Raw genomic sequence first — 105,405 nt, 5'->3', positions numbered from 1 at the left:
TTTTTGTTGTTTTATATATTTGTAGGTATATTATATGCATTGGCTGCTATGGGGAAAAGTGTCTCAAATGCTTTTTATTTTATTTTATTTTATTTTTTTCCAGTTTGGTTTTTATGATTTAATAATTCCTCCTCAAGCTGATGTGCAGTTTCTTATGTCCTGGTGTGAGGCATAGTTGCTGCTTTTGGTTCTGTAAGAACCTAGTCTGAGAATTTCTTTTTTTGTTTGTTTCCTAACCAACACTGGAATCTACAATAAATCTTGAAATACTTATTTAAAAAGAAAATGTTGCAAAAAAATTCAAGAAAAGAAATGTTACAATGAAGAATGTGATTGGGGGGGTTATCTACATAACCTTACGTGTATGTTAATGTGTGTATGTGGCTGAGTGCATGCGCGTGTGCATTTTTTTTTCTCTCTCTTTTTTTTTGTTCCTCAAAATCCTCAGACTTTTTTTTGTTGTCATTAAAAGATTTCTATCACCAAGACTGAAAAACTGATACACCAGTCCCATAAACATCATATCTGAGTAATGTACAGGAGATCTTTTGCAAATCTTGCTCCCTTTTATTGGACGCTTTAGATATTCGCAGGAGCTGGTAGAGATCAAGATCTCACATCATGACTCCTTTATAACTGTAGTGACGGTACTGTAGCCCCTTCCACTGTCAGGTGTTCTTGTCATGACAGAGAGAGGCAGGCACAAATGGAAATCCTATTTTGGGGGAACTCCTCACCCCTGATCCTGCAAACAAAAACAAAATTAAAACAATCATGCCAGTTCTCTGGCGTCAGATGAAACGCGACGACGCTCACTGCTTTCCCTTGTCCTTTTCAGCCCCTGGTTGGGATGCATTTAGCCTGGGCCAGTCTTAACTTGATGATTCAGAGCAGTGAAATATTTATAATGACTGTGAGATTCCCTTGAATGTACTGCACTTAAATTACTGCGATGTTTCATTGCCTTGTGGGACTCAACTGAAAGAGAAAAATTGGATCAGTGCAGCAGTCCTCTGGTCTTAAATTAGCATTTCTTTTGTCAGTCAAATTTCAATGCTAAATTGAATTTATTAACTGGAGAGAGAGATTCACAGCTTTGTTGTGGGGAAATACTGGCATCAGTCTAGATTTATGAAGTGCAATTATTATGACTGTATTAACATTTTTTCTCTGAGCTTACACCAAAAAATGTAAACTACAGTTGTCAATACATTCCCAATGTACCACATCCCTAATCCCTATTCTTTCTTTTTTTTTCTTTTTTGTTTTGAGGTGTAAAATAAATTTCTTTAAGAATATATTCAGTGGCCACATCTTGGCTTTGAAGTCTGTCATTATTTTTTAACGTATGTCCTCTAGAGCTAAGTGGGAAGCAAGTGGGCCCTTGTTGCAAATGCAGAGTGGAGCGTTGTGTCTGATGTAGATCCTGTACTGTACCATAGCAGTTAAACCTCGGCCACTGAGAAATCCTAGTATACTTAATTGATATTCTTTTAAATGTTTACACTTTGGCCATCCAAAGATAAAGAACAGGCAGCATTGTTGAAAAAAGAAAATATTTACCCATGAATCCTGAAGATGTGATAGATTTTTTTTTCTTTCAAGGAAGAGGCAGGAATTAATGTTTCTTTGATCATTTGCGCTCCATAAATAGACCTTTTTCTCCCTCAAGATAACCCTTGCTTAATCTTAACTATGAGCCTTAAATTTTTGAGCCACTGTCTTTGAAGGCTGACAAAGATTTCAGCCTAAAGAATACCAAGCCCCTTGGCTTAAATTTGCACAGTAAGCCTCCTTAACATTCCAGTGAAAATTTTTCATGTTGTTTCAACAGCTTAATACCCCAGCCACAGTCTGATTCCAGCATTTTTCTGTCTTGTAGAAATATTTTGACAGATTTACAGATACATCCCGTCCCTAAATCCCCTCCGTTTGGCTTCTGCATCCAAGCATTAAACCCTGTCACATGATGTTGAAGTGAAGAGAAGACACTTGAGGCAGTGGAGTTTCTGGTGTCTGCCCTTTCCCACCAGTGGAGGTCTGAAGCACCAGGCCTCTCTGCTAATGGGAATATTGGGTGACGCCTGGCTGTTGGACACTGCCAGTAGAGAGTATTCATTCACTCAAAGGGTTGAAATCAAAACCCTTTTCAAATAGCAAGGGATTTCCTATTAGGTACTGAGAGGAATCTGGCCATTTTGAGCCAAGTTCAACTGAATAAAACAGAGAAAAGATGAGACAAAATATGATTTTTATTGCAAATGGTTGAGTTTTATTAAATAGAAGGTGGTGTTTAGTTACTTTTAACATCTTTTCTTAGTAGCCAGATTTTCTACTGTACAGGCTCCGATCTGTCTGCTCCCCCCCTTTACACACATTAATGAGCTCCTATTGATGGGATGCATCTTAGCTCTGCATCTCTGGTCCATTCCACTATTCCCGATTTGGACAATGGACGCTTAGCCCATATTAGGATAATAGAATTAAATTTCAAATAGATTTGTGCCTGAGCTGATCCATGCACGGTTCACTCAGCTGCAGAGGCAGAGTGGCATATGGCATGTCATTATCTAAGCCCACCCTCCCCCTGTCTGGGGCCAACAGGGTTCAGCAGTGCTTAAACAAACTGAAGGTTAGGACTGGCTGGCTGGCGTTGAAGGGGAGGACAGCAGGGTTTGGAGGAGGGGGTGCGGAGGGGGTTGCTAAATCACAGCCTCCACAGCGTCTCAGAGGGCCTCAGCACCACACCATGGCGCCTTGGCTCAGAGGCCTGCTTTAAAAGCTGGGCTGTGTTTGATCGAGGGGATTTGTTTTCTGTTGGATTATACATGGTTGCTCCCTGCCTGGCTGAGGGGCCCGGTGCAATGTGACAGATCTCAGCAAAGGGGGAAAAAGGGAAGAGGGAGAAAGATACAGGGAGGGATTTTACAGGGGAGAAGCCTCGAAGCATCAGTAATCAGGATAATTGCCATGTTCCTGGTGCTGGTTTCAGCCTCCCCTCTCTGGCTCTGCGGCCTCATATTCAGATTCAAGCTCTGAAGAAACCACCTTTCTCACTGAAAGACTTATTGTGCCTCAATTTAGTAAATTCTAGTGAGTAAGAGCGTCATTTATAATTAAGTTTTTAATGCTTGGAAAGTTATGTATCCCAGGAAATGATGAATTACAGCACTCAAACACCATCTGACTGAGAACGTTAAGATCTATCACTTATCTCTGTGGCTACAGACTATTGACTGTTAACACGTTTTCAAGGGCAATGAGATACTCACAAGGAAGGCCTGAGGGCAAAGTGGAGGGAAATTGACTTATGCCGGTTGTAAAAATCCCTTCGTAAATCCCAATAAGTCCATGAAGGCCTTAACCCAGTGCAAAGGTCTGGTTGCATATTATGCACCTTAAACACTGCTGAAGGAAGGGGAGCGGACGGACGCGTTCAAAGCAGGGTCGGCTCTCTTTCACTGTCAAAACAGTGGGGACGGGAGGGCAGGGGAGGGTTAGGAAAAAATAAAGGCAGCTGCTCGCTCTGTAGAGTCTTGGCGCTGCTTCTCTAACCTACAGATGACAGAGGAGGGGTGGGGGCTGGGGGAAGTTGGGAGGTTGATGTCCCCTCTGCACCGCTTTGGTCAACCTCAGTCATGTCCCCTGGCTGCCCTTGGACCCCTGGGGCTCTCGTCTCAGAGTCCTTCCCAGCATCCCTCCTTAGCGGCTACGATAAGATAAAGTCATGCGGCCAGTCCTCTCTATTTGGCTCCTACCTAGCAAGAAAATACTTTAATCAATAATTCAGATGGTCCTGGGGAGGCTTGTATAGTTAACCCACCAGCCTTATAGCTGTATTGTACAATATCGGTGAAAGATTTGCTGTTTTGCCACAGTTAGAGCACATTGCCATCTCTTAAGTGCTACTGAATAAAACTGGATGGGTCACATATGAGTACCACACTTTTTATGAATCTTTTCTTGTCTTTTCTTTTTTTTTTTTTTTTTTTTTTTTTGATGCAACACACGTTCAAAATCAGCACAGATCACACAATGAATCAGGATCTTTTTCTTAAGGCACAGCCCCAGAGCCCTTTTCTAAAAAGGCAGTGCAGCAGGTCGTAATTCCAAGAGCTTACAGTGTTTTATTTCTTCAGCATCACGACTATGTATGTTCAGCTGAAGAAGCTTATGGCCTCCAAATATTCATCTAGTTTATGTGGAGGGTATATTGCTGTATCCAATCTAAACACAAAAGTCTGGGGATTTTGCTTGTTTTCTTCCTGTTTCCTTTTACTGTTTGTGTGGCTCTCAGAATGTTCCTGTGGACAAACAGGGCTGTTTTTTCCCGAATGATCTCAAATGCACCAACGCTGCCAAAGTCTGAGGGTGCTGCAACCTTGAGAAAATAATATATATGGAAATGGGAAATCTATAAAGCATCTCTCTTATTGTTCTCCCTGCAGTGTTGTATTTATGTTTAAAAAATGATTTTGTCTCCTCAGGATGAAAAAAATGTAAAGGATACCTTGCTTTTTTTTCTTCTTTTTTGAAAATGATAATATATGAGTCTTAGATTTCGAAATAAGAAGTCTGAATATTAAAAAAAAAAGCTGTAAAATCCTTTAGTCGTGGGGTTTTCAACTTTTGAATGTGCCTAAAGCCAAGCATCCCAGTGATTGCTTACCTTCTACCCCCTCTCCAGTTCTGCAATCTTCCCCTAATCTCCCCACAACCATCATCTTCAATTTGCTGAAACTGCCACTGTCCCTCCTCCATCCCAACGACCACAGTAGATATTTTGTCTGTTCCCTACTTTTTGTCAATCTCAGGACTGAAATTTCTTTATTTTAATGTAGATGGTGGGTTTTCATTTGACCTCTCCTCTCTTATGTATTATTGTTTGACATAAGTAAATAAAGCAGATGACTTCTATGCCTGTCCTGTTGCTATACTCATCCATAGTAATCCTTTCTTTCTTTCTTTCTTTCTTTCTTTCTTTCTTTCTTTCTTTCTTTCTTTCTTTCTTTCTTTCTGTAAACATCTTCATCACCTCAGTGTAACGATAGTAAGCATATTAGTCTAAGGATTCGCTTCGCACATCAGCACCATATGCTGCCCCTCTACAATCCTGTTGTTCACTTGACCTTTTTCACCTTTGCAGCAGCGTATTGTGGCATCACGAGAACTCACAGTTTATGAAGGATGTGTTGTCTGTGCCATGACTGGAAAACATCCTCACCTCCGCTAAACAAACAATCACGGAAAAAAAGGGAAAAGGGGGAGAGTACATTGTGGGAATGATTGACATTTTTCCCGGGTGAGGATTTGAAGAAACTTCTCTTAAGCAGAATCCAAAGGCTAAGTCTCTTTACACGCAATTTAGCAAAGAAGTCAAGACAAGGTGTCCTCCTCTGAGGCCTTGATGTTCGAACCATACAATAAAGGAACATCAGCTCTCTCAGATATAGACTCACAGTTTTTCTGAATTACAAATCAAAGCACAGGCACTAAGCTTTGTCTCTCATTGCAACTCATATTCCTTTGCCCCCATACATCTCCTAAAACAAAAAGAAAAAGTTAATGCGTTAGTTCTAAACTATATTTTAATTTCATCACTGAAAATGTAATCTAATGTCAACATATCAAAAATCAGGTTTTTTTCACTTGTTGGATTCCAGAGTGGCATAGTCATAGTGCAAGTCCACTTCCTGAAAAAAGAGCAACACAAAATGCTCCCAATCTAAATGTTTAACAACACAGGTACCTTCAAGAACTCAATATTGATGCTTCGTCCTCTTTTTCTCTCCTCACTCCCAACCTCTCCACCCACCTAAAACATCAGATAAACTGTAGACTGATGAGCCAGCCGCCTCCACCAGAGCGTGTGGTACTGGGAGACTGCACACTGATTTCATACACGCTCGCTCAGACAGAAAAAGAGCTCTGTGGAGCAGAAATGCTTCTCTTATTAGCAAAACTCATTCACCTGCACGCCACATTGAGTCCCTGGCAATTTCACAATAAATCATGAGAGATGCCTACAGAGGCCGGGGCAGCAGGCTGCCGCTCTGCCGCGGCAGTGCCCTCGCCTGTCAGTTTAGACACTCTGAATCATTTCGGGTTCAGCAGCCTCGTTTCATCTTAGATGAACTGAAAGGTCATCTCACACGCCACCTAACCAATATGTCTCTGGCTCCTCATCTCCCAGTGCTTCCAGTGATTACTCATTCCATTTAGAAATACCACACCTGAGTGAAATATTTCTCTGGGGATCATGGAAGGAATTTCAAGGAATTATTTCAAGGAAGAGAATTGGCAACTGTGAGTAAGCTGACCCTTATCTTTTAGGTCTCAACTCGATTTGATCTTTTACCTCAGAGAGTGATTCAGTGATGATCTAGCCTTTGCGTTTGTTTGTGAAATAGTGTGATATGTATCCATGTTTCCTCCTCTGTGTCAGGCTGCTGGACCTCAGGCAGACAATGAATGTTGCACTTGAAGCCATCAGACAGTCTGGAGTGTTGTTTAGTGAATAAAGAATGAGTTGGCCCAAGTCCAGCCCAGTATCCGCTTGAGTCTCATCAGCCTAAACACCTTAAAGCTTAACTGGCTGGACAATAGCTGAACAATTTGTACAGCCAATATCTAAGCTAGTTAGTTTACTTAAGACCTTTGGTTGAGACAGTCAACTTTCCCTCATGTGTGGTTACTAAACGACAACCGTTACAACATGATCCTGCTTGGCTGTCACTTGGTTTGTTGAGACACATTTGTGACAGTGAGCACACACATGCTGCAAGCAAGTGAGCCATTTTGTTAACAGCTCACACTTCCTGTGCAAGTGTGCGCTTCCAGAGTTGCTGACAGTGACACTTGCAGGACCGAGCCCTGCCCTACTTAACAGGCTGCAGGGAGGAGGGCAGGCCAAGTTGTCAGCAGTGCTAGGTGCTCACTGCTTAGATAAACCTGGAGGATTAGTGGCCCAGTTAAAGTTGGGGCAAAGAGGATTAGCCTCTTCTCTGAGGTGGCGAGAGATTCCCTGTGTCCTTCAACGCTGCTGGCCTCAGAGAGGGAGAGGGGAAGGGGAGGAGGAGGAGGAGGAGGAGGAGGAGGAGGAGGAGGAGGAGGAGGAGGAGGAGGAGGAGGAGGAGGAGGAGGAGGAGGAGGAGGATGGGAGGATGGGAGGTGAAGGGGTGAGGCCCTAGTTATCATCAGAAAGAATCACCACATTTTAAAGAGGAAAACGAAAGGTTAGGTGCAATGATTAAAGGTGAAAAGCAATGAAGCACTTCATAAATTGTTGCCAGCTTGTGGTTTCATTACATCATTATGGGCAAAAGCCCATAATTACAAGCCAGGTGTTACAGCGAGGTCAATGAGACCTGAGAACCAAAGGAGTAAAAAATAAAAAATAAAAAAATACAAATACAAGTGGGCTACTAATACCTATTAAAGTAACAGTTTGCAATGACAAAGCAACTTTTACAGCTATTAAAATATATTTGTGTCCTACAGCATCTGCAGGAGTAGACATAACACTTGTCTTTCTCATCTGGGATCCGTTCGTGCCACACAGCAGAGGAATTTAGACCTCTGCAGCCATCAGCAGGCCAGAGGAGGAACTGCACATGACATGATCTACAACTGAGCAAAACTTGAAATCTTATCAATGAGTTCTTACAATACAGGTTTGTAAGAACTTTGTAAAAGATACAATGGAAATGATTTTCACACCTGTAATGTCATCAAGTCTCTCTAAAAAACGATATTGATGGTTGCTAAACAATACAGTCTATTTCCTGACTTTCAGGATGATAATACAGTTCCATGTGCAACAGAACAATACAATACAACTGTATCTGTTTGTGCAACTATAGAGTACTAACATTAGTCCTGTTAAAGGACTAAAGGAAAGAGCAAAACCAGAATAACAAAAAAAGATGGTCCCAAAGAAAATCCCATATGAATTTACAACATGTTCTTTCTTTCAAGCTTCTGTTGTTCTCCATATTCGTTTATAAAATGGATAATGTACTTACCTGTCTGTCTGATTGAATTTGATAAATAGCAAGTATTCAAGGATAAAAGAATTCAAATCACAATTCAGGTACCAGAAAACATTGTCCATGGAGAAAAAGAACAGCATGACACACAAGAGGCTTGCTTTATAAAATAAATTCAGTGTTTATTGTTATGTGCAGCAATGTACAAACCATACAAAAATGCAGACTCGAAATGTCTCTTTATAAAAGTAATGTACAGTAAACAAGAGAACAATGACCTGTGTCCTTCAACAGTAATGAATGAATGAAAATTATTTCTACATGACTGAGTCTATCTGCTCTTAATGAACCCTGCCATGTAGTGCAATAACACAAATACATGCATACATACAGTAGAGATGCGTAAAAAGAAAAAGAAAAAGAGGATGCTGTATAGGGCAAGGATCCAACTGCAATGAAAACACTGCAGGAAATAGGGGGAAGCACATAATGGCAAGGCCTGAGAGTTGATTATGCAAATACCCCAGCTGCAAAGGAACAATAACTCTGGAAATTCAAAGACAAACCATAACACGGAAGGCTATTGTCTCATATTTGCACATTTGCTTGACAACTACAACCTGCTCATCATGCCCATCTTGTTCAAAACAATGTCTTTGTATTCATATAATAATGCACACATTGGAAATTGGCACAGTGCATTGTTTTAGTTTAAATGAAAGCTATGCTGCCTGGGCTGGCAGTCCAAGCCTGAGACTGTCATAGATTTGAAACTATTTAATTGATACAACATAGAAAATAGAAAGAAAATATATTGTATAAAATGTTCTGCTTCTATACAGTGACATCCCACAGCCTGAAATCTAAACATTAAAATCAGTATATACATTCTAATCTGTATAGATACAACATATATAAACCTTTTCAATATAAATCAAGCAACTAAAAGCTGAACTCTATTGTCTATAAATATGCATCATACTATTATATTATATAATCTTTTCTTGGAATGATCTCCCATTTTGATTATATTTTATAAATGGGATTTGTATCAAAATGAATTTACAAAGTTAATGCAATGATACAGTAATTATGCTTCTCACTATTAGAGAACCTATGGTACAGTTTTTTCTGTAACACTGTACTGAGACTGGAAATGCTGAAATATTCTGACTCACAAATCCCTGAGTGATCAGCTTCTAATGTCTAAAATGTAAATTAAAATACAGTACATTCATGATACGTTTCCAATTCTTTGTGAGTGAAAATGTTTGCTTCCAGTTTAATGTGTCATTAATAATACTTTTTTCCCTCATCTTTAAATCTCGGGCTTTGTGTTGAGTTGAGCAATTTTCAAGACACTGCACATCCCGTGTCTCTGTGTGTGCTCAGTCCTCTGACCTCTTACACTGGCTGTCCTCCTGTGATATTTACTATACTTTATGTGAACAAAAGGCACATGTGATCTGTGCAAATTAGTGCACTTAACAGCCAAACTGTCCCCAGCAGAGTGATGTCACTGATAGGCTACTGATGGCTCTCCACTGTCTCGTTACAAGAAGGACGCCACTGGTCCTCTGCAGGCGTCAGCGCCTGCGGGTCAGGGGCTCCATCTCTATCAGCGCCTCGCGGCCCTTACTTAACTCCACCACTCGTGGGACCACTGTGGACCAGCGGTCTGGAGGGAGGTAAAAACAAGAAGCAATTATTTCATGTGTGTGGACAAATTAGTGTGTGGTCCACATGAACATACACACTTCAATCAGCAATCTCACCTCTCCTCAAGACTCCAACGCCCTGCTGCAGCACGTTAGCTTGGCTGGTCTCGCACTTGCCGGGATCCTCATTGATTATCGCCAGGTTCTGATTCCAGTGACACCAGTTGACCTCGTCCACCCTGATACAACAAGGCACTGCTGGGATTGACAGCTCTCTTTGTTGTGGCATTGGAGCTTCTTAGCATCAGAGATTATTAGTCATGCAAAAAAACATACCTGAAGCACCAGCGTCGGTCTGGTGTACCATCCCAGTTCTTCCCAACAGTCACCATCTCCCCGGCTCGGAAAGACTTGCGGAGGAAGACTGGGAATGAACGCTCGATGTCCAAGATGGTTGTTGCCCACTGTTTAAGTATATTATTTAAACATCTTCAACTAAAATATTTATTCCTTTAAAATCTCAGACACATATTTATATATAATATATATTTTAGTATCTAACCATTCAGATAGCTTTACTCTTATTTATGAGATGTCATGGTGCCCAGAGGATGACTCCTGATGACTGTGGTGATTATCTACAGTACCTTCCCCCCTCATGTCACCATGGAGGATGCACATCTAGACTGTTGTCGTCTCAACATGTATTAAATGGTCTGCCATAATGTTGAATTGTATAACAAATCTCAATTCCATGTAACAAATGACATATCGCCAGCCTCAGTTGTACTATTAGCTATTAGCGAATGTGTGCTGACATCCTAAACTGAAATGGTGAACATAATGCCAGCTATACAACAGTATTTTATCACTGTCACCATGAGCATGTTAGCATGTAGAGGTTAACAGCCTTGGTACAGCCTCACAAAAGTCACTTCTTTGTCTTGTTTACATTTCATTTTTCAAAACTGTTTGTTTCATCTTATGTGTGTTGGGGCGAAGAATGATGAGTCTGTCAAAAACCTGGACAATTTACTATAGATGATTGATGAAACCAATGTTTAAGATTGAATGAATGAAAGCACCTTTGTCACTGCTCAACACAAACAACCGGCTCACCTGAAGCTTCCAGATCTTCTTGCTCTCCTTCGACACCTGTCCGACTGTCTCCCCCATCAAAGCGATCAACATGTTGAGCAGCAGCACAAACGTGAGGATGATATAAGTAACCAACAGGATGAGGAAGACTGCTGGATACTGCGCGCTGTGGATCATATCCAGCTCTCCCATCCCAATGGTCAGCTTGAACAGGTCCAACAGGAAGGTGCTGAAGGTGTCTGGGTCTCGGCACTTGGGGTAGGTGGGGCAGCCCCCTTCACATTCAGTCCCCGGTGGAGGACACACTGTCAGCAGGGACACCAGCGCTGTGTCGGGCGGGACCAGATAAGGCTTGGTTATACAGTACAGCAATGGGAACATAAAGGAGTAGTTCAACAATATGAGAGAAACACTGAATCTCTTTCTTGTCAGGAGTTAGATGAGGAAATCTATACCACTCTCATATGTGTCTGTTAAGTATGAAACTGCTCAAGAGACAGTTAGCTTAGCACAAAGACTAGAGGCAGCGCAAATAGTCATAACAACCATTAAACCACAGGGTGGTGATTGGTTGCCAAATTTTTTGTACGGATCAAACAGAAATAATGCATGGAGTAATCAGCGTTACAGGTATGAGTTAAGTGAGTTTCTTTACCTTTGAAGTCAGGCTTGGAGCCAGAGTATGGTTAATTTAGTAAGAACACAAGTGGGAGACCCCCTGTCAAAGCTTAGTGTTAAAAGCTTAAAAGCAAACCGTCTCTAGGCTCTAACTTTATATATGACATTAACAGATACAAGATTATTATTAACTATCTCTCAGTTCAACCCATGACAAAAAATAATGAATTAAGGTATTAATGCTGACACAGAGATGTAAATTTAGGTGAGCATACAGTAAGCCTACCTGATGCATATCCGATCATGAAGAGCACATACACCAGCAAAAATCTGAAAAGGTCTTTGAAAAGAATCTGAGAAGGAAAAATAAAAGAGGAGTGTTAAGACTCAGGGACAGTGATGTTCAGGGATAATTCATTTTCTGTTAATTTTCTCCAGGATCTAACCTTCTGTATCATAATGCTGTAGGTGCCAGTGAGTTTCAGGCCTCTTGTGAAGTAAAGTGTGTTCATCCAGCCAAGGACAAGTGCAAACACCATCACAGACACATAGGCTTCAATGCCAGAAAGGTAGAGAGCAGCTGTGACTACAATCAGCACAGAGTAGATGAAACTAGAGAGGACAGAGAAAAAACTTTGTCAAAGAACCAGTTCCAGCATCTGTGACAGTCGAGTAAAACATGGAGGTTTGATTTCTAGTGTGACTGGCATTGTTACAGAATGTAGACATCACAGCCATGTTGTTATGATCTAAATCAACACGGTTCAGAGAGGTGCACGACATCCTCTGCTCTTTGTTTGTATCCCGAGTTTAATTAAAGATGTAAACTATAAAACATGCCAGCGAGGAGGTTGAGATATTAATTAGATGACTCAATTAAAAGGATGCAAAATTTGCCCTCGTAAAAAAGTCAGCAAGAGCTGCAGCAAATACGAGGAAGAGGCGGAAGAAGGATAGAGGATAGGGACTCACTACAGCAGCTGAAAGGATCCATCAATAACTAAAGACTTCACCCCAGGACACTTCTTCAGGAAGACGTCTTTAATCTGCAAAAAGCAGGAGAAACATTTCCATGATGACAATAACAGTATCGTTCGGGTTCTGAGTTTGATGCAACAGACTGGAAAACAGTGTTGAGACAATCAGTGATCTGTAGAGATGCGTCAGACTCACATTGGTGAGGAAAAAGAAGATTCCTGATGCCAAGGTGACAATCTCCCCCACCATCCTCAGGTAGTCTGAGGATGTATTGTAGGGGTACGGAGGCTGGAAGGGAGGAAGACTTAAGATTTAATTTAGATTCAACTCAGTCTGAATGTTTTAGTATTACAGCCACTTGCTGGTTAGTTTATTTTACTATTAGCACATAACCCTCCACTTGTTTTTCGTTAAGATTTGTGCACAGATGGTAACTGTCGAGTTTAGGAAGATTTTAAAATTAGACAAAGCTTCTGTTTCTCCCTACTTCTCATCTTTATGCTAAGCTAAGCTAACCAGCTGTAGATTCATATTTAGTGTACATACGTGAGAATGGATATACACATCTACCACTTGCCAAGAGAGCAGATAAGCGTATTTAGTCCTTAAATACATGATGCATTAGCATTTCATATGAAAACATCTAACGTACTGCAAATGTGGCCTGCATGGAAATCCACTGAATTAAATAAGCATAAAGAAACATATATAACATACATTTAATACCTGCTATAGTATATATTCATGTGGTGTATTGAAAATTCATTGCTGCAACAGCACATTCAACATTTTCAAATTATGAGTCACTGATCAGTTCTCCTGTGAATCTACTCACGCTGTGAGGGGAATCTATATTTTCAGTTGTGCCATACCCACCGTTCCCTGTGTAGGGTGGTAATAAGCCACAAGGGTAAAGGTGATCATGGTGATGAGGTAGGAAACCACACTGATGTAAAAGGTGACAGCACCAAACTTCTGCCATTTGGCCCTCAGCAGCTCATTGATGGGCTCCACTGCCAGCATCTCGTGGCGGTTCTGAGAACAAGACCAGAAACATGACACAAATACAATGTAATGAATATAAAGGATAAAACAACATCCTGATCTATGTACACACAGGCCTTTTTGCACACTTAAGTTTTTGATGCTGTCATACATTTCAAACAATTTTGTTTTGTCTTCACAATGTGAACGCTGGGGATTTGTTGCTCCAAATACTTCTTTCACAGTTAGTCTTGCAGGTGTCTTAATTCACCTCATTGCGACTGTTGTAGACGAGGATTTCCAGCACAGACGGTTCCTCTCCACACGTATCCAACGAAGACAAATCGTAGAGGGAGGAGTACACTGGACCATACGCCCAGTCCTTAAACTTTCGAGACAGATGTCGAACTTCCTCATCTTTGATCTCTCGTCGGATAATGTGCTGAAAAACCTGGAAGAATACAAAGAAGCTGAACTGAAGTAGAAATGTGTTGATAAAAACTTTTATTGTACTGATCCTGCATTATCCCTACCCCTATCTTGCCCAGCTTGGCGGCCATCATGAGAGGTGACATGCCGTCACTGTTGAGCACTGTCTCCAGGCTGCATTCTGGGTAGAGCTTAGCGCTCTTGATTAGCAGCAGGTCGTACATCTTTGTGAGGAAACGTGTGTTGTCCTTGGTGTTGTCCGCGATGTGCACCAGGGCGTGCAGCACCGTGTTTCCACGTGAGTCCTGGCGCCGCAGGTCAACCTTCTTGTGTGGATTCTCAGTCAGGTAGTGCACAATGTCAGGCTGGTTGGTGCACGCAGCCAGAGAGAGAGGCAGCTCACCTGGGCATACAGAGACAGAGAGAGAGAGAGCGCTCACTTCACACTCAATTCACAGGAGATTAGGAGAACTGCATTTCATCTTAAAAATAAGCAAATCAACAGGAGGGTTAATTAAGAACTGTAGCTGGCTTCTGTATGTTTTTGCAAAGCATACTAAACATGGATCAAAGATTTGACTTAAATCCCTGCTATGAAAACAGCACAATTAGCAGTTGTTTGAGGGAGGGGCGCAATAGGGCCAGAGTGCCAAAAGCAGCAGCTGAAAATGAGCCGTTGCCATGGGTGACAGATTACTTTGTCACCTCACATAGAAACGCTCCTCTTCATGGATTTGCACGGGTGCATGCAGAGTGTTAGCGTGAGTCTAAATCCCATTAGCCATCAGCCCTGCCAGGTTCCTGTTCACCTCACTGCAAAGCTCCGCAGCAAATTACTCACACTGTGCCCGGACACGCTGGGATTTGGGAATGACAACCGTGCTAAGTGCAAATAGAAATCATCTCCTCTGTGATGAGTTAGGAATATAACACTTGAATGTAATCAAATAAACAATTCTTAAATTGGGTTGGGTAAAAAATAAAACAGAGTCCACAACAAGCTGCTTCTACCTCTTCTAATGTTTGTTTTTTTGTCAAATTAAAATTAATTATATCTGCTATAATTATAATCAAAAAGCTAAAGTTGCATATTGTTATAAATAAAAACATATTTTTCTCTGAATACCACACTGTAGGCCTATACATTGATGGAGGAGGTAGCAGAGGCCAGCAGAGGGCAGCGTTAAGTTTAATTTACAGGCTGTTTTATTTTTCCTTCTTTTCTTAGAGGTCAGTGAAGTCCTTCCCACTGGCAGAGGATGTTTACTTTTCTTAACTGCTGAATACAGACACCTTTCACTAGACTTGCATCTCGAACACATGACATAATGCTCGTCTTTCATGTGTTTTCGGAGCATGACTAACGTTGGTTCCTCGTACGATACTTCAAGAAAACATTTGGGTGAAAGGTGGAGTTCACCACTGGACCACTGCAGTAGCCAGACATTAGTCCAGCCACGTTGAAAAGAGAAAGGGTGGGGTCTTGTGTCACTTCATTTATGAATGGCAGCAGAGGTTTCCTTGCCAGGAAAATGTAATCGTGGTCAACTATTTTATCTTGGCAGCTGTAGCACATTACAAAACTTTGATGTCAACTCCAGGTTGTAAAAGACAGAAAGGCTGCTTATTATGAGTGAAGCAGAAACTGAGCCAATGTGGAAACTGAAAGAGTGACCAGTGAAGTCACAGAAACCTCAGACGCACCACATCATTACAGACGTATGAGGCAGAAAATACAGTCACAGCTTTTCAGAGGCCTATGTCTGAATGTTTGTGTGTTTTATCACATAATGGCAGAGTATTAATACAGTACAGAAACACAATGAACTCTGTTGTTAAAAAACAAGATTTATGTGTGTGATAAAGGTCTTTACCGAAGTAGAAGTAGCCCCCCTCGTCTTTGGGCTGGAAGAAACGTCCCCTGGCCTGAGCATGAACATCAGCCCCATTCTCCACCAGCAGCTGAACATACTGCTTACAGCGTCGCTCTATGGCAATGTGGAGCGCTGTCTGGCCTGACAATATAACCAAACCACAGTACAAAAGCATTACTTCATACCCCTGCTTTGTGTGCGGTGAAAAATACCTGAAACACTTTTTCAAATAAATAATGTCATAAAATCTAGCTTGCCATTTGTCCACAGAAATATGTCTTATGTGAAACTGATGTCCAATTATAAACTCGTGGGTGCTGGTCATAAAAAAAACTGACTAAATTGCTCTGTTGGTGAGATTTATGTGTAGGTTGTTTCTCTGGGATCAGCACTCAGAAACGGAGCCCTTTAACATTTTTATGTTGTCATAAAAAACACTCCAGCTTCAGCAAAAAAAAAAAGGAGAGAGAAACTATTTGTGATAAGTGCAGCAATTAGGCAAGGCAAGGCAAGTTTATCTGTATAGCCCATTTTTACAAACAGTTTGTCTCAAAGGGCTTTACACAGCATCATAACAACTTCCTCTGCCCTTAGACCCTCACACCGACGGAGGAAAAACTCCCCAAAAAAACACTTAGCAGGGAAAAAATGGGGAAAACCTCAAGGTGAGTAACAGGGGAGGGAGGGATCCCTCACCCGGGATGGGCAGACATACAATAGATGTTGTGTATAGACAAGAAAACACTAACGTGAAATATGGGAAACATTCAGACTGGGGCAAGGAGGGCAGGCCGGTTGAGAAGCATATTAGATCAATATGTATCACATCACACCACATCACACCACACCATATTTTGTACTCCAAGATCAAATGGTTTCTGTCACTGTAACTGTGTAATGCAGTCATTGCAAATAACTACCTCTTCCCCCTAATTGGGCCTCACCCACCAGTCTGGTTTAATAACAAACCACTCTGTTAGGTTCAGTGACGTGTAGGGGGTCGTAGTCTATTATAAAATGAAATTAGATGCTTATTTTATAAACAACTCTTTTAAATTACAAATGAGTTTTATGTAACAGCATCTTGTCATTATGGGGTTGTTTCCATACCTCTGTAATAGAGATCTCTAAAGGGTGAATTGATAAATTCTCTGAGGTTTCCAGTCTTGTCTGCGATGTCCACCAGGAGTGGGATGGAGTCGTTCTGGCCACCGTAAAGGTTCATCAGGGCTTTAGGTAGACACGTCTTACCCGTGGATGGCTCTGGGAAAACAAGAAAGGGGATGAAATAAAAACATAAATTAACTTCACAGAATTGTTTAGACAGGATAGTTACTTACTCAACAAACTCAAATACACCCCATCATCACTACCTTTCATAGTTCAAATGTGTTAATTTTGAATTTATTTTAAACTGGATTAAATTAACAATTATAAACATTATAAAAGTGGAAACTGTTGTAATCATCCTGCAAATGCATGGTTATGATTGAGGATGGCTGGTCAATTATCTATCTTTATAGTATCTATTAGTTATTTTGACCATTAAAGCAGAAGTGAGTGATCCGGTCGTTTTCGCTAATGCTGCGTTCCAGGCAGGCTTTTGAAATCATAAATTACAGCTTCAAGTCACAACTTACGACTTTGTAGCGTTCCAGGCAACCCACTCGTGTTTTTCCGACCTGTTTTACCGGTGAAAGTCACTATAACGGCCACTCGTAACTTCCGACCCGTGAAATCGTACCAGTACGTCTTTTTGTACAGTCTATGTACCAGATCGAACTGGTACGACTTCACAGGTCGGAAAAAAACGAGTTTCCTTGAACGCACCATAACAGTCCTCGTCCCTACGTCGCCACATTCACGGCGTCCCTTGGCTGCACACACAGCCCTGCATGCCGTTCTCTCTCCTCATTGGATAAAAACTGTAGGATACGATACATGTTTTCTCCTCAGCTCAGAGCAGAGCAGAGTGACTGACAGACCCGTGATTCGGACCAAACACTCTATGTAAGTGATTGCTGTCGGAAGATATAACTATTTAAGACTTATATTAACACAAATATATCACTTACTTCTGCTTTAATTATGTTCTTTCATCTGGTTTACTATTCAGTATTATCCTTCTTTAACTGTTTATCTATTTCTATTTCAACCATTTATCTATTCCTTATAAAGACCAATTTTAACCGTGTATTACTTAGTTTCAGATATCTGATTCATCTAGTTTTGCTATTTCAACTATTTAACCATTACTTCCGCCTAACTATTCCAACTTAATCCACTGCAAACTTTTTCACTATTTATCCATCAGGCTAACTTAAGCTTTTCACTGTGACTTTTCTACTTTCTTATGTCGATCAGTTCCAACTGATTCAATATGTGAATATTTATTTAATCAAATGATAATGTATCTCTTTTTTTATTAACCATGCTATTCCAAAGCTTCTCCATGTTTTCTCTGACAACTGAATAAGTGGCTGTCTGGATTAAATTATGATTTCCTGTTATGTTTCTCTGAATGGGCAGACAATAGGCTACAGGAGGAAAGAAGACAGAGTTTTGTGAATTTTGATTTTTTCTTTTCTTTCTTTTTTTGGCCTACAGTATTCATGGTCATAAGAGCAAACTGTTGAAAAGAGGGGTCAAGGCAACCCTCCACTATTTTTAGTCAGGGGTTTAGTCCCCCCACCCCCACCCAAAAAAGATTATAAGCCTGAAAGATGACAGTTTGCTGTGATTTTTCTCTGCTCCTTGTTATAGGCCTGAGAAAACTCCTCAAACAGACAGGAAGCTTTCCTTGGGCCTGCCCTTAGCAGACAAAGACCACAACACCACTCCACCTTTTCCCCCTCACATCCTCTGAGCAAAAAACAGCAGAAGAGGGAAACTAGGGAATAAAAGGGGTCAAAGGTAAACATCACCTAGATAAAGCTGAGCCTCTGCTTTAGGGCAAAGGCACAGTTGAGACTTGAGTAAGAAATTTGACATAAACTGTGTTAAAAAAGTGAGAAATGAACTTGTGTAATCAGTATCTTAAGTCATTTTATTCCCTCACAGTCTCAATCTGCAGTAGCTAGTGGGTTTCAGACAAGTGAAAAATAAATATATATTCTACACAATTTAGTCTCACCTCTGAACTCCTCATCAGTTAACCGCTTTTCGTTACTTTGCAGGTATTCCAACAGGCCCTCGAGGGCCTCGGGGTCTCCACGTGACACACAGTCAAAAAGGACAGAGCGGTTGAAGGTTTTCATCACCTTTGGTGGTTCTGAGCTTTGACCATCATCACAGGATGTCTCCGTTTTACTAAGAAGACAAAAATATATAAAAATGTAAATCACACAGTCAAGATGCTTAATGACATGCTGCATTATCTTTAAACCCATGCATTTTGTTCGGCGAAACTTTTGATACACAAACCATCTTTTAGGTAATCACACCCACACCCTTCAGTGCTTCTGTAAATAGACCTCTGTGTAGTGTTTGGGACAGGTATGGCAGCCAGAAACAGGCAGCAGCCTAAATATTACCTCAACGGCTGCAGAGGAACCAACAACATGCCCTCTGTTAGATCAGTGAATGGACTGAAAGAAGGGCTGCACTGTGTGTGTGTGTGTGTGTGTGTGTGTGTGTGTGTGCGTGCGTGCGTGCGTGCGTGCGTGCGTGTGTGCGTGTGCGTGTGCGTGTGCTGATTTTATGACATCATTTTCCAAACCACCTCTTTTGTCCCTGCAGAAAAACATCCAGTTTACCACTGGTAGGACAAAAAGTAAACCCTTAAACCAGGTAGTTTAAATTCTGGAGAGTGAGGCCCCTTCTCACCCTCTTGGAAGCTTCTTCCTGCGCTTCTTCTGGTTGCTCATATTACCATAGGTACCATAGTCAAACAGCGAGTCCATGGGTGCTTTCTTGGGACCTGGGACCACATTTGACTCATATATGGTTGACTCCAAAAGATCCATTGGAGTGGAAATGCCCTTTTTGAAAGCACCCTGAAATTTCATCCGCAGGTTCTGTCGGCCATCTGCAGGTTGGCCGGGCTGAACCGTCTCCACGGCTGAATCCTGACTTGTGTCCATCTGAGTTGACGGAGAAGCGTCCACACTCTCGAACAGGTTTGAGAGCTCAGACAGGGGGAATGCCACCTCGCTCTCAGGCTGAGCGGCCCCGCCATTTCCTGTGTCCAGAGAGAGATCAGCTTTGGCAGGAGCTGAACCGAGGGTGTCGGCCCTGGACAGAGCAAGGTGGCACCTTCTGAAGAGAGCAGCACGGCCCTGGAATAAAAACCATGAGAAAATGTTCTGAGTGAGCTGCATGGCCTTTTGGTAATTAGGAAAGTCTTGTACAAATGGAAAAAGAAGTCTTAATCTGTTCAAATCCAAACGCTCCATATTTACTCATAAACTGTCAGCTCAAATTGTTTGGCTTTAGATCTGCTGTCGTCAGCATTCAGGCTTTTATTTTCTTCTGAACAGGTGTCTCCCCATTTTCATAATTTGTCTCCTTCCTCTCTTCACATGCATGAGTTCTTGCTTATCACTGTAGCAGTAAGTGAAATTAGCTGTCCTTAATAATGGTGCACACTAGTTTCCAAAAGAAGGCTGAGGAAGTACAGAACAAAGGATGGAGGATATAAGGATAAATAAGAGTTTAAGAGATGCAGTTAGAAGTAATAAGCAACATGGAGAATTGCAACAGAATGGTACCAGAAGCAAGGTATTAACAACTATGATACTTCTTTTACTCAGAGTTAATGTTATTATGTTTTGATTCGAGTGGGAATTATGAGCCCAAGTTAAAGTAGAGGCAAACCACCCAGTTACTGACACATCTCCTCTCACCTCATCTGATCACATCCTCATTCTAGTTAGTAGATACCGGCCTTCAAAACAATCCATTTTGTAAAGTTGTGTAAAGTTGTAGGCTACATTGCTCTTGTAGCTCTTGTTGGTATTTACGCTGGAAGTAAACATTCTTTTAATAAAAAATGGATCATGATCTGAGAATGTACAGTCTTTGCTATTGGCGCTCTAGCCCATCCAAATCAGTAGAGACTTGGACAAAAAACATTAAAAAATGAAACTGATGAGAAATTGTTTTAAGGTTAGAATTATCAAAGATACGCTGGGAATCAGAAGCAGCTTTTGAAGAATGGAAGTGACATTTCACCCCTTTGTACCTCATTCATCCCTTTTATCACAATGATGTGCCAAATTCCTCGTCAGCGGAAACTGGAAATGATGCTGAAGCATGTGGGCACCCTGCAGAAGAGAGGAACCATCATATGAATTACCGCCACAGGAGTACAGACAAAAAAGACCTGTATGTCGTAAGTCACATTAAAAGAGCTCAGTCATTTGTGGTTTGGTTCTGTGGAAAACATAGCAAAGCACCGATGCCAAAACCAACATCAGTGTGTGCAGCGATTGGTCAGAGGGACGTGTTTCCTCTACCAGACAGAGTCACGCCAGCTGTCTGTTTAACACAGGACACACACAAAACCGCATTCATCTTGACTCTTTAGAGGAGATATACAGTGGAGCTCAATATTGTCTATTCTCTCAACTACTACATGCTGTATAGCATGCAAGGAATAGTAGGCTACATGACATCCTCACGTGTCTCCCTGCAGCTATCTTTTGAGTCATACTCTTTCCTGAGTTTGTTCATGACATTGACAATTTATCTAGTCCAGGCTGTGTTGTAATGGAGCAACACAAACAATGGAGTGGGGGTCCTGCTAAGGGAGAAGAATGACTCATAACCCCGTCTGACACAGGGGATTATCATACCTTTACACTTGAGCAGGCATTTGATAGTAAAAAAAAATAGAGGACCAAAAAGAAGCTATACCCTTGCTAAATATAACACCAGACTAAGAACAAAGGAGTAAGTTGTTTAGTGGACAGAGGAGCCACTGTGTATTAAACTGTCGCAGTGATAGAACGGGATCGTAAAATATCAAGTGGGCCCAAAGCTCTCATATTATCCACTCATTGGGACAGAAGTTACAAATCCACTTGAGAGAGTGGCTCTAATGTCCCATCAGAGATGTGGGACTTCCTGTTCTGTCACTGCTGATGTGACATTATCCAGCGCAAGAGAGGCTGGGGGCTCTTCATAGAGCCAAAGAGCTGCTGGGAATTACACAAGTAGAAAAAAAAAGAATAAACAAAAAGTATAATGTTTTCACATAAGATAATAAGATTTTAAGGAATACAACTGAGGATCTAATGGGATGGTTTTAAACTGTATATTAATGAATTAAGTGGGTGTGAATAAAAATGCCAAGTTCTTAATGTCAAAAATGATGCTGATGATATCAAACATTAAAAACTAAATTACAGAGAAAACTTCGTGATTATTAGAAAGTTCAGGTTTCTGTCTCAATAATGAACTAATGCAGAAGTTGTAAAAAAGAAAAAAGAAAAAAGTAAGAAAAAGAAAAAAAAGAAGAAGGAGCATAAGGAATAAGAGTTGTTTCTTACCTTGATTTAATCGGTTGTTCTTATTCTCTCTTTAAAAAACAAAAAACACAAACAAACAGACTATTAAATCGCAGTTTTCGCCAAAGTTTTGAAAGAACAAAAACTCCTCTCTCGCCCGGCTCCTCTGCAGGTTTAACGTGACTCCTGCCAGATGACTCCAACCAACAACTTCCCGCAGCTCCACGCGTCCGTCACAACGTCTGCTTTCACTGATTTTTTTTGGGGTGGGACCACAGGGTGGGACCCGGGTGGCAAAGTTGTCTGAATCCCAAGACCAAAGAGGAAATACAACACACAGTCCCTGTGGTGGCCGCTAGGTGGTGGTTCCAGTAGAAACCTCGGTCCACCATCACAGTGTCCTCTCCATAGCCCACTCCTCTGAAAGCTCCAGAGGAAAACAGTGTTTGGAGTTGACATATTAGTGTTTAATTATTATGGTCTCAGCGTGAGGTATCCATTCTCCTACACTGTAACAAATTGCTGTAAAAATTACAGTAAAATTTTACAGTATCTTCTTGTTTTGTCATTTTACAATTTTTAACTGTATACCGCAATGCATCATGGGTCAAAACTAATTACAGTAACCTGCTGCATAACTCCGCGGTTACATATTGTAAAATTTACAGCAAGTGTGTTCTGGCCTGTAGATTATGTGTATTACAGGTAAATACTGTTAATATTCGAATTTCGGCAGTTAGAGCCTCCGAGAGGAGAAGAGCAATGGAGGAGCCTGTCACCAGAGCAAGGCTAAAAGTCAGCGGATCGGTGAGTAATGTTTGTTTCAGTGACGGTAATTTCCAATAACTTTAGCTAAAACAGATTTAGCATTTAATACGAGGACAGTCTGCATCGTCTGCACATCGCATTTTTTTCTCCGTTAAACAGGCTAACACAAGCCAGTGAAGGTAGCATTACAGCTAACGTTGATGTCGGCAGAGAAAGTTGTATTCGGTTATTCAGTAACGTTACTTCAAGTTTTATCAGAGTCTTTTTTACACAAGTACCTGTACTTCGACGTAAGTAGAAAGTAAGAGAGTACTTTTTCCACCTCTGGACACTGAGCCAGAGGGGCTAACTAGCTGCTAAGTTAACTAGCAGCTAAGCTAAATAAATGTAATTTAGACAATGTAGACAAATGTTTATTTTCTGTATGAACAGAAGTTCTTATTATGGCTAAGTGGTAAGAAAAATGTAATAGTAATGTGCATGTTCTTTACTGCAGTGCAACAATTTGTAAATAAAATCCTTTGTCTTGTGTTTTGCAATTTGTGCATCATATTGTTACAGAGCTGGATGGATCCACACACAGTGAGCACCACCACTGAAGCCCACAGTGACCAAACACTATTGAAGGGGATTTTGAGGTAAAAACATTTCCTACAATTTACAGTTTTTGTGACAAAGCAACATGAAAACACACAATGCATAAGGTTTATTTTCTTTGGATGCAAGTTACAATGTGTTTCATGTACTGCCACATAATGTTTGTCCCCCTGGGTTTGTTACAGCCAGTAATCTCATTTAGAAAATAAATAAAAACACTAAATTGACCTTTGTCTACCAGCCATTCATTTGTTTTACCAGACAGTTTATGGCAGTGTACTCTAACTTCATGTGAAAAAAGGTGACACTAGATCTACAATATCCAAGCAGTATGCTATGTCATTTCACAGGGTAAATATTTTAACTCTTCGAGAAAATAGTGACATTCTCTGTCAGTCAGACACACACACACACACACAGAACAAAATGAACTTTTTTGTCCACCTGTAAATGGCTAGTGAATGCTCAGATTTTACCAGCCACTGGTAGGTGATCATTTACAACGCTGACATACTGTACACTCTGGCATAGGTTTTCTTGCTCCATTGTCACCTGCTTTAATGGACTTCATGAGTCAATGTGTGAATGACTGTGAGGCTAATTCAGCATTTGTGTTTTGCAACTTGTGCATCTTTTAGCTACAGGTGGAGGGATGCCAAGGGAAGCCACATGCAGTGAGTGCCACCACTGAAGACCTGAAGTAAAACACAGAGGTGAAGGGGATTTTCAGGTGAAAATATTTTTTTCATTTGACTATGCAGTCTGTTGCAGTGAAAGTTTATTTGGGATTCAGTTTGTATCCAAGTTACCTCAAGTAAACTCAATTTTTTGATGATGTTGTTTTATTGTTTAAGGGATAGTTCAATATTTTGGCAAATTGGCCCATTGCCATAATCCCAATAGTCATAGCAGTAGGTTAACTGCCTTTATTTGTCGGTGAAAAGTGTTTTGAGATCGGAGGAGCAGAGACGTGAGCTGCTCAGAGCTACGCTATGGAGGCTCGTGGGATTTCTTGGTTTCCCTCATCAAACTCATCAAATACACAATCCAACAACTTCAAAATGCTCTTGTGGACAAGTTGTGAGCTGCACATTCACCACGCTATGAGATAATAATGTGACGTTATGAGACAGAGTTGTTTTTGAGGCAAAGAGAGCGACTGCTGGCTGAAAAACTGCTCCTGACAGGGAAGCGCATCAGCAGTTTTGCATGAATTTACCTTGAAAACAACTGTCTCGTAACATCACATTATCATCTCATAGCGTGGTGAATGTGCAGGTCACAACTTGTCCACCAGAGCGTTTTGGAGTTGTTGAATTGTGTATTTGATGAGTTTGATGAGAGAAACCAAGAAATTCCATTACTCCATAACGGTAGATGAGCAGCTCACGTCTCTGCTCCACTTATCTAAAAACAGCTTTTACTGAAGAATAAAGGCAATTAACCTACTGCTCTAACTATACGGATTATGGCAATGGGCCAATTTGACAAAATGTTGAACTATCCCTTTCATTGTTCTTCATGTAACTGTATGTATCTTTTGCACATCTGTTTAAAAAAATGCTGTAAGTTTTAATAAAAGTATTTTGTAGCAGCTCTGACACTTGTGTTATTATTTGTTTCATTCACAATCTGCATACCGTAATTTGCAAAGCAGCTAATGTAAAAACCAATATTAACTGTAAAAACATTTTACAACATCATATTGTATTATTTATTTACAGGTATTTACTGGCAACTTTAGTTGCCAGGTAATTACTGTAATTTATTAGAATACAAGAAAAAGTTGTAAACTAGATTACATTGAATTGCTGTTTTCTAAAAAAGAAAACAGTAAGTTACTGTAATTTATATACAGCAAAAACCTGTAAAAGATTTACAGTAATATGTTGTAATATATTTTTACAGTAATAAACTGCGATTTTACAAGAATTAGCTGGCAACTTTTTTGCCAGGTATTTACTGTAAATTCTACAGTCAATTCTTTACAGTGTAATGAAAACAAAGCCCATCTTGCCAGTTGTGCAACTTTCCATCATTTCCCATGACCTCCTGATGGAGTGTGCCCATGCTAACATCTCTGAGCACTTTGCATTTTAGCTCAGGCTGGCCTTTTTACCTATTATTGTAAAATCTTCAATTACAAGTAAAAAAAAAAGAAAAAGAAAAAATTATATATACTGTATAGCTATTATTAAGTATTAAGTAGTTTATTTTACAGATTGACAATATGGTTTAGTGTGTGTTCATGTAACAAGTCCAGTAGGCTAATGAACTGGAGTTATTCACCTTCACCACTGCAGATTTCCTTTTCTGCTCTGTGTTGGAAAACTGTAGAGATAAACAAGAGGAAGAACAGAAGGAATAGAGCACATGATTTGAATTGTTTCACAGTGCAGTCATTTTTATTGCAAATGGTGGTTTACATGAGCTGAAAATACAAGATTTGTTATTTTCTCCGTCAACAGCATAATTTCACCCACAGGAGACATCAGACAAACATTTCAGAGCATGCACTCAGAGGAGCACAGACTAACCAGAGGTCATTAACATAACCTGTACCCCAGCTTTTTGTCCGTAAATGCCACATTTGACAAAAAAAATCCTTTCAAACAAGCATGTAGAGGGCAGAACAATTGTAATGCAAAACCTTATGTTCCCTTGACAAATGTATTAAAAGAAAATCCACATTTAGTTTTAAGTAAGAACCTGAGAGCAGAGTGGACTGAAAACTTGATGAACCATTGCTTCAGAAAAATAGAAAGATATGCAAGTCCTGCATAACAAAGAGGTATAATAGAGGCAGACCAGACCCCCAGAGATAATTAGCATTTTGTTCGTAATGGGGGAGTTCGGGTCTTTTGACGTGGGGTTGTGTAATATCTATAGTCAGTGCATTACCTGCAGTAGATTCTGATCCCAATTAGGAGACTCACAGAGCTGTGTGTTGCTGCGCATGGGGCCACCACAAAAATATGTTTTAGACACTTCTAGCTACATGTCAGTAACTCTGCCAGTCCACTGCTGCTCCTGCTTCGCTCTCCCAAGTGGTAGTGTGCTGCTCAGAATCTGCTGCAGGTTATATACCACCTATGACTATCTCACACAACCTCACATTAAAAAAACAAACCCTGAATCATCCCTTCAATTGGTCTCCTTGGTTTACAAAAGGTGACATCTATAAAAACATATGATTAGAGGCAGAAAACGTAAGTATCTCCAGCTTAAGGCACAAACTGGTGTGCAATGATAAAAGCCATTTACAACAGTGGACATACTAACACCTATCTGATCTATCCATTTTTGGATAGATTACGGATAGATTATTATTATCTATCTATTGAATCCAACATCAAACACTGTAAATGTTGACACAGGGTAAACTGGCGATTGTTTGGTGTAAGCTGTAGTGAAGGTAATAAGTACCATTTTGATGACTTTGATGTAAAACATAAAAAACGTAAAAATTCTGATCCAAAAATGTTCAGCATATGTGGGATGTGTGTGATTTTGATTTGTTGTAGTTTTCTGATTATTAATATGATTACTAATAAAAGGAGCCTCTTTCTTTCTCATTGCAAAGATGATATTTTTGTTCAATGTCGGGTTGTTAATTAAGTCAGTAAGTTCATTTAAGGCTTTTGTAACAGTCCTGTTGCTGGTTCAAAAACATTTGTTGAGTCGGTAGCTCTTTCATTCTTGGTATAACTCTCTGATATTTATGTGAGTATCATTTACACAAATACCAGGCTTTATTTTAAATGCAGGATAGTTTTCTATTGAGAGACCTGACTCTTCAGATTAAGAAATACAGCGTTCAAATCTGTGGATGTTTTGGAAAAATTTCCCCAGAATCAAAAACAACAGTGACTAAAAGGCACACACAGAGAGCCAGAGCAGGCAAACAGATGACGAAAAGTGCACAAATATTTGATGTGTATTATAAATACACCCTCAAAGTGAGCTGTCAGATGACCTGAGGGCAGCCAAGTCCAACTGTAAACTGCACAAGTGTAGATTGCATAATGTCGTTGACTTCTAAACTAAGCAGGGCACAGAGGAGCATCCAGCAGTCACACTTTGTAGTCAAGGTCAGCATTCATCTTGTTGTACAGCTCATAGATAGCATCAACTGTGGCAGAAAAGTTGATGAGGAATTTTCTGATTTTCTCCATGCACTCCTCCTCCTTGACGTCCCGACCCTTGGAGAGAGCCTTCAGGAAATCTGACTTATATGGAGCAGCAAAGAGTGCTGCCTGAAAGCAGACAGAGACACCACATTGGGACAACGCTACATCAATTTTTAAACAAGTCACACAGACCAAGCTTGTTTGCTCTCGATGATACAAATCTCTTATGAAATAAATGTCAAGTGACTCACTTTGAACAGCTGTTGCACCAACCAGCCATGGTACTTCTTCAGGGCTATTTCATAGGCTTTGGTGACGTTGACTCGAATGAGGTTTGGGTTCTGGTCATCCTTCTCACCGTCTACCAGACTTTGGAGGAAGACTTGGATAAATCGTAGACCCCTGTTGAAAAAAAGAAGATGTGCACTGTGGTCATACATACAGAACTTGATGACAATGAAGAAAACATAAAACACACAAATGTGAAGTTTCTCAAACCTCTTCAGCCACAAGAGAGCGAGTGTTGCTCCAACTTTGGGCCATTCTGCTCCATGCATTTCCTTCTCTGCCTCCATAATCTGCTGTAGCGTCTTGAACCGTCCTGGGTTGGTATCATAAACTGCCTTGATTTTCTAGTAGTTAAAACAATACATTTTTTAAGCAGTAGAAGTTAATGAGAAATACACGAGCAGAGCGACAAATTAACTCAGGTCGCATTAAACAATAATTAAACTTACTATGATGTTCCCGGATATGTCAGCTTTAATTGGTGCAAATATAGTAGAGCCAAGGCAGTCTGAGGAGAAATATTAACACAGGGTGTGGCTGAAATGAATGAAAATGAACACACAGTACATAAAATAAATACAATAAAAAAAGTACTATTATTGTCTACCCTTAGACTAATATTAGAGAATATTAGAGTTTGTGACCAAAATAAATCAACTATCTCAGGATCTAACAAAGTAACTGTCAAAACTTGAGTTCAAGTTTGTGTGTGTATATGGCTTCTTGTTGGATGTCTGTTGGGTTTATCATTTTGATTTTTATTATAGAATTACAACCATTAAAAAAAAAAAAATTATCATTAATAATTCACCACCAAAAAACTTTCATTTTTTGAGTATAGCTTTCCTTATTTACTCTTTCGTGTGTCTGTGTTCACTCACACTGAACATATTCTAGTCAACACTAGAGCTCCAGAAAATCCCAAATACATTACACACAGGCTACATTACAAGGGCAAGTAGTGCAGTAGGGCAGTCACAAAGCTGGTGTCTTTAATTCATTACGATAAATTTTTGATATGTGTGGCTTAGGTAAAGTGCTGGATCAACTATGAAGTCTACAGTATACATGATGCTCTTAAATATTTTTCTAAACAAATGTTTTGCCAAATGTATAAGCTATATAAAACAAATGTAAATTGCATATATAATTGTAAACATTTGGTCTAAGTAGTTAACATACTCAATAAAGCCACTATACCTTATTAGACTAAACTCACTATTACCTGCAGTATTATAATTGGGTGTCTTTTAATCAGGTTGCTGGTGGAGTATTTGGTGACAGCACTGTGAACAAATAGACATCTCGAGTCCCGACCACACACGGCTCCTGGTTGACCCACTGACACAACAGACAGCTTTCAGCCCCTGAGCTGTTAGTGGAAACTACTCATGACCAAATCCGTTGTGCTGATGTGATGTATCGCCACAACGCTGATGGCAGTATATCTAGTTTCAGAGACATCCTCATCCTCTGTGGTTTTGTTCTATATCTTCGACACTATACAGAGGTTAAAAAATGTTGCAGCGTTTCTGGGGGTTGCATGCAATCAACCCTACTAAAGCTAAAATGTATTCTAACAATAATGAAATAATGAATAATTGTGTATTAACAAACCGCATCATTTGTTCAGCTCTTGGCTCACGAACAGTCCTGCGCACCCACACAGTTGTTAATTATTCTGGGTAATTAGACCTGTTCTCAGGGTGAAGTTAGACAGTGGTGGAAGGTGGGAGATTGACCAAGCTGCTAAACAACAGACTTTAAGTAGCCTAATCATAAAAATAGTACTTGTGCTGCACCAAAGTGATGGAGTTCTCAGTAAAGCCCAGGAGAAGAGATAAATTAAAATACCTGTGTGACTGTATAATGTGTGTGCAGGACTTTAATGGCTTGTTGGAAAGTTGGCCAAGAAATTTCTAGGTCACGAAAAACAATGGTGACAAGGAGGAAAGAGTTTAATGTCGACATCAGACTTGGTTCCTCTCAAGGGTTTCACGTGGCAAATTCAATAGAGGACCTTTGGCATATTAATACAGAATGAAGTCACACAAAGATGCCCTGGTGCACCATGCCGCCAGTGAATGGGCAAGGGGAACTCAACACCATACTAATCAATTTTCACAACTTAAAATCCAGGCCAGTGGATTAAATTATGCATGCTAAAGGATTGTCGACAGCTTGATGGAGAGAAATACGATCCAAAAAAAGATTATCATTTGGAAAGAGCAAGATCATTTCATTATAGGTTTGAAAGAAGTGTTGCGACAGATTTCCCTCATGAAAAGACGTGTGCTTATTAGTCAAGGTTGAACAAATACATCAGTGGAATAACACCCATTGCAGTGGATTGCTTTTAAATAAAACCTCGTATTTTCATGGCTCTTCAACCAATTTATCAGTCCACTACACTCCAGTGATACAGTACTATAAATCTACATGCTTAAAACTAATTAAGACTTTGTCAGTGCCATCAATCTGGCCTTTGCTGTCACTATAAGTCTGTAACAACTCAGTCATTATAACAAGCTGAAAAATAATACATTTATGTAGTCTATAAAGAAACAGCATTTCTGTGCAGCCAGTGACATCTGAGGAAACGTTTTTCACAGTTGTTTCCACAATAATTTCATGTCCAGTAATGTCACTGTGTCTGCTCTGTCGCACTGTGGAAACTTTACTTACCAAAGAAGGGTGGAAGGTATGACACAGCCTCCAGAAACGGTCTGGTTTCCACCTGTCTGTCAGCTGGCAGCTGTCTGAACTGGTGCTCCATTAGCAGAGCCATCTCTTCAGTGCCGACACTCTTCCCTCTGAAATGATAGCAACAGGTTGTCAACTCTCCACTGCTGATTTACTGTGACACTAACAGAAAGTGTGTGTGCGTGTGTGGGAGGGAGGGATGGCAGGGTGGCGCACAACACACACACACCCAAGTACCTACTCTGAACCCAGGTGACGGCGGAATATCCAGCCCGTCGGCTCATGTGATCGACTTGTTATTGATAGATCCGGGTCATCGCCACCCCTCAGGTAAACGGGCAGATAAACGGCACTTCGAAGTCCAGACGAAAGACTACAACAGCACCTGAGGTGCTCCAATCAGCTGACACTGACTGGTCTTCCTCTCCGTTTAATCATGCGCCTTTACTGCCTACTAATGGAGTTTTGGGGAATAGGAAGATCTCACAATGTGGCCTGCAGGCACATCATCGATGATGGCCTGTTGACTTTACTGAGCTGTCACTGAGTTACAGACAGTGCTGAGGGGCTGCACTAATCAAACGGGATTTATAGGATTCAATTATTATTATTATTATTAATTATTATTATATTATTATATTTATAAAATGTAAATGTAGACCTACTTAATTTAAATTTACCATAGTTACTGAGAAAAAATAAAACTTAGAAAAAGTAATTTAATTGTGATTTCATAAAGGACTGGCATAGCCGACAGCATAATAAAGCCATATGCCTATAGTTGCTAAAAAGTTTATTCTGTTGCTTGGCAGGAATGCCCTTTTGGCATCTGCAGACAATGTGTGCCAGGTGATATGTGTGAGGTCTAATTCAGCATTGTGTTTTCATTAAATATTAACTTGGAAAGGTCACTGGTTGTGAAATTTCTACAGGGCAGCAACAGACTAAATTAATGATGCTGAAAAGTAATTGAAAGTAAGGGATTACAACACTTTAATAAAGTATCAGTAACATTATATATCACATTTTTTTATAGGGTTGCTGAGGGTTAGTTGATAATTTCAACAATATATTTTTTGTTGTGGAATTAGGCCTACTTCTTTTGATAAATAGAAATTTTTAAAAAATGTGTTATTGTTTTTGTTCTTTGTAGGTGGTGATTGATTATAGGGGCCTAGAATTAGGTCATAAAGTCTCGTTATATATTACTTTATTGTAAAAAAAAAAAAAAAAATCAGTTAGACAGCATTAAGAACCTGGGAATAACAACAAAATGAAGAAGAACAGTAAAGTTACTTACGCATGTTTCAAGGAAATACGTTTCGCGTTCCATCAATTTTGGCCTGACCTCATCCCGTAGCGTGGGTATAACCAGGAAGTGTATCGGTAACTAAGGAAAACGGGGGCTTTGGGCTGCGTAACGCAAACATCCATGGCATAAAGGTGTGTTTTCTGTGTGGAAATTGGAAGCATCGCCTACATTTCACGAACATTTAAAACAGGCAACCCACCTCGCCGTCGAAGAGGTGAGTATTATGTTGTTTATCGAGTCATAAATGCTCCTAACTAAGGTGCTTGACTGTTGCCTGGCGATGAGAAGTGCAGCCAACAGCCCTTTGTTTTTATTGTTTTGACTTTTTTCTGTAAACCTTTTATGCATAAAACACATCCAAATATGCAACAAAGCCGAGACAAGAGAGTAACGGGACGCAGTTTTGTGTGAACGAGTGATCTTTGTTAATCCCACACACACGCACACAAAAGCTTATGTTTGGATAAGTTTGTGTTAAGTCCATGTTACACACTAAAAATAAAACAAGCAACATTAGTCAAATCAAGTTTAGGACATGTTTACTTATGCTATGTGTTAATTACGATACAGCTCTATGGCTCTTCCGACCCTCTCCGCCCATATGCCCAGCCGGTCCCGGGGGCTGGCCGGACAGCTGGCCCGGCAGCGGGAGCAGGAGGCTCGGTTGCGGCAGCAGTGGGAGTTGCATGCTCGGTACTTCAGAGAGCAGAGTGTCCGCAGCCAGAAACAGGCGGCGTGGAGCTCCCGACACTCCTACCAGCAGAGGTGACTTCATCCATCACAGTTACAGCATGATTTCATCAACAACTGACAGATAGATAGAGCAAGTCAGCAGCGGAAAGTACCTTAGTGCCTTTACTCAGTTGGGCTACTGGACTTATAAACACACAGTTGAGACACTGGACTGCATTACAGAGAGATAAATGAAACTATCCACACATACACAAGTACAAATTAATTGATTTGTTTAGTGAATTGACAGAAAACAATATAGGCGTTTATCTCTGTTCTCAAATAAATTAATCAAGAAAATAATCAGCATCATATAACATCCTTCTTTTACATTGATGCAAGAGTAATAATGTAATTGTATAATATATATGAGAGTTTAACTCACTAGGGATATGTTTTTCCTGCTGTTGTATATTGATGTGTTGATGAAAAGAAGTGACCACCTCTGACACGTCTTCACTTGTATTTAAGAATACTTTATTACAAGGAGGACAGTGTCATAAAATCCCACCGAATCTGGGAAAATCTCTGATGCATATTGTGAGATCTCTCTGCTTCAGCTCAAACTACCGTACTGTCTTTATATACAATTTCTTATCTCCATCTCTATCTAGCCCCTAAGCTGGCGGTTAACCCTTGAGCTAAAAACAAAAGAAAAACACAGATTCAACACATTTCATAAAACAACACATTCTACAAGACAGGATAGGAGGATCAGATACTTCACTGCACTTTTAAGTGCTGGACTTATAACGGAATATTTGTATTATATTTCTGTGGTTTTATTAGTGAAGTAAGGGACTGAAGATTTCCTCCTCCACTGAAGCAGCCAAATCAAAAAAGTAACAGTTGTAGCTTGACATTTGTTTTTGGTGATGTGTTTCTGTTGTCATCATATCCATTTTCAGAAATAATATATTTGGCAGAGGGCCTTGTTATAACCATTTCTCTTTCACTCCCTTTCTTTTGATGACTCTGTAAGTAATCATCCCAAACAAACAGTCTCTTTATTGCAAAGGTAAAGATAGATTAAAAAGAGGCAGTGATTCATAAAGTTATTATCCCATTAAATCGTAACTTAGTCAGGTTCCTGAGGGTCTTTGTTAACATCAGCTGATTTCATATTTTCATCACGCCAATTTTTGATCTACCTTAAACACATACACAGTGCAAAATTACATATTATTAGATATACAGCAGTTTCTCTGCCTTTTTATATAAACATACAGCCAGTCCCTTTCTTACTAAGGAGTGTATTTGGATGTATAGACAAAGTTTATAGTGCACTGATGAATAAGAATATTGAGCGAATATTTCACTGCCTCTTTTACAATATTTAGTTGCTTGTTGATAACACTCTAGGTGTGCAGAATATCAGTGTATCTTCCCTCAAATCTAAGCGTCTTAGTGTTGTAATGTCCTGCATAGGTTTATAAATGCAAGAGAAAGACAACCCAAACGTTTTTTTCACTGTTTTGTCAGTATGTCAGCGTACCATGAACAGACACTGAGAGAGGAAAAGAAGGCCAGCCTGGAGCAGCGCAGGAATCGGCTCAGGGCCATGCTGCAAGAGGAGCAAGACAGGCTGGAGGCGGAGCTCAGGGGAGTGGTCCCTGACAGGAGCACATCGGCAAGTCAGTTAGTGCAAAAAACTGAAGAGCTTCGCACAGCAAGAGAGGAAAGAAGGAGAAAGGTAGTTGCCGTGAATCAGACACATACTGTATATTTCTTTTCAGTGCAGTGCACAGTGTGTAATCCCTGTTGTTTCTGTTTTGTATCCTTAGCTTGCACAAGAGCTGTTGAGGGAGCACTGGAAGAAAAACAATCCAAAGTTGCGAGAGGTAGCTACGACCATTTAACTATTAATTCAAAAGTGACTCCTTGCCAAAACGTTTACCTCAAAGTCTGGCTGCTGGTGAAGTGATAGGTAATCCATTGCCCATCCTGTATATCTGAAGAGCCCAGCAAGTAGAGAAGACAGACACTTTTTTTTGTCAAGACGTCCATTTGATCTGGAAACGAATAGGACTAGTGTTGCAGATATTCCATTACTTCCTGCTAACCTGAGTGCCGTGTTGTCTTAAAAGAATAAAATGTTATGGTATCCTCTCTGCTACGGGTCAGGTTCATCAGTATCCCTGTCTCATCCATGTCAGATATCAGCTCTTTTAATCTCTCCACAGGTTGAGTCGGCATTACATAAAGATCATGTTGTCGGCCAGTGGCAGGAGCAGCTATCTGAGAAGAAACAGGTAGGAAATCCATCACAGCCTTCACACAGAACAGTTCAATTACTGTTTACTCAAGTGTTTTAATAACTATCTAAGAATGAGAGGAGTTTTTTTTACCTGTTGGAGTTGGTGTTTTCTACTCAATTTTAACCAAACCACAAGTATAACCTCCATCAGCTTAATAGTAACACTTGGAGCCCACTAACATATCGATTTTCAAGTCAAAGAGTGTCCATTTAATCTGTGAGCACAGTATGAAATCTGAAATCTATTGATGTTAGTCCCCTCAACATGTTACATAATTGAGAAAGTGAAGACACCTACTGTAAGTGACCCATCTGTTCAAACATGCAGCAAGAAGTGGCAGAGCAGAAGGAGAAGAGGCGCTTTGAAAATGAATATGAAAGGACCCGGAAAGAGGCTCTGGAGAGGATGAAGCAAGCGAAGGAGAAAAGGCAACAAGAGGAGCGTGAGAGAGCAGAAGAACTTCGCAAACAGATGGAAGAACTGAAGTTGAGGGAAGAGGAGGTATACAGATCCTGGACAAAGTGTTTCTACTGTGAAAAATGATATGATGATTTAAGCATTTTTTTTCTTCTCTCAGGCCACTTGTCTGAAGAAGGAGCAAGAGGCTCTGCTCCTCCAGCAGTGGGAGCTGGAGAAACTAGAGGAGGAGAGGAGGAAAGTGGAGGAAAGGCAAAAGAAGTCAGAGATGGGGTGAGGGAAGCTCTTTCTGCAGACAGTTGATCACAAGGGAGATGATACTTTATACATGGATTCATGGGATTTTTGTTCCATCAGGCATTTCTTGATCCGTCAGTATCGAGCTCAGCTGAAGAGGAGAGCACAGCAAGTTCAGGAGGAACTGGTAAGAACTACATACCACTGTATTAGTCCAGATTGAATGCATCTTTTATGTTTCGACGTCTTCCTTGAATTCCACTGTGCCCACCAGGAGGCCGACCGCAAGATCCTGGCAGCCTTGCTGGAAGGAGAGCAGGAGGACAGGAGGATAGAGAGCGCCCGCAGGGAAAGGGCAATCGCTGATGCTGCCTGGATGAAACAGGTTATTGAGGAGCAGCTTCAGCTGGAGCAGGACCGAGAGGCGGAGTTTGACATCCTACACAGGTGAGAATCATGGTTCAAGTAACCTGTGACCCTGCAGGAAGGGACTCCTGCTTGTCCTAAACAATTTTCCAACCATTTCAGAGAAGAAGCTCAGCGTGTGTGGGAGAATCGAGAGGCACAGTGGGAGAGGGAGAGGAAAGCCAGAGAACGGCTCATGCATGAGGTAAATGTTTGACACTTATACACATGATATATAAAAGAGTAATAGAGATTAATACCTTCCCTGCACTGTTCTTTGAAAGGTACTCGCGGGGAGACAGCAGCAGCTGGAGCTGAAGATGCAGAAGAACCGTGAGGCTCAGGAGGAATCCCTGAAGAGACGAGAGGAGCTGATCCAGGAGCTGGAGCTGGAGAGTGAGATCAGAAGGCAGGAGAAAGACCAGGACGAGAGCCGTAGGACAGCACGGATACAGGAGTTAAACGCTCAGGTTCATAAGATGTTTGTCTTCATCATCAAAACTATTGGCAAACTATTAAGTAGCTTACTGGTGTACATTTGAGAAACCTCAACAGACAGTTAAACAGCATCAGACAATGTGCTTGTTATAATACAACAGGCCTAATCTTTTTTTTTTGTTGCGTGTGTGTGTACTCTAGGTGGAGCAGCAGCGCCAGGAGAATTGGGAGGAGCAACGCAGAATAGAGCAGGAAGAGGAGGAGGAGAGGGAGGCTCTTCGTGTCCAAGAGGAGGACCTGCGGCTTGAAATGCAAAGGATGGCAAAGAAAGGCTACCAGCAGAAGGTAAAGAGATAAAGTAAAGTTGCAGGAGACTGAAAACTCTGAATGTTGATCTTCCCAAACATTCTTTAATGCCATCAGTATTAAAATCAGCATCACATTTGTCCCTTCCAGATTCACAGCCGACCTCGATCAGCCTGGACATGAGCAACATGCAAGGCTGAAGTCAATACAGAATTGAGAGATGTATATTTTTCTAGAGGTTAGCCTTAAAGGATAGTCACATTTTGTGTCTTAAAACACTTCTCACATACAGTATGTGTACCCTGACAGTTATTGGTCATGCGATTGTTCCTCCTCTCGATACTGGCCCTGGAGAGAGAGATCCCTTTTCTGACCTGATTCCAGTGGAACAGATGGATCACAGTCTTCATTCAAACCAAGTAAGGATCTGTTCCTTTGGTGCAACGTCCCTGCCTTGCTCAGCCAGGGAAAATAATACAAGAGAGAATTTCATGCTATAGAGGTGATAACCTCTGAAACCTGTTTTTGTTGTGAGCAGGAGAACCTGAACAATTTCATGAATCCATAACTCTTTTGATGTACATATGGACATGTGAGAATTTTTTTTTTTAAGTCTTAAAGGAAGGAAACATTCATCTTCATGAGGCCATCAATTTTGCCATGTTGTTCATAATTTTGTGCTTGTTATTTGTGTATGTAAAGAACAAATCATTTCTTCAAATGTTCAAAGAATATATTTTCTATCTTGATTTTTTAAACTGTTATATACATTTTAAATAAAGTTGATAAACCTGTTCAAATCAAATCAGTTCAGTGTTCTGTATCAAACAAATGGCACATGATAAAATACAAAATCTGGCAAAGCACAACAGGCTATAGTTATAAATTATGTTTGTTTATTTATAAAATATTTTTTTCCAAAAAGTGCAACTTAACACCTGCATTTACCTACATTATCTTGATCAGATTTCAGAATGACAATGAAGTCTGAAACACTTGGTGCGCATGAATGTTGGGTTGCACAATAATAGAGGAGATGTCTACAGTTCTATCCCACATGTTGCACATTAAATACAAAACTAGCAGCAACAGAAAAGAGCACAAAACACATGGACACACATACAGTATGACTCTAAGCTTTAAATATCTTGTAACATCACTGACACTGCAATGGCACACAAGACGGCAGAGTAGAGTGCAGTGTGGAGCCTGTTAGAAACACCAAATCATAACAACAGAACATCTCACTGCTGGTGAAGAATATAACTTGCCTCCTGAACAAGTGTTGTTTGCATTCACTGGCTTGGCAACATAAATAGCTGCAATAAGTGCACCACAGATGGGGTTAAACTGGGAGACAGGAGACAAACCATATAAATAGCTTTTTCAATTCAACAAACAGCATTGCAGGGCTACAAAGTGTGCATTAATGAAGTTCCCAACATTTAATAGAAGTTAACTAGATGGTCAGTTTCTATTTGACGATTAGACTTTACAGTATGATGATGCTTGCACAGTGTGGTTAGTGAGAGGAAGCTCTTATAGATACACAGAGATGTGTGTTAACCATAGCCTTCAGTGACAATGGATTCATGACTCATTTATGGCTTTTTTCAGCATCTGTGTCTGGCTTTGGATTGATAACATTAACCTGTATCATCATTTCAGCTGACGGTACTGTGCTTAAATCCTTCTCTCAGTGAAAGGATTTTATGTTATGGACTAAAGATTAGTTCTATGTGTGTGTGACTTTTACTCAAATTCTAAAGAGTAATCTAGAAACCACAATGTTTACCTGTCCTGCAATCTGCTGCACGTTGCCTTTCCCTCAGGAGAAATTGTGCTATCACAGCAGCTTTGAATCCCTAAGTAAAGCTGCTGACTTTTTCCCTTGGCAATCAGATTTTATCCAGAGCTGGCTTTTAAATACAGTCAATACTTATTCATAAATTAAAAAAACAAAAACAAATGCATGCATATACCACAAATACAAAAAACAACAACAACAACAAAATGATTTAAAAAATAAAATAACAAAGCTGAGATGCTAATGGCTTTGCAGCCTTGTTAAGTGCTGTTAGTTGGTATTTTCCTTTGTGGTGATGGTGACAAGCTGCTTGGCGGCCTTGGCAATGTCATAAGCACATTGGATGACCTGCTGAGTGACCAGCTGCATGTCCGGTCCTGGGCAGCCCTCTGAAGGCACCGCCTTCCTGCACTCGCTCTGAAGCCGGTAAGCACTGGAGGTCAACAAGCGTAGAGAGCCTCTAACAGTATCTGAGCGCGGCCTCTGCAGAGGAAGGTTAAAATATCTTGATATTCGTGGAAACTGTCCATTGAAAACTCAACAAAGCGGTGCAAAGCAGTTTAATGGAGGTCCTTTAGAGCCACAATGACCTCTGCTGGCCTGAAACTTCATGAGACCAGAGTCTACTTTGGTCTGTCCACCAAACTCTTTTCCTTTTAACACATTTACACACATAATATGTATTCCAACACACAATAACATATACGTAAATATGCTTAAGAGGAACTAGTTTATTCATTTAAATTGACTTCAGAAACCTTTGTAATGTTGCTGTGGCTGTATCAATGCTTGTTTGTAACGTAACCAATATGTACCAAATGTGTAGAAGGTTGTTTCCCTACCTTGGGAAAGAGAGCAGCCATTTCTTTTACAGCCACATGTATTCTTTCTGAGCAGGGTATGAAGCTGTGAGGAGAAGATTTGTCAATGAGTTCAACATATTGAAATCACATTCATTCAAATCTCATAATCTTATAACAAATATTAATAAAATATCAAAAGCTACTGCGTGCAAGTTAACTTACAGTACAAGGTACTACATTGTATTCACACCACACCATGCATTATTATCCATATCTTCTGACTGACATCAACTAAAACATGCTGATGATGAACAGACATTTTTGTTCAAAGAAAGAAGGTCGTATTTAAAAATGTTGGCTCCACAGCATAATCTATTTCAACCTGAAAAATACAAACAAGTTAATGTTAAGTCATAGCTTCTAACCCTTCATCACTGAACTGAAGCCATCAGTGCTTGAGACAAAAAAATCAATCAAGGGAGGTTTTCAACTGATCAAATTCGAGCGTTCAGTAGCACAGCAAAAAAAAAGAGGAAGCTTGTTAGCAGGTGAGAGAAGAAAAGGCGAGAAGCTTGAAACTGTGTGAGGGAGAGGAAAATGAAACTGTGCCTGGGAGGCAGGGACAGAAGCCAGAGTACCAGGAGGTGGGGTCAGGGGACCGGAGGCTTAGCGGCTGAAGGGGAGAGGGGGCCTTCTCAGCCCAGGGTACCAGAGTGCTGAAACATCCCAGGCTGTGCCTGAGTCGACGCACACCCTCACGCTCACATGGTCTGCTCACAGGTGTAAGGGAGTGGGACAACGCAACACCAGAACAACAGCGGAGCAGAGTGGAAGTAAAATGAGGGGGGAGAGTGAAGATTACAGATAAAGGGAAGTGACAGAAGATAAATTCAACTAAACATGAGAGAATAATGATGAATGTAAGAGGAACTAAGGGTTTAAAATAGAAGCAGGGAAATGAAAACTGAAACCCAGTTCCCTAACCCTAGACCAGTGTTCAAAAACAAAAAACAGATCCTCTTCAGATTCTGACCTGTCATGTTTGTTCTCCTGTGCAGCTCGCAGCAGCTCTTGGATGTTCTTGGTGATCTGTTCTGTTTTGCGGATGACGTCCTCTGTGCTGGGAAGTGTGGGGTCTGACTCCATTCCCAGATCATCCAGTTCAGGGATGGAGCTGCCCTCCCCTAGCCAGCCACTGCTCCTCAGCCTCCCTCTCCTGCTCAAACTACAGGGGTCAAAGCACAACAAAGTGTGTCTACTGCCAAAAACACCACTTCTTGATTTCACTCTAAAGACAAAACAGCAGATAATGTTACTTAAAAACACCATTTAAACTCTACTTAGGAACCAGGACACACATATTTCATTTAACAACCAGTACAAACTTGCTCTTACCCTGAATCATCCATCTCAGAGTCATAGAACGTGTTGTCATAGTCACTTTCTGGCATGCTGCTTTGCTTCTCTAACTTTGAGGCCTTGAAGGAAGAGAGAGAGAAAAAAACTGATAATGTGTCTCATGCAAGACCGAGTCCCACATCTCTGAAGATTTACAAATCAGAAACAGCTGCGGTGAAAACACAATTTCAATGCTACATGTCAAACTCATCGACAAAGAAGGGAAACACATGTAGTGAATGTGCCCCTTTATGTTCCTTGTGCCAACATTAGTGTGACGATGTCAAATTGCAATATAAACATGTTAAAGTGGTGCAGATGACAGAAACAAGCCGATAAAGCTGTGGAGCAAGAGCATATAATACATTTACAGCAATCATTATAGGATTAGAAAAATAGATATTGCAGAGTTCAGACAGCTTATTCATGTGGGGATGATATTATCACCAGTGCTGACTTGACTGACATTGACCTGATTTTCATCAAATGTGTCAATATGTTAATTTATGTATGAAAACTTTTGAACTCCTGAAGGGAGGGTGGGGTCATGGATGACAATTAACAAAACAGTTTAACAAAACAACTAATAATCAGCAACACATGGGTAGAAACATTACGTCAGAGCCATGACACACAAGTGTTACTCATTCTACAAATTAAAGCTGAAGTAAACCCCAGAGGGTCATTATTTGAGAAGTCAGGGTTCAGATGAGTTCATAGATAGAAGTAAATCATACACAGCACAGCTACTAAGTGTATCCACACAAACAGGAGCGCTGCATCGTTCACTGTGACTCAACAAGTGCATTGTTACTTTACTTAATGCAGATTTCCCATTGACTAAGAGCTTCATTTATAAACAGGAAGCACATACAAACAAGTACAGTGGCATCACACAGGCTAAAAGTACAACACATTAATTATTGTTTCGATCTGTGTCCTCTGAGAATCTAAACAAAATCTTCCACCTGTCCTGTACACAGTGGAAAATGCTATGCAGTGTGCATGGAAAGCCATTAGTTCATACATGTTTAGAGAAGCCTTTGTTCTGCCTTAACAGATGACTGTAAACAACTCCTGGGCCACTAGAGTTGGGAGCATGCTGTTGGAAGCTTACTGTGCAAAAGCATTTGTTAGACAGAGGGTAAAAGACGACTTCAATGAAAAACATGAGATGTATAAATATATTTTTAACAATCTCAAAAAAAAGTCTTATTTCCCTCCTCTTTACAGACAGGTGACTGCTCACAAAAAAGTACATAACCCTACAAACTTTTCCAACTTCTACCGGTCTCTGGAGCAAAGAAAGAACGCATTAAAATGAGCAGAAGCTGCAACACAAGCACAGCTTTCTGCTCAACGTCAGGCAGAGGTTTTGCCTTTTACAAAACCACACAGCTCCACTTGTTTAGCTGCGCAGGGAGGATGATGCTGTTGAAGGCAGGTGTCTGGTGAAGGGTTGGCTCATGCAGCAGGTCAGAGAAGGAGCAGCACATGGAGGACAGAGGAAGGTGAGGCAGGAGAAAGAGGTAGCAATGGTAAAGGGCTCCAGGTGGATGTGCTGTGTCCCACGAGGTGTGGACGGAGCGAGGGTGTACTTAACCTTTTGAGCACTTTCGTCCTTCGACCAAGACAAGGTGGATGGAAATGAGGGGAGGGATGAAGAGGCGGTCACAAAAGCGCCCTTTTCCGTCTAAAGACAGGGTTCAAATCACATTTTAAGGGCACATTTCTGAAGTTAAAATAGTAAATTTTATACTAACTGAAAAGCGAAGGAGATTAGATGTCCCACAAGCCAGGAAGCCATGTGTGGCTGAACCAGATACTGTATGTTTAGAATGCAGCTGGCGACAATCTACATCTGTGCAATGAATATGACTATTTAGTTGAGGTTTAGAAATATTAATTATTTAAGAAAGGTTAAACTTAAGACTGATCAACAGTTTGTAGACTTTGAAGAGTTGTTGTTTTTACAGATCATCCTGCTACATTTACTCCGTGAGCACAGTGACCTGGGGAAAAAAACATGACTGAGGAGCCATAGAGTTAATTCATCAAGAGCAAACGCACCAGAAAACTATGATTCATAAACTCAAATAAATGCACAAACATATTGCCTGGTTATCAAAAAGAGAATTGAAACAGATGAGAGGATGGAGTGAGTGTGTGAATGTATCATGCATTACAAAAACACAGAGAATTTGTATGGTCGTTTTAATGCTTCATCAACATAAAACACAGTACAAACCTTCAAAGTTTATCATAATAACAGCATCCCCTTGCTTGTACAACTAAGTTTTTGTCTAACAAAACAAGCAGCACTCCAGTAAACAGCAGATATATGCAGATGATAGTCTTGTATCAACACTGGACAAAATGAAATGTGACGGACTCTGTCTAAATGCATACCATTGTGATTTTTGATGTTTCTGATGCAGCAGAAAACTAATGAGTGGCAAATGAGTGAGGAAAAAGTGTAAAGAGAGAAAAAAAAAATATATATATATATATACACACACACATATATACATATTTTTTTAAATGGAAGAGAGAAAGGTTTGCAGACAGGGTGAAGACATTGAGGAAAGTCATGGAAACAGGGCAGTGGACAGGAAATGGCAAAGGAGAGCAGGGAACAGGTCTTACTTACATGAGGTGGGAAGGGTTGCAGGGTGGGGATACCCTCGTCTGGGTAGGGAGTTTCCCCTTTAGGGAGATAAGGCTTCAGGCCTGAGCCGGTCTCATACATAGACATGGGCCGACTGGCCCGCGCAGACTGCCGGCGTTTCAGGGCTGAGGGACTGGAGGGGTCAGGGTAGTCTGAACCGCTGGGGATCTGATAGATATTGGTTGTGACCTGCCGCCTGAGAGAGGTGTTCTCGCTTTGCAGAGAGTGCAGCTGGAAGAGACGGTCAGCAATACACTAAGAGGTGCTCTCAGCAAAGCAAGCTTTGTTCCCTGTCCTGGTCCACTATGTCTTTACAGCTCTTCCCCCGACATTCCTCTCAAGATTTCTATTACCCTGTAACAGTCTGCTACTGTCAGCATGCTAAAACTCACATTTTATAATTCTGCCATGCTTTTTATTTGGCAGGAATATAACACATATTTGTGGATATCATATTATACACTTGATATATACACTGTTGCCCATAAAGTTGGAATAAGATGTTTTTTTTTTAACCTCTTCTCATTAAATGACTGTGACAATGTGATTTATTCTTGATATATCAAGTGTATATCTCCTCAAAACTGGTAACTGGGACTAGTATGTAATCACTGCACGTGGTGAAAGAAGATTACTGATATGTTTAAATAGGAGTAAAAATAGGGACGTATCTGAAAACAAAATTATTTCAACTTTATGGGCAACAGTGTATAGTCTCAGTACTGCTCTGACAACAAAAGAAGCTAAAGAACCAAATCTCTGACTTGTCACCATCATACCAAACCTGAAACTGCTTCAATGTTAATAATGAATTACGGAGACTCCAGTCTGTTGACTGTGTACTCTGCATGCATCCTCACTTATAGGATAGGATTACATTTTCCCATACTGTGCTGCAATATCCACAATGTTGATAATCCTGTTACTGCTTCTACTGGAACAGCTTCCAGTTTTCATTATTACAGCCTCCAGTAGTTATCAGCTGTAACAGAAACATGGTCTTATCTGAACCACCTAGCATCACAGTAACCTGATAAATGCTTTGGTAGGGATTATTAAACCAGGGATGCTCTGGTTTAAAAATGCAAAGCAAGTGATAAGCAAGCAAAAGATTGTTGCACAGGTAAGCAACACAGGTGCAAGTTTGAGTCAAAGGTGCAGTTACAGTACAGACAGACTGAGAGAATCAAGAATGGACAAGATCTGGAAGATTTTGTCAAAGGCAAACTGGACTGAATTAATGCAACCACTTGCATTCAATGCAGAGAAAATAGGACATTTGTGTACCGGTTCAGAAAAAAGTGAGGAGGTGAAACTACTAACATGATGAATGACTAACATCAGTGTATTGAAGACTGTGATGATTTGTTATCAAACAGTGTTTGAATATAACAGAAAATTGATCTTTTCAAATATGATAGCCTATACATCTGTTCTGTGGAGTGATAATTTGCAAGGACTAGCACGATATGTCATGTCGTTAAGATGGTGTACGCTGTCTGCTGTGCGTCTACTGCAAGAGAGTGAAAGGATGACCTTGAGAACCAAGAGAGAGTCGCTCAAACAATCTGCATCCTCCTCCCAAACAGCCAAATTAAAGCAATTCTAACATAACAAAAATGTAACATCACTGGTCAGGGACCCATTTTAACAAAATATGCAGCTTGGACATCTGTAGCCAAAAATGTATAAATATGGTATATATATATGGCTGTCAAAGACCAAGGACAGTTTGGTGTGATTCATGTTTGCATCAGCTGAAGAGTATGCTCTCTATTGAATTTCTATGACAACTTCGAAAACATCAAATAATAATAAAAAAAAATGTGCCAAAGGATGTTACCAAAAACAACAGCTGGAAATCTTCTAAGAACATTCAGTCTAACACAGTATATGTGATGAGCCACATACAATTTCAGTTAGTCACTATGTGCTATGAAGGGATTAAAAACCAGTCAATTATGTCATGCTCTCAAAACATGCTTGTTAGTAACATTAGAGAGCGTAGCTTTAAAAAGCTCTTAAATTTATATATTACAAAAAAGGTTTGACGAAACTGTGTTTGTTATAACTGGAGCAAGGGTGCATTTGTTCTTCTCAAATCCACAAAACAAATCAACACACACACACACACACACAAAAATCTCCAGTTTACATTCAAGCTTTGGATTTAAAAAAAAAAAAAAACATGCTGGCCAAAACAGAGGGTGGACCAGCAGGGTGTCACAGCAGCACCTTATCTTGCAACAGAGTATCTCTATTCAGGCAGCTCAGCCCTCATTACAACCCGCAGGCTGGGCCTCCACACCAGAGATCGATCACACTGGGCAGGAGAAGAGCTCTGCTGACCGCTGTGGCCCCCCCTCAGGCTGGCACCCGGTGTTAGTGATCTTATGGGTGGAGCTCGGTGGATACCTTTTTCTGCATGAGCCTCAGCTCATCACTCAGGTTGTTGTTGGCTTTCATGAGCTGCTGGATCTTGGCTTCAGAGGCAGAGAGCGCATGTTTCACGTCCATGTATTCTTGCATAGTAATAGGGCTGTCTGAGAGGTCAGAGTCCAGACTCTGTAAGGTTAAAAACATATCAGTAAAGGCACCTGGACAGAGACAGACAGACAGAGAGAGAGAGAGAGAGAGAGATGGTGTATGTCAGAGATCTGATATGTCAAAGTGATGCTACGATACCTTGGTCCTATCTTTGCCCAAGGGAAGTTCTTGATCAGTATCCTCATCAGATGCCACACTATCATAGTCAGGCTGGTCGTTGTCCTGGCTATCGCTACAATGCCTGACAGCCACACTCTTCAGGATGAGTTCAACATTGTCTGGAATGAAGGGACACAGAGTAAAACACCCACACGGACAAGAAAAAACTGTCCAGTAACAGCAGGACAATTAAATAAAGCAACAATTTATCACTGACCTTTGGGAGTGGCTATTGAATTCCCTTGTTGTCTCCGCTTAGCATCACTGAGTATGTCAATCACAAGAGTGGCAAATTCATGTGCATTAAATCTTGCAAGCTTTTGTCGTCCCTAATTTATAAAAAAAAAAAAAAAAAAAAGATCAAAGGTCAAAGTCAGTTCAGAGCAACAATAAAGCTTTAGTTTGGGCGTTGTGTGAAAACTGGCTTGCCTGGTTCCGTGTTGATGAATACTCTGGATTCACAGGGAGGAAAGGCACCACCGTTGTCTCTGTCACCAAGGTGCTATGATTCTGCGTGGCCAACCACACTACAAGTAATCAACAGTGTTCAGTTCAGCGCAAGAACAACTGCAACAATGTTTTCAAAGCATCAGTGTGAGTAGCTCTCAGGATATGGGACCACACCAAGAACTTCTACCTGCATCAGTCTCTCGTCTGTCCACCTCATCGTACACGTCCATGGCCAGGTCCTCGAATAAGTGATTACTGAGCTGCATTAATATTAGGAAATTAAGTGTAGTGAGAGTGAGAAAGGAGCGGAAAAAAACAGGCACAACCATCTAAAACTGACCACCGCAAGGATACTTACAGACTGTAGTTTCTTCTTTGCTGCTTTGGCCAGCTCTGATAAATCTAAACTGCTATGAGACAGAAGAAAACCTCTAATAATTATATACTGCTGGGATGTTAGGCCAACAAGATGCATACTTCATTCTGATTAATACTTACACGTTCCTATCCATCATGAGAGAGCAATGAAAAAAGATCAAATGCAACATTTCAGTGTTAAGAGGAATAGTGGGAGCTCTGCCACAACAGACTTGTTTGGAGTTGAAAGTTTAGAGTTATTTGATAAAGTATTTGCAGCAATTGCACTGTTGGTGGGTATGTAAACTATTTCACTGGGCTTGTCTCCTCCAACTCAGGCAGATGCTGCAGGGAGCTCAACAGCATGTCAGAACAAGCCTCAGAGCAAAAATACAACCACAAACAACTGTGCTGACTGCACTTTACTTCGCCGGCTCTATTCACGTTAAATCCAATCACTTAGGCACATCACAATTTAAAGACAAAGCACTTAATATCCACTTACAACTTCTACATCCTTACCTGTCAGCCATTTGTGGAACAATGAAGTGCTGCCCATTTTTATGATCTGAAAGAAACAATGAATTTCTGCATGACTGCCTGAATTAATGTCAATACTCCTCAGCTCATCAGCCCTTGTTTTTATCTGTTGTGGAGTGCAAAATATATGACTGATGATATTTATATCCAGGTTTCAGATGACTAAATAAATACAGAAGTGTGAACAAGCAAGTTAAAACACCGTCTCTCAAATTTTCAAAACATTCACGAGGAATAACATGCTCATGACTCATTTCTTTGAAAACACATAGTCAGCTTCTAAAACGTTCTCTCATACCGTTTCTGTCCTTTACAAACTCATTGCAAACAATTGCCTGTGATCATTGCTCCCTTACTAGCTGTCAGAATGGATGTACATACTGTACATTTTTAAAAAATCTTATGATGTCAACATTTTGTTTTTGAACTTGTGCAAATTTGGTCATGTTTTTTTATGTGTAAATGTACTTTCTATGTTATTATTGTTGCCTCTGGCCCAGATGGTCTTTGCAAATGAGAACTGGTTCTCAATTGACTTACCTGGTTAAATAAATAATAATGAAAAAAAAATTCAATTCAATATCACTGCATACCTGGTTTCCTCCCACACAGGTAGAACGCCAGTCGATCAGTTAGTTCATACTGAATCTCCACTAGTCTGTCTGCCAGGTCATGATGGCCAGCTTCCCTACAGAGGTATATGTTTTTAAAAAGAAAAGGAAAAAGAAGAAAAACACACAGACAAAAGGTGAGATTACAAACATCTGTTCCTGAAGTTTTTTTTAGCATGCATTTTATGAAATTATTGAAAATAGCTAACCTTGCATAGTCGGTGGGAGTTTTGCCACTGCTGTCAGGAGCTCCAGGATCTGCCCCATAAACAGTTAATAGCTCAACCTGAGATACTTGCCCTGCCTTTGCAGCTACATGCAAGGGAGTGTTTCCTTTTTCCTGGAGGAGAAGCAGATACAATGCCTCAAATCAATAGAAAAGACATAGCACAAACGAAAATTCAGTTTTTTTTTATGGAGCAGGTGAATCTTACAGGGTGAAAAAAATTAGCTTGTGCTCCCAGGGATAGCAACCTCAAACACGTCTCAAGATTCCCGGTGCGAACGCTGGAGTGAAGTTGCTAAAAAAAAAAAAAAGAAGACAATTAACTAACTTACAAAATTTAACAAAAACTAGTTTGTACAAAATCCTGTTTCAGTTTTCTCAGAATCGATGCAAGCAGCTTTACCTTGCTTAAATCCTTGGCTGTTGAGCTGTCATCCTCCCGGCAAGGCATGCGGTGGACAAATGCCAGCATTTGATATTTGGCTCTTATAAATTCTGATTTGTTTGGGCTGGTGGGGCAATGTGAAAAATATAGGTTCAAAAAGAGAAAAGGAGTTTAAATTGTTATTATATTTTAATTATCGTGAAGCAAGTTTAACTCACTGCAATTTGTCCTGAGGGTTGGCCTTGCGTTTTCCACTCATCACAGATGCAGGGTCCAGAAGGGAGTGCTCCCATATTGAGTTTGCACCATTGCTATATAATGTCTGAACCATCTAGATGAAATCAAAGAGAGATTTAGTCGATTTCGTAGAATTTGGACTGGCTGTAAACAACTCCCCCTCCCCGAACAAACACTTTTCTATATTTGGCCCAAATCAACTGGCTGAGATCTGATACTCAAGTGATGTCAACACATTTTTCTTGAGCAAAGAGACAGAGCGGCTGAATCTAAAAGTGCAGTAACCTCAAAGCCACTGAAAATGACTTCATGGCTGCAAATACAAAGATGTTTAGCAGAGGCAAACATAAATCTGTGCAGTGGTATTACCTGTAGCTGTGTAGAAGGCCATGGTGTGTGTGTCAGGTGGCGGACTTGGGAGCTGTGTCTTCCCAGGCTTCGATGAACACTGCAGCACTCATCACAAACCAACACACCTCTGTTCACTGAGGCCCAGCGAGGTTCTGAGAAGGAACAGAAATTTAGTTATCATTCCTCCATTAACAATCAGTACCATTATTCAAATTACTAAGTAGCTAATGTTAATTTCCCACTTCTTGAGTTCCAGTAATCTTTAGGGGCCTAAACCACAACCAGCAATTGACAGATCCTTCTAACTTATTGTACTGTTTGTTTAGCCAAATCATTTTGTTTCACACCATTGTACTTGGTGACATGTTCCTTTTTTATGATGTAGCACTAATGTGTATTCATCCCTGGCTGAAAATAATCCCCAGAGAATGCACTATTTACAGTTGTTTCAGCTGTTTTAGTAGATAACAAAATACAGAATGATGCTAGTCATGTGCCTAGTAGCTAAGGCCACAGGAAGCACTATTCAGGCTAATGTGACAACAGTTAACGCAAAGTAGGGTACAGTGCAGGGTGCAAAGTTAAGATTAGACTGACACAGGTTAGGTTCTGTATAAAGAGGAAAGAAAATAAGGTAGAGGGCTAAACCTCAAAAGTCAGTCATAATAACTACAGTAAGCATTCAACGCTTTTTTAAACCACAGGTTTAGGGAAAGTCTTGCACTGTAAAAAAGGAAGTGAAAACTAACAGTCAACGACTGAAGCACCTCAACTTTATTGTTGAGTAAGAGAGCAGCTTCCTCTTTCAAAACATTGTAAAAAATGTTATGCATTTATTTTAGTAATGCACGTTCAGGTAATGTACAGTGTTAAAAAGAGAGATAGAGTGTACTTACAAGACACAGTATACTCTGTGACCAAAATAAATGTGTACTTATCCTTGACCTATTTCGTGTACTTCATCTACAACAAATGTCACAGAGTTGTATTGTCTTCCATCTGTAGCGAGACTCTTCTGACAGCAAAAATCTCAAGACCGTAAATATAACGGAGAATTCATACACCACTCCCTATGGCCAATAAATGGTTGAGCAGACTGCCTGGCTGGCACAGTGACAGGATAGACAGTGAAGACCGTAAGTGTCTTAGCAGCAGCTGAGGTGTAGGAGGAACAGCTGCTCCGGTTGCTGGTTGGAGCTCTGCTCTTGGTGGAGAGTAAGTTAGGAGGAGACTCTGAAAACTGGGTACCAGTTGCCGGTCTTAGTGCTGACATGTCTCTTTTACCCTTTCCTCAACAAGTGCTGCTAAATTTAATACCACATCTTTGAAACTCTAAAAATATTCACAGCCAACAACTGGTGACAGTTGTATGGAAGGGCAATCCAGGCCAGCTGCTGTGGAGACCTGGGGGGTTCACTAGTCTGAAAGACATGATGGGAGCACAGGGTAGTAATCCTGAATATTTGGTGTAGGCTACACGTTATTGCTTTCCTTGATTTTTATTGAGTATTAGACCTGTAACAACGCACATGGATGAGTTTTTTTACATAGGATAACAATCTCTTAAGAGTTGCTTATGTAAAAACGATGTATGATCTGCTCTCACAGTATGCTGCACTTATATATTGTGGTGCCACTATAGAAAAGAAAAACTTCTGCATTGAAAGCATGCGGTCAATTCACTCAGCATCCTGTTTTGCTTCCTGTGCCTGCTGAAAAACATCACGTCATTTCTATATAAATGGGACTTCTGAAAGTGCCTCAGACACAATGCAGAGGCTACTTCCTCAGCTTTCACAGAAATACCTGATTGTAAAAGCTTAATTCCTCGTTTATCTCATCCATTATACTACAAATCTCTGTTGAGAAGGTGTGGATGTTGCTCTCGTGACATCTTGACGGAAATGGTATAAAGTTGAGTCTAACATTTCATCTGGCGATACCACTAGTTCATATATATTTTGCCATACTTCAGCAGTAGAAAGGGGCAACACCAGTTGAATCTGGCAAACTTTGTTAGGTTTTAAATCCATACCATTAGAGACCTTTAATACAAATCTAGTAAAGTTCACTCACACTATTTCAACATGGCAGAGACCTTTCTTTTACTACTGTACCAGTATCCACAGTGGTGTACAAAAAGAACCAACAGACCACAGTACCCACTGTATGCACACTTTTTTTTCTTTTTCTTTTTTTATGAACGATGCAGTTGTACTCCAGTCATGGCAGAGATCTTACATAGCAGTTTCCTGCTGATCTGGGTTGACTTCTCATTGAAGAAGATTTGACTTCAACAACGTTGGATTATTTCTTGATGTCTCACTGGGAGAAAAGCACGATCCTATTGTCTGTTATTGGTGACAACCCCGCCTAAAAAGAGCTGTACAGCAATTTGATAAACGTCAAAAAAGAGGAAAAAAAATGATTTCCTGATCATCTGAAGTAAGCAACGCCGGATGGAAACGGTTAAACAGACAGTTGCTACAGGTCTGATTGCATCCTCCACCCGGCAGCTACACGGTTAGGGACCTGTCAACAACACTGACAACTTGTCCTGTCAAAACAACAACAAACTGCATGTCGAAATTACTGCCAAGAAGAAAGCAGCATGGGCCGCCACCATCAATAATCCGCTTTAAATTAGAAGTGTGCAGTGCAAAGCTTTGGCTCTCTGAGCTTGAAGCAGCAGACGTCAGTAGATAAATAATGGCCAAAAGCTAAAAAACCTGCAGGGGTGGCTCTGAATTTGCTTACCTGGTACACTGCAATCGGCGCACAGCTCAGTATTTCGTAGGCGTTTAGACATCCTTAACTGAGGAAGAAATGCCTTTTAAAAGGAGCCGAGTGTTGTGTCCGTTCAGCTAATCATTGATTATTCTGTGTGGATGTCTTTCCACGTTAGCTACACCTAAACCAGTTAATTAAAAACAACTGAAACAACTAGGATGCTACTTCATTTAACTTAAGGCTAGCGTACGCGTTACGACCATTATAACGTTGCCCCACAGGACTAAGGTACACCGCCGCTGCCGACTACTTAGCTGATTTAGCACCTGACTAAGCTAACTAGCCTACGGCCGTTTGGTAGTTTACTCTTGTGGCTGTTTGGAGCTAGAGCAAACCCAGCGGCAGCTGCTGCTATTGTGACCTATCGACGGTGCGCTCTGTGCCCGCGGTTCAGACTCTCAGGAGACGGACGTCTCGGAAGAATAGCGCGATAAGAATAACACATTCTTATATTGTGTCACGTTAATTTTTACAAGTTCGTTAAATACGCAAAAACAACACCTAAAATCGATATATTTGGCGTGGATTTTGACGGTATACACCCTTGCAGTTCTAACTGAGGGCAAAATAAACTTTTTGACCTAGGCACAGGAGGTGAGTTTGATCTATTTACCCTTTGACACCGTGATATAATGTGCGATTTATATTATACAACTAATAATGACGACAGAGTTTGCTGGGTAGGTTTCTATCCTCTGGCGTTTTAATATTTTTAAAACACACCTCGCCCATCAGCGTCACTCATGAATATCAAAATACACGTTGAACAATTAATTCAATATATCCACAGTGTCACAAAACTGATGTCAACCGTGAGTTAAATAATAAAACCGTGAAATAGATACAGGCAATCACTGGTTGTTTAATTACCTGTAGCTATGTGGTTAAAAATACAGAGAGTATTTAGTTTCAAACTACTGTTTCCTCCTCACGTACATCCACACTTCACCAGTGCGCTGGCGATACAATTTCTAATATTCAACCAACCTCCCCATAGAAACACCTCATTTGGGCGATTTAGGCTAAATACGTAATTTTATTTTTTATATTCATAATGTTTGTTTTGCTAATGTTTCAAAGTTGCAATAAAACTCAGAAATTTAACATTGGAATCATGGAATCAAAATTATACAGGCAGTACTAGATTGCGTTTTTCCACCACCCCCATGCCGACATGTGAAATGGTTGCGTCCAAACTGGAACAATCTATTCTTCATTTCCTTAAATATAATGATTTAATCTACAAATCATGCTTTTGTCGTGTATTAACCAAATAAGTAATAGTTAATACTCACCAATTAAGTCCCGTTTTTTAATCGTCTTGGTAACGTGTCTTAATTAGACATTATTCATTATATTGTGAGTCTGTTTCCATGTTGAACACCCCTGTTTTTATTGGGCACTACTCCAGGCACTTCCTTGTTCCTTCAAAAGTTTTATTTAGGGGAAGGCTTGAGCAAAAGTTGGTCGCCGATGTGGATATTTTCGACGTTGTTGTTGTCAGATAGCTCGGCATGTATCACATTTGTGGCACATTTAGGCACAACTAGCCCGTAGCTGCCGCCGTTTTCCCATGGCTGTGGTCGCTGGAAGCCGCCTGACGCTGCACTGAGAGGCTCCATAAAGAGGAAGATGTCCACGGCTAACGTTAGCGATGACATCCGAGGGAAGTTTCCCCTGCACTCCGCCGTGTGGGAGAATGATTTCAGGAGACTGGAAGAGCAAATAACGATACCAGAGGTCGGTAACTTAGTAATGCACTGACTACTGACGCTGGCCCCTAACTCACTCACGCTTGTTTAGCTAGACGAAGCCAGGGATGAGCGGTTAAATCTCCGTAGCCATCTAGTACAAGTAGGCCAGTCGTGTTGACAGATGCTCATTAGTGTTGAATCACACACAGAGACGTAACGTTTAACATTCAACGTGCATGAAAACGAAACCATAGCTGGTCAACAGGTTTGCGGCTTTAAAAAATGCACTGCGAATTGATTGCCTTTCTCCACCTGTAATATAATCTACCAACCCAATCCAGTGAATTACCCAGACCTAGTAAACATCTGAGTAAATGTGGTGACCTGAGAAACGCGTTACCTATTAAAAGTAGCCTACCCATTTTGGGTACAGTATGTTGTGCATCTGACTGTCATATGACTTGTGTAATAATAATTTTAAGACTTGAAGGCATAGAGACTATGATGGCGAAATCTTCTGCCGAATTTAACACCTTTTTGTTACATTTTTCAAACGCATCTATAATCAAGTTTTATTACTGGCCATGGCTGTAATTTCTATGATCCATCTGCTGTAAAACAGTGTTGGTCAATATCACATTTATCTCTGCAGCGTGACTCATATGGGTCAGACATGATGGTTGGTCTTGTCACCGCAGTACTATATCATTATCACTGTTGACCTAATGCTCACATGTTCATTAAACAGCTCATAGCGTTCCCCACAGTATTTACTCCAACCAGATGTCTTGATCATATTACACAAATAAAAGTGCAGGGTTAATCAGTGTCTTTTTTTGTTTGATTTTCTCAGAATGAAATCGAGGCCGTGGATCCAAGAGGTCGTACACCCCTGCACTTGGCTGTGTCACTCGGGCACCTGGAGTCCGTGAGAGTCCTTCTGAGACACGGCGCTGAAGTGACTCAAGAAAATGCCAAGAACTGGACAGGTTAGTTTTGTAAAACTGGTTACAGAGCAGACAAGGAATGACAGCATGGATGTGTTATTCACTACTCTAATAGATATGCTTTACAAGGGTTGTTTGATCACTGAAAAAACCTTTGGTCATTCATCTACACATCATCCTCCAACCTCCGTTAATGGGGTTTCTGGTAGAAAATGCATGGCCACGCCTCCGATTGCAGTAAAATAGCTTCACTTTCCTTAGTTCTTACCATCATTGTTGAGGTTTTTTTAATGGATAGTTGTTGCTCCTGGGAAGCAGATGTGGTTACTTTTAAAAGGTTTAGTGCTTTGCTCATACTTGTTGTCTATCTCTGTACAGTGCTGCAGGAGGCAGTCAGCACCGGAGATCCAGAAATGGTTCAGTTGGTGCTTCAACGCAGAGACTACCTCAAAGCCTCCACTGCTTTAGGAGGAGTGCCTGAGCTGCTGGCAAAGATCCGAGAGGTTTTACTTACTTATTGTATTTTCCATTGTCTCATTATTCATATTTCTATGTGAAGGGAAACATTTCCTTGCAAAATAAATAACTGGTTTATTGTTGTTTCATCCACAGTCTCCAGACTTCTACATGGAAATGAAGTGGGAATTCACCAGTTGGAGTAAGTTCTCTCTCTCTCTCTCTCTCTCATACAGTATGTATGCATGATAACCTGTGAATGAAGTGCAGGCTGGTTATCAGCAACAAAGAAGATATATAAAGTGTCCTAAACCAGCACTCGCTGCTTAAAGGTACCATCCCAGGCGGCTAATTTTTGGCAAAATGATAAAGATCTGAGTATATCTGGTTAGTATTAGACAGTAATCAAGGACATAAGTGATTTGACATATCAATGACGAAATTTGGTCATCTGTGTAAGGAGCAGGGGCCAAAATTTGGCCTACCAATCAAATTAGTCTCAGACAACTTTGGACAACTTTGGTTGTCAGTCAAACTGCCAAATCATGCAACCGTCATCTACGTTGACGGGACACGTTTGTGTCTCGGACTTTTGGTGCCACAGAGACGAGAACTGGGACACCGGGTCCAAGGCTCTGATCGCAGGTTTGGTTGTACAATTCGAAAAAAAGTTCAGCCGCCTGGGATGGTAACTTTAAATGTCTATACAAGATACAAAATATTTGACAACTAAGGGGTTTCCTCGTGTCATACAGGAAAAACTACATGCCTCCCTCTTTGTAGGTGAAGCTTTTGTTTTGGTTTTGAAATGAGTCACAGTGTTTTTCTTCTGTGGATACATTTGTTTGCAACGTGGGACATTCATATGCTGTTGCTTCACAGTCCCTCTTCTGTCCCGGGTTTGTCCAAGTGATGTTTGTCGCATTTGGAAAAGTGGCGCCAGCCTGCGAGTGGATGCCACTCTGCTAGGTTTTGAAAACATGACCTGGATTAGAGGACGTAGGAGCTACATCTTCAGAGGAGATGGTGTGTGTGTTTTAACTTTCTTACACAATGTCATTTATAACATTTCTGTAAAAAGGACTTAAGTCCATCCCTGGCTGTATTTGTACAGACTCGTATGCGGAGTTGATGGAGGTGAATCATGACGATGAAGTAGTGGACACTGAGCGCTTCAACATCTCTCAAGAAATGGAGGACGTCACACTAGAGTCAATGCAGCCAGCTGAGCAGGAAGTTGCCAAAAGGTTGACTACCCCCATCGTCAACACCTACTTGGACACCAAGGATATTGCTTTCGACAGGCAAGTGTCACATCATTTTCTCACAGCACGCACTGATTTAACTTCCTTTGATCAAACAGTGACAGTATTTCATTGTCACACTAGTTTTAACATCATCACTCACTGAGGGAGGCAACTGTGAAAACACTGATCCCATTAGGCTTATTAAACATTATTTCTCATATTTCCAGCATCATGCTGAGTAATTAATCACCTAACATGCAATATTTACGCTGACTTATTTGTTGCCTGACTGTCAGTGCTCAGTTTTAAATAAGCATGCTGTGTAACTCTACAAACAGCTTCAGATTCGCCAGATATTAACAATATGAGACAGTTGAATTGATGTGTTTGTCTTCCGTCATGTAATTAGCACAAGATATAATATGTCATCGTATTAACTTGCTAATCTGCACATATCAATCATAATGAAACAGCAATAATGGCCTCATGCCCTATTTGGGTCTATTTTTATCCTGAACTGAAGAATATGGTAGAAAAAGAAGGATACTGTATGGAGAACCTGAATGATGATCTGTGATTTCTTAACTTGTGTTTTCACAGGAACAAGGCTGGCATATGGGGCTGGAGAACTGACAAAACTGAAATGGTCAATGGATTTGAGGCCAAGGTTCATAGCAGTTGCACATTTTCTTTTTATTAGAAGTTAAGTGTGTTGTCCCATTCATTACAGTATCTGACATTACATTCTGGTTCATGTCTCAGGTTTTTAGTGTGAACAATGTAAATGTGGTGATCCGGACAAGGACAGAGCATCTTACAGACGAGGAGAAAGCCAGGATAAAGAGTAAGAGCAACAATATTCTCCACGCATGCATGATGGTTTTATATCCTTGTGTCCTTAAATGATTGTCTAGAGAGCTTAAGCTGGAGTTTTTTGTTCAAAGGTGAGAGGAACATCCTGGAGTCTCTTCTGGGGACTGTGGAGCAGCACATAAGTGCACAAGGGGTAAGACATACATTCAGAAGCCGGTGCATATTCTCATTTGTCCAGGTCATAGTATTTCAAAGGAGGTTAAATCGAAAGCAACTGGACTTAGTTATTTGTCTAGGAAGACGTTTCACCTCTCATCCAAGAGGCTTCATCAGTTCATGTACGCAGCTGACCAGGCTGGGACTGGTCCAACTATCTGGTGTGGAGACTCACTATTTACTAACTAAATTTACTAGTACTTTATTAGTACTTTACTAAACTAAGTCCAGTTGCTTTCGATTTAACCTCCTTTGAAATACATTCAGAAATGAAATTCAACTGATATACTGTATTCAGTTGATTTGGTTCTGAATGGACAGCTCATTTGATATGACGATTTGACTTTACAGGACCTTACTCTTGAGTATGCAACTGCCACCAATCCCACTGCCATTACCCCAGAGGAATATTTTGACCCTGACTTTGACCTCGGGAACAGAGACATCGGCCGACCCATTGAGCTAAGCATTCGAACACAGAAGTAAGACGCACCTTTTTAAAGTTATGACAACTGCTACTTCCTCATACCTGTCTTCTATTTGTATCGTGATGTTAAGATGTGTGCAACATTTCCTGTAATCTTGTCTAATGCAGGTTCAAAGGTACATTGTGGATGAGTGAGGAACATCCCCTGTCCCTGGTGGAGCAGGTCACCCCCATCATTGACCTCATGGCCCGCACAAGTTCCCATTTTGCGCGGCTGCGAGACTTTGTAGCCCTTAAGTTCCCTCCTGGATTTCCTGTTAAAATAGGTATGTAGGTTTTTATACAGACTGCACTTCCAAGAAGCATTTTCTTTACTCTTCTTCTCTCTTACTCTTCGTCTCTCTTTTTTATTATTATTAACATCTAATATGTTTTTCCACTTCCAGAGATTCCCCTGTTTCATGTACTGAATGCCAAGATTACATTTGGAAATGTAAATAAATGCAGTACTACAGAAGAAGCGAACCCAACGCCAGCAGCCACGCCAACATCTTCGGGAGGAGAAGAAGAAGAAGCTGCAGGTAGGAATAAATACAGTTTGACCGCTGTATTAAAATATGAATTGCAAGTCTGAGATTTCTACTATGTTTCTGATTTTGTTTTTTGTTTTTTTGTTTTCCTCCCATCCAGCATTGCCTCTGTTTCAAGTGTGTCCCTCAGTGTTCGTGGTGCCTGGCAGTTACCACCGCCGAGGGGGAACCCGCCACACACCCATGTCCAACAATGATGAGGAGCTTTTGCAGTACGCCATCCATCAGAGTCTCTTGGAGTCTCGCACAGCCCCGGGCCAGGTCAGAACTATAATCACCCAGCTCACCATTTTCTCCGGCTGTTTTTTATTGTACATTCCACCACTTGAGCCTCCGTCCTTTATGTTTGTGTCATTGTAGGAGGGGAGCTGGGATGATGGTGATGGGGAATTCAGTGACGTACTCCCCAGTAGCCAGAGTGACAGGTAGGAACAGAGGTTCAGGTTGCTAGCGTTGCTACTGCATAATTACATGTGGTAAAAGAAGAAACAGTCCTTGCTACTTAGATGACACTGATTACCTGTTCACTGACCGTATTCATCAGTTAAAGCCACACAACAGAGCTGGGTCTCACTTTCCTCCGTCCATGTCATTCTAGGAGTATCCCAGAGGGGGTGCTAGTGGAATATGGAGACACCTCCAGCCCCGCCAGCTCCATCTCGGCCTCTAGCCCCGAGTCGGACCTCCGCCTGGCCATGGAGCTCTCCGCACGAGCCCAGGAGGAAGAGGAGAAGATGAGGAAGCAAGAGGAAGAGGAACTGGAGAGGATATTGCAGCTATCGCTCACTGAGAAGTAAAAGGAATAAGAGGGAATAATAATACAACTTTTCCAGATTCAGAAGCAACCACCACACCTCAGTTCTCCTTCCTAACCACTGTAGTCATCTATGCAACCACAGATTTCTTTCTGTAACAGATCATCCTTGCACAGGCAATATCAAACTCTCGGTATTCAATATTTTCCCAAAAGCTATTTTTGGTAAGAGCATACTCCTTTTTATATATTTCTATCTTGGTATTGGGTGTCTCCATCCTCAAGCTTGATTCATGGACTCTTTGAGATAATTTCGAGTGGGTTCTACTCTTTATTTATTTATTCTTTTCCAGTTCAGTCACAGCAGCAACCCACACGAGTCGATCGCGTCATCATCCAGAGTGTGGTCGAATTAGTGTAATTAAGGTTCTGTGAACAAAAATGTTTGACTACTCAAGGTGACTTAATTAAATGTTGGCGCTCAGATGTGGCTTTTAAGGTCCAGAAAACTGTAGTTTTTATTCCTGGTACCTATCATCTAGTCTTGACCTTAAGAGACACATTTGAGTGTTGTCACAGGGAAGTCTTCCCACAGAGTTACTTTGTTGAGGACCATGGGCTCACTGAATAACAGAAATCTCAGGGTTTCAATTTTACACATTTTCCCTTCACTTTGGAAAAAAAAAACTCTGAAATTGTAGGTAAATATTTCTTCGGTGCAAAATGACATAATACATGCATATCACTCTCTGCCATACCAATATTAGTTCTGAAGGTTGAGTTCATTGAGTCAGTAGGGTCATAAGTTATTGCATGTTCCTTGTACAATGAGAATGTACACTCTACGGATGGGTAAACAAAAGCATGTTGCCATGGAAGAAACTTAAAATTGGCTGTATGGTGACATAATATCTTTGCTGCGTCAAGAATAGAGGTATAAAGTTCCTTTTTTTTTCTTCTTCTTCTTATTTTCATTGGAATATTTTCTCTGATTTAAAGGTGAGGACATATTTGTGTCAACTGTCACTGAGCATCTTAAAGCATTATCATTCATGTCCATTCAATAATGCACTGGCAGAGACCAGTCCATCTGTGGATCTACAGCAGTCATGCAGCTTACAGTCACACGACCTGTGTAGCAGAGAGATTTTTCTGGTTTCTAAGGACAAGTCTGCCTTTTGTGGCCATCAACTACTTTAGACCTCTGAGCAGAGGAGAAGACAGCACAGGCTGAAAGGTCCAGTGTACCTGCCACATGTAGGATTAGTTTCATCAGCATGTGCCAACAGTTTGCTTTCCTCTCACAACACATGGTGGGAGCGAGGGGTGGTGCCACTCAGACTAAACTTTCTGAACAACAAAAAAATAAAAACATTTTTTGTTTTTCAATTTTGTAACTTAAAAACAAGATAAAAAGGGTGATGCTGAGTAACAAGCATTAACCACTATAGTTGATTTCACTGACAAACAACCACTTATCAGAGGACTCTGTGTTGCTGTGTCTGACCTCACGGGGCTTCAGCTGAAAAAAACAACTAATTATAATGATCAAATTGCCAAACTGCTGAACAGACAGGTTTGAAAAAGAAAGACTAGCTTTGGTTAATTTAATGCAGATGTTTGTAATCGCACCGCTCAAGCTGCAAAGGTTTTTTTTTTTAATATGTTAAAAATTTTAAGAAAATGTGTTGGTTTCAAAATGTTTCTAAAATAAAAGCACTTTATTTCCATGAAGACTAAGTGTGACTTTGCTGAAATAGGTTTATATCGTCCTGAACTGGAACCTCCATAAACACCATTTCCACTGAAACTAGTGAGAGCTCTCCCACTGTAGTCCCACTTTAGTTTTTTGTTTTTTAAAGACATTAAAAGGCCAATAAGGATGAATAAAATACTTAGCATCTCTTTTGTTTTAATTTTTCATAATAAAGAAACAATGATGATCAGATTTTACACATTGTAGAGAATAAAATATGACTAAACCCTGCATTATCTTTTGTGGAGTTGAGCAGTGACACTGAAATCCCACTTTAGTTTATTGAAAGTTTGATGGCCTCCAGGTGTATTGACCAAACTTGCCTTCACAAGAGCTTAGTATTCTCCTTAAAGGCAAATCAATTACACATAATTACAGTTTCCTTGTGAGAGTCTAATAAATACATTAATAAATATTTTTAACGCTAAAACACGCAGTAATAAATAACCCGATTTTATGCCAAATAAAACCACAGCCGATGAATGTGTGTGAAGTCTGAGTGTCTTCAGTGAGGCCTCTCGGCAGGTAGGTGGCAGCTCTCCCTCAGCAGGTCCTGTCAGGAGGGGCCGGGTATCGGACCGGGAAGAGTGGATCTCTTCGGTGCTCTGGTTGCAGGGGGTCACTGTGCAACAACGGGTCCACAGCACGTTTATAACGCCACCCACGGATCTGTATCTCCTCCTCCAGGGTTTTCTCATCGACGAGAGAGCGGCTTGTAGACACAGACAGCCATGATGATCATTAGCAGCAGCAGGACAGCCAGGACACTCCCCAGTGTGACTGTGAAGACAAAGACAAAGAGGAGCCGACCACAGCCTGTAACAGCGCATCCACACACACTCCCCCTATCTAACACACTGGGGTTCATTAACAAGCAGCAGAGTAAAGGCTGAACACACCATAGCCTACTAGCGGCAGTGAGCAGCCTCACATGAAGTCTCACCTAAGTTCTGCTTCTGTAAAACCACATAGGCTCTGTCGCTCAGCCCTGAGTCCTCGGCCTGTCCGCTCACTAACCCACTCAAACACACCATTAGGGCGTAAGGGATGAGGTGCAGCATCATAGTGGTGGAGGCTGGAGGATGATGGTGATGGTGATGATGAGGATGGTGAGGATGGTGGTGGTGAGGATGATGATGATGAAGATGGTGAGCGAGGCTTTCCTTCTTCCGCTGTATCTGGGTCCTAAGGCCGTTTGGTTATTAGCTCGCTTACAATCGGAATGATTATAGGTCGATTAGCCACTGAGTTGAACTTAAAGAGATTTAAGTGGCTAATAAAAAAATTAATTCAAATTTAAAACACTCATCGAAGTCATTTCGAATCAATTTATTTTACAGGTCAATGGTTTTCTTTAAGTGGATAGTAGGCTGGCTATTAATTATCTGTTAGATTAAATGTTATTCTTTTTATTCTGAATTGAACTGAATCTCTTGTTGATGCACTTAATGCTTATGCATCTTCAGCTGCCCTTTAAAGAATTAACACAGCACTTTTATCATTAAGTCAAGTTAAGCCAAGTAAATCTTTATTGTCCTGAAACAGGTGTGTTTCAGCATCAGGGCCGGCCCCTGGCATAAACACTCTATGCAGTTGTTTAGGGCCACAGCCGTTAGGTGGGGGGCCACATGATCAGAAAGGTACCGGGGTTCATTCAAGTCATTTAAACATCCTGAGGTGGACACGCACGCTATGAGCTTTATATGTAATTTGAAGTCAATATTCAGCTTCTTTTATCTCACATTTGAGACATTTGGTGAAAATAGAATGGCAGAATGACAACATTTGTGCTCAAAAAACAATCTTAAAAATTTCATTTTAGACTTGTTTTCTGCACTTATCTATTACTGTATTCATATCCTATTTCAAGCACCAAAACAGTTCATTCTCATGACTGAAGGTGTGTTTTCACAAGGGATTTGACATTTTTCAAAAAGCAGACCTAAAATTTCCAGCATTTGGCCTAAATGATTTCTTTATACAGTGTTCTAGGACTAATTGAAATTGGCCTCAGTGTGCTTACAGCGGAGGTTCTAATATTTAAACATAAAACACTTGAGTATTGTTACATCTGCAAGTATCTTAAAAAGATAAATTTAAGAAAATATGTAAAAGTCGAGAAAATGGCCTCAAACCTCAGAGGGCATAAACATGTCTGTATTCAGTTTTAACCAGTGATTTGGTGTTTGCGCTTAGAGTGCAGGGCCACAAACAAAAATCTTGTTTAGGGCCACCAAAATCCTAGGGCCGGCCCTGTTCAGCATGTTTGACATTTGGCAGGCAGAACATCAAAGCCGTAATAAAGTCAGTACAAAAGAAACACACTCATAACACTCACAAATCTAAAATACCTCGGAGAAAGTAGGTTAACAATAATATATTGTCGACCAGCAACATAACAATCAGCATTACCCCAGTGCAAAATTTCCAAAATGTCTCTGGGTAGTTTGGTTGTGGAAACACAAGTGTATAAAATCTCCCCTCTTACTGGTAACAATCAAAAGTGTGAGGCCTCCATCACATCTCCCATTTCTGAAATGCCAAAGAGCAATGAAGAAAAGATATAAAGGTCATCCTCCTTGGGGTTATATCCTTATATAATCACTCTGCATGACTGATGTATATGGCCTTTACCTTCATCTTCTATATAACTTAAGTGCACATCATTGCAAACACTTATACCTCTTAATTATATGCCAGAGAAATTTAATGAGCTTTAGGAAATGTCACCCACGGTGGCCTGAAATTAAAACTGGAGACTTACCGGATAAATTCAGCACAACAAGAAAACATTTCATTATAGCATGAACTCTAAGATCCTTTTTTAATTTGCAGATCTGAAGGCATTTAAACCAAACATATTTTGTATATTATGACTTCAATGGGCACTTGACAGACAATAAGAAAATGCATATCATCTGCCTGAGTTTGTGACTGACTGTCATGTATTTTATCTGTTCATATTCCCCGATTCATCAATTGAGTTGAACATTGTTGATGTGACAGCAGACATGAGGAAATGTTACATAACCAATTGTTGATGTGTTCTATTATGACATTGCAACACAAATGATTGTGTATCGTATCGTCTACATGCAGTGAGGCATAATACACTGAACTCCATGGTGTTTATGAAAACAAGTTTAAGAAATGATTCTCATCCCTATTTTTATTGGTCTCTACAGAAAACATGGCCTTCAGACACCACTGTAGCCTGATTCATTAAACAATGTCAGGGGAAACACATTCTTGGATAAGATGAAGTCACAGGTCAGCCACCTCTGCAGTCATGTTGAAGTGAATTAAACCAAATATTGTTCCTGAGTCAGATTTTGTTGTCATTATTGGCTAAAATGTCCTTTTGCCAGCAGAACGGCTTCAGGGATGCTAACATCAGTCTGTCAGTCCTCCACTTTGAAAAAAATGACATTCAATTTAATATAAACATCATAGCACCATCAGCAGGTCAAAGTTTAACTTAACCAGTAATGTGTCTAATTTATTGTACTGCATATAGTGATACTACTAACTGTATCATCATAGTTTCATTTGATTGGCTGGTGAGAAACAAGCCCTCCACCTTTCTGCACAAAGCGTCCTCTCAGGCGATCAGGTTTCCTTCCACAGCGCGTTTATCTGCCTTCAGAGAGTCTCAGTTCTCCTTAAATGTCATAATGAGTTTCTTTCTTTCAGTTTAGATTCATCTTTCCATCACAACACATGATAAAGATTATGTTGTATATCTGCATTGAGAGATATATAAAAAGCATGTCAAAATCACAATTTAAAATCAACAACATAAAACTGAATAAAACCTGTAATTCTCCTTTTCATGTCTTCTTCGCTCAGTTCCAGCTGTTGTATTGTATTTAGACTGAATGGATGGATGCATTGCACCAGACAGAGTCATGACATATACAGTCATTTCCCCTTTAATATTACTCTTTGTCAAGCTGTTCAGGCCAGGTAGAGGCGAAACCATCTATTTAGCAGTTTCTCTTTTATGTGTTTCCTGTGCTTGCCTGTTCTCTACTTCAATAGCAGTCACTGACACAAAAGGGCTTTGATGTGCACGTCTATCAACCAGCAACTCAGTGACGAATCATGTCCCAAACAACCTTATTCCCTGGTACACGTTCATTCCTGCCATCCTTGAAATGGTTGGGCCTTAACCGGGAATGAAAAACAGTTGAATAAGTAAAGATCTGAAGCGCGCTGTGAGCATTTGAAGGTAAAGGCTGCTCTATTCCCCTGTATGTTGATGGATTCTGGATATTGCAAATTAGCTTGTTAATTAGAAAATCTAATGGAGGTGAGCAGCAACGGCCTTTACAAAGACATGACGATCACCGTATGGAGATTTACAAGAAGAGCTCTCGTGTGCGGTATTGTGCACATTTACAATTCAGGAAGAAAATGCACTGTGTGTTTAAATATACATAGTGGAATTCAGCTGCTTAAAATACTACTTGTTTATATTCATGTTTATCCTCCAGGAATAAAAAGAACCAGAAAGATGAAATATGTTATTTATGCTGTTATTAATTATAATTATACACATCTTACTACAGAAACCATATTGAAGAGCACTGAAATCACACAACAATCATCACCTTGCACACCACATTATTCTCTGAATATAAACAGTATAAAGCGCTTTTTAGATAAGTTAACACATGTGACTAAGACATTTCATACTGGATCTCTGCAAGAACATTTGAACAGTCTTCAGTTAGAGAGTGAAAACATTGTTTGGAGAGGCACAATATCAATAAATATCAATACAACCTTTACAGTTTTGTACATACAGTGTAATAATTTGGCAAATTAAGGCAAAACAGTCTATCTGGAGTTAAATGAAGCCATCAGATGAAGACCAGAAAGTTCAGTTTGAAATACACAAACAGTTGTACATAGTTAAAGTTGCTTCTTGTGTATCTAGGCATCAACTTTACGTGGAATACAGTCTCTAATTATAGTTGGAAGATTATTATTTTTAATGTGGTCTTTTCTGAGTGCCTCACTCACCTCCATTACAAACACTTGTAGGGGGAAAAAAAGAACATTTTTAGCAGATATATCCAGCAGCTAGCATGAAATCCTATACAAGCACTGTATTACAGATCTATCATATAAATATAAAATACAGCATTGACGATAATATGAGCTGTAATTTAATGTGATTATGATTTGGTCCCATTAAATCTCTCCCCCTGTGGTCTAAGAGGTGCTGATGGATTTGACATGAAAAACTTTAGCAGACATGCTCCACAGTATGTCGGTGACTGAATGGATTAAGACCCCACTGAAGAAACTTTTTTTTTATTACATGTAATTAAATGGAAAATGCCACTTTAATAAACCACATTGTTGCTTCAAGTGAAACACTAGTGTTTGCAATGTGGTGTGGCAGTAGCTGAACATGCAGTGATGATTTAATCAATCTTTCACAATGTACGGAAAATACAGAACTTAAGAGAAAAAGGCCTCATGCAATGAAAATGATGTGCTGAATGCAACATATAGAAATACCTGTTGTTATTTTCCTTGGCATCATGTTTTTGTGAGATAAATTGGGGGAGAGACTGTCAACTGACTTTACCACAGACTCCTACAACCACAAATGGCAACATGAGAAAGCTATAACCTGTCCTGGTGATGAACATAGGTACATCTGAATCATACAGACCATACAGCTGATATATGAGCAGTGCTATCTCAGTTCCTTGTAGAATTACAAATTTAGCAGCATTTACCATTTTATGGAGTGTGCATGTGCTTTGAAAGTTGGCATGTTTGACATCACGAGCAGCGAACAGTCATGATGTCAGATGATGTTGAGGCTTAGTCGCATTTAACTTTAAACAGTGGTTCGAATGGCAGTCTACGTTTTCTCTCTATGGCACGGACGCCATATTGAGGCTGTCGGCGTGGATGTCTGGTATGGTCCTCTCTGGTCTCAGACACACTGCCAACCTCTGCAGAGAACAAAACAGTCATGGAGGAAAGGCAGAGGTTAATTGAAAGAAAATGTTAAGAGAGCACACTATTTCTCACTTCTCCTCGTTGGCTGACCTGTTTGAGAGATCCGGGAGTCCACACCAGCTTGTAGACCATGTAGATGGGGATCCACATGAAGGATGAGAAGCCAATGATATATCCCACTGTGATGCTCCAGTCTGGATACTTGTAATCAAACAGGGTGAGGGGTGGCGCTTTCAGGAAGGAGCTCACGATGATATACTGAGAGGAGTCGGGATACATAACATTTCCATGTGTTAATGCTACTTCTATATTCTCGCAGCAGAAATAATAATGCAGAGGGGAAATATATCTGTCACACTTCCAAACGTTATAAAGAAATACATAAAATAAGTCATGTGGTGTAATAATGCATAATGTCAACAGGAACAGAGCCACAGAACGATGGATGCAAATAAGAGCCAAGGATATTGACATTTGCCCGCATGCTGTAGAAAAGGTTTAATGTAGAAGGTTTCATCTACAGATATGGGATCAGCTCCACAACCTCTAGGTTGGTCCTGTTGTCTTTTGATCTTACTCTGAGCTTTCCCTCATGTCTTGCTGCCCATTGATCTCTAGATGACTTAAAGAGACAACTGAAAGGGAAAAAATGTTGAACTGAAGTGGCACTCAACAGGGCAGACCATCACCAAGGCTAAGAAAAATCTCCTGTCTGTGTAGGAAGGTGATGGATCTGTGCCTTTAACCGGCTCTGCATCAAAACTTAGTGGATCCCCTCCTGCCCCATGCTGCACCCCCTCACTCCAAATTTAGTGCAAATCGGTTAAATACTTTTTGCCCACAGACAAACAGACAATCAAGCAAACAAACAGAGTTGGTGAAAACAGGTAAACATTCCTAGTAAAACTGAAAAATAATCATATGGTTTTTGTATAATCCAAGAAAGTGTTGAATTGTCGACCTTTAGATGTCAGATGTGTATTTACTGTGAATGGATGTCAAAATATTTAATCTCTTACCGCCAGAAATGCAGGGCTGATGGCGACCCAGCACACCTTCCAGAATAAACCTGGAGCTTCACCCAACATGGCCTGAACGTCACTGCTAAATCTTTTGATGCCTGAAAGCAGCAAAAGTAACACGAGATAAAGTCACAAACAATTTTTTTTCCCACATGCTAACAAAGCTAATGAATGCATACCACAGATATAAGAAAACAATCCCAGCAAATCAATAATAATATGTTGTTCACCATAGAACCAGGAAACTGCAATGGCCTCAAGGAAACCAACGGCAATAATGGAGCATCCGACTCCAAATTCCTCCAGCAGCTTCACTACATAGGCCCCACCCTGTCAATAATACAGCACAACAAATGACAAGACTAATTACGTGATCATGATCAGCTAGTGAGGAGTTACGTTTTAATCTCTTAGGGAAAGTTATTTGAATTGTAGAAAAAAAAAAAAAAACTCACATGTGTAAGGGTGCTAAGAGAGCCCAAAAAGCAAACAATGACCAAGCCCAGAACAAAAAGTTCACGTCTGTGAGAGAAATGATCTGGGTATTCATCCAACACAGCAGTGATGATGGCCTCCAGCCCACCAAACTGAAACACACACGTACAATTACAATTATTACCACAAGTTGAATTATACTGCACGTCTATCACAGCATACATATTAAATGCTGCCATTAATTAGATTAAGTGGAAAAAGGCTCAGTAAAAAGCAGCTCTGCTTAGGACAACATTTACATTTTTGAAGTCATCAAAGATTAGAGAATAAAACAATTTTATAAATAAGAAATTATACATAACAAATTGTATCATTGAAGCTATATGGATCATTGTGTGTAGTTAGACTTGCAGTGTTTAATGATGTGCAATTTATGAAATTGATGTTGAAGAATCAAAATCTGAGTTATTTAGTGGCATAACTTAAAGCAGAAGTAAGCTATATTTTTGTGTTAATAAGTCTTAAATAGTTATATCTTCCGACAGCAATCACTTACATAGAGTGTTTGGACCGAAACACGGGTCTCTCAGTCCCTCTGCTCTGCTCTGAGCCGAGGAGAAAACTTGAGCCGAGGAGAAAACTTTTCTCGTATCCTACAAGTTTTATCCAATGAGGAGAGAGAACGGCATGAAGGGCTGTGTGTGCAGCCAAGGGATGCGCCTGAATGTGGTGACGTAGGGACGAGGACCAATTGATCCATGACGAGGGCGGGGGCTGCTAACTCCATCGGCTGACAAGACGTTATGGTGCGTTCAAGGCAACCCGTAACGCGTGTTTTTCCGACCTGTGAAGTCGTACCAGTTCGATCTGGTACAAGTTCACGGGTCGGAAGTTACGAGTGGCCGTTATCGTGACTTTCACCGGTAAAACAGGTCGGAAAAACACGAGTGGGTTGTCTGGAACGCTACAAAGTCGTAAGTTGTGACTTGAAGCTGTAATTTACGGTTTCAAAAGCCTGCCTGGAACGCAACATTACCCAAAACGACCGGATCGCTTACTTCTGCTTTAAGTTTTTCTGTTATACATGAAGTGACCCTGTGGTCTTCATGTACACATGTACACGCCAGATTTCACAGTTCGTACAGTGCTATCCAGTCCAAGCGTTATCATCATCATGAAAAAGATGATTGCAAAGAAGATGGAGCCCGGCATGTTCGCTATGGCCTCTGGGTATGTGATGAAGAGCAGACTTGGACCTGGAAACCACGAAGAGATCAGGGTGAGTATTTTATTCTTTTTTAATGAGGTTTTCATTTTCCTCACTTTAGCTTTCATTGACTGACCTTTGTCCCTGGCTACATCCTCAACCTTCACTTGCCTCTTCTCCGCCATGTAGCCCAGCACCGTAAAGATGACAAAGCCCGACACAAAGCTGGTCAGACAGTTCACCAAACTTGTCACAATGGCGTCACTGTTGAGAAGGAAATCAAACCCTCTTCAGGGACACGTTGCTGCCCTTTTTTGACCTTTGTTTAATGGGCTCCTTTAGACACTCTATTCAGCTTTTTTCTTCTGTTTCTAAGACATGAAAATAGTCCTGGCAACCACAGACATCCAGCAACAATACTAATGTCTTGTTATGTCTCATCTCCTTGGTCAACTTTGGTTTGACTGATATCAGGTGTAAATAAGATTTAAAAATTGTTTAGAAAATGTTTTAAAAACGGAGATATCTGCTTTTGCAAATGAACTCTTCATTTACAGTATCTTCTCGACGTGCTAGTCTTAACACATGTAGCTGTGATCTGCAGCTCCCGAAGAAATCAAGATGAAGAAATACAATTCAGGTATGTTGCAATAGAAATGTTTTACTAATGTAATCAAGAAGACATCATCATCATCATCATCATCAGCCTATTCTTATGAAGTGACAGATGTGACTTTGTATGTCTCATGGCTATGGAGGAACAGTTCTTACCGATAGCAGTTATTTGTGAAAGGGTTGTAGCTGGAGAGAGCCAGGAGGACCCCAAACCCCGGCCCAAGAGAGAAGAATATTTGAGCTGCAGCATCCACCCACACCTGGAAAACACAAAAAGATAGATATCTGGGACTCAAACTGTGAAACACTGATTTACACCGCAAAAGCATAATGTATGCAATTCCTACACGGATTTGCCAATTTAGTTCCATCAAATGATCATTTTTCTTATTTTTCTAATCAGTGCTGTGAACTTGGTAGCATTTTCCAAGCGGAGAGGTGTTGTGTCAGCCGTATAGAAATCTAGCTGCGCAGCTGTATGCAGAGAGATCTGAAGAGCAGCATGCATTCGGCGTTAAAAAGAAGGGGACAGCATTGGATATTGGTGAGTGAGAGAGAAAGGGAGGCCTTTGTTAATGGGCAGAAAATCTAAACCAATTATGCATCTTATTATCCTGCTCTGTGGCTTATTTATGCATCTCATTTCATCTCATCCATATTCCCTTCCAAGCAAAGCACTCACACATGTTTAGCAAACAACGAGGTGGAGAGGAAGGTGATGATGATTCATAGATCTAAAAAATATTATAGTCAGATTATTCAGGGAATAAATGATGAAGGTTTATAAAACTACTGACTCTGACTGAATGTGCTATTTTATTACACCAGTCCTCAAAGTTCATACTCATTAGGACTCCAGTGGAGAAACTTATTATTTTAGTAATAGCCTCTAGCCTTCAGTTCTGACCTTCGGCAAATCACAGAGATAGAGCAATTAATTACATTTTCATTTTTTTCTGTATGTTTTTTTCCATTTAAGCATTTTGATTATCATTATTATTCCTTCTCTTCTTTCTGTTTTCCCTCTTCTTCAGTCGAGCCACACGTTTAAGAACTTTTCACCGGAAACCTCTTCTGGTTGTACTGCAATTGCTTTGAAAATGAGGTAAAACTCTCAAGGGACCAAACATTTGTTTTTTTTTCCATCATATTTTTCTTTTTAGAAATAAATTAATTGGCTGTTTTCCGTCTGACTGACTGTGCACAACTCACACTGGTCTCCAGCAGCTTCTCCCACTGTGGCTTTAGGTAAAACACCACGCCTCTCCAGGCTCCTGGAAGAGTGGCCCCTCGAATCAGGAGGATGAAAAGCACAATGTAGGGTAAGGTGGCGGTGACCCACACTACCTATAGTGGAACAACGAAGTCAATCAGGAAGAGCTCATTGATACAGTTAAAGCAAAGAATAATCTTCTCATTACAGTCATAAAGCAACGGCGATGTGATACCTTCCCTGACGTCTTCACTCCTTTCCACAGGCTGAAGTATACTATAGTGAAGATGAGAAAAAGGCAGAGCATCAACTGCCAGCGAACACCACCAACGTTTCTCAACCCTGATGCCTTGTGGATCTCGAGAACATTCCTCCTGTTGGGATAAAACACACCAATCATTAAGTCTTGAGCAAACAAAACAACATATCCCATCCAAAACCACCAGCTGGCAATATTTGTGTGGCTATTTATATTATATGGTTTCTGTTACTCACACTTACATGCACTTACGTGTAAAATTCCTCTGCCGGAGACCTGGAGGAATTCGTCCAAGTCACATTGTCCGAGTCAAAATAATTGGTGCAGTCGGGGGTATTCCACACATTTTCACAGTTTGTCCAAGGCAAGATGCTGGTGAAAGAGGAGTAGAAGTAGAAGAGGGCCCAGGCGATGATGGTGTTGTAGTAGAAGGACACATACAGAGCGATGATACAAATGGCATATCCTATACCTGCAACAGAAAACACAGAAGTGAATATAAGTCACATATGAAATGTTTCTGAAGATACATTTACACCGATCAACATGTCTGGATAAGATGGGAATAGGGTTACGACCTTATCACTACACAGAATTGATTTTATGTTGCAGATGCGCCAATGTAATGGGAGTTCTGGATTTTAATACTTGCTGTTAGCGAGGCCTTACCTTTGAAAATGGGGCAGATGTGTTTCCATATGGATATGGCACCAGTTCTGTGGAACTGTCCCAGTGCCAGCTCCATGTAAAAGAGCGGCACACCACCAAAGATGGCCATGAGAATGTAGGGGATAAGGAAAGCACCTGCACAGAGATGGGAACATGTTCGTTTTTGTTGTTGTTGTTTTTTTCATGTCGACAAAGACTTAGTATTCTAACATATGCAATGAAAAACTGTGGACGTAAGAATTAGGACTCAGCTTTGCTTGGATCTGAAATAAATATGGAAATGAGACTCACACTGAGCTTATTTTCACATTTGTTAAAGTTACTGTTTGTCTTTTCATTTCAAAGAGGAGATTTACAAAAATCTAAAGAACATCCATGAGGTTTGTTAAAATAAATTTAAAAAAAAGAAAAAGAGATTGTTGTATATTTCCACACAAAATGTTGAGGTATCCTCTGTTTATTCAATTGTATTATCTTTATTTTCCTTTTATGTTTTTCCCAGACTGTTTATAAGTCTTTTAATTGCCTTTAGTATCTTTTTATGTGCAGCACTTGCCCAGAATTGCCCTGCCTCACAAGACAATTGGCTGCTGCAGTGTAACGACCCTCGTTTGCTGATGTAAAAGTACTGAGTGAACCTATCCCCACCAGAAAGTACGACTTCTAATAATCACCAATCTGCACAGTGAACATTCAGTAGGATCAGTTAATCAGTAAGATTACATATTTAATATGACTTTATTTTCTGACATAAAAACCTGATGATAATTCGCCAGGCTTTAGGGATATTAGATACAACTTTAAATATAAAAAAGTGACCAGAGAAGAATAGATACAAGCTTTATCAGAGGAAAGGTGTAAAAACTTTTAGTGACCTTTGAAGGTTAGAGATGCGCACTTCAGCACCATGGACAGTTTCAGTTTCTCTGTTTTTCTGAATCATTTACTGTAAAGCCATTTCGAGGAGAAAATCTGGGATTCAATCGACTATAAAACTCTGAAAATTAACTAAATGTTTGCCTAGTATATGCATGGATGACACAAATCCTAACACGGCCTGGTTTAAAAGCTCCAAATCACTTACCACCACCGTTTTGGTAACATATGTACGGAAACCTCCAAACATTTCCCAAATCCACCGCAAACCCAATGACAGACAAGAGAAAATCCATCTTTTTGCTCCATTTGTCCCTGGAGTCCGTCTGTGTGATGACTGGCACCGGGACAGCGTTGTTGGAGGTGTAGCCGGGGTTCGGGGAGCCGTGGTGGGTCAGACTGCCGGCCATGACCGCTGAGTCCTGTCGGGGCATCGGACTGTGAAAAGTCAGCCAGAGGACCCGCTCCACAGAGAGGAGGCTGCTTCTCCTATAACGATGACAGGTCCGAGTGGGAGGAGTTGGTGGAGCTGCGGCGCACACTTGGGGACACCAGTAGCCTACTACCTGTTAGTGAGGAGGTTGTTTGGTTTTCTACTAACTGCACCTTTTAACACTCCTTCAACTTAAAAGCTCAATTTGAAGCCAAATCTATTGTGTTATTGTCTTTCGATAACATTGATCTTTTTTTATAGTGCCTTTGTAGTTTTTTCAGCTTGACCTAATTGAATTTTTCACTTGAAAACCAGTGAGTTAAGCAGCAGCTGAGACTTTATGTAAAAAAAAAAAAAAAAAAAAAACTTCATCTGTTGAAATATGAGCAGCAGGTTGCTGTTAGTGTGATGCTGCAGGCGTGCTTCGTTTTGAAATCATCTCACATTTACACAGCCACATGGAGCCTGATGGAGCCAACTCTCAGATCTGATCAGATTTTGATTTCAACAATCTAGATATAGAAGGATTATTCACCAAAGCACTCTACTAAATTCTGGCTTATTGTCACTTGAATATTTCCACTTTACAGTGTACCACATCATATTTTCAAGCAGGGGTGTCAAACTAATTTTAGTTCAGGGGCCACATATACAGCATAATTTGATCTCAAGTGTGCCGGACCAGTAAAATTATTAATAATAATATAATTATGATTTTTTTTAAAATCATTATTCATTCATTTTTCTTTCATGTTTTCATTTGTTTTAGTACAAAGAAGTACAAGTACATTATTACGATGTTTTTATTTAATTATCCTTTTACAAAACGAACAACCTGAAATTTCTCAAGAACAATAAATGCAATTTCAACAATGCCTCTTCTTATTTTCACACTTGGCAAATTCATCCTGCGGGCCGAAGTGGACCCTCTGGCGGGCTGGTTTTGGCCCATGGGCCGTATGTTTGACACCCCTACTTTAAAGGGAAAAGTAATTTGCAATTGCAATATGCAATTTTTAGAGAGAGAGAGAGAGAGTGAGTGAGACTGCTACCTACTGAACAGAGGGTCGCAGGAAGAAGGATCAAGCGCCCGTGTTTCGGCTATAAAAATCCACCTAACTGATCCGAACAGGTGCACGCACACACACACACAGTCAAAAAAAAAGTTGTTGTAACTCTAAAAAAATGTTAAAAGGGCTGGAGTCGTGTGTGTCATTGTCACCAAAAGTATTTTGTCAGTGTTGAATTTATTGTTTACAAGAGAACAACTGTACAGATGTTGAGGTGTCACTAAGGCAAAATATAATGGAGCCAATTGTAGGCTACTACACCGGAAAATGACAGCCAACACAAAAACTTCTTTTTCTCAAGATTTTGGTGCAAAAATGGCTTTTTAGGCTAAACTAACCTATATTCAACAGCCAATACTCAAGACTGGAATAAGTTAGAAACACATGATGGAAAGTAGAGACTCTCTTCTTTCATTTGATGGGTTGAATGTGTATAATAGTACATAGTGGGTCTAAAAAGGTCAGTCAGAAAGCTGGAAAATGCCTGGCAAGCTGGAGGTAGCTGTGAAAATGGCTGGCATTGAAAGAGTTAACAACTAGGGAAAACTCAATATAGGCTATCATTTCATCATTTCATTTAAAATAGTAAAGATTAAAGAATGTAGTACAAAAATTATATATCTGTTTGGCAGGACTTTCTTTCTGCATAATTTCATGACCATTTGGATATATATTTTGTGACAAAAATATGGGCCAAAAACACTTTTAATGTGGGACAATGTAGGATGACCATTACCAATGATAGGAAATCTAAAATGTTGATAGATTCAGTGTTTTGTTTTCAAGTATTTTTGGGCTTTTTTTTTTGCCTTTATTGGATAGTATAGTTGAAAGAGACAGAAAATGGGGAGGCAGAGAGAGGGGGAATGACAAACAGTGAGGGGCCGATGCAGGATTCAAACTGGGGCCGACTGCAGTGAGGACTGTAGCATATGGGGCGCCTGCTTAACCCACTGCGGCACACGGTGCCCCTGTTTTTTTGCAGGTTTAAGTTATATGAATGCTTTTATCCTCCAGGTGCAAGACTGCATTTCCAAGTAGAAACTCACTCAAATTCACTCACAGAAATTTTGAAAGTGCCATGGGGAGCACTGCCGGGGTGCGATCTCTATCAACATGGGAACCGAACTTCAGGAGCCACACATTGTTCAGACAGAGCTCACCAGACAGACATATGATCATCTCTCTCTCTGAACACTGACATGTAGTTGGATAGGTCAGTGGGTAATGCTGTTGACTTCTGATTGCGAGGCTTGGGGTTTGAATCCCAGTCATGGATAGTATATTGTCTGGATCCACAAGACCTGCAGAAGAAGTGTTTTCGTATGAGGAATGGATGTAATACATATTTGCTGTAAGCTGAATATTTCAATTATATGACTGACCTTGTCCTGTATTGCAGGTTTGAAGCAAGGCAAAGTGACATACGGAGTCAAACGGACAAGGAAAAATTGTGTAAAAGAAAAGCTATCTATCCATACTGTACAGTGACCTGATCACAACATATTGTATTTTGTTCCAGTATCATCAGAAAGTGTTAACTTATATCGTATAGTGGACCTGTGAGCTCAACACATGCAGCTATAAGCCTTACTCTTCTTCCTCCCACCTGTTGACTCTTTTTATTTACTTGTTGCTCTTCTGTATTTATAGTGTTACACTGTGTTATGTTGCCTCTGTTTGCCAGCTGAGGGTTGAGATGTGCTTCTGAGCTATTTTACAAATGTGGTGGTTGATCATTGGTTGATGTAAGGTTTCATCGTCATTAGAGACAATCAAGATTGACCAGAGAGAACCTGATCAAGTTTACACTTTCCAAAAATAAAAAAGAAATGTAACTAATATTTCAACAGACAACTAGTATAAATCATTTTAGATAATTGTGTAATGTAGAAAAAATTCAATTTTGTAATGTAATGCAATTATGTAAAGTAAAGGCAAATAATAGAATTTTGTCACATTTTTAAAATTATTTAAATATAATTTAAAATACAAATAAATGAAATAATGTAAGGGCAATGAATAAGTCGGGCAAAACTCAAAGAAAAGTCAAATTGGTAGAAAATACCCTGTAGCCATAAACCAATGGGTAAACAGTCCATTTGAACGTTCAGAAGTTTAATACAGAAAGTTATAAATAGACCTTGAGTCATCTTGACTTCCTGATCCTATGTTAATATAGTTTGGTGAAGACAGCAGAACAGAATCACAGCAGCTTAACTGCCCTCATTGGTTAAACCTAATAAAAAGACTTTGTAATCAAATCCACCGCTTTTAGCACGGAGCAGGTTGAGAAGGCTGCTAACAGGATATTCGGAGAGCAGCAGTCACGCAGGTCTCCAAGTGGAGAGAGTGCATCAAATGAAGTTACTTTGGGAAATGGATATGACACAGAGATAGGACAAGAGACGTCTAGCGCCATCATGAAATTGTCACTTAAAAGCCAGAGTGGAAGCCAAACTGTCTGGCCCGGTGTCACGTTACTTGTTGTCTGACTGAAGTTGAAACGGTGAAATGTGGATGTAGGTTTGATAATGCTTGACTCTGACTCACAGAAGTCTTATGCTGTCATTTCACAATGATAGATGGATAGATTTTGTGCTCCTCATTTTGCATGCAGCTTTTCTTTAGACAGCACTGAACCACTGATTGATTGATATCTCCCAAAATTGATTGACTGATCACTATTAGCCTATTATTGACTTGCCTGAACACCTTCTTACTCTTTTTGTGGACAAACAACCTGACCTCCAGCTAAATGACATCTCTCAACCCCCAGTCAACTCTGAGTCATGTGTTTGCTTCTGTTGTGCAGGAATTGAAGTGTATTCAGTGGCCAGGTGTCCAATTACTGGACACAGTGTTTTTAAATGGCTATTTCTCACTCACATTTGAAATGTATATTAACATAAATCTATTCAAAGCTAAAGGTGCAACACTCTTCATGTTGTGTCCATTATTGTTTTGAAGAGCCATTGTTTTGAAGTCTGAAGAAGAAAATAATGTGTGTCTTTGTTCCTTCAGATTCAAAATGTTTCTCATTGCTGGAGCTGATGAGGAGTAAACAATCAGCCGGGGAAAGAGGCTGAGATTGCTCTGCTGAGGTGCGGAGCGGTCCCCGAGGGCCGAAAGCATAACAACATAACAACAAACCATATAGCACTGGCCTTCTCTAACATACAATCCTGTCAATCTGCATTGGCACACATGAGTAGAAGAACATCAGACTGACAGGAGCCTCTCTCCGTGCCCTGGTGCCTGTTAGAGCACGTCGACTCTAATCACACATGGACATGTGCATGTTGGCCCTGCCCAGAGACTCGGCTGGCAGGCAAACAGACATGGATATGACACAGCATTGTTATTTCTAAAATGTTCCCTGGCTTCATTTGAAATGCCTTTGAAGATGTATGTGCATCAAGGTCAGTATTAAAAACACAATGTACATGTATGAAGCCATAATCACTTGTGAATTACTCTGCGATTTCCATGATTTAGTAAGAATCAGTCTCACTGTTAAGATTTGGTGCTGAATTTTGATTTGTCTCATACATTTTGTTGTTTGTGAGCACAAGTAGGCTACACACACCAGCACGCTAATAATATTGGTTTGCTTTTAAGCAAAGGCAAACTGGTGAGTAGCTCTGGTGTGCTGCTTACTCAGGCAGAAGTCCTGACATGGCATTTAACAAGGCGTGCTATTACCCCATATTTTCTGAAGCCACTGCACTGCAAGGTGTGAGTCATCCCAGTGAGGGAATCCTGGGTTGAAGAGGATGTTTGTGAGAAAAATAGAGAGAAAAGGGGGGGGACTCAGCGGAGCCATTGCAGAAAGAGGACTCAAAAATAGACTGCTGTTTTGTATTTTCATGTCATATTTAGGGCATCCTGAATCCCAATTAAACATCTAAACAGTCTAGTGTGGTCTGGTGTAAGCATCTATAACTGTGAGCAGATCTCAACACATGGTTTGGACAGGGTTCAGGACTGGAGCTAAGAATCACATCTTGAAATGTTCATCCACAGAAGGAGCCCTAAGGATTTTGCTGGTAGTGAAACTATGGAGGGAGGTTCATGGGGCCCTGCTCCTCTCAGTCTGTCATCTTGTGTTATCACTCCATCCTTTCACCACCTGATCTACCTGACAGCTCCGTCCTCCGGGCAGAACTGGACTCACAGCCTCAAGACCGTGGTGTACTGAAGCCTACCTGACTCAGATGGTGTTTTTCCTCAACATGATTCCACTCATATGTCTCACATGAGAGTGCAAACTTTTGCCATATTACATTAAGAGCTGAGAAATGATAATCCATATGGACTCCCTGTTGATTTTAAGTGGAGCATTAAAAAAATGACACTTTCGCCATCTCCTGGACACTATGAGCTACACCAGTTTACTGTATAACTTACTCGTGCATTACAGAGTAATTAGAACCATGCATGTTATAAAAGGGATCCTTTGTTTGTTTTAAACATTTTAACACATTTTTCTGTGACGTGAAGTACTGAACTAAACTTACCAGATGCGGTTGAAGTGTAAGCTTTAATGTTTACCGTAATTTCAGGGAGTATGAGTATGTTTGTTTTCTACAACATTTACAGTGTTTTCTCACAATTGTTAATCCATGATTTTTCCTGCTGTGCCTCACATTTTAAAAACTAGACATGTGTGTTGTTGTTTGTTTGCTTTGTTTTATTTTATTTTTTGCCTGAGAACAACTTGACAGATCCTATATCATTTGAAATACAGCAGAGTATGACAGGAGATCATTCAGAGTGTAGACTAGAACAGATGCTGAGCCACGTTTTGACTTTGATTTGATTTGATGATACAGGCACAGCATAAGGTTGAACTAATTCACAGTCTTTCTATATCTTCACCACAAGATGGCATCACGACAAAACGTTTGCCTGTCAGAGAATTTTTTTGAAGGCAAACTAAGATCTCCCCTTTTTACTGTATATTCATGATGTAGGCTACCACTATTTGTTTTCATCTTCCAGCTTACGGATATTTTTTTTCATATGTGCAATGATTGGCTTTATTGCTAGACAGAAAGATAACATTGCTCTGGACATTGCAGAAATTGTTATTATTACTGTCTCATCAAAATTCACGCTCATTTGAGTTATTTACACCTTTGTGAATGTGTAAAGTTATTCTTGTATGATTTCTGGACTAGATATTAGAGATGTATTATTGTTTCTGTATGGTGGCTGTTCCACTGATTATTGGACCCATCGATGGAGGAGCTGTGTGTGTGTGTCTTTAAGAGGCGTGTGTATCTGGGAGGTGGAGTCGTGAGCCGCTTCGCAGTGTACAAGCTGGGAGTATCTGATGGGAGGGAGGGGTGCTGCGTGCAGACAGGAGACTGGATCTATGGCAACAATCATGGCAGGTGGGAGCAAAAAAGAATAGGAAAAGAAATATTTCCAAATCCTCTTTTTGGTCTTTTTAAAATCCAAATTAAGTAAAGTTGTGACAAATAATTTGAAGAATGTCTTGTGTTGGACTGTTTGTGCTGTGTTTCAGAGGCAGAGACCCGTCAGAGGCTGCTGCGCACCGTCAAGAAGGAGGTGGGTGTTATCGAGTTATTGAGTTGGAAAAACAAAACACGCTGGTTATGATGAACCTCTGTAATACAACCTGTACTCCGAGATGAGACTCTCAGCTCATCCCTAATGCAGATATGAATGCAGATGTGAATGCACATCTGGACAACAACCTCTTTAAGAATAGAAATATTCAGTATAAAAATACCACTAACAATACTTTAGGCTTAAGTAACTGTTTTTTTCCTTCATAAAATATATACATTATATATTTATTGCCTTTGTGAGTGCTCGTGCTGCAGCTCAGTGGTTATTCGGGTGGAGAAGAAGCATCATGAAGGAAACAGATTGTCTGGACTCAGTGTTTGTGGTGTTTATGGCAGAGCAAACCATCAGCCTTCTGGATACAAAGTGTGTGTGTGTGTGTGTGTGTGTGTGTGTGTGTGTGTGTGTGTGTGTGTGTGTGTGTGTGTGTGTGTGTGTGTGTGTGTGTGTGTGTGTGTGTGTGTGTGTGTGTGTGTGTGTGTGTGTGTGTGTAATGAGTTATATGGTGTGTTGAGTGGTAGCAAATATGGAGGCAGTTCTGGTGGTTTGTTCGGCAGTTCATCTCTCTTCACGTCATCATTTGAGGTTCCTGCAGAAAACACAGATGACCAGAGTTCAACTGAAGATCAAATGAAATGCCACTTCCACTTAGTCTGACGTTTAGACCGAGCTCTTCGTACCCTGCGGATGATCTGCAGTGTTACTGACTCTGTGGAAATAGCACATAAAGTCTGTCATCATCAAGGAAAATTGTGCTGCTGTTGAAATGAGATGCAAAACACAATGTAGCACGAGCATCCATGTGAAGAAAGAACGATGAAACACTTCAGTTATGTTTTTGAAGGAAACTAGGCTACTTAAAATTCAGAGCCTTCACAAGAGAGTCTTGACAACTAAAGCTTTAACATTTTTAAATTAACATTTTTAGGGCCGGCTGCACTTATGTCTTATTCTGTTAGGGCTGCCCGACAGTGTTCATCAGCATATGATTAAAACTTCGATATCAGCTTGTTGGTAAAATACCCTCCAATTCTCACAACTAGCAGTTTTTACACTGAATTAGATTGTGCTGTCAAAAATTAATGTAATTAAGAATATGCTGCAATCATTTCAACCCTGATTACAAACACGCACATTAGTCTCCACCTAAATTTGAGATATTGGTTATTCCTTGTAAAAAAAAACAACAACAACAAAAAAACACCAATCTGTTAGACTAAGAAAAAGAAGATGAGATCCAACAGAAAGCCCATTGATTCAGCTAATTTTGCAAGAGCTACACTGTTTGTATCTGGTTTGATTGGGTAATAAACTGGTGCAAATATGTAGGCAGTTTATCTAAACTAATCATCTTGTAAAAATGTGTTAGAAGTGACACATTATTTAGCCTCATGTTGCATTCACACACTGTCAGCCAAGTGGGAAGAACGGGAAAACATTCAGAGTTGAGGTCTGAGAAAAAAAAGCATCCATTAGGCACCACTGAAAGATAACCTATATGCAAAAAAAAAAAGATTCTAGGCAGAGCCATGACTAAACTTACCAGACGGTCCTCTGTATGAAGAAGAACCTGTTTAGCTTTAAAGGTGCAAATGGAAATCCACAAGTGTTGAATAGTATAGAATGCAAATATCTGAATAAGCTAACCCCGTCAACGTTATCTAAATGTCGCCTGTATGTTTTGTGATTTGAATTATGTTGTGTCATTTTTGATAAATATGCTGTCATAAACATGATTATTTAACAGCTTTTACACAAGCTAAAAATGGGTGAGATACATTGACCCCACCTGTCTCAACATAAACAGTAGGCCTTCCTGGCTGTTACTGCATGTAAATAGGCTAATGATTTATATGTAGGAACCAGTTTGTTTGGTGAAACCCATTTCATTATGTGATCCATAAATCCATAAATCCAAAAGCATAAATTCATTTCTGCCAAAAGGCTAAGCTTACAAAACATTCAAGCATTCATGGTGGTTAATATTAAATATTCAAAGCTGAACCAATTCAGCTTTAAACAAGCTGTCTCTAAGACAGTCGCTGTATTGAAGATAGATTATAGTTAATTGTTTAATGAAAGCCAATCAGCAAACAGCGGTGTGGCACTGTGTGTGTGTGCATGTGTGTGTGTGTTTATCCACTGTGTCTCCATTGTCCTACAGTGGTGTATACTTTGTGCTCACTGCTGTTGAGGTTTTTGTTTCCCTCTGTTTGTTCAGGGAAGGTTTTCTCAATATCACCAGTACTTCACTTTACATTTAAACACCCTGAGCTCTTGTAGCTTTCCAGTACAACCTGAACCTAACTCTTCTAACTGCCGTTGGTCTCAGTCACCTTAAGCTCAACTTAAACAGAGAAAGTTTTAACACAGCAGAGAGTGGTATTCATTTGCTGGCCAGATTCCTCTCAGTACAAACCACTTTTCTAACCCTCTTCTGGTAACCGGTGTATCTTGATTTTTATTTTTATTTTTTTTCATTAGTTTCATCCCCGATTGCCTCATAAATTACAAGACTTTATTTCTGCCAAGCCAAGATAAAAATCACGTTCCTGATCTTGTGAAAGGAGGAATGTAGAGACTTTGGTCTTATTGGCTTTTCTCTGAGTCCAGTCTTGTTTGCAATGTTATCAGCCAAGACCAGACGCTTTCCATGATTAAACCTGCTTCCTGTGGGCTGATACAGCTTCACCGAGATTCATTCACCGTGCCTCAGTCACTGTTTACCACAGGTTCAGCCCAATGAACTCCGTAGATCGACCAGCAGTTTGTTAGAATGACATTCACTTTATTTACTGATAGAGCTTCATGAAAATTACCATTAATCTAGGGATGTTTTCATTTGTTTAGAGGATGTTTTTCAGATACATCTATTTCCCTGAAAGGAAATATAGCCTAGGCCTAAATGTTGTTGTCGTTGTTTGTGCTGTTTTCCGATTAGTTTATAATTATTATTACTGTGTGTGGGTTATACCATATGGTGTTTCTATGCTGTGTGTTCTCACGCGCTTCTCTTCCAGCTGGTTATGTGCCACCAGTCTGCTCAAATATACCTGGATGCGGGCCATTATCCAGTGAGCGCAGGACGTCTGTAGCAGCAGAATTACCTTCTGGTTCGAAATTAGTTTAAATGAGATCTCTTATTTGCCTTAGCTTTGATACAGAACCCGTCTGTCTGCCTCCGTCCGTGTTGCTTTATCTGATTCTGACCGTGCTTCTCCCTCTGTCTTTTTGTGTATCACCACGCACACAAACACAAATACACATCTGTGTTTGCTGAAGGATAGAGCGAAGGGGGGGTGGACTGTTGGAAAACACACAGGCCACAGGGATTTGCACCATTTACTTTCCTTTCTCACTTTTTTTTTCTTTAAAGCTGAGTGCTTACTTGGGATAAGGTTTCAGTGTGAAGAGCGTGAGATAATCCACCAGTCTTGTTCGGTGTTTTGTACCTATCTGTAGCAGTATGTTGACAAAAACAATAACACAGAGTTCATGCTCCACATAAATGCAGCAGGGAAACTATCAATTATTGTTGCCATAGATACTATGACTATACTCACCCTCTGACCATCAGGATGAATGTAGTCGTAATAAGGTTTTGGTATGGGCGCTTCATGCTACTTTAGAAACCACTTGAATGACAGCGCTGTGTGACAGCTTAGGTAATATTTAATATACTGGACAACCTTGTTTGAGTGAAGTGCGGAGCCACTTCTCTCTGTTTATATCAGAAACAGTGCAGTAGCTTTACAGTCCACCGAGGCCTCCAGTATGTGCGTCATGTAAAATTATTTAAGGCGAAGACTAAAAATTATTTGGTGACTGTTGAACAGTCTTACCACAAGGGTAAGTTAAAATGTATCCATGAAGATCATGTAATATGTTCAAAAGCACCAAAAACAGTTAATAAATGGACTGTGTGCTGAGACTGTAAGCAGTTACAGGTTGTGTATTGGTTGCATTGATTTTCACAGTGGAATCGGATTCCTTGCCTTTTAATAGCTGCTCAGTCTGGTTATTCATTAATAAAATATAATTCAAATAATGGAGTCATCATTCAAATAGACAGCCTTACATCAAATCTCTAGCTGTGTGTGCACACAGATTATAATGAATAACAGTGAGGATTTTTTTTGTGTTTTTTTTTTTTTTTTCTCTCACTGCGTGCTCCCTTCATTCATCAGTGGCCACAAAGATGATGAATAATGAAGGGTGGATGTTAATGGATGGGGCTTTCTCTCTGGCTCTTATTTCTTGGCTCTGCTGTTGCGGGGAGTTAATTGGAATACTCTGAAGATCCTTTATCACTCAGGCCGATGCCTTAGAGCGACTGTGATGAGTTAGAGCTACAGATTCATCAGGCTCTGCTGCAACACAGATGTTAAATGGCCGTTGTCATATCATGCTCAAACAGTTTTATCTGTGAAATTCAGTGAAAACGTGTTTTGTGGTGGCATCTTGGTTGATATGACTGTTATAAATGGCAGGTTTTTTTGGTAGCTTTGTGCATAAATGTGAAATGACGAACCCACAGTATAAGGAGATATTATTAGTGACTGTGGGTGGAGAGCTGCAGTCTTTTTTGTTTATTTCAGAGATGAATTACTGTTCTTGACGCATCTTCTTGGGCGGAAGTGATCCACTGTGCGACACGTGCCGTCTCCATAGAAACCTGCAGGTTGTCTATGCTTAGACACTTCACCATATAAATTCCTCTGAGGCCTGATCCATAGCCCAGATGAGAGAGATGCGAAAACACAAGGAGGAGTCTGCGTCCTCAAGTTGGCAAATCAATCAGCTTCCCGTATGTCAGGTGCTCTCAGAGAGAAAACTGGTGCACACAAGTCCCCTGCGTTTTTATCCGTGCGTGTGCCTGTGCGAGCACGCAGGCTTTTTATATAGGTCTGATCATGAGCAGAGCGAGTGTGAATCACATCAGAGTGCCACTGTCTCTGTTGTGTTGGCAGCGTGAATCATTTCTGTTGATGCTGAGGATAACAATGCTGCTGATGCGAACAGGCAACATTTGCATAATGACTGCTGCCTAATTAGTGTTGTTGTTTTTGTTTTTTTTATTTGAATGTTGAATGAATGAGCGGTGGTGGTGGTGGTGGTGGTGGGGTTTGGAAGGGGGCTGGGTGGGGTGGCACATCTGTTTTTAGTTTTTTCATGAGTCATTTCTAGATCCACATCTTGAATTGCCAGTGACAGTGCAATCAGTGCTCAGTGGGCAAATCACAGAAAAACAAGTTGTTTTGTGTCTCCAGTTAAATCTGTTTTTGTTGTCCAGGAAAAAGAACTCCATATGGACTGATGGGTGTGAATTCATTTACATAATGTGTGTTTGGTCTCTAATTCTTATGGTTACAAGTAGGAGTGGGCGATATAATTTCACTTCAATTTCATAAATCATATGGCATCATGATATGTTGATAACATAACAATAATAACATTATAAAGTTTCCAGGGGCATTAAGTACTTTTTCTGAGGTACTTGTACTTTTTTTTGCTAGTTTATACTTTCCTACAGCAAGCAATGCATTAGTAACAACAACCTAATAATAACATGTTCACATTGGTATTTAAATGGCAATATTTCTGATATTAATGTTTTGACCTGTATTAGATTTACTTGTACTGATTTTAAAGGTCAAAATACATCTTTCACAACTAAGCATTACAGGTATTATAATCCATCTGTGAACAGCAAGTAAAAACGGTATAAAGATTACTGGTCCATAAAACTGAGCCGCAGTGGAAAATCTAACATGAAGACCGAACTTTATCTTCCAGAAAATTTTATGATGAAGCTGTAAATTTCCCACCATGAAAACTAATATTGTTTGACATCTGTCTGCTTCATGACAATGAAGTGCCTCACAGGAAAAGGATCTCACACCACCAAATGATTTAATCAATGTCTAGAAAAAAAAAGTTTATAAAACCAAGCAGAGGGAACATAAACCACTGGAGCAAATACTTGTGTGCAAGTGTGTGTGAATGTCAGGCGGTGTTGTGTCTGTGTTTGTGCAGCGGATGAACTGGGTAGTGCGGTATGGTCGCTGTGCACAGACTCATTTCAACAGGAAATTACAGTCGTCTGTGTCCGGAGGTTGATATTCCCCATGTAAATTGGAGATAGTGCCCACACAGGGGGATGTCTCCATAGCCACTGGAGGGATTGATTTATCAGTCATCTTAACTATTGGTCTATAGCTGCTGTCAGGTCTGTGCGGAGAGAAGGGCACATCGGCGTGACAAGAGCTGGTGACTCATCCACCAACTTAACATGCACTCTCCCCACACCATGTTTCTCTGCCTCTTAACTTTTCAGCTCCACTCCACCTCTGAGCCCCGCTCGGTCCCCACATTATTTCAACCTCTTCATATACACATGCATTTGTATTATAAGGAGCCTCTGAAATATATTCATCACTGTGAACACACTGTGTGTGTGCGTGTGTGTGCGTGCTAGTTGTGGCATATTAATGAGTGAGTCATCCAGCATCTGCCATGTCATTGACAGGTGAAGCAGATAATGGAGGAAGCCGTCACCAGGAAATTTGTTCACGAGGACAGCAGCCATATAGTGTCCTTTTGTGGTAAGTAACCAAACACACAACAATGAATCGCACATCTTTTGCTCACTTATTTAACCTTTTCAAGTTGAACAGCTGTGCGACACTGAAAAGACTCTGACTGTGTGTGGATTTTTTTTTACACTCCTGATGTTGTCTCATATATTTAATCAAAGTTTGCATTTGCTTTATATAGGAACCTATTATGCTATACTACTGTTAGTAGTTAGGATATATGGTGACATATTTTTCTAATTAACATTTATCCACATAACCATGGTCACAAATTATTTCTATCTAGCAGGAGAAAAACCCTAATTATGGTACTACTACAGTGGTAATTTTTAATTTCTGATGAAGCCACACCATTACCACTTCAATCTTTAGTTTTGAGACATTTCTTCTTCCCACACATCTTCTATGTATCCATCCCAAGAAGAGGAGGTTGGTCACAAACACTCTAAAGAGACAAATTAAAAGTTTGAGATTTTGCTTTAAGTTCCAGTTCCACGACTAGAGGGCCATAATCCTTTGTTGTTCCACATGGTAAAGCAAAATTGCACTGTAACAGAAGTAATAAAATCTATGAAATGATGAAAATTAGCAAAACTATGGGCAGAACTATGGTGCCCTCATTCACTAAAGACAAAAAAGCTTTTTTGTTGATGTCGTGCCACAAGAGTCGTTGATTTTACAGTACAGTAAAACCAACAGACATTAAAGTAAATGTATAGGTATACATATAGGTACATGGATATAAGTATTCAGATATAGCATGACATTGGCTGGATAAAACCTCCTCAATAGGATTAAGATTTTAAACAAGCAGTTCTCTATAGTGATGTGAAGATCATTGTCAAATTACTTTTTACAAGTGTATAATTAGTGTGAAAGCGAAAAAAAAGGACTTTTAAAGTTCAATATTTCACCAAATGTTATTGTTCTTGGCTCCAGTTGGCAGAAATACAGTGCAGCGCGATTGCTGTGAGAAACACACTGCCCACATGCAGGTGCTCACACTCCTCAGATGTCTGGCTCAGTCCGGAGCTGTAATCAGTAACAGGATATATTTGGGGTTTTTCAGCGTGTTAATAAAATGACTCAGTTCTTAACTCATATGATGAGACATTCAAATGTATGAAAACAAGGGAGCCGTGGCGACAAATTACAGTGTAGAAAAAACAGTTTTAATAAATGAGTCGTCTTCATGATACCATCAGGTGAATTGATTTGTTTGAATAAAAGAAGAATATAGTGTGTTGTCAACAATGCCACCTGGGATTTTAACCCAGGAACCAGCCATACAAGGCCAACACAGGTTCGAAATCACAAGAGGGCCAGAGGACGTGTTTCAAAGAAATATATAATTTTATTAACAAATTTCTTAAAATAATCTTTTAAAAATGAACGGGGGTTGATGAGTTGACTGACCAATGGGGAGGATGTGCCCAGATTGAGCCACCACACTGGCGGGAAAAACAAAAAAAGGAACAACCAGGGGTGGGGCTTACCACGGCGGCAGGGAAAAAATCCAAACTATAAACAACCAGTGCACTGCAACAGAAGCTGTGTAAAACCACCACCACCTGGTAATTTTCAATATGAAGAAATTGTTAGGTCTCTGTGAGCCTGTCTATCTGCCATGTTGAGGAAATCCACACTTTTGCACTGACTGGGACTCTGTTTGTATGAGCCACAGTTTCACCAGCTTTTGTGAGGATGAACAGTTGCGATGGTCACGCACAAACAGACCCAACAGTTACATTGACCCATAACGTAACATCATTTCACACTCGTCTGAGCTCAGTAAAGTCAAGAGAAAATGAAACTAAATGGTGTGAAGAGGGAAAAGGACGCCCGACATTTTCCTGCTTCAAGGTTCCTGAGGCTTTTAGAGGTAACACTGACACGCCGTGATGCCCAAGCATAGCTAATTTGGTTCTCCTAGTGTGAGAAGAATCTGTAGCACAGGTTGAAAACCTATTAAACCAACAGTGATTTTGAGTGTTTACTCCACCAAATACTCAGATTTCTGGAATTATCTTTCCTCTCTCAAAGGATTATGAAAATAATTTGTCACTGAGCACAGTTTTTACTGCAGTGATTGAAAGTGTTTCTTTACAGCATTGTGGACATTACATATCCCTGTCTCATCAGATTTCTTGGACTGCAGTTTGATCATGTATAAAGGCCTCTTTTTTAATAGCTGCTGCTGCTCAGTCTGGGCTTCTTCCCTCTGCTACTATCACATGTCCCAGTGGACACAGCAGCTAAGGATGACCCTCTGATCTCTTTGTTTTGTTGTCAGCCAGTTTCCTCCTCCACCTCACTCCTCCTATGATCCCTACAGTCGCTCTTGTAACTACATGTCCTCTTTCAGCTGTGGTCTGTTTAGAGTTGAGAGTGAGTGGAGGATGGGAGAGGAGGTCGATCAGCTCACCAGGGAGCAATTAGCCTCCACCATCATGGCTACTTTGATAAGCTGCCCAGGCAGCAGGAGCAGGGAGAGCCTAAAGAGTAGGCGCTGTGGAGGGAATGTGTGTTAAATTGCTACTGTTGAATGTTGTTGAGTTTAATTGATATATTGGAAACTGTTCATTTTCTTCGTTGAATTTTTAGTCCTTAGCCTTTCCTCGCTTCCTACAGTGTATCAGCCCAAACAGTTGGCTTAACCTCCCTGGATAATTTGACAGCAGTGACCAGATTAAAATCACTTCATTTGATGTTTGCCTTTAGAAAACCACTATGACCTTATCAAAATGTCACCTCCACTTTTGCCTGATGGTGCTGCGAGAGGAATTGATTAAATTTACCTATAGTTGCACTGATAACTTTTAGCCAGGAAAGTACCGCTCCCATCTTAATCTGTCACAGCAGAAAGACTCAAAACTATTTCCCCCACTATTTCAAATGCTACTAAACACTAAAATGGCTGCTATGTAAACATATGAAACAAAAGAAAATGTTCACAGATCAGAAGCTGTCAAATACATGTTTTTTTATCGTAACTCATGAGTGACACAAATGAGAAACTGATCAGAAGCCTGTCAACTTACTGACCAGTCATTTCAGAGCTGTCCATGTTAAGAGGTTGAGTTGTTGCCTTTTGCTGCTTTGAGTGAATATTTGGTCAGCTTTGTGTGACTGTCCAAGAGTCTCTTAATGCACTCAGTTGCCACAGATACAGGATGATTAGTGGCAATGTTTTTAACAGGGGAGGGGACACACATGACTGATCCTACTGACTCGATGAGCATTTGCTTCTAAGCACATTTGACTGCTGCTTCTGATAGTTTAAACATTTCATCTTTTTAATACGATCATGGTCTCATATGTGTGTGCCCCCACCTTGTTTCTCATACTGTCATTTCTACAATCTCTACGGCGATAAACAAATTTCCCAAGTGTACAATTAGTGAAGTATTGTAAGTAGATTTCTACTGATGCTGTTGTTCATTTCATATGACGGCTGTTACAGCAGAGACTGTGGTACACTGACTGGAAGAGAACAGCTCTTAAAAAGTGCAAAGGTTTGGGAGTTGCTCCCTATGAATCTTTTCTGGTCATCTGAGACTAGTTAGTGGAAATTATGAGAGAATTAGAAAGATGAACTACGTCTGGAGACCTTTTAATGTTACACTTTGTAGTGACATTTAACTGCTTGTTCTCATAATGATGTGGGGGAAAATGGCTCGGAGAGAGAAGGAGCAAAACCTGCAGGAGGAAGGGAAGGAGGCGAGATACAATAAGGTGAGAGAAAAGATGATGAGGACATCATTTAATAAAAAAAAAAACAATACCTGAACATTGGTGGCTCTGATGATACTTTTATTGGCTAGGTTGAAGTAAAAGCCTGCTAACAGTGATGGTAGAAACAGCGGTGACAGGTTTACAGGAGAGAACCTGTGTTTGAATGTGTGAGAGCGATGGAAAGAGAGAGATCAGGATGCTGATGAGCCGCTGCCGCCGCCGCCGCCCCTCCCTCTGCTCATCTCTCCCAGAGCTCGATTGCTCCATCAACAGGGGTTACCATGGCAACCCCAGCCTTCCCCCTGACCCCATGTGAGCAGAGCCACAGGATTAGTCCTGAAAGGGAACTCAAATGTCAACACAGCTCCAGGCACTGCCACGTAGGCCTGAGAGAGAACGAGCGTGTCTGTTTTTCTGCACTGTTGAGTGACTGTGCAAGTGTGTCATCATGTCATCATCAACTTGTGTGTCCACTACACTACACCCTATTGGATAAACTTATGTTACGCATAGACGATTATGTGAATTGAAAAACCATTTAGGAAATGTGCACTCTAATGATGGGCCCAGTCTTGCATGGTTAGAAATGTACGTGATTAAATATGCACATAGCTACTGTACGTTTGGGATGGTAATGCTTGTTTGTCTGTTTGTTTGTTTACTTTTTAATCTTGTTAAACCCTTGACTGGGTGTGTCATGAGTGTGTGTGTACATGTCAACTGTCATTTATGTATTTTATGTATATTAAGGCAGCTTTTTTTACCATGCACTGAGTCCACAACAAATTTCCCCTGTGGGACATTAAAGTTTATTCTATTCTATTCTATTCTAATGGGATGCTTTTGACGTGTGTTGTCTACAAATATGTTGTCAATGTTGTTTGTATGTCTTATTGTATGTCTTAGTCTTATTTATTAAAGCTGTAGCCTACTTACTGCAATTTATATTTTTGTTTTAACAGTGGGTAATATAATTGCATTAGTTTGTACTGTGAAATTACTAAGGAGCGCTTTGGTTTTGGTGCCGCAGCTCCACAGAATTTGTAGAGTTAATAGTGATTGAGTTGGTGGAGACCAAAACAGAGCTCGCAGAGGAGAGAGTATTGTACATGACGTGTAAATAAGATCTGTAAAACACAAAACACATATAGTGCTTATGTTCTTTTTCACAACAAAAGGCACTGAGGTTTGCCATGTTTTCAACCATGTGCTTGTGTCCACACAGCTGCAGTGGAGGCATGCGTCCTGCATGGGCTGAAACGACGGGCAGCTGGCTTTCTGCGTAGCAACAAGATAGCGGCCCTCTTCATGAAGGTGGGGAAAAGCTTTGCCCCAGCCGAGGAGCTGTGCAGGAAGGCTCAGGAGCTCGAGCAGATCATCGAGACAAAGTGAGAGACGCACATCACAGCAGACTTCAAAGCTTTCATCAAAGCCTGTGCAATTGCAAAGCACTGAAAACAAACGGCCGCCTGCTTACTTGAAGGGCTATTTTTTTGATGAAATACTTCTAAATAATTCATGTCATAATCTTTTATGAATCATGAATCACAGTCACCATTAGCTTGAATTATAAACACATGTAATACTTGTTTTCTTTAAATTGTAACTCTGGACTCTCTCTCTCTCCAGACGAAGCCAAAGCCTGCAAAGTCAGGACAGCCTCCGTAAGATGCCCCGACTGCCCAGCCTCACCCCACAGGGAGTCAAGAACTTGTGGATTCGAACAGCTCTGTTTGAGAAGGTGCTGGATAAGATTGTCCTCTATCTGGTGGAGAACAGCGGGTATGTTGACAACGGCCAGAGAACCATTGTTCAGCCATTTATATGTTACAAGAACTCCATGTCCTCTAAAAACCCCCCTTTCACATTTGTCTTCCAGTAAATACTATGAGAAAGAGGCCGTTCTGATGGACCCTGTAGATGGACCTATCCTTGCCTCTTTGTTAGGTAATTATGTGACATTGTGAGCATTTTGTGTAATTTAAGGTTATCATCTAACATCATTTGCCATAGCCTGGTTTGAGTTTTCGGATTTTGCCTTTTTTCAGTATAATATCTTGTTGGATCAGTTGCCTGTACTACATTATGTTACTCTGTGCCTCTTCTGTCGTTCATATTAGTTTTAGTATCCCTACTGGTTATCCAGTCAATAATACAAACAATGAGCCCCCAAAGTATTCTTTAAGTAATGATATACTCAACCTAAACTCTTAACTAGTGGATACCGTAGAGTGAAGGGAAAGGTGTTAACAGACTAACTAGTGGATGTCTGTATAGTAACAGCAGATACATGGTCTCTCACTGGCTTCCCAGTACTTAGTATTGACAGTTGTTTCCAGTGAAGCCAATCCAGAAGCATTGCTGCTAAGGACTGAACCTGGGCAGGCACCTTGTAACTGGACTGACATGGTATCATTCTGTGCTCTAAAGCAATGTTTACAGTAATAAGCTTAACCTCAGTCAACAGTAGTTACATCGTCTGACGCCTATATTACCTCTAAAGGAACTATTTCTCTAACTGTTTCTGATTGTGATGTTTAAGGACATCAAGAGCTCTGTCACTGGTTACCAAAACAATACAGCTGTTCAGTGTCATAGATAGACACATAGATAGATTGATAGAGAGATAGAGATAGATAGGGAGAGATAACTTTATTTAATCCCTGAGGGAAAATTTTAAATGTCATTAGCAGCAGCTGGGGGAAATACATGGCACAATGACAAAAAACATAAATCACAGAAACACAATACTTACTGTGCTCCTTCATTCTGGCAGTGGGACCTTGTGCATTAGAGTACACCAAGATGAAGACAGCCGACCACTTTTGGACAGACCCGTCTGCTGACGAATTGGTGCAAAGACATCGCATCCATGGTGGCCACTGCAGGCAGGATTCTCCCACCAAGAGGCCTGCACTGTGTGTACGTAATAGTCTAGTATTACAGAACTTGACCATGCAGAGTTAGTTTAGTTGTGTGTATAATACATGTTATATTGGCAGGTAATCAGAGTTTCAGTTATACATCTTATCAGTTATATTCCTACTGTTGTGTCTGGTTAAAGAGAAGCTACTAAGATTACTGCATTAAGGGAAGCACAGTGTGTACCAGGAGAAGGAACAGAGTGTTTCTGAGACCTGCACACTTGTTCAGTCCTCAAAGTGTCAGTGGAACAGGTCAATTTGGTCCGCCTTACAACATCACAGCGCTCAGTTACAGTTGTGATGTGCAGGGTGTTTACATGTGCATGTCCCACACAGAAGCAGACCGGACATTGGTGTCAAAAACAAGGCCGGATTGCATTGGTGCACATGAATGGAAGTCATATTAATCTTATCTTAAGTTATTTGATGAAGAGGTTTTATTCATGGAAAATTGCTGTACTGTGACAACAATTAATTCTTCAAAGATAGTCATCAGTTTAGCATCGATTTACAGTGTCTGTTAGGACTGATTTGATATATTTTGTGTCTGTGCTGGCCAGATCCAGAAGCGTCACTCCAGCAGCAGCATGGATGAGCGCCCCTCCCCCTCGCCATCAGCTCGGGAATATGTGGAGTCACTGCATCAGAACAACAGGGCAACGCTGCTGTTTGGCAAAAACAATGTGCTTGTACAACCGGTAGGTGCCTGGTTTCTCTTAATCACTCATACATCTAGAGAACACCTCATAAAAATGATACCTCAATTAAAATGTAAAACATAAAATATTGCTACACATTATCCAAAGACTATATTAACAGACTGACAACATTTGTATTTGAATGCCCTGAATAACTTTTTTTGTTGCTGTAAACATTCTCAAACGTGTGAATAAAAATTAATTGGGGGGGGGAAAAAAACATTTGTATTTTATAGTTGGCCTAATCTCACAGTTAATCGGTATCATTTTCTGATTCATTACTATGCTGAAGCAGAGTATGTACTTTCTGTTTGCTATTCTGTTTTAATGCTGTGCTGCGCTGTATACTGTAAACAGTTGATTTTCATATTTAAATTTCCTGTAAGAATAGAAGTACTTTCAGCCACATATACGCATGTACAATGCTTACATTAAATCTAAAAAGCTCTAAAATAGTGATACAAGGAGGCGTGGTGAATGCATACATTTAAAAACAAGCTATGTGTTGTGTTGTCTGTACAAATAAGTACATGGATAAGACTGTCTCACTTTTATTTTCTTCTCCACCATCACCACTGTTTGCTCCAGGCTTACACGTTGTGATTTATGGTATTCATACTCATACTGTTCTTGCACAAAATGAAAAACATCCATCCTGGTTGTTTCAGAGGGATGACATGGAGGCCATCCCAGGTTACCTCTCTCTGCACCAGACTGCTGACATCATGACACTGAAGTGGACACCCAATCAGCTCATGAACGGTTCTGTTGGAGACCTGGACTACGAGCGCAGGTGCCAAATTATCCAGCTGCAGATGGATTATAATTGTGGTGACTGCGTCTGCCTGCAAAGCCCACGTTTGATAATATTAGTAAATCCTCCTCATAACAAGAATATCTAACATGTTGCGTAGACATGGAAACACCCTGTATTATCCTCTGTATTATTTCCTTTCTCTTCTGTTTGCGTAACACCTGTGTGTTACTGAATAATGCAGCGTGTTTGTCTGTGGCCCATGGGCTCAGTGGGAAGATTAAATGCTGCTGATGTGATGAGGCTTATTTTCAGCACACCAGCAACCAGCAGATGGTTTATTGACCGAGGCACTGTCAGACATCTCTTAACCTAGCAAAGCGTGTAATGTTCCTGGGCCTGTGGATGGTTTCTCTTACTAAAAAAGATTGATTATTGCATTAGGCCACTGTGCACCTGCTCATCTGTGTGCACAGTCTCTTGACTACTGTCTCTATTACCTGTGAAATTAATGTTCCATGATGTTAATTCACATAGATAATGCACAGGCTTCCCCCATGGATTTGTCTCTCATGAATTAGCTGTTAACACTGTTAGCTGGCGATCTATGTCTTGCATTGTTATTTTACTGACTTTGTTTTTGATTTCATGTCTTTCAGTGTATACTGGGACTATGCCATGACAATCCCTCTGGAGGAGATAGTTTACCTGCACTGTCATCAACAAGGTGTGTCCACACCAAACCTTAGACCTAACACACTGTGATCCACTATCTACATATCTGTCCATGAATCATGATTTTGCAAAACATCATTATAAATTACTGATAAAGAAATCTTCTCTGATACACCTCCTGCAGTGGACAGTGGGGGGACGGTGGTGCTGGTCAGTCAAGATGGGATCCAAAGGCCTCCACTTCGCTTCCCCAGAGGGGGCCATTTGCTCCAGTTCCTCTCCTGCCTGGAGAACGGCCTTCTTCCCCACGGCCAGCTGGACCCTCCACTCTGGTCCCAGAGGGGAAAGGTCAGAACAGGATGTCTTTCTGCAGGGTCACTCCCTGGCCTCGGATCCAGAGCACAAATTACACATATCAGCACTAAAATGCTAAATCAGCCTAAATTAAATCAATAAGTCAATAAAGAAAGACATGATGCTCTGTTTGGATGCAGTATTTGTTCGAGTGGTACTGATGGATGTATGGCTTAATGTTCTCCCTGCACCACCACACAAAAAGCATCTGCTGAAATGAATATGTGTTTTTGTTAGACTGTTGTTAGACTATGTGCAGCACAACTGAATAATAAAAACCACCCACACACATTCAGACACTATTAATAGGCTTAATCATACAGACACTCATCATCTTTAATTCACATGGATGGATTAGCTGGGCTCTAATGGCTGAGCAATTTTTCTTGTTGGCATTAGTTTAATAACAGTTATTTTCTCATTCTCGACGCAGGGAAAGGTGTTTCCTAAGCTACGGAAGAGGGTTCCTCAGGGATCTGGATCCTCAGACACCGTCTCAGATAAGGAGGAGGACGAGGCCACAGACTATGTCTTCCGCATCCTCTTCCCAAACAGCCAGTCAGAGTTTGGTGAGTTTCCCTCCGGGGAAGAAAATGAACATGAGCAGTGTCCAGATTGTTATATGTTGAAATGTTATTTATTTGTTACAGTGACTGTAACTCATCCTCCCCGTCTGACTTCTTCCCTCTCCCTTCAACCGAGTGGACAGACCACTTCCAAAATAGGGACCCTGGTAGTGCCCAAGAGGTCTTGCAGCTGTCCTGAAGAATCCCCCTCGCTCACAGGAAGCATCTGTAACACTGTCGCCCCTTCACTCGTCTGTCCATCTGTCAGCTTGCCTTGCTTTAATTCCCTGCATCTAATATCTTCCTGGCCTGTCCTGTGCCTCTAGCAAAGTTTATCGATGAGCCCCGTTATTAAAGCCCCTCCCACTCTCCGCCACCTTGTGTCACACCTTTTTTACTGCAGTACGACGGAGTAACCTTTTAACAGACAATAGGTGGACAACTGATTGATCGAACACAGCTCCTGAACCGAGGCTCTTGCTCACTTGATCTTTCTCTTTATAATAATATTAATAATAACTGATGATGTCTTCATGCTTTCGATTCCAGTCTGCTTAAACGTTTGTGTTTGAATGCTTTGTTTTTGCTCTAGCAGGAATCATGCACAAACATATTGTTCTCCGCAGGGCTTTCAGCTGATCACAATTGATCATCATAATTCTGCTCATGCAAAAGTGTTTCCAGCTGTGTTTTAATTCTCTAATTGCAGATGTAATTGCTCTTAAAAGCCTGAGCAGTATAAGTGACAATGCTGGTGTGTGTGTGTGTGTGTGTGTGTGGGTGTTGCAGTGACTCCTCCAGACCTGATGGATCAAGGAGCTACCATGTGGCATCCCTCGCTCAGGAAGTCCTCGTGTTCCTCTTGTTCACAGGGGAGCTTCTCGGATGGGTCGACACCCAAGGGGTGCAACCATGAAAGGTAAGAGATGAACACACTGATGAAGCGAGACGGTTGTGTTGTGATCGTGACAGGGAAACCGCCAAAGGCTGCACACACACACTCACTTAATATCCCTGAGCAGCAATAACAAGTCATCAATAATACAGAGGAAACTGAGGTAGGATGCAAGGACATAGTAATTACCCTGAACACAGATATGTGACATTTACAGCACTGATACGAGAACGCGTCGGGAAGAATCAGGTGATAAGCAAGGCAGGGCAAGTTTATTTGTATAGCCCATTAGAAACAGTCCGTCTCAAAGGGCTTTGCATGGGATCATAACAACATCCTCTGCCCTTAGACCCTCACATCGACTGAGGAAAAACTCCCAAGAAAACCCTTAACAGGGGAAAAATTGGACAAAGCTCAGGGTGGGCAACAGAGGAGGGATCCCTCACCCAGGACAGACAGACATGCAGTAGACAAGAAAACAACAACAAGGCCAGTTGTAGCAAGGTTGAAAGCTATTAAAGAAGGCAAGCTGCTGGGCTGATTTGCTCTATATGGCAGCACATCAGGTTAACATTTAAACCATAAAAGGTTAGCCTCAACACCATGACAACCTCTACATTAGATGGACAGTATGAATAACTTCTCTTGTAGTAACCTTGTGCTAAATCTACCTGCAGGACTCCTCTGAAGCTGCTGTGCGACAACATGAAGTATCAGATCATCTCTCGGGCATTTTATGGCTGTATGTGATCATTTATTATGCAGACTGAGAAGCCTTGAATATTTGTGCCTATTTAACTACCAGCGGCTCCTACAGAGGCATTAATTGATTAACTGTATTGTGAACTAGGGTTGGCATACTGCCGTCACCTGTCAACTGTGCGCACACACCTCTCTGCCCTCGTCAATCACGCCATTGTGGCGCCGGACGCGCCGTGCGATGCCTACAAAGGGCTCACCGCAGAAGTATGGCAGACGTTCCTCCAGGACTGCACAGTAAGCATCGCTGTTGTCACTGCACTGCAACACGAACCTCACATTTACCACTGGCAGCTTTTTGTCCACCCACGTAAACACACTTGTCCACTCCTAGCATCTCTCTTTCACTCTGTCAGTCTTCTGTCTCATACATATTCATCCTCTGTTAATTATGCAGCTCACCGTCCCCGTCAGTCCATATCTGAAGTTTATCTGGACATTAGTCACAATTACCTGGGGCCACTAAGAGTTTGACTCGAGAATGACAAATGTTTAATAAACAAATATTCTTTGTAAAACTGATTTGCTCTCTGTAAATAATATGAGAGCAGTGTTTGACAATTACTGTGGAGCCACTTAGAAAATGTAACAAATTACTGGACCTAAAAGGTCCACTAACCAGAGCTTTCAACCCTATCTCAGAGATGGGATGTGATTAGTTGTCATGGAAATAAATCAGTCGACATCACGACTTAGGGCTGCATGATATGCTAAAAACATTATAGTGATTATATGGACAGATACTGCTATTGTAATTTCCATGTAAATGGCAATTTCTGCTTCATTTTCACTTGATAATATGATCTTTATTTATATTTTATTCTTTAGTTGGCCAGGCCATCTGTGTAGCAACACAACAACAGTGTACAACAGTGTTTTGATGCATTTTAGCTCTGATTTGGATATAGCACTTCGCCACATTGTGAATTTGATTCCATTGTGATTAATAGTGCAGCTGTAACCGACCATTAAAGATAAATTAAATGAGACTTGTTTATTTATTATTTGTGTAATAGTTGTTATATTTAGTCTCACTGTGTGACCCATACAAATCTGTATCAAAATGAATTTGGGGATATATTTAGATACATTTTTACTTAACTTCTTGTGAAGTTAATTCAATATAAAAGCACATACAGCATATTCTGCACCATAACAGTTGGGAGATGAAGCTTTGAAGCACTTCTGAAAGTTCTGAATACACAGAAAGATACTTGTCTTTTTAAATTAAGAAGTCAAAATCCACAAATGGATCAGAAAGGAGGAGCTGAGGCGACTGATGTCTTGTGTCCTCAGACCTACAAGGAGCAGGAGCTGTTTCGTCTGGTCTACTTCGGCGGTGTGGACCCCTCCCTGCGTAAAGAGGTTTGGCCTTTCCTGTTGGGTCATTACCAGTTTGGGATGTCGGAAGCCCAAAGGAAGGAGGTTTGTCATTTCCACCATTTTGGCTTTTGCTTTTAAACCATTTTGCACCTGAACCACTTGCACCACTTGATTCCTTCCCTTCACCCCAGGTGGATGAGCAGATCAGAGCGCGCTACCAGGAGACGATGCAGGAGTGGCTCGGCTGTGAGGAGATCGTCCGCCAGCGGGAGAAGGAGCAGCACGCTGCGGCTTTAGCAAAGTGCTCCTCTGGGGCGAGCATGGACAGTTCCACTCAGAAGATGATCCACCATGACTCCACTGTGAGCAATGAAGTAAGTGGGAAACACGTTTATCCACAGCAAAGCTTGACACTGCTGTAAACCTGCACTGGTTAAATGACTGAAATAGATACATATTGCCAGTTTCCATTTACAAAAAAATGTTATGTAATCACCATAGAATAAATTTAATGTGAACACAATGTGAGTTAACACGACACCCAGACTGTATACCAGTGGACTCAATGTCTTTTATTATCCAGTCCCAGTCCTCCCAGAGCTCAGACAGGCAGAGTCTGGCTCGCCTGCAAAGTGACTCCAGCAGCAGCACACAGGTATCAAGTCCTATTATAATTCATCTCTACAAGAGTTTGTCTTCATTCATGCAAAATTCAATTACTAAATTTAGTTTCAAAAGAAGCATTCTCACTTTTGAAATCCTGACTTTATACGGCACAATGGACATTTTGAATCAGTGTTCCTCCTCATCCCTGCACTCTCTCTCCTGCTAGTACTTCACATCCTCCCATCCCTTCCCCTGGAGTAGCCTGCTTCCCTTTGGCTTGTTCTTTCAGGTGTTTGAGTCCGTAGAGGAGGTGGACCAGATCGAGACGGAGCCTAAGACCGACAAACAGGTGCCAAAGATGCCTAATGGAGCACTGCAGAACGGGACAAGCTCTCCTGATTCTGGACATCCCTCCTCCCGCAACTTCTCTGTCACCTCGGGCCTGTCAGACGGCTCGCTCAGCACAGAGGACAGCGCCGCACCCGATACAACCCCAAGATCAGCAGCTGTCACTCAGGCATCGCAGAGCTCTGTCAAACCTGCAGGTGTAGAAGGAGACGGTCTGACCAAGGACATGCACAGCCAGGAGAAAGTTAAAGTGAAGGACAAAGAGGAGGAGGAGGAGGACAAGAAAGCACCCCATGTGACCAAAACTGCAGAGAGTACTAAGACTGAGCAGGGAGATGACAACATGATTCAACCACTGGAAGAGGGGCAGGTGAAGTCCAATGAAGAGGCACATTTCAAACCTAATACACTGGATAATATTGAGGAGTCAGAAGCCACTGCAAAAGAGGGGTCCGAGTTTGAAGATAAAGGCCTGGATGCAGATATTACAGGAATGAAATCCTCAGAATCAGGAGAAACAGGAGGAGGAGTGTCCGATGAGGACGTGGTGAAGCCGTCAGCCGCTGATACAGAATCCAAAGGAGAACTCGTGGGGCAAAGTCTCAAAAAAGCAGAAGTGAGAATTGAGGAAACATCAAAGCTAGAAGAAAGGAATGTGGAAAAGATGAAGGGAAGGGATGAATCAAAGATGAGTAGCCCACGGGAGGTTTTTTTCACAGAGGGGAAAGAAAAAATATTCAAAGATCCCACGGCTCCTGAAGTGGAAAAGAGCCTCCTTTTCTCGGCACCAGACTCCAGGGTGTCGAGGGCAAGAGAAGCCTACTTCACCTCCCAGAAGGAGGAGGCTCAGGTCATGACTGAATCTGATGAGTCTCCCTCGGCCATAGAGATGGAGGAGATCCCCAAAGCCAAAGTTTCCATGGTGCCTTGGAGCAGGAAGGGATGCTGCGAACCCTCGTCTTCCTCTGAGGACTCGGCCCCGCACGTGGAGTTCAGGCAGGAGGAGGAGCAGGAAAAGCCAAGTCCTGAGGGCACGGAGTCCATCCTGTCTGAGGAGCCTGAGATGGAGAGCCTGTACCCTCACTTTGATTCTCTGGCTGGGTCTGGAGACACCAAGAATGAGGCAACCTCTCAGGAATCGGCTGGAAGTACCTTCTCTGTAAGCTCACATTTTTTTAAGGGGTCCAAATTTATTTCATCCTCATGCCAGTTGACTGTGATACGAGCTTGTTTTAACACTGTCATCCTTTTGTTTGTTTTAGCAAGAACTTTTGGATTTGTATACATTGAATCTGCACCGCATTGAAAAGGACGTCCAGCGCTGTGACAGGAACTACTGGTACTTCACTCCAGCCAACCTTGAGAAACTACGCAACATCATGTGCAGGTAAAACACCGACGGCAGCAGCAGGGACGTAATAAAGGGCAGAAAAAGGCAAAACATACGCATCCTGTTAATGACAGTGGATTGTTCATTTACCTTCTGTTAATGTGTGAAACTGATGAGATGAGAATGCATAAATTCATATTCTTTGGAAACGTGTCGATGACTGTATTATGATGATGTCTTCTTAATATCCCACTTCAGTACTTTTCACTGCTTAATTTGTCCAAATAAATGAAAAAAAAAATTAGTGATATTTGAATAGTAATATTTTTCTTCCTGGATAGCAGTGGGAGGCAAATTACATTAAACAAATGTGATTTTCATAGCACACCTTCAAATAGGCCCAGCTTACATAAAGAGGTGTTACGTATCATATTTACACCCTTGAGAAATCTAATCACATCATAAACGCAGACATTGACAGGTTATTAAAATCTTTCAGGATTGAAGAGAAATGTGGAAATACCTCTACATCTGGGACGGTAGCGTATGACTCGGCTCAGCAGATAAAAGCAGCCGAGCGCAGCAACGTTCACCTCTCCTTTGTTGTATATTTGCAGCTATATCTGGAGGCACCTTGACATCGGTTACGTACAGGGCATGTGCGATCTCCTGGCTCCACTTTTAGTCATTCTGGACGATGGTGAGTCAACACACTGATTCTCTTCTTTTCCCTTCTCTCTGAAATGTGGTGTATTTTTACAGCTATGGATGGAACAACAGAGGAGAGTTTTCCCACTGGCTTCCTCTCTCAGGTTTCCTGTCTCTGTTTCCTCCTTGCAGAGGCCATGGCTTTCAGCTGCTTCACTGAACTCATGAAGAGAATGAATCAGAACTTTCCACATGGAGGAGCTATGGATACTCACTTTGCCAACATGCGCTCTCTAATCCAGGTAATACAGCAACAGCAAAGTCTTAACATATGCTGGAGCGCCCAGGCACCAATAAATCCATTCATCACTTGGAAAAAACACTTCTTCTTTTTCACGCTTTTCTCCCACAACCAGCCTTGTTATTTATTTATCCTGAGCCTCCTCTGATCCTCTCTGTATAGATCCTGGACTCTGAGCTGTTTGAGCTAATGCACCAAAACGGAGACTACACCCACTTCTACTTCTGCTACCGCTGGTTTCTCCTAGACTTCAAGCGAGGTAAATTGGCGTCACAGTGCAGACGTCTTTGTGCCAATTAGAGGAAGAGGTGATTCGTCGTGTTTGTGCCAAAATGCCAAACCGTTTGGCAGCTTGTTAACAACAGCTGCAGTTATTTTAATTTGGGAAGGATTTGGAAGTCGGTCATATTTTGGGGAAAAAAGGAGGGTACAGTGATATAGTAATTGGCATGAAGTGCAACTGCATAACTTTTAACTTTAACTTTTTAGTTTTATAAGTCACTTTGCTTTATACTGAGGTATAACAAGGCACTGTCCGTCCCAAGTTTTCTTCCTCACCTGCCTTTCTCAATGTGTTTGCTTTCATGTTGTGCTTTGTCCTCCAGAGCTGGTGTATGAGGATGTGTTTGCAGTCTGGGAAACCATCTGGGCGGCCAAATACGTCTCCTCTAGTCACTTTGTCCTCTTCATTGCCCTGGCTCTGGTGGAGATCTACAGGGACATCATCCTGGAGAACAACATGGACTTCACTGACATCATTAAATTCTTCAATGGTAAAACATTGCATTTTACAGAAAAAAGATTGGGCCTTTTCTTAAGAGACGCTGTCACATTGTTTTATGGGAATAGCAGAATCCAACAGTTTTGTTGTAAGAGTCAATCAATTCTTTCCTTGCGGGTTCCTCAAAATGATCAGCCCAGTAAAGGAACAGAAATCTGAATAGGATCTGTTGGGGAGGGGTGTCGGGTCAGAGATGACATTGAAGATGATATAGTGGCTGCTGGAAGCTGTTAGTGAAGGATTTCCATGTGTGTCAAAGAAATGTGTAAATGTAAGAGTTGTTATTGCTGTGAATCAGCACACAGAAACACACACACTTCCATTATAATCTGCTGTGGCAAATGAAGATGAAATGACAAAGGAAAAAGCTCTGATCGTCTCAGCTGTTTTTCCAATCAGAGAAGCAACCTGTCAGTTAACACAACACCAGACCAAGTTGAACCACTGAGAAGGTCTGCCATTTGCAGCCACGTTACAACTTAATGACCAAAAAACCTAATAAGCCTTTGAAAACCTTATTTTGCATGAAAAACATTCTGTACTTATTCAGGATTTGTGGCCTGAATGCACACTTGCACACTCTAATTTTCTCTAATTTAATTGACTTGTTTTTAAAAGCGTCTTTAAAAACTCCTAAACAAAACAAACATCCACATGCATAAATGTTATACATTAACATTCCTATAGTCTAACGTATACAACGTTTATGGAAATATATTCATCTTTTTATAAGATACCTGGGTTACTTCAGTTTTCTTTTGTCTTTCAGAAATGGCTGAGCATCACAACATCAAGCAGATTTTGACCCAGGCCAGAGATCTGGTGTGCAAGGTGCAGATGCTGATCGAGAACAAGTGATGGTGCTGTTTGTCTTCTTTTCCCTCCTAGTATAGAGCGTGGACGGCTGTAGCGGCACAGGAGTAAAATACATATGAGCGCACAAGCTCCAACACACACACACATACACACTCACAGTACACAAAGCCTTTACAATCACAGTTTGCTGCTATGAGCCTTATTGACTGTATCCACTATGTTATTTGTGTTGTCAACAGGTGTATGAGATTATTACGCTTAATATTTGTCAGTATGTTCAAGTGAAAGCAAACGTAACTGAGAATCTGTTTAATTTCTACATATTTTTTTTGCCAGAAATCCCTTAAGTGTTGATCTTAGTCTGAGTGCACTTAATATTTTGAGATAAAGAAGGAAATTTTAGTTGTACATTTCAAACCAAAACGCAGAGCTAAATTTAACCAGAGACTATATTTATGAGAAAAATACCGGTACATTGTGATAATTTATATTAATTATTTTGATAGCCAAAGTCTACAGGGTTGGATTTCAGATATGACAGCAGGTTATCCCCTATGCCTATTTCTCATTGAAAGACAGAAAGTAAGCAGACTTTTGATTTTAAGTAAGTAGTACAACCCAAATTCAAATTAAGTTTCACCGATGACCTGAACTCAAGTTTTGTTTAACACACAATGTTAAGAATGATTTAGCTGTCAGCGCCATGCCAGTGATTTAGCATCCAACAGTGTTTTCAATGTTCTTGAACTGCCTTGAACTGCCAAATAGTATGTCTTTATTTGTTATGTGTGAAATGTACTGTTATAAGAGACAACTGTGCTTAAACTACGACGATTATATGTTCACACTTGAATCATAACTTGATAGCTTAACTGACCTATGGATGTCTGGGCAGAGATTTATATTTACAAACAAGCTGGATTTGACAGTCCTCTTAAATTATTTTATCCAGTGAACTACTGTATATTTTGTACATTGTGTGGTTTACTCATCCTTGATTTTTTTATTGTCTTGTATT

At 40.6% G+C, this 105,405-nt stretch overlaps 7 protein-coding genes across 12 annotated transcripts; 3 read left to right on the top strand and 4 right to left on the bottom strand.

Annotated features, from left to right (window-relative positions):
* Window positions 1-9,531: 9,531 nt before the first annotated feature.
* Window positions 9,532-22,247, bottom strand: trpv4 (transient receptor potential cation channel, subfamily V, member 4). Its single transcript, XM_083979583.1, has 17 exons — window positions 22,119-22,247; window positions 20,810-20,891; window positions 19,453-19,904; window positions 18,761-18,936; window positions 16,738-16,890; window positions 15,628-15,768; window positions 13,858-14,156; window positions 13,596-13,775; window positions 13,217-13,375; window positions 12,536-12,628; window positions 12,335-12,408; window positions 11,809-11,974; window positions 11,649-11,715; window positions 10,766-11,070; window positions 9,983-10,110; window positions 9,764-9,885; window positions 9,532-9,666 (listed from the first exon to the last, which is right to left on the bottom strand). Exons 2-17 carry the CDS (start codon window positions 20,816-20,818, stop codon window positions 9,575-9,577), a joined length of 2,616 nt encoding a protein of 871 aa, XP_083835709.1. The 5' UTR covers window positions 20,819-20,891; window positions 22,119-22,247; the 3' UTR covers window positions 9,532-9,574.
* A 5,267-nt stretch (window positions 22,248-27,514) lies between these two features.
* Window positions 27,515-30,961, bottom strand: gltpa (glycolipid transfer protein a; the record flags this gene model as incomplete). Its single annotated transcript, XM_083979593.1, has 6 exons — window positions 30,804-30,961; window positions 30,545-30,672; window positions 28,309-28,367; window positions 28,070-28,203; window positions 27,823-27,973; window positions 27,515-27,697 (listed from the first exon to the last, which is right to left on the bottom strand). Exons 2-6 carry the CDS (start codon window positions 30,645-30,647, stop codon window positions 27,515-27,517), a joined length of 630 nt encoding a protein of 209 aa, XP_083835719.1. The 5' UTR covers window positions 30,648-30,672; window positions 30,804-30,961.
* A 975-nt stretch (window positions 30,962-31,936) lies between these two features.
* tchp (trichoplein, keratin filament binding) lies at window positions 31,937-37,541 on the top strand. The gene is made up of 13 exons (XM_083979592.1): window positions 31,937-32,088; window positions 32,445-32,639; window positions 34,089-34,299; window positions 34,391-34,447; window positions 34,790-34,858; window positions 35,192-35,365; window positions 35,442-35,554; window positions 35,639-35,705; window positions 35,793-35,965; window positions 36,047-36,128; window positions 36,208-36,393; window positions 36,563-36,706; window positions 36,818-37,541. Exons 2-13 carry the CDS (start codon window positions 32,449-32,451, stop codon window positions 36,848-36,850), a joined length of 1,500 nt encoding a protein of 499 aa, XP_083835718.1. The 5' UTR covers window positions 31,937-32,088; window positions 32,445-32,448; the 3' UTR covers window positions 36,851-37,541.
* A 248-nt stretch (window positions 37,542-37,789) lies between these two features.
* Window positions 37,790-52,301, bottom strand: git2a (G protein-coupled receptor kinase interacting ArfGAP 2a). Of its 6 annotated transcripts, XM_083979588.1 has the most exons (21): window positions 51,964-52,301; window positions 49,225-49,358; window positions 48,837-48,949; window positions 48,637-48,742; window positions 48,442-48,528; window positions 48,217-48,347; window positions 47,990-48,084; window positions 47,379-47,424; window positions 46,858-46,909; window positions 46,687-46,759; window positions 46,479-46,576; window positions 46,267-46,378; window positions 46,029-46,168; window positions 45,759-45,908; window positions 43,326-43,574; window positions 42,279-42,368; window positions 40,673-40,755; window positions 40,311-40,502; window positions 39,916-40,047; window positions 39,317-39,380; window positions 37,790-38,957 (listed from the first exon to the last, which is right to left on the bottom strand). In XM_083979588.1, the coding sequence occupies exons 1-21, from the start codon at window positions 52,013-52,015 to the stop codon at window positions 38,745-38,747; spliced, it is 2,412 nt and encodes an 803-aa protein (XP_083835714.1). In that variant the 5' UTR covers window positions 52,016-52,301; the 3' UTR covers window positions 37,790-38,744. The 6 variants fall into 6 exon arrangements, with proteins under 6 accessions (XP_083835714.1, XP_083835710.1, XP_083835715.1 ...); XM_083979584.1 differs by lacking the exon at window positions 39,916-40,047; XM_083979589.1 differs by lacking the exon at window positions 42,279-42,368.
* Window positions 52,302-53,436: 1,135 nt separating this feature from the next.
* ankrd13a (ankyrin repeat domain 13A) lies at window positions 53,437-60,860 on the top strand. The gene is made up of 15 exons (XM_083978962.1): window positions 53,437-53,736; window positions 54,544-54,679; window positions 55,016-55,140; window positions 55,250-55,295; window positions 55,976-56,119; window positions 56,208-56,397; window positions 56,941-57,007; window positions 57,103-57,184; window positions 57,285-57,346; window positions 57,721-57,851; window positions 57,965-58,122; window positions 58,243-58,377; window positions 58,487-58,647; window positions 58,747-58,811; window positions 58,985-60,860. Exons 1-15 carry the CDS (start codon window positions 53,629-53,631, stop codon window positions 59,181-59,183), a joined length of 1,809 nt encoding a protein of 602 aa, XP_083835088.1. The 5' UTR covers window positions 53,437-53,628; the 3' UTR covers window positions 59,184-60,860.
* Window positions 60,861-66,793: 5,933 nt separating this feature from the next.
* Window positions 66,794-73,623, bottom strand: slc6a4b (solute carrier family 6 member 4b; the record flags this gene model as incomplete). Its single annotated transcript, XM_083978597.1, has 13 exons — window positions 73,386-73,623; window positions 72,302-72,436; window positions 71,885-72,104; window positions 71,609-71,747; window positions 71,373-71,507; window positions 70,317-70,420; window positions 69,682-69,809; window positions 69,482-69,594; window positions 68,359-68,490; window positions 68,134-68,233; window positions 67,901-68,001; window positions 66,972-67,139; window positions 66,794-66,874 (listed from the first exon to the last, which is right to left on the bottom strand). Exons 1-13 carry the CDS (start codon window positions 73,609-73,611, stop codon window positions 66,794-66,796), a joined length of 1,782 nt encoding a protein of 593 aa, XP_083834723.1. The 5' UTR covers window positions 73,612-73,623.
* A 6,430-nt stretch (window positions 73,624-80,053) lies between these two features.
* Window positions 80,054-104,429, top strand: sgsm1a (small G protein signaling modulator 1a; the record flags this gene model as incomplete). Its single annotated transcript, XM_083979942.1, has 26 exons — window positions 80,054-80,079; window positions 80,214-80,257; window positions 86,808-86,883; window positions 91,835-91,997; window positions 92,239-92,391; window positions 92,489-92,556; window positions 93,386-93,531; window positions 94,094-94,231; window positions 94,900-95,024; window positions 95,645-95,712; window positions 95,845-96,008; window positions 96,448-96,583; window positions 96,665-96,808; window positions 97,370-97,499; window positions 98,153-98,217; window positions 98,326-98,471; window positions 99,531-99,659; window positions 99,749-99,931; window positions 100,141-100,212; window positions 100,453-101,670; window positions 101,774-101,898; window positions 102,459-102,541; window positions 102,682-102,791; window positions 102,953-103,049; window positions 103,396-103,563; window positions 104,341-104,429. Exons 1-26 carry the CDS (start codon window positions 80,061-80,063, stop codon window positions 104,427-104,429), a joined length of 4,059 nt encoding a protein of 1,352 aa, XP_083836068.1. The 5' UTR covers window positions 80,054-80,060.
* Between the last annotated feature and the right edge of the window lie 976 nt (window positions 104,430-105,405).

The sequence above is a fragment of the Trachurus trachurus genome (genome assembly GCF_905171665.1).
Source record: "Trachurus trachurus genome assembly, chromosome: 9".
Classification (NCBI taxonomy): domain Eukaryota; kingdom Metazoa; phylum Chordata; class Actinopteri; order Carangiformes; family Carangidae; genus Trachurus; species Trachurus trachurus.
This window is presented reverse-complemented; position numbering and strand designations above follow the sequence as displayed.

Bases quoted from the DNA above. Each gene is read 5' to 3' on its own strand.
- trpv4 (XM_083979583.1), bottom strand. The intron at 13,376-13,595 runs GTGAATTAAGAC...TCTTGTTCTCAG, and splicing joins TCTACAACAGTCGCAATGAG to AACCGCCACGAGATGCTGGC. The intron at 10,111-10,765 runs GTGAGCCGGTTG...ATACTTAAACAG, and splicing joins AGAAGATCTGGAAGCTTCAG to TGGGCAACAACCATCTTGGA.
- tchp (XM_083979592.1), top strand. From the start codon at position 32,449: ATGGCTCTTCCGACCCTCTCCGCCCATATGCCCAGCCGGTCCCGGGGG. The intron at 32,640-34,088 runs GTGACTTCATCC...CTGTTTTGTCAG, and splicing joins CGACACTCCTACCAGCAGAG to TATGTCAGCGTACCATGAAC. The intron at 36,394-36,562 runs GTTCATAAGATG...TGTGTACTCTAG, and splicing joins TACAGGAGTTAAACGCTCAG to GTGGAGCAGCAGCGCCAGGA.
- git2a (XM_083979588.1), bottom strand. From the start codon at position 52,015: ATGTCTAAACGCCTACGAAATACTGAGCTGTGCGCCGATTGCAGTGTA. The intron at 49,359-51,963 runs GTAAGCAAATTC...GTTCCTTCTCAG, and splicing joins CGCCGATTGCAGTGTACCAG to AACCTCGCTGGGCCTCAGTG. The intron at 46,169-46,266 runs GTCAGTGATAAA...CCTTCATTCCAG, and splicing joins TTCAATAGCCACTCCCAAAG to ACAATGTTGAACTCATCCTG.
- ankrd13a (XM_083978962.1), top strand. From the start codon at position 53,629: ATGTCCACGGCTAACGTTAGCGATGACATCCGAGGGAAGTTTCCCCTG. The intron at 55,141-55,249 runs GTTTTACTTACT...TTTCATCCACAG, and splicing joins TGCTGGCAAAGATCCGAGAG to TCTCCAGACTTCTACATGGA. The intron at 57,008-57,102 runs GTTCATAGCAGT...TTCATGTCTCAG, and splicing joins TCAATGGATTTGAGGCCAAG to GTTTTTAGTGTGAACAATGT.